Source organism: Neolamprologus brichardi, chromosome 8, assembly GCF_056152115.1.
Source record: "Neolamprologus brichardi isolate AB-2024 chromosome 8, ASM5615211v1, whole genome shotgun sequence".
NCBI lineage: Eukaryota > Metazoa > Chordata > Actinopteri > Cichliformes > Cichlidae > Neolamprologus > Neolamprologus brichardi.
In genome coordinates this window covers 18,029,492-18,146,560 of record NC_142111.1, presented here as the reverse complement: position 1 = coordinate 18,146,560, position 117,069 = coordinate 18,029,492, and the positions used below count along the sequence as shown (strand labels likewise).

Genomic DNA, 117,069 nt, shown 5'->3' with positions numbered 1-117,069 from the left:
CTGTGTTGGTTTTCCGCTGACACCAAACCCTGACCCCAATGCTCCACCCCTCCCCTGCTGCTGTGCCACAAACCACACCTCGCCACACTAATAAAAGTGTCAAAGATAGATACAGCACAGAGATACAGTTTGCAAGTTATTTGTGGCATTGATTCACAGTCGCCTTGTTGATGTCAAATATTAAAGGAGATTAGCTAGACTACTTTGAACTAAGAACTAAGAAGAAGGCAACGGTATCTTAAATAGCCACTTGTTTTAACTGAGGAAAGCAGAAGAGCACCTCTGAACCTCGAAGCAAGTGGACTACAGCAGCAGCAGAAAACCACACGAGTGCTCACCAAAACTGGATAAAAGAACACTGGACATTTGTTTGCTGTTGTGATGAATCTCCATTTCGCTGCAACATTTGGATAGTAGGGTCTGAACTTTCTGTAAGTAACATGAAAGCATGGATCAATCCGGTGGTGTAACAGTGTGGAGGATATTTTCTTCACACAATTTGGACCCCTTAGTACCAATCAAGCATTGTTTAAACCCCACAGCCTGCCTAAGTATCGTTGCTAACCATACCCATCTCTTTATAATCACAGTGTACCCATCGTCCGATAGCCGCTCATCATGATAACACACCATGTGACAATCCAGTCCAGTCATCTCAAACTGATTTCTTGACCATGTCAGGGATATGAGCTAACAAATCTGCAGCAGCTGTGTGAAGCTATCATGTCATTATGGACTCACTGAGAGATATTTCCAGCACCTTGCTGTATCTGTGCCACGAAGAATTAGAGGCATTTTTGAAGTCAAAGAGGAGTCCACTCAATACTTCCAAGGAGTGCTTATAAATTGCAGATGAGTGTAAATACCTCAATTCACACTGGTGCATTTACAAAACAACATACTTTAATTATAAAAGTAAAAGATAACATGCGGGGGGCTAAAAAGCAAAAAGAATATGTTTTTGAGTAGATGGCAGCAGGTTTCACGACCAACACAGTTACTGTTTCCATTTTTTATTTCCCGTTTAGAGCTGACTTCTGATCTTCTGTCACTCAGCAATCAGCTCAGCTACCCCAAGTTTGGCTTTGGTTTCTTGAATAAGGGTATCTAAATGGTGGATATTTCTTCAGCTACCACAGCTGGGGATTTCAGCTATTGAGCTGCATCTCCAAACTGGAGTCTCAGATAAAAGATTTGCTGACTAGCTGTTCTCAGAGGCAGGGGAATGAGCATGACATTAGAGACCATATTGCTGCTGTCCACTTAATTTGGTTCTGAATCAGTGCTCTCACGGCATACATGAAAGAAGCGTGCCATGACACACTATGGGAAATAGAAACTCAGCACCCCCTGGTGTCAGGATGAAAGCTCTGTGTTATCTGTCCCAGCTCATGTTTGAAAAAAGGCCACACAAAAGTAGAAATGAGCTGAAAAGAAATCATGAGAGCCATAGCCTAAAATAAAATAATCTTGTAGGGATTTAGGGTACATCAGGTAATAGGTGAACCCAACATTCGAGAAAAGACGAGATTTAAAATAAATAAATAAATAAAGAAGGAAATAAAAGTTTTGTATGTTATTAAGATTTAATTGTGACTTCTTTTTTTTTTAACAAGAAAAGGTCATATTAACACATCCATTAATCGTTAATGTCCACGATTAATATCATGCACTGTTGTTAACTAATACAATAATAGACTAATCTAATAATATTTCCGTCTTATTTGTTTTATTTTTTAATTAAAAAAATAAAGTTTGTTGAAATAAATTGATGTGAACCTAAACTAAATTTATCCCACTGTACTGAACGCAACAAGGAAGTCATGGACACATTCAAACTACTTATTACAAAATTTTAATCTCTTGCTATTTAGACATACGTCACGATGACAACGTTTCTTGCTTATCTGTACCGTTTGACCTAACTAAAACCAGCACAGAAATAGCTACAAACATCCGGAATTGTGGCTTCACCTTCAAATTAAAAGCAGGTGGCCCGAAAGCATTTGCAAGAAAGTGATACAGCATATGCTGTAAGCACAACACAGTGCGAAAAGAATGGGTATCATTTGATTCAACAACCGAAAAGTCATAATTTAGCTTTCTTGGCCAAAAATTTTCAGATTCCCCAGAATTGTTATTTAAACTGAAAGGTATTTAGTGGAAGTGAAGGAATTTACGTAGTCCGTATGACTTGACAGTTTGTCCGCTGAACACGGAACCGGTGCTTCAAGCACGTTTTCCTGTTTTGAAATATCACCTTTACTCATACAGGTGAACACGTCAGCTTTTATAATGCTGTAGCTCTTGTTATAAGTCGTAGGCGTCGCGATTACAGGTGACTATTTCGTCCAGCTCAACCGTCCTTTTCTGTTAGCCTAACCTCTCATCATGTGGGTGTTCGGTTACGGCTCACTGATATGGAAAGTAGATTTTCCTTACGAGGAAAAGAGAATTGGGTACATAAAAGGCTTCAGTCGCCGGTTTTGGCAAGGCAGTACCGACCATCGAGGAGTACCGGGTAAGGTGAGTATACTTTACTGGCTTTGGGAACTGATTCATAGCGGCCAGAATGAAAAAAGTACTACCTAATGCAATGTTGTTACAGTGTGTTTTAGTGCACGGCAGACATCACTGAAGATACTTCACTTCGGCTTATATTATTACAAAGTTAACGCCTTTATGTCCTAACCGTTATTCCTTATACATGGGCTAGATGTTACCCTTTAATATTTAAATCCATGTTAGCAATATTCCCCCTAATATGGTGATTTATAGACTCCTGTAATCTTATAACGGTTTAAAACCACAACTTTTCTTTGTTTGCCCAGCTTTAGAAAATGTATTTATTTTATGTAATTCTAATTTTATCCACTTTTTTTCTCCTGGTCTGCCAAGCACTGTGCCCAATCAATACGTGTCCACCTCACAGTCTGGCAACCACTGCATTATAAAGTGTACAGGTGATATTATACAGTGGAGGAAATAATTGTTTTCCTGCTGAATTTGTAAGTTTGCTCACACACAACGGAATAAACAGTCTTGAACTGTTTACGGTGAGCTGCAGAATATCAACTAGAAATTCAGAAGTAAAAGCTATAAATCCATTTGCATGTCATTGATTGAAAGAAGTATTTCATCGCCAAGCAAAACATGCCTTAGTACTTAGCAACTTGAAACTTCAGTTCCCTCCACAGATTTTCTATAGGGTGATTGATAATCTTTTTATTTCCTTCATTTCCAAATAATGTCACCAAAAGTTGTCACCTTCTCACCAAACCTACTGTTGATTGACTTGCAGTCCATTACAGCTTTGTGGAGGTTTACATTCTTATCCAGCTCTTAGGTTTTGCCTATGGAGGTAGAGAGTTTTGGGATGGAAAAACCCGATTTTATGGACAAGCATGCTTTACAAATATAACTTGAAATCAAGCACATCTGTAATCGATTGATTGTAATCTGTGTACCACATGAACACACAGCCAACTCTTGGAGCCAGAATTCTGGCTAGGTTATAGGAGATCAAATACTTATTTAACTCAGTGACATGCAAATCAATTTATAGTGTTTATGTAATATGCTTTTTTCCTGGACTTTTGGTTGATATTCTGTCTCTCTCCATTAAAATGAAACTACCATAAAACGAATTAATGAAAATGTAACTAATTTCTCTGTAAGTGAGCAACATTACAAATTCAACAGGGGATCAAATAATTATTTCCCCCACCGTGCCTGTAACCTTTCAGAAAGATCCCATTTCCTGCAATATGTGTGCTAACCAACTTGCAATTTAATGACAAAGCCATTTATTATGTGTGTTTGTGTGTTCTTTGCAGCCTGGCCGGGTTGTGACACTCGTGGAGAATCCTGAGGTGAGTTATACCTCCTTTCTTAACATCAGGGTGCAATAACAATTTGACGTATTCCTTTATTAATCAGTCAGTATTAAAAAGTCTTTATGATGTCAGAAAGAAATAATTTGTGATTCCAACCACAAATTCAATTAATAGCTTGACAGATGAGCAGAACCATTCATTATCAAAAAATAATGGAAATGAAAGAAACGATAATAGAAATGAAGAAATTTTATTTTGAATATGACTATTTTGGTCATATTCTTGATGTTTTTCCATAAATACGGACTACATACTCAAAATAGCCCCCATTTGTTTATTCTTTCCTTCATTGACTGGTAATTTCATTACATAATAGGTACAAGACGTATGCCTTTATTGTCATCACTTTGATGTTTGCATTGCAGGAAGCAAACAAAATTACATGTTATTTACACAGTAATGAGAGATTATTACTACCCGAAGGTCATAATCCACCTACCTTGTTATGTATTCTTGTTTTATTGGCTATAATTAAGACAAGAGTTGGAGTGTGAAGGCGATCAGTGTACAAAGCTGCACAAATTGGATTCCACTTCGAGAGGACTTTTTGTGTTCACTTACATACATAGAAAGTGTTATACTTTAAATATAAACAGTTTTGCAGAGTTTCGTGCTTTTACAAGGCAGACAGGAGTGAAAACGGCGCAGGAAAGAAGATAACCTCTTATAGACAGTACTGTACAAAAGTCTTGAGTGACCCCTCATTTTTTATGTTGCTAGGAAAATGGGAAAGAGACTTCTGGAATAGTTCTCCAGACGTCTAAAGATGTTTCAGAAGTCTTATTTGGATGTTGGCTGCCTTTTGTTCTGTTCTCTGTCAAGGTGATCCCACTCTGCTTTAATAATCTTGAGGTCTACGCTCTGGGGAGGCCAATCCATGTCTAATAGTGTTCCAGTGGCAGTCTGTTGCCAAATGCTTCCCAGATAATGTTTTTATGTTTTAAAGTCTGACTGTACTTTTCAATGCTTATTATTACATAATTTTGATAAGATACCCAGTACCACTGGCTGAAATGCAGCCCCAAACCACAATAAGCCATGTTTCACAGATGCCAACAGATACTCAATGTTGTACCTCTCTCCTGACCATGTCTGTACTTAGTAAAGGCAATTTGAACAATCCAGTTCCGGTGCGACAACAAAACAAATAAAATAAAACAACAAAATCTTTGAAAATGATCAACGACTGGAATGAAAATGAGTGGAAAAAGCAGCCAATGTCTAGAAGGAAAATGTTTGAAAGATTCAGAAAGCCTGAAGAACTGTTGCTCAAGATGTCTTTAAAAAAGAACTTGAAAGTCTGACTTCTTAAAAGCAAAATGTCTAAAAATGAGGAGTGGCTTGAGAATTTTGCACAGTACTGTAGTATGAGTTGTGATGTAGTAAAGCATGGCAGGAATCTGTTTTTAGAATTGACTGATAAGTGTGATAAGTTTGAAATAAATGCTGAAAAATATCAATTATAGTTTCTTGAAGTCCAAGGTAAAGTCCTTGGATGTTTGCAAACATAAAATACAATAAGAAATCCTCACAGCGTAGAAGCAAGAGAGTAATTGATTATTAAAATTTTCTGGGTGTGAGTATGGTCAGTGGTTGGAACCCTTTTTGCAATGCCTTAGTTCTTCAAGGCATACATTCAAAAAGGCTCTGGAAACATTCCTCTAACATTTTTGTCCACACTGACATATTTTCTCTGTTTTGGACTATTATCTATAAATCCTAGAGCTGGTTGTGTGAGAAAATCCCAGTAGATCAGCAGTTTCTGAAATACTCAGACCAGTAAGTCTGGCACCAACAACCAAATCACCATTCTTCCCCATTCTGTTGCTTGAGTTAAACTTCAGTAGGTATTCTTGTCTACCATGTCTACATTCTTAAATGCACTGAGATGCTGCCACCAATCAGATTGGTGTGAAGAAGCAGTTGAACAGGTGTACCTAATAAAATGTCATCAGGTTATGGACCTCTAAGCCATTTTGCTTTCCTCAGGGGTGTGTTTGGGGTGTTGCCTACAAACTGCCGACTGGCCGGGAGGAAGAAGTGAAGCACTACCTCGACTACCGAGAAAAAGGTGGTTATCAGGTCGTCACGGTGACCTTTCATCCCCGTCCATCACTCACTTGCTCGCCAAGCCAGACGCTGATCTACATCGGCTCCAAGGACAATCCCAACTACCTCGGCCCCGCACCCCTGGAGGAGATCGCCAATCAGATCATCAACTCTACCGGTCCAAGCGGGAAAAATACAGAGTATCTGTTTCAGCTGGCTGACGCCGTGAGGACTTTTCTGCCTGAGGACTCAGACACACATCTGTTTTCTCTTGAAACTTTAGTAAGAGAGAGGCTAGAAAACGGACAGAAAAATTCAGTAACAGCAGTCGATTTTTAAAAAATGTCTATATTGGGCTGGGTTCGTCACATGATCTCAGGGTTTAAGGTAAACTTGTCCAATAAAGATGTTTGTTACGTGTTGGATGGGACATGTTGACCTCATTAGTTGACTAAATCATGTTATTTTGTTCAGGATTTCAGTGCAAATAAATATCCACTGAAAGCTGCTTCAAAGTAATAACACATAAACTGGTATAGAAAACATAAATTACCAAAAATGTACAGATCGCAAGTTAAGTTTCAATATAAATCCCTACAGAACAGTTTCAATATATATGGTTTAAATATAGGTATTTAATATTTGGCATTGACTAGCCAAGATGAGACAAAGAATTGCTAATGTTATTGTATATAAGTTATTAAACATTTAACACTCAAACCTGAGCTGCTTCATGTCTGGTTTAACGTTTATTAAATATAGAGCTAAAAGTCTTGAGCCACCCCTCATTTCTTTATATTTTGTTAAGAAAATGGGGAAATGGGTACAGCGATTTATTGAAATATGGAAATATACTATGGGATGTAAAAGCAGAGTATAATTCTAAAAAGCTTGAAAGTCAATATTCAACATGACTGAACTCTTAGGCAAGCTCGTCATTTCTTTAAGCATTCTTCAGGAATAGTTCTCTGAGCTTGTTGAAGGACATTTAAAGCTCTTCTCTGAATGTTGGCTGCCTTTTGTTTTATTCTATGTCAAGCTGATCTCACACTGCTAGAGGCCAGTCTAGCAGTGTGAGATCATCAAAATGAAGCTATTACCGCATGATGGATATGAGAATATATCAGATTTTTCCCTATATCTTAAGACATGACTTTCAGATACTGTTTATCTGCTGTAGACATTTTGTCTTTTCTCCTCAAGTTGTCCAGTTTCCCTCAAATGATAGGACACACTGCACATTCATGACAAGATATGCCAAGTTTTCAGCTAATAGCGCTTTGGAAATCACCTTGCTGGTGCTCTTTTATTCCTCTAAAAATGGTCAGGTACAAGGACTGGACTTAAAGTGAGTGAAAGAGCAGTCCATGTCCAAAGAACAAGACCTTTAGAGAACTACTGCTCAAGCTCACTTTAAAGAATTTGAAGAAAATCTGGCTCCTTGGAAGTAAAATGTAAAGAAATTAGGGTTGGCACATGTTTTTTGCACAGTACTGTATGGCAAAGAGTTATCCAACATAATATTTTTAACTCTAGCTCTAAGTTGGTTTCATAATCAGACACAAAAACAATGACACCCTTGTCAGATGCAGCTGCAAATTAAGTGCTAATTAATCTTTGTTAGCATGGTAAACACTGTAAACATTTCACTTTAGAACTTTAGAAACATCAGCACCGTTAGTACTGTCACCGTGAGCATGTTAATGTTAGTGTTCAGCTCAATGCACTGCTGTGACAAATGACAGCCTTTCATTGTCAGTGTAGGCTTTTCTTATCTGTCTTGCTATGGTTAGTCTAATGTGTTCCTTAAGTCTTCTACTGAACCGTTTATTAAAAAATAAAACCTTATCGCAATTAAAATATAATGACGCCCCAGTTATTTTTCCTTGTTTTTTTTAGTAACTTTAATAAAATAAATCTAAAACTTGACAAATAGGTTGAAACGCTGTAATAAATACAGCTAAAAAAATTGTCCAGTCTGGTAATGCAGCTTTTCTAAATACAGCCTATCTCTCTTCCTGCTATGATCAAGTAGTTGTCATGAAAATCACTTTAAGCAAACACACATTGTTCAGTCTAACCTTTACTTACTCTGTGTCAAGATTAGTAGTTCTAGCACAGGGGAGCCGGCGTCGGCTGCTTCTCATTCTGCCTGCCTCCGTCTCAGCACAGTAAACACATCAAATTCAACACGACTGCATCAGAAAAACATCAACAAGCAGAATAAAAGAGTGACAGCTTGAACTGTGATTCCATCTTTAACACACACACACTCAGAGGTGGGACACAAGTGGCTATTTCTTCTGCTACATCAACCTACCTTTGCTTACTTTACAGTCTAATGTTACAGTCAGCATACTGTGGACATAAAAAAATGAGTATTATCAGAAGCAATACTGAGGTAGGCTGCAGGTTTCAAACAATGCTCAGTTGGCACTAAGGGGCCCAAAGTGTGCTATGAAAATATCCCTCAAACCATTGCACCACCACCTGAACCCCTGATATAAGGCAGAATAGATCCAAGCTTTCATGTAGTTTACATTAGACCCTACTATCCAAAAAAGCAGAAAAAGACTCATCAGATCAGGCAATATTTCCAAACTTCTGTCCAATTTTGGAGAGCCCATGCAAATTGTGGCCTCAATTTCTTGTTCTTAGATGACAGGAGTGGCACCTGGTGTGGTCTTCTGGTCCTGTAACCTATGAACTTCAAGGTCCGACGTGTTGTGTGTTCAGAGATGCTCTCCTCCTTACTGTGGTCGTATTGAGTTGTTATTTGAGTTACTATGTCTTCCTACCAGCTCAAAGCCGTCTCCTCTGACCTCTAGCATCAACAAAGCATTTTCACTGAGAGAACTGCTGCTCACTGGATATTTTGTTTTTGTACCTGTCTCTGTAAACCCTACAGATGGCTGTGTAGGGATTCCCAGTAGATCAGCAGTTTCTGAAATACTAAGACATACAACTATGTTCAGAGTCACTAAAATAACCATTTCCCCCCCATGCTGGTTCTCAGTTTGAGATTCAGCAGTCCTTCTTGACCATGTCTGCATGCTAAACTCAGTTGCTGCCATGTGACTGGCTGATTAGATATTTATGTTAATAAGCTATTGAACAGGCGAACCTAATGAAGTAGCCAGTGAGTAAATATATCCTGATGGACTGGTGATCTGTCCACTGTTTACCCTCCTTCTCACCCAATTTAAAGCTAGAATAGGCTCTAGTCCCTCACAACCCTGACATAGATGAGGGGTTAAGAAAACGGATGGATAATTATTAATATATAATCTATGAAAATAAGTCAAAACACAAAGTTTAGACACTTAAGTTTTTCGAGCATTCAACTGTAGAATATATTTCAAGTTTTAGCACTAAAAGCTTTTTGACATTGTGCATTCAAAAAAAAAAACCCTGCTCTTTTCATGTCTTAATCTAAATGACTCCTGGTACTTGCTAAAACTCACACCTGAGACCTTACTAGGCTGCAGCAGTAAAAGGGGTCTAGCTACGCTGGTGCTAATGTGCACAGGCTCTAGTAACAGGGCGCAGCGGCACAAAACTATCCTTGCAAGAAGAAGCTTTTATGTTTGAGCTCTGCACAGAATGAAGTGTACTGCTATGTGACATGGCTGTACAGAGCTAAACAGCTGGTGCTTTATACAGTCAGCCAACCCTGCAAACATGCAACACTCAAAAAGAAGCACCACACTTTACAAATAATGCATTTATTTCACAGGACACGGTAAATTCTCAGTGCAGAACTAATGCAGAACATGACAAAATGTGGCCTATAGAAATATGACACCATTGTTACTGCAGGTCACAGATTTTTATGATCTAATATGATATATACAATTTTTATTTCTTCTTTTTATTTATATAAATTATATAATTAATGTCAATATGAGGTATTATATATCATGAGTGCTTTAAAATAGCTTTATAAGTGTTGTATTACAATATAGCTGTAGAAATACAACAACGATAATTTTTATATTACAATTTCACAAATATTTTCTGAATATATTGCATACATTTATATATATTATTATTATAATTTCACACATGAACATTATCATGAAGAAATGTCTTCCTTGTATTTAATAACGTGCACAAGTTAGAACTCTTTTAAAAGTACATACCGGAACAATGATGATTAGCAATAAAAAGACTTTCTCAATATAAACCAAACCTTTCCCTCTAAAGTGGCCACCTTTGACTAAAAATACCATGCTAGTTAAAAATTTGAAACCATTTTGCCCAGGATTGCTTACTTGCTGGGTTTAGTGAAGGCCAACGGTGGCAAGTGAGGTTCCAGAGGGAGAGCGCCCTGCTAGCATTATCAGATATTATTTTACAGGCTGCACAAGACTGGAGTTCCCAGCCGTTGTGTAATTAATTTCTCTGGTAGTGGTCCTACATGGGTTACGAAGACCTGGGAAGGCAGGAAATTGCTGTCTAGGCGTAATAACAGGGTGACACCAGCAGGTCTGTGAGCACGAGCAGCTGATCGTCAGTGAAGCACTGTCGATGCTCCTGCCAGTTATCGTGGTGAGTACGCCGAAATTCTGACAAGGTCTTCTTCACCGTCATCTTTGGGTAAGAAAATCAAAATCATCATGCATAAACATAATCTAGGTGAATGCAGTGTGCACATTTAGAAACAACACCACAAAACACAAGTGAGTTTATCAGCTTTACTGGACTTTTATTGGGTTTTTTTCCTGCTTTCTTTCATCGAAAACATGGTCGATGCTCATATTAAACCTGTATGAAGACTGAAATCTCTATGATGCCATATTTTTTTCCCAATCTTAGCTCTGTATGATATCCTACAGAGCTCTAGTGGCTGGCGCTTTGGCTGTGAACACATGAGACCTGTTCAAACTGCTGTTTTCATGTGAAGGGCAGCCAATCAGAACAAAAATGGCTTAAAGGAGGGAGGAAGGGACCTAAAAGAGTTTGTTTTACACAGAATATGAACTGAGATGCGGCAACAAGGCCACATATATGGTAAATATTTGGTAAATAAGTAATGATCTGAACTATGAATCATGCAAAGCTACTTTTTTAGCATCCAAGAATAAAAATAGACATACATCTTAAGTATCGTTTTTAGAGCATGATTCATCAGTACACTTTTAGTCCTCTACACGTTGACAAAGCTCAACATCCCATTCATGAAAAAATACAATTATCTGCCTCATTGCTAAAGCCCTGGTGATACATCAGCTGGCTGATATCGACCAATCACAGATAAACTGGTATCTGCTTTTTGTTGACCAATGAAGGCATCATGAAATTAGGGACACGATCACTTATTAGTCTTTTTAAAAGGACACAGCTCAGTCTTCATGAAGTAGATTTAAAAAAGACCAATGAGGGCAGTCTGATGGTACTTATTATTTTCAGAATTTCTATAAAACAAAAAAATTGACTAAAGTAGAAAAATGACGCAGATCAATCCATCATGAATAATAATCATTAGCTGCAGTCCACTAGTTAGGCGTTTGTATCATATTTAATTTAACAGCATTTTCAGCAGAGTGCTTTTATAGGTTTGCTATGACTAAAATGACTTAAAGGGAGCCAATGTTTCCTCCACTGCTGTGTGCATGTAGGAGAAAGAGAAATACCTGGTGTTCTCATGCCTTCATCTGAGTTCAGTTGAAGTGTTCACATATGAGCAAAAAATGCTGACTAATAGCTCTGAGTTGTTAAGAGGGCTGAAAGGGACCAAGTGTGAAAGCATCCTAGATTTTTATAGAACACAATGCAGAAAAACATGCCTGGGATCATGTAGAAATGGTGCCTTCACACAACACATGCAACAGAGCATACATCCAAGTGTATAAACAAACAGTTACTTTATGAGTAGTTAAAAACTTCCCCTTTTCAATGCAAACAAGTATTTTTTATTAAAAAATATGCAGTATATAGCTCTATGCAGTCTATATAACTGTTAACTGCTCTGTACCAGAGGCCTGAGAGTTTGTCCGCGTTTGTCTTTTTCCATACACTGGTATGTATAATAAAAAGGCAACAGAATAATTTTTAATCTGGCAACCACAGCAGGGAAAAGAGGATTGTTATTTCTCAAGTGTGAATGTAAAGATATTTGGCTTCTAGATAAACAAGATGTAATGCATGATTCAGGGCCAAACGTTTATGTAAACTAATATACATGAGCCCAAAGTGATGTGCTGTTTCTCGGTAGTGGAACATTTCCATTAAAGTCTGTAGTAAAGTCCTGCGATAAAACGAATGTTGATAGCAACTGTTTTTCTTGCTTCATTTGTTTTGAACAGTGAACGCTCATACCCACCCTTGATTACAGCCACTATCTATTACAATGAAGCCTACACTTAGTTTAAGTACATGCACTGCAAATTCAAAAGTTCCTGTTTTGGCTGGTAAATCCTCTATCTAGAGACACATAATGTAAAATGCAGATTAGCAGCTGAAAATATTTGCAGCAACGATCAGAACTGTTTACAATAATTAAAAACTAATTTGGAAAAATAATTTATTCATTGCACACTGTTAGAAACGGTTGTTTCTAGTTAGCTAAGAATGAAGGATAAAGTTATTTGGCTAAAGAAGGAAAGTCAGTAATTAATCTGATGATGATGAGATGATAAGAACACCTTCCTGACTTTGTATTTTACATGTATCTGTGATTACCTATGTATATGGATGTGGTTCACAGTAGTTTAGTGATTCTGCAGCAATCGTGCTAATCGACAGCATGACTCTGAGGATGACACTGGTGGTAGCCAAGTTTGCTAGTATAGATTGATAAGTTAGCACTCCGTCGACTTGCCAAACACTGACATCTCTGACTCCAAATAACCCCAAACGTGGGGCCACGATCCTACTTTGACACGTGAAAATATGAACAGCAGGAGCTCGTGGATACGGATATCATCATTATGGATATCTCCACCTTTTAAATACAGCCTATGATTTACAGTAACCAACATGTTAGTCAACATTTTTACAAATACAATATTTTAACTGTATTTTATTGGATTTTCTTTCTCATCTTTTTCACTTTCCTATGGGAGAGGCACTAAACCATCGTCATCATTGGCTCCACACCACTATAATGTATTATTCAAACTCTGCTCTACGGATTACATTGTATGTATTCTTCATGCCTGAAGTAAGACCAAAGACACAATTTTCTCCTCAATTGGACAATGAAATTGTATTCTTTCAGCTCACACTGTTTTGAGCTAGATGTTTATATATGAGTGTGTGTGGTGGGGCTAATGCGTGCGCGCACCTCTATAGGCTGTGGGTCATTGAGATGGCTGCTCAGGTCCATCAATATCTGAGGCATCCAGTCTGGGACATCATAGGGGCTCGACAGGATGCACGCACTGAGGCCGAGCACTCCAGCATGGCGCCGCACTAAATCTACACACACACACACACACAAAGGGAGAGTTAAAATAGCTCTTCGAATCTCAAGGTTCGCATTTCCCCTGGGATAAGAAAGGGTAATAGGGCAAGTATTATTGTGATTGCCTCACTGTGCAATTGTGACGTGCACGGAAATGTGTGTGTGTGTACCTGTAGAGGCCAGCTCCCCCCGGGCCTTGGGGAGGCAAGTCTGACTCAGCGTCTGGAGCTGTGTCTGCAAACTGGAGTCCAGAGGGAAGAACTGGCACTGCAGTAAACCACTGAGGGTGGTGCATGCCATGTCCCTCACCTACGATGAGAAGGAGAAAGGCGGGACAGGAAGGAGAGAAAGAGGGAGGAAAAAACAGGTCCTTGAAGATCAGAACTGACAAATAAAGAGTGCTGTGGAGAACACGAGGCATTTTTAGAGGCAAGGAATGCATGCGCAATTTATTAAGGGAGGCGAGCCCAAGGAGATCGGTGAACAGCAAGGTACACGGGACAGATATGAGCAAAGGAAGGGGAGGAGGATGAGGAGGGATAGATGCTGAGCTGAGCTGATGTAAAATTCAGTTGCAGAACATCACTGCCTTCCTGCATCACTTTGCATAAATTATGAATAAGCTCTGAGTGATGGTTGAGGCACTGTAACAGACAGTGATACGAGGACAAAGCATTAATCAACTCTACACTCACACAGTTAACAAAATATTAAGAGAAGGACCGGTGTTGGTAATTTAGACAATTCAATTGGAGTGCAGGAGTTATTGATTTTCACCTGTGCTGTACATCCAGATCAATAAACGTAGACAGTTTAAAGGGTTTAAAAGCAAGACAAGTGGGACATTGATTGCTCAAAAGCTGACATTACTCAATATTTCAAGAGACTTCTGTTCTCCGAGCACCAGTTGTAAAGCTTTTTTTTTTTATTCGATTCAATAAATAAACATTAGTAAGTAATTTAGAGGATTTAAAGTCAAGACAAATAAACAATTATTTTGGGTTTAGCTTGAATGTTATTTTTAGATCGTCCAAGCTGCCACAGACAAAGAGATTTCAGGCAGCCACAGTACTCAATCAACATCCCTGTAACTACAGTGAGCACTGAGACAGACTGTTATTTTTAAGCAATAACTGTGAATGGAAAAGATGGATTAAGGTTTAGGTAGAAAAGCAGCCCTTTATTATCTCCTGACAGAGATCCCAGGGGCTGTGTTAAACCAGCGCTTGCGAATACGTTACCTCAAGCTGCTCATCTAGCAGCAGCTGCATCACCAGTTTTCGAATGCGGAGAACCTCAGCGGGCACACTGAGCAGAGTAAACAAATTGTAGAAAACCATGATCTGGAGGTAGGTCAGCACTGAGAAGCGTGCATGCCATGACCTGCTGCCTGCCATCTAAGGAGAGGGGAGAGAAAAAAGAGATGAGATAATGAGAGACAAGTTGGAGTTTGTACTGATGCCCCAAAGGCCCTGAAGGTGATATCTTGCTCATAAAAGATATATAAACTCGAGTACACAAGATCCATATGTAATACTTTCTCTTTTCATGCTATTAAAATCTTTCAAGAAGCATGTGGATGACTCTGTGAGGCTGTGCCTGCACAATATAAGTATGCCAACATATTCATAATCGCACATCTATTTCACTAAGTATAAATATACACAGAATGTGTATAAATAAGGGTATGCCATATACACCTACCATATTCTATACCACATTCTATACCACTTTGGTGCATTTGGTTACACTGTCCACATTTTAATGCAAAATAAAAATACAGATTGCAACAGAAGAAAGACATTTTGGAATCTGGTGCTGGCCATACCAGCAAAGACCTAATAAACAAACAAACGGGCTAATATATATCATATTTATGTTGTTTCCTGATGCTTCTCAGCTGGGGTTTACAAGATTTCACAAATATCTACTCGTTATCATCCAAATCAATGGTTATCATAATAAATATGTAAACAGGCATTCTTATCACGACTCTTGACCAACTGTATCCATAAACTAAAATATAACTTAATGAGGAAAAAATTTCATCCATCCGTCCATCCATCTGGGTTCAGGTTACCTGAGACAGCCACACCTTCCCCCCCCCCAGCCACCTGATCCAGCTCTTCTGGGGGATACCAATTAATTCCTAGTAACCAGTAAAGTGATATAATGTCCTCAAGGCATCCTGGTTCTGCCTCCTGTCGGTGAGGCATATCCAGAACACTGACTCCTTTCAATGTGGAGGAGTTGTGGCTTCTAAATGACCAAGGCCATCATCCTATCACTAAGGCTAAGGCTAGCCTCCCTTTTAAGGAAGCTCATTTCAGCTGCTTTTATCAGTGATGGATGTGCAGCCAAACATGAAGCAGCTGAGAAAAAAGGTTTTAAGCCTCATCTCAGGGCTAGCTTACCGTGTTGAGCTTTTTTTTTTTTACAAATCAGATTTGAGAGTTGTCAGCATGTACAAATAAATACTCCAGAGGAGTAGCCAAGATGGTAAGACATGCTTCAGTAAACTATGTAGGAGTGAATGGCAATAATATAGAATAAATTATTTCATTTATTAAGGGTAAATAAACCTTTTTCATGGCACTGTGGGCAGAACAGTACTTTTCTCAGTGTAGTGTATGTGCTTATAAACCTTAATAAATTAAAGCTCAGACCTGATGATGGCTCTGCATGAAAAGTATTAGGGTTAGGTTACAAAACCTGTTACAATCGATTCTGAAAGTCTGTATCAAATTTCTGCTGCCTACAAATTACCATCAACAGTTGTTGATCTGCAGCTTTTCATTGTGCACAGCACCAGATCCACATGAAAACCTTTTGGCGTTCGATCAAAAATGAAACAAAGCAATAAAGTAAGGATTTCCCACCAAATGAAACTATTCCTTTAAATAACTGTTTACACCCAGGACTTCCCAGAACACAGAAACAAAAAAAATGTTGCAATACTTCCTCATCCCTTCGATATGAAGGTAGTTTTAGAACCGCTATTTCACAACAGGAGTACCACTCACATAAAAACTCACCGCAGAAATTCTGCGAGCTAATTAAAATAGCATAGGTTGTTTTTAGTCTAACACAATACCTTGGGAGGTTAGGCTTGGAACATTGACAGCAGGCAGGTGAGGCAGTTGTGAGTGTGTGCTTTTGTGAGTATTTCTGGATTTGTGTGTACATATTACCTCTTCCAGTGCAGCCAAAACCAGAGGGATGTGCTCAGGATACAGCAGGCCCTGGGACATGAGAGAGAGACACGTGCGTGCATCCTGCTTCATCTCATCATAGCTCTCATCAATCTCCACCGGGGCAATCTGCAGGGGGAGAGAGAAAACAGAGAGAGAGAGAGGGAGAGAGGTAGAAAGACAAGGAGCAACGCACCATTTTGAGTAAATGAAGAGAGAAATTGAGTTTAATGGGCAAGTAAGATTGAGTGGGTAATAATGCTGTGCTAGAACCTGTGTGTGTGTGCGTTTGTTCTTACCTTGAAGAGTAGAGGCAGGAGCTGTAGCTGCTGTTGAACAGGAGTGGTAAAGGTTCGCCCTGCACTCGTCATCAGCCATTTTAAGACTGCAAATAGCACATATATACACACATAAACACACAAGGAGAATTTCAATTGCTGGCAAATGATAAAAAAAACCCACAGAACTGGAGCTGCGTGGCTCTGGTAATAAAACACAATCTATCATTATTTAGTATCTAATGACTTGTATAATTCCACAGCCAGATATTTGTCTGTATAATGGAGATTACAGCAATAACAGAAACCGAAAGAGCAGCAATGCACAAATACTGAGGCAAAAGAATGAGATCTAAATTCAGTCTGTGGCAAACTACAAAAAAACCCGAAGCAGGCGTGACTACTGTAATACAATAAAATCTGCAAAAATAATTACAAAATCTTTAAGTTCAAATAACTCTCTATCCTCAATCGCTAGGTAATTTTTATATGTAGAGGTTTACATATGTGTCTGTCTATCTTTCACTGGAAAAACATTCTGCATAGCTATTAGTTTAAAGTATTTAACATTATAAAACTTTGCCAGTGGTGCCTATCCTCTTTCATCTAATGTAATCTATATAATGGTCTCAAGAATAATTTAAAACCGCTAATGTTCAAAAGCATGTATCTTACCTCATTATAACTGAATGTGAATTACTATTTAGAGTTAGACAGCTGAGCTGACTATGACTGTTAACTTTTTTTCTTTTTAAATGATTAATCTGCTACTTGAAGGTATTACTCCCTTAACATGTGATTTTCAGTAAATTAGAAAATTCATACACAATAATATAAATAATTGACCTCTGACCTCTGTGTTCATGTCGTCTGCCCACCTGCCTGCTCATTTTTATCTCCTATGTTGAAATACCACTTTCATTTTTTAATCAGTAATTCTATTAGCGGTTTTAACTATTTTGATTATTAATTCACAACAATTAAACTGCTACTTTGAAGGTTTTCATACTTTCCTTAGATCGTTTCACGTATTTCTATTTCAGCTAGCTATTTACATTTTTATTAGTAACACCTTATATATGTTTTTAATCAATGCTGGTAACAATTGCAACTCTTTATCTGTTTTGTCTGGATAATACATTACTCAGCCATACAATTAACTAATAAATTCAATTGCTCACCTACATCACTTCAAATTTAGAATTTTTATTCTTTTCATTTCAGCAAGCTACTATCTTTGTAATCAAATTGTAGTTTATATTTATGTAGGTTGTGCCAACACAACACAGCTAGCTTGCCAAAAATGGCAAATTCATACTTCTGACTCTTTGCTGCATCGTCTTTCCACTATAAATGTTATGCAGGAACACTCCTTCATCGAAAAGACAATTTGCTTCTGAATGCTTGAAATTTCATTTTGCCTGAATACAACTGGTTAAATTAGACTAGCCTCTAGGACGAAAGCAAAATCAATATGAAATGTAGTTTAAATGACTTCCTTATGTGACCTGGACAAATTACATATTATACTAAAGAGACCTATCCAAATATTGAGTTGGGACTCCTTTCCATAATTCCTTTTTGACATGCTTGAACACACACGGGCGAAATTTCCTATCGATCTACACCTCACTACCGTTTAAAATAAATTTGAAAGGTGAAATCAATGAAGAATCACAGCTTTTAATTTGGTCCATCTAGTTTTAGTATGACTGTCTATTTCACCAAGAGAACAAGCTTATATAGCAAGAGAGAGAGAGAGAGAGAGAGAGAGAGACATGCAGCCACTGTCTGTCCCTGGCCTTCCTGCCTAAAAGACACACAGTTTACTTCTTTTCATCCACATTCTGACCCGTCTTGAGTAGTTTGACAGCCTGGGTGCGCTCATCTGTCTCCTGGGTGTTCTCCTCGTGTACGTGGTTGTGGATCTCCGGCTCCGTTGTGAGGGGCTTGAGTCGCTCTAGGACCCGTGTGACGAATTCTGCCACATGGGGGGAGGTAGTGGGCCGGGTGTGGGGCAGAGCCACGTCTATCATGAAGATATAGGTCAGGACACTGGAGAGAAAAGAGCAGAAAAAGGGTAAGGGAGCAGAAAGGAGAGAGATGAGAGGCAAATCCAGTACGGGAGCAGATGAGACAGTTAGAGATAAATAACGAGCCTCTAATTTGAACAACCCAAACAGTACATACAAGCTAATGAGATTAACTCGTTTAGACACGATTATGTAATTCAGAATAAGTTCTTCACCTGCCAATGCGCTCCCTGACATTTTTATACACCTGGGTGAGCTTGGGCTCCAGGTAGGCTAGCAGCCTGTGCAGCAGTTCAGAAACTCTCCACTGCTGCTGAGCCAGACCTCCCTGAAGCACATACAGCAAACTGACAGAGACAAAGAGAGGGGGCAGATGGAAGAATGGGGGGGGGGTCGTTGTGTTATTGCGGGCATGTCTGCTCAGCATACGTCAGCTCAGGTTACTACTGCAGCCTGAAATCAGAAACCTCTTAAATACTGCAAATACTTTGTATGCAGTTATCATGCACACACATACATTACCTGGCATCTCTGAATGAGCTGCCCTCTCCGCTGAGGGGGCTCTCCATCAGCAACTCAAACAGCCAGTGGAGTTTCCTGGGTTCTCTTCCCTCCTGTTGGACAGCATTCAATACGAACAAAAATAATTTGCATTGGCTTTTTATTGTTTTGTTTTTGCATAATCATAATAAAAAAATAACTGGATAGCTCAGGTATAGCCTTATGCCCTCATTGTTCCAAACAGCATGTTTTATGCTCCAATAAAAAAAGGCAAGAACAGGTTATGGTAAGCAAAGCTGTTCTGTTTTATTCAAAGGAATGTGTAATGAATAACACAGTCAATAATGCAGCTAAATGGACTGTCATTTATACAAATACCTAATCAGCCAATCCAGTGCATTTAGGCATGTAGACATGATCAAGGTGACCTAGAGATCAATTTGATCAGAATGGGGGAGAAAGCTGATTCAACCATCTCTAGGGTTTACAGAGAATGGTCTGAAAAAGAGAAAAATATCCAGTGAACAGCAGCTTCTGGGAAAAAATGCTTTGTTGATGTCACAGGGGAACGGGCAGACTGCGTTTCTTTCTACACTCTGGGCCCCTTAGTACCAGCTAAGCATCGCTTAAATACCGCAGCCTATCTGAGTACAGTCCTCTGCCTGGTGAGTATAAATGCTTAATAAACATAGATTTAGCAGACCTAATATCTAATATCTCAACTTGGTTTTACTTGTGAGGGTAGCATACTCGCATTGATACTAAACGTAAGGTGAAAATGATAAAGAATGTGGTTTGAAAAATAGAAGACAAATAAAAACTTAATATGGGCACCATGTGAGAAGTAAAAGGGTTTCTCTTAGTTGTATTTTTTTTCGGGGGGGGGTGGGGGGGGGGGGGTGGCAGTTTACAATGCACATACAATGCATACAATAGTACAAATGTCAGCCAGCACTGCACTACCATAAAGGAACAATAATAGAATAGCAAGGAAGAGTTTGTGCTTTAAAAGGTGTCGTCAAGGCAAATCTGACAATTTTCACATGCTCTGTGGATTTTTAAAATATCAGCTTCTGAACATCTTATTTAGCAGTTAGCAAAAAAATGTCCTACTTTTTATAACAAGCCCTGAGTTATCTTCACTATAGTGGATTTGTATGCATGTGAGCAACTCACACAAGCAGTAGCGATGCAGGTTCCCCAGTCTGTGTAGGTTTCCACTGTGATGTTGGTTAATGCCGTCTTGATCAAAGGGCACAAAAGCTGCCATAACTTTTCCACCTGAGGCACACGCACACACATACACAATAATGGAAGTTTTTATTAATATTGACTCTTCTTATCAAAAAGTGGTGCAGTATGTACGTTTCTCACTGTGTGTGTGTGTGTGTGTGTGTGTGCGTGTCCAGTACCTTGCCGAAGCTCCAGTGTTTACTGCCTCTGATTAACCCTGCAGTAATCTCACACACACAGCGCTGGGAGCTCTCATGGGGGTCACTGGCAAGCTGCTCCAGGTGAGGCCGTAGTAATGGCAGGAATGCGTCACCATAGTTACGAAAGAGCCCCTGCCAATCAAGCACGAGCATGTGAGTTTGTGTGTGTGTGTATTTTTACCAGGAAAAAAGGGAGAAAAAAGGAAAGCAGGGTTTTGTTTGACACAAGTAAACCGCTGCATGATGGAGAAAAATGAATCACAAAAGTTGATGATAGAAAATGCAGCACTGTGGAGTTCGATTCAGCCTTGGCTAGTGTCATTATGCTGCGTCACTTCTTTGTATAAGGTCTGTCAGATCGATTGAGGATGACAACTGCACCTTGAAGAGGAGAAAACGTCGAGGGTTGAAGCTGTCCTTTCCTTTCCGATCCTCCAGAGAGAGAAACTCGATCAGCTGATCAATAAATTCTGGGTTCGAGAAGTATTCAAAGATGATCTTTTCACCCTGTGTGACACACAAACACAGCCAAAATGTAATAATAGGTATAGTGAGGCGTCGCTGAATGATTCTGTGTGTGGCCCTGTATGAGCACGCACCTCACTCATCTCCTCGTATGGCAGGTCATCTTTTGGCTTTTCCGAAGATGCATAGATCATCATTTCTCTGAAAGGAGCAGGAGACAAAGAAGAGGCTGCGATGATTTATAGATAACAACACAAAGGAAAAATCTGGATAGACACATACTGTCTTCAAACAAGCAGCAAGGATAAATGAATGATTATAAAGTCAGTAGTCAGCAAGGCGTCTGAATACCAAGATAGAAGACAGGCACCCAGCGCTATACTTATACATCAATTCTTCTATCTAGGCCAGACAGTAAGTCGTTCCGTCAGCCTTATCTGGGACAGGCCGTGACAGAAGGCGAGTTCAACACCCTGCTAGTTATCCATCCACTCAGAGCCGCGTCATCCGGCACTTAGCCACACACGCATAAACGTGGTCACAACGCCACAAAGCCAAGCATCAAATCAACCACGCAGTTAAGTCAATCAGCTACTTAGCTCCTTGCAAGCAAGCAGTTAATCAGCCTTTCAGTTTCTACATCCAACGCCTCATCTCTCAGTCACGGTCTTCACCTCGGCCACGAGTAGTATCCCCAGTGTGTCTTCTCCACAAAACACTCTGAGTCCCACTTTTCCTGAGTTAGAGGTAGGTTGTTGCTGTCGTACTGCAGCCAGCGATTTCCCTCCCGATCCCCCACGCACAGCCCATCAGTTTCCTCGATCCCACCTACAAATACAAAGCAATAACAGAAAGCACCCTTTACACTCATACACAAGAGTCCTATTTGTCTTATTTGTGGGGGAATGTGTGTTTGTGGTGGAAAGCTCTTGTGGTTTATAGCCATTTTTAAAGCAAATTTAGATGTTATTGTTTCAAAGTGGTTGATTTCAACTGATTATAACTATTATCTTACAAAAGTTCGAAACTAAAAATCCTGCTTTAGAAATAAACATGAAAGCTAAATAATGTAGTTGGTGGTTGATTGTGTGCATTTGGACGTAAACTCACTGATATCTGATGGATTTACGGCCACTTTCTTACTCAGTCGTTTCAGCTGCTTCAGGATACCAGCCATTGCCGAGATTGCAACCTAACAGGTGGGAAATATTACCCAAAACAAGAGTAAAACAAGTTTATCGTCGTAACTGTTGCCACAAACTGTAGGGACCCTACTTGACCTCTACAGGGAGACAGTTTTAGCCACAGTCACAGGGGATCCTTTAGGGCCAATAAAAGTGCTGTGGGTATTAAAAAATGTTGACATTACCGGCAGTCGTTTGATAGCGAACTGGAGAACAGCCTGGTCTCAGTGTTGTAGCTAATCTTTGAATTGCTTCTGCTTTTTATGATAGTTTTTGTGTCTTAGCTCCATTAAATTGCACTTTTTGCACAGGTCTCTTTTTGCTTAGCTCACACTCTTTTCTTTTGTCTGCGCTGTTCAGTTATGCTTTGGAGAGGTATGACATTTTGCTCAATTACACACCTGAATACAAACAAATAACTGTAAAAGTGAAACTCTAGCTGTGTTTTCAATAAATTCTACACTTTGCATGAGCCGCTTTTACAGAGAAAAATAAATAAATAAAAAGAAATGGTTGTTGAATGTGCAGATGACTGTCTTAGACTGCAGTGCACAAATATATATAATCATGAAAGCACAACAGATTCTAACTGGATTTAAGTGACACTTGCAGGTATGTTTACATACTGTTTAATGGTCTGCAGCTAAGCAATTAATTACGTATCCTGCAAATTGATGTGAGCACAGCACTTTTACGCAGCGAGTGTTCGGTTGTCCAACAAGCTAAAGAGCAGGACAAGAGAAGTTAAATAAAAAAGGGGATTTTAGCCAGAGCGCTAATGTGCGTTTTTCAAAACGTGCAGCTCTCACGTTGTGTAGCAACTGCTGTCTGGCTCAGTGTGACCACCTTCTGTGCTCGTGATCCTGTGCTGATCTCACAGCCTTATAAAGATCTAGGGTTTTATCCCATTATATGTGTATTTGTCAGTATTGATGAGCAAATTGATTCTTGACTCATGTCCAAAAACACAGTGTCTGGTCTAGGATTAAATCTGACTCCCTCTTGTTTTTGTGAAGTTGCTTTTAGACTTTGTGGAACTAATTTGCAAGCTGCTAAGAGAGGAACAAAGAACAAGAGATATTTTTCACTTATTCAGATTTCAGTGACAAAATAATCAAAAACAATGACATTTTAAGTATTGTGCAGTCTATGCTGTGAAAATGGAAAATGGAAATGGAAAACCTTGACCGTGAGTTTGGGTGAACAGCCACATCTATTTACAAATTATCACACACGGTGTTCCACAGGGTTCTGTTCTGGATCCTATTTCACTTGTATTCCATTTTCTCTCTTTATGTCAGCTTTTGTGATCATTTACTCACATCACTTATCAATGTTATGCCAGTAATATTCAGCTTTACATCACTTTTAAACCTGTTTTTTTTTTTTTTATTGTTATTTATCTTAAAAAAATCTTTGAACTGTTAAAAAAAATCATGAATGTTAGATTATTTACTCCATCTGTATGAAAATAAAAATATAGAGATCATTATTTATGCCCCAGACAGCCTGGTTCCCCGGGTTATTGGAAATCCAGGATTGCTCTCTAGCTACGTTAAAGTACACATAAGCAACGCAGGGGCGAGTTCTGATAAAGAACTGGTTAAGGGTCTGGTTCATTTTTGTTTTCATCAATTAAGAAATATCAGTAAACCTATTATATCTAAATGTATATCTAATTGATACTTTTGTTTTATCTCGTTTGAACTACTGCGACTCAGTCTTCATCTCCCCCAGTAAAACCTCCTTGGGTCTACAGCTTGCACAAATACAGTGCTGCAACAGATCCTTCAAGTGCCCTCACAACACACCTCTGCTGACCCCACGGCTCCCCATTAGATTCAGAATTCAATTCAAAATTCAGTTTTCCACCTTTAGGACCTTGCATTGTGAAGTGCCCTCCAACATAACTGAACTTTTGTAGCCATATATCACCAGCAGGACTTCCAGGTCTTATGATCACGCCTTGTTATCCTTGCTATCCCAAAATCTAGACTAAAACCTAAAAGAGACAGAGCCTTTGCAATTGTAGCCCCCTTCTTTAGAACACTGACTTCCTTTCTATCATCTATAAACTGAGCAGATGTCAAAAAACACCTTAAGGTTAATTTTTTAAAAGTAGCAATCAGGTGGCATTTCATTTTATTTTATTGTAAATTTGTTTTTATGTGATTTGTGAAAGGCACTATATAAATAAATTTACTTCCAAGCTTACTAAAATCTGCCTAATATGCCTCGCAATGGTAGGAGCTCACTGGTTCTTCAGTCATATGAGCTAAAAATTACTATTAATTTAACCATAATGACTCTAATAATGATCTGGGTTTTCATTATAGTTCAGCTTTACTATAAAATGCTCGGATTCCCTGCTATCTGACCCTGGCTTGTCTGGAGCATACAGTGTACTGGAAACTTCACATGAACCAAAGCTCATACACATACACACAGCTTCAGACCTTGCGTACGCTGATGGAATCATGCACGAGGCTCTGTGTGAAGTAGAGGACAGCGTCAGGGGGAAGTGGGTGATCCTCCCTCAACAAGAGAGATAGCCACTCTGTGGCCATGTGCTCAAACTTCCAGGGTCTGAATCACAGGCATATATAAAAAAAGAAAGAGTTGGTAATAATAGAAATGCAGTTCTATGTCTCAGCTCTATTTTCTACTGACAAGCATTACAAGCAGCACAAGCAGACAGCGTCACATCCTGGCTTCTTTCCATTGGCTCTACATTTTCAAATTGATTTTAAGATTCTACTAATCACTTTTAAAGCTTGTCTGGGCCTGGCCCCAAGCTACCTAGCAGAAATGTTGACTCCGTATAAGCCAGTCTGCAGCTTTAGATCCTCAGGTGGTTCCCTTAGGGCTACTCCAAACTCAAAGCTTAAATCTAAAGGTGCTCGTGCTTTTACCAGCAGGTCCCCTCAACTCTGGATGACCTGCCTGAGGAGACAAGACTCACAGAATCAGTGACTACCTTTAAATCACTTCTGAAAACTCATTTTTGTACAACTGCTTTTATGTGTTGTCATCACTTATAACCTCTTATGTGTTCAGTTGTCTTGATTTCTCCTCTAGTCTTTATTTCTTTTATTTATTAGTATCTATTATTTATAATGTCAATTTGTGTTTTATACTGCATCTCTTTTTATTTCTTTCTTTATCTCAACTCTACTTTCACGTTATCTTCTTTTGTTTGGGCTTACTATTTGGCTTTCTGGTTGAAATGAACTTGTATTCTTTTTGCTTGTCTGTTGAAGCACAATATGACTTGTTTTTAAAGATGCTATAAGAATAACATTTTGTTTTTTTAATTAGGTGGATCCTTTGACGGAACAAATATGGGTCAGTTCTTTTGGAGTTGCTTGTGAGAATCAAAAGTGCAGAATATACAGTACTATATAGCTTACTCATGCTGTTTTCACACAGAAACTTTGGACAGTTTTCTGGAGACTTGGTTTGGATATTTTCCAGGTTTCACATGTAGCACACAGAAGGAAAGAGTCGGTTTCAAACATGTTTGCACTACTGGAAATACTTCCTTGGTTTAGGCAAGAGAGATGGCTCGATAAAGCTTGCAGGAGGTAGCACACATGGCATTCAATGTATTTTTTATAGTGGAATTCAACATCACTTAGACTTTGTACTAGGGAGTTGGCAGGTTAAAGACAGATCAATGTCAAATCCGACTGTATTGGATATTTGACTCTTTGTGCACCTCTGTAGCGTAAGCAGAAATGGAAGTTTATGTGTGAAAACAGCTTTAGTGTATTCTAACATCTCAAAACACATAAACAGTTGGACAGAAAACCTACAAGTCTCTGTCTTCAAGGCAGTCCAAGAGGTCATTGACTAACTTTTCATATTTCCTGTAGAAAATAAAAACAGGTGTTGGTTAGTAGTACCACCCCCGGCTACTAAACTACCAAAATTTGACATATTACAAACCTAATAATATATTATAGGAATATTCAGGTTTTGCAGACACATGACCACTAATCGCGTAATGTTAACTTGTCTGCCATTTTCAAAATGTGACAATCATGGTGCCAACATCAATCAAGTGATCAACTACATTAGGCCCCAGTCACACAGACTTAGAGCCTGGAACCACTGGTGTAGAGGGGGAAAGTATTCCCAGACTGGCTGCAAGTGGTTGCTGGAGATTGATGCCAGTCACTGGGAAAAAAGTCCAATCACACAGACTAGTTGATGAGAACTTCACAACCATCGATTGTTAGATAAAAAAAGTGTGTTGCCTTTTTTACCTAACAAGTGGGAAAACCTACTTGTGACTCCTTTCGTCATGAGGATATTGCTACTGTTTGAATAGAAGTGACAGTGACAGTTGTCTACAAACACTGTCGTGGTACTCTCCGAGCTGTATTGAAACTGTGAAAAGTACAGCTCAAACCAGAAATGGAGAAAATTCAACTTCAAAGTAAAAGCTGCAAAACATGTTGGCTATGGCACTGAGGCACAAACCTTCTGCATTTCCAGTTTGCTTCACATATTTTCAAGTAGTTGGCAAGTATTTGCAGAAAAGTTTACCCCCCCCCCCCCCCCCCCCCCCCCAAAAAAAAAAAAACAACAAAAAAAAAAACTACAGGTAAATGTGGCAACCCACCAGCAAACCAAACCATTTCACCCAGCAACCTCCACAAGCCACTGCCAACCTGTTAGGGAATACACATTTTGGCCTAGCAGCCAGCGGTGGCTGTATCATGTTCAGTATGACAAAAATATAGAATCTTCATGGGATATCATGGGAAAAACATCAAAAAGACTTTAAATGAACAAGAGAAATCTACTTGTTATCCCTACCGTGCAGCAACCACATTTCTAATTCGCTGACGCTGAAGCCCTTCTTTTATCTCCTCTTTGGATGGTGCCTCTAAACAAGGTGTGGGATTTTTCGATTGTGCAATCTGAAAGGCTACTTCTACACATCCCTCAGACACCTAGAGGTAGAAGTGGGCAAAGGGGAGCAGCACACGGTTACAAAAAGTATCAGGTGATGGTAGCATTTTGATGGTTAATGATCCCTTTGCTCACAGTGAAGTTGATTCCGATGGTGTCATGCTGGCGAAGGATCCTGTCAGTGATGTCATCAAGCAGACGACCGATTGAGGGTTTTTCCAGGCTCATTGTGGGTGATAAGCCGCAGCGGACCAGAGCGGGCCACACCTGTCCAACCCATTCCCAGTCCCTCGCACTGGCCATAGGAATACCACTGTACATACCCAGAAGGCAGTACAGAGCACCCTGGGAAAAAATGCACATATGTACAAACATTAAAAGAGATACTAGGTGTATCTTTGCAGCTTCAAAAATTTGCAAATGATGGTCATGTTTTTTTAAACATTTAGAACATTCTTGTGATATTATGTAATGATACTATAAGTTATGATGATGATAACTGTAAGTGTGCACTTTTGCAATGTGCTTAAGAAGCTAAACATGTTAAATTTAATATTTACGTGTTTACATTGGGCTCCACAAGTGCTCAGTGATTTTGTGGTTCTTCACAGTTCTGGGTTCAGTAACATTTGGAGCACTGATTGGAAATTTCAAGGCGTCTCTATGTAAATCTTTATTTGGTTAAACAGTTATTCTCTGTATGGGTTATTAACATGTGGAATTATTACTATTAATTTTATTGTGTTTTAAAGGCACTAGAAACCAGCATCCCAAACTATCTCAGCCTAAAAATGCTGCTGTGTCACCTGGTTCATGTAACATACTTGCCCCATATTTATTGAAACTAAATTAAATTCATTAATCTTTTAGATAATTCCCAAAAAGTTGATTCTTATCATCTGGATGTAGTGGGAGAAATATCTGAGACTGCTGACTGCAGGTTTCCCCAGTAATATAAACAGTGCATTTCCACAATGACTGAAACTAGCACCACTGACAAATAATGGGCCGTGAGGTCTGTTTCTTGATCATTAAAATGCAAATTGTCATGACCATTGATCAACAACCACGGATTAATGACCATTGATCAATGACAATTGATGTGGACAAGTGGGTGAAAAATTTGTCTGACAGACAACTCACCCAAGCAGAGAAAAACATCCTCGCAGAATGGTTGAACTTTGCTGTGGCACTGTGACAAATCCCACTGATGGATCTGATCACAGCCACAGAAACAGCAATTCGAAACAACAACATTGCAGACGTGGAAGCAGAGCAACCACGGACACTGTTCAAACCTCGAACAGTGTCTTTAAATTGTTTCGTTTTTTTTCCTTATATATGCAATTTTGACCGAATTTCAGGTCAACCATCTTGCTTAAAACCACACATTCTGTCAAATACTATAAACAATGTGATTATGTTGCTAGTACAGTTATTTTTGCCCAATTACACAAACGAATGGGAAACAATGGAATGAAACAGCAACGTAAACCATTTTCACACATGAATATATCAGGATAAGGCTGCATTTGTCCTTTGTCACATTACTAGAATTACTCATACATGTGGTGAAAGTGTGGAAAAAGTGCGCAGGATGACATATGGTAGCTGTGAATCATCCAGCGTATTGTACAACAGTGAAATCTGTCACAGGTTTTGTATGAGGGAGCTTGCAGGATAAAGACCGGCTAATCTGTGATCTGACAGTGTCAAATTTTTATCTTCACACGCACCCCTGTTGGGTAAGTTCAGGAAAAATTCAGGGCTGCAGTGAATGTGTGAAAATGGTTTAAATCACATTTTTTTGCTTAGAATACCAGGCTTACACAGGCCAGTACTGTAATACAGAAACTGCAAAGCTTCTCCCGTGTATACAAACCACAGCTGGTGATAATAGTGACTTTTTATCTAGGAGTTGTTCGCATTGCCATTGCTATTTTCTAAGTACATTGCACAGAGGAACCACTGTTTCATTAAAAAATGACTGTATAAGGTTAATAATGACTCCTATACTCAAACATTTTCTTTTTGAGATATAAGAAGATATCAGAAAGAAAGAGGCAACGATGTAGGATGGGTCAAGGCCTACTTGCCAAAAAGTAAGCAGTAAAGCTTCCAAAGCAGTGACCAGTGCAGGACAATGAGGCCACCTACTGAGGACAAAATTTAGCACTACAGATGACGTTTCAGCACCACGGAGAGTGACCAGTATGACAAACAAGTTTGCATGCACAGTACCTTAAACTGCTGCTGCGTGACACCAGTGTGTTGTGGCGACAACAGTTGTAGGATTCGGGGAATGAGGTCTCTGTAAGAGAAACTATAGGTTCCCAAGGCAGCCATAAGCACATTCTGTGCCCTGCTGCGTACCTGCAAGGACGAACACGCACACATAGTTTTACAGATGCACATGCATGCATTCTCACATTTTTTCGCTTATATCAAAAGTGCCATCATGAATATAGAAGTCAGCAGATCAGTTCTTCATTAACTATTTAATTAACTCTGTCAAGTTACGTGATTTGTTTTGTTTATTTGTGGTTAGCAGGCCTGCACAAGCAGTTACAGACAGACACATTTTGGAGGTGATCCAAAACTGAATTGGGAAGATTTGGAAGATTTTGTCATCATTGTTAGATGGGACAAAAATTGTGTCATATCATATTAACAAATATTAAAATATAATATGAAGAAAAACAAATCACACACTAGTCCAGATCCAGAGACTCAGTTCTTGCATGGTGTATAAGGAAGGACGTATGATGTTATTGTTACATGATTTTTTTTTAATGTGTGTTTTACTTTATTATTTTTTTACCTGGCTGTAAGTGCTGGTAGAAAGCAGCAGCAGATCGCAGAGCAGATCCTGATGAACCACTTTATATTCACTCCCCTCCACAACCATCTTTCTCATCTATTCACACAAAAATACAATCTTCATTTAAATTCTAGATTGCATGTCAGTTATGACTTTTTTGACATCAGACTTTCAGCGGTTAAGTAAAAAAAATACAATAATATACTGAAATATCTATTAAAAATGTGAAGAAAATAGTGTTCTCTGTCAAATTATTACTGTGTTGTTTTGGTGAATCATGAGTGGAAAGTTATGTTTACACCGGTAATGTGTACCCTTTCAAAAACCCCGCAATATTTTTTTTTAATTAAACAAACCTCATGCTGGAGCAAAATCCGGTCAATGAGTAGAGCTCTAATGTGCTGCTTCTTCCCGAGAAGCTGCAAAAGTAAAAAAGCAAAGCATTGAAATCACTTTGTTAATGACTCATTGAAACAAACAACCAGTAAGTTTGTGTACTTTTCCAACTCACCCTGTTTTCCATGGACTTCTTGACGAGGGTGAAGCTTTTCCAGCGTGAGTCAAACTCCTTCTTCTGAGTGCCTCGGAAAAACATGAGGTCACTGATGATCTGCAGTCAGGCAGACAGACAAAGGGTTCTGTGAGACCTTTGCAGGCCTGCTGCAGGATAGACTAACAACATTTCATATAAAGAATAAAAAGAGAAGGATACCTTAATAATGACAAACAGCGACTTTGTATCATCCTCTGAGTGCTCTAAGATGTGATCTGGATTGAGAGAAGTGGATACGGGTAAATTATGCAAAGACATTTCATCTGGCGTGAGAAGAAACTGGATTGTGGTGAAGTTAAAATCTTCACTCACGTAGCAGCAGTCTCATGGTTTGGCAGATGGACTCTCGGTAGTTCTCCCGTGAAGCATCTGGAGGGGGGGGGATAGAAGAAATACAGAAGCCCCGTATGGGCACAGAATACAGGATGAGTGGCCGCATTGCCAACAGAAACTAATGGGAGATTGAGTGTTTATAAATATGTGTTATGTGGCTGTTTTCATACCGTAGTCAACACCTATATACGGCTTGACCTCCCCAAGATTCACCATGGAGGAAACCCTGACAAGAAGCAAAGTGTAAGGAGCAAAACATGACAAGATTGCATGATGTTTTTGTTTCATATATATATATATATATGTGTGTGTGTGTGTGTGTGTGCGTGTGTGCGTGTGTAGGGCTCACAGGTCGGATGCGTGTGGTCCATCCAGTGGGGGCAGCAGATTTCCAGCTCCAAGAAGGCAGTGCTGCACAATAGCGAGACTCTGCAACAACTCCTCTCTGGGAATCAGGCAACACATGAGCTCACTGAGCGCGTGTGTTTATATGTTCAAGGAATTTCTGAATTTCTTGGCAGCTGAATTTAACATTCCCCCTCTTTACCCCTAATTAGACTTTAAAAAAATACAGATATTTAAGACAGAAGTCATGTAATTTCTGGAAGCAGGCAAAGCTCATTTATCACTAATGACAGGCTACACCTTTATTTGTTATCTTTGTGAGTGTGCCTAATTGCGTCTGAATACTTAAAACTGAGAGAAATGACAGTACACCTGCTCATTGGCTGCTCTCCAGAGACATGGCCCTTGATTCGTTGCAGCTCAGGGTGCAGGAGGTGGGACAAAAGATGGAAAACAAAGCTTTCCTCCTCCGGTCCAGGCACATGCCAACACAGACCCAACGCTGCCACATCTCCTGGTCTGCCCCAGTCCTGGAAAGTCAGGCAGAACATTTTGTCAGATAGTTGTAGAGGGTGGCTGCCAGTTTTTCCACTGGAAGAACTGTCAGTTAAACCAGCACAACCAGTCAGCCTCAAAACCACAAATTTGTGTCATCAACTGGTATTTAAATGCTTAAACACGTTAAGCATAAGGTCAAAACTCAATGGAAAATAGAAACAAATTGACGCAAGAGACTGGTCTACTATCATATGAAAGCAGCTGAATCCAACTAGCGAAGCACTGAAATGAAATTAAAAAGAAATTCAAGGAGAATGAATCTTAAAGTACAGAATCGGTGACCGTGAACTGCAAATGAAGAGAGGTTGGTATTAGAAATGAAAAAAGAAAGTAAAGCAGTGAAAAACAACAGAGGAACATAGCTGTAATTACTGCCATCAAGTCATCAAAACAAACACAAGAGCCCAGCACTCCTGTGCCAAAATATCATCAAGATTTTTTTTTAAAAAGAGAAAAGAGCAGTGTTGGGACTAACGCGTTATTAAGTAACGCGTTACAGTAACTACGTTATTTTTGTGGTAATGAGCAGGGTAACTAGTTATTATGCCAAAATCAGGAACGCGTTAGTCGTTACTGGGATTTAGATAGGGTCGTTACTAGAGATGGCACGATACCACTTTTTTATGTCCGATACCGATACCGATATCATAAATTTGGATATCTGCCGATACCGATATGAATCCGATATAGTGTGTTTTTTAATCAACAAAACGTTTTTTCAATATCTTGCTGCATTTTGTATAAGTTTATACTCAAGTTTAAATAAATAACAACACTAAAGCTATTCTGTTATACCTGTATGTAAAAAATACACTGCGTCCAAAATATTTCATAGTTCAGCAACACTGATCAATCTAATAAAGTTAAACCTGCACCATCCTCCCTATTCTGGTATTTTAAAGAGTACTTAGAAGAAATTTTAAGCAACCTAACTAATAGGGTTGCAAACTCCCAGCAAAAAAAAAAAAAAATAGGGAACCACCCTCCACCTCATGATGCTTAATCGATGTAATCAAATTTAATTTGATGCAGGGGGAAAATGCACAAAAATAAATTATTTTTCAAGAATAATTAAATAGATTCAACATCTTTCTTCAACAGAATTGCAGACTGCACAGATGGTATCTTCCCAAAGGAAAAAGTAGTATAGCTTACTAGGGTATATTAGACTTAACAGTTACTATATACAGTAATGGACTTCTATATATTTTACACAAGATTAAAACTTTGGGTGTAAGAGTCAGATAATTATTTATTAAAAACTAGACATTTTAAATGAGAATAAGAAAGAAAAGTATGTCTTTGTGCCCCCTTTTCCCTGTTCATGCCCTATCGGCCCTCCTGGCTAAACTTTGCTAGATCCGCCCCTGCACAATTACCAGCCGTCAGCTATGTAGAAAAAGATCCTGGTGTAGAAAGTAATATTAAATAAATTCTAACAACAGCTTATCAAGCTTAAACGTGCTGCTGTTGTTCAGCCGCTGGTTTCCGCTTTCTGGTGAGAAGTGGGCCAAAAACTAAGACGAGAGACAGACTCGCGACAGAAAAGCCGATCAGCTGATCATTAAGCTGTTTCACGATTGAAGCAGCAGCAGCAGGAGAGAGAGAGAGAGAGAGGCAGTCGCTCCAGGTATGGTTGTTAAGCTTAATGTGGGAATGCTTTACAGACATTCAGAGATGAACTTACACACTTGCTTTACTTCTCTCTGGGAAAACTTCCTCGGAGATGAAATGCTGGTTTGCTAGCTAGGCTACAAATACGTACAGCCGCTCTATCACGTGATGCACACTGCTGCTACGTGCTAGGGTTATGAGCCGAGTTACGCCGTGTAGTAAGTTTTGTGAGGTGCTTTTTTGATATTTAATGGATCGGATTACATTTTTTATTTCTCGCCGATATCCGATCCAGTACTTTGGGTCAGTATCGGACCGATACCAATACGTAATATCGGATCGGTCCATCTCTAGTCGTTACTCGTTACTTCGTGCGGTGGCTATCGCGGAGCTTCCACAGATTCTGTAACATTAGCAAGTGGTGGAGGCCAGCAGGTGGATGAGGGAAAGGGGACGCAGAAGGAAAAGAGACCCGAGGCGGCCGCCGGTCCAAGTGTGAACTGAACTTCAGGTAAGAAGTTATGACCTGCAGTCTATCTGGGTCAGATATAAACCAAGTTTAGGTGGAGTTTATTTTCGTTATTCGGACTTTTTCTGTACTGCGTACTAGCTAGCATGACGGAGTTTCTATACAGCTGGGTGGGTGCTATGAAGTTAATGATGTTGAACTTTATTTTGTTCATAAGTTGTTATTAGAGTTGCCAACCGTCCCGTCTGGTATTCAGAGAAAATATTACGCGTTTCTTATTAAGGTGAAAAGGAACAGTTTGTCCCGGACTTCAGCTACGATGAAAAAGACACAAAGCTGGAGTTATTCTGTGTCTTTGCTGCACATCTGCCTCTTCTTCTTTCATTCTCCCCCCTTCCTCTCCCGTTTCTACTTCAATCATGAAAACTGATCAATGATCAGCTGATCGGCTCTCTTGTTTGTTTATCGCCCACTTTGCGCCAGAAAGAGGAAACCAGCCGATGTCGCGTTAAACAACAGCAGCACGTTTAAGCTTGATCAGCTGTTGTTAGAATTTATTTAATATTAATTTCTAGTATCAGCTGATGTTTGCTGGAGCCACAGCTGCAAAAAAGCTGCTGGTCATGATATCGGTTTGGTTATCTGGTGAGAGGGAAACATGAAGATGAAACCAGGAGATGTCCTTACTGAATCATCAGAGCTGAACAGGTGATGGAGAAACAGGTTTACCTTTTAGGTCACATGAATGAGTTGAAGGGAAGTTATGAACTGTTTCTGAGAGACAGATAACCCCAGGATCCTTTTTTAGGTAGCTGACAGCTGGTAACTGTGCAGGTGCGGATCTAGCAAAGTGTTGCCAGGGGGGCCAGGTAGGGCATTAACAGGGAGAGGGGGGCACAAAGAATACTTTTCTTTCTTATTCTCATTTAAAATGTCTAGCTTTTAAAAAATAAAAATAATAATCTGAATCTTACAACAAACGATTGATAGATTGATGCATATATACCATCAAAACAGTGTACATCACTGTCACAACAGCGTTTGTTTTCATTCAAAGGCTTTATGATTTTTCCTATAATGGTGGGCCGGTCTCTAGTCAAAATGCCCGGGGTGATTTTTTGTTCCAGTCCAGCCCTGTATGCAGCTCATCTGCAGTCTGGTGTTACCTACATCTTCCTATTCAGAAGGCAGAATTTCCGAGTTCTGAGTACAATCAAAAGCACCACGACTGCAGTTTTTGTGTTGGATGTAAAAGGCGCACATGACGCTGTGACGTAGGCTAGAATCATGGCAGCAGTCAATGACGGTCCAGGCGTGGGATTTCTCTCGTGGAAATATGCAAATTATCTTTTCCTTTCTATTGGTAGGTGGCACAGTGCACTTGTGGCAAGTAAGCAAGGTAGAAGACTGGCAAAGTTATGGAAGCAACACATTAACAAGAGAATTCTGAGTAAAACCAAAGTAACTTTCCCTAGTAACTAGTTACTTTGAAAGTAATGAGTAACTTGAAGTAACTGAGTTACTTTTGATAGAATCAACTAGTAATGTAACTAAGTTACTATTTTAAAGTAACTTACCCAACACTGAAAAAGAGTAATCCAGAGATTTTTTTTTTTTTTATCTCAGGGAATGAAATAAATAGTGAAGGAGAAGGAGCTCAGCAAATCTCCAGCTGTCATAAGGTATAAAGGACATTTCAGACCTTGTATTAAAATGCAGTAATTCTGTTGCCTTACAGGAATTTTCCGTAACTTTTAAAGAGAAAACTTCAGCACAAAAAGAGGACTTGGGCTTATCTGGGTATCGTCATATTTAACCCTGGGTTTTCAGTGTTATGAAGGCGATTTACTTCTCAGCTGGTAACATTACCATAACAACTTCATGCTATATTCAAGATTAAAAGATTAAGATTTAAGATCAACAGGTATGAAATCCCTGCCTACTAACCACTTAATAATCTGGAATATAGCATCACCAATCTGTGATGATGCCTCTGTGTACAGACTGTAAGAGGATCTGCTTTCATAATAGCGTCTAAAGCATTTCCCAGATGAGCATCAGTAATAAATATAGATTCTTAGATGCAACTTTAGTGCTGCATTTTCCTGTTGGCTACAAACAATTTCATTACTCTATAAGCATTGATTTATGATCTTAAAACCTGTTGACAATTGACTTGTTGATCGAATGCGCAAATTACAATTACATTTTTAATATTTAATCTTTACTCTCAGACACTGGAACTGCAGATGAACAAATAAAAACTAAAACTGTCTCACGCACCTCTAAATGTTAATGGAATTACAACTGAGTATTATCAGGGAGCATTGATACCCTGTTAATTTACACACTCAGCATTTTTGCAGATTTCCTTCCTGGCCTCAAATAGGACAGATTTTATGAGTATAGTGCATGTTTTCCACCCTTGGAAAAACTTTTAAAGACACTTTTTAAAGACACTCATACCACTAAATTGTCAGAAGCAGCTGTGTTGCTTTCAGTCTGTACTATGTGTGTAAGCTCCTTATATTTCCAAATCGTATAGTTATATCTTCTTTGTAAAATCAGTCAGATCCAACACTTGTGGCTTATTTGGAAAACCTTGAGTTAACCCTGGATTCACTTTTTAGATTTATAATCACCTTCATGAGATAGCTCAGCCTGATTGCTAGAGGTGAGCAGATTGACCCAAATATCCATAGTATTGATACCAACGCCGGTATTGGTAGTGGATCGATACCAGCGCTATAGGACTGATGCTTTGTTTCTATCCTCAGTTCAGTATGTAACCCACTGAATACTGTTAAATAAATTATAATTTGGGAAACTACAAAACAGTTTGAGCCTTTTTTATTTTGAATGTCATTTTGTTATTTTATTTATAGCTCATTGCACATTCAAACAACAGAAGTTGACCCGAACGCTCAAAAAACTGAAATGTGTGTTTTGTTGTATGAATTAATTGTGGAAAGGAAAAATCACAGTGATTTAGCGGTCATTGATAATGTGTTCAGAATTTGGAAATGCATTGTTCAGTTCATAAACTGAATAATAAATACAGATACATTGTATATACAGAGCTAAACTGTGTAACTGAGCCACTTTGCCAACTTTTAAACGATTCTTTATTTATTTAGTGTTCCTCATTGTACTTTTACTTGATTATAGCTTATGCAGCTTCACAATAAAACATTACCACTGATAAAATAATTTTATAATCTGCCACAAACTACAAAAAGCAAAACCCAACACAGGGCTGAAAATTTAGTACGACTGCTAACTACTGGCTACTAAGTCAAAATATCTAAATACCACTGTCATATTTATTTATCTAGTTATACCTGGCATTCAGATTAACACTAAAAAAATATTTTTACCAAGCAGATTCATCTTAATATTCTTCTTCTTTTGGCTGCTCCCTTTAGGGAGTCTCCACAGCAGATCATCATCCTCCGTCTCACCTTATCCCCAGCATCCGCTTGTGTCACACCAACACTCTGCATGTCCTCTCTCACTGCATGCATGAATCTCCCCTGTGGTCTGCCTCTTTTCTTCCTGCCTGACAGCTCCACATTCAACATAATTTGTCCAATATACCCACAATCCTTCCTCTAAATGTAAACCCACTGTCATCAATGACAGGCTGAATTAAATTAGTGAGTGTTAGCACTTCATAGTGTGTACTCTGCAGCTTTTTTGGGCTCATGGAATCTGAACTTATTCCACTTTTTCACATTTTTGGACACTGTTATTTTATTATTTTTAGTTTTCTAACAAAACATATTCAAATTACAGTTCGTTTATGGATTTAGGGTTGGTGTTACAGAGGAAGCTGCTAGGGACAGGGTGAGATGGATGCACATGATCCACTGTGGCACTGAGCTTTAATTTGAGGGGTTGAGCAAAAAATTGCATAAAATTGCATTGACCTTTACAAAACCACAGCTTCCTATTTCATGAAGAACTGTTTTTTCTTTGTTTAGTCCTTTCTAAAAATATATAGATCTATCCGTGAGAGGTATGTGGCTCATCCACTGTGGATTTTTCAATCACAAAATGTTGGTATTGAGGGATTTGTTTTATAAATAAATAGGTAACATTTCAATACTGCACAATAAAACAAATATTAGAAGTTATTGGGGAAAGAAAAATTACGCGTTCCCCTTGGATTTCTTGCTTTCGTGGCTTCCGGCTTTGGGAAACTATTTTTTTAATTTCCTTGAACAACACAGATGTGGTTATTTTTCATTCCAGAGTACGGGCAGTATTGGCCAGAATATGGCCCAGAAGTGTAGCCATTTAATTTAAATGTGAACTAGGCTTTATAAATGCAAAAGGAAATTGCACTGCAATAATTAAACCTGTAAGATAGCATTATAAATTAAAGGACAATACAGAGCAGCTGTAATGGTTCAGCTTGCGGCCTTTTACATTTCCTAGAAGATTTAATAATTTCCTGTGACTCACTAAATACTTTAATGTTTGTGAAAACAGCCAGTTCGCCTGCGCGGTTGTTAGTGAATATGGCATAAGGTGAAACTAAGCAATTAGAGTCACGGAACTGCATAGGCAGGTAAAATGGCTCACTCTGCTCACATCATACACGCCTCACGTCACATACTTTCCCAATTTAGTGGTCTATTTATGCTGCAAAATCTCCCATCTATTTCTCTGGCTTTTTAGGTTTTTGGCTGATGTTTCAACCCCTCCACCACTCGTATGTCTACCTGTGAGCGGCTGTCTGACTGAAGAGGGAGCAGCATTAGTCAGTAATATAATCCAGCGGTGTATTTACTTTAAATTTAATGAAGGCTTTCAGATTGTTATATTAGAATTGGAAAAGTCCAACTAGTGGCAAAGTTTTCCAGCGACAGATTTAATATTATATTATTTCAACAATAACCATACAGCATGTGGAACTAGAGGCAAGGAGCTGACTTTAACTTCAGCATCACTTTATAGGATTAAATAATGGCGGCCGATGTTTTCTTTCCTATCTCTTTGTGCCATATTGTGTGTGTGCGTGCGTGTGTGTTTACCCAAATAGGGAGGTCAGTGTCAAAGCTGCCAGAGGTGCTGCGGTACTCAGTGGGATAGATGAGGGAAAACGATCGGAGTGTGTGCTCCAGAAGACTGCAGGCGAGTGTGTACGCCCGTTTGCAGCGCAGACGCACACACACACGCAAGATCCGCTCCAGGTCGCCTTGATATTTTAACATCTGTTTGCCATCCACACGGGTTACCTAATGAGAGAACACACGCACACAGGAGTACATGAACACACAGGCAATTCACTGGAGAGTTGTGTCTTAAATATTAAGGTTCTCCAGTAAATCGTAGCGTCTGGCGCGCTCCCACTCACGGTAAGCTCCCAGGGGCAATAAAACAAACCTGAAAGAGTATCAATATTTTCTGGTTACCAATAAAGCTCTTTGCAATTTATGACTGTGCAGGGTGTATGATGCAAAAAAAGTCTTTTGGCTGTATTTCTTTTTTTTCTTTTTTTTTGGTCTCACAATGTCACAACTATAGCCTTTTAAATTTAAAAACAGATAAACACACCAGCCGGTTTCGTACGTTGTCAGTGTTTTCCACCGAGGCATCCCCAGTGTGCAAATCACTCAAGCAGTGGTGAAGAAAATTAACTTCTCTTAAAGCAAACAGCCATTTCTAGAGTCACAATAAAGCCTTGTATTGTTATAATCAGTCACACGCATTACGTTTTTAGGAGTGTGTGTGTCCTTCTCTCACCTCAGAGAGCAGCTGGAGATTCCACAGCAGCTCCTTATCCAGCTCATCTTCACTCTGCAGCTCCTCACCTACAGACACACACACATAAACAAGCTGAATTATGTACTTCACTGCTCCCCAGACAGATCAAGCTCCTACTGTCAAATTTTGGGATCAAAATTCACTTGTTTAGCCATGTTAGCTGCATAGCTGGCAGCCTATTAGTTTACCTGTATAAATGCATCTAAAGCTGTTTTAACTAACTTAACTAACTAATGTTAATTAATAATCACAAGTATAGTTTTTTCTATTAATCTGCTTGACAAAAATATTATTTTCACCACTTTGAGGATCTTATGGTACAAAATTTAGAACTCAACTTAAAGTGCTGCTTACTTTGGCATAGTATGTCAAGTCTTGTTAAAACGTTGGTCTAATTTTGACGTATTTCACACAAAATGTAAAAAACACAAGCCAGTTTTATGCAAAAGTGGGCATGTGAGTAAAAACAAGTAAATAACACACTTTGTTGTCAATGATAGCCAGTCAAAGCCATCTCTAACATGTTATGTTACACTTTATTACATTTAATTTAAGTTAATGAATATACTTCTTCAGATTATTGGTGCCCCCTTGGAGGTGATGGTGATAGTCAACTGAGCCACCCTGTCATCAGGGTACAACATGTGAGTCATTAAGGCTCAGTACCATCACTGCAGCCAAGGTGTCAATCCTTTGTGAGGCACTGCCCCACCATGCCATCATGCAAGATGTTGAGGTGAAACAAATCAGAATTTGAATGAGGGTTTCATCACCTGGGCAAGCTGATAGCTGGTCTCAAACTTCTATTCAATAACAGCCGTTCACAGGGAACATACATGCCTACTTCTCCTTATAAAATGGAACTTTAGCATCCGCGAAAAGAGTCTCCTTTCTCCTTTAATGTGCATACCTGAGTCTTATATTGTTGAAGTGGCTCCTATGTTACGCATCTGTAGAGTGGTTGTTTGGCTTCTCCGATGTATGCACTACTTAACAAATTTATTAGACTACTGCCATCACTAAATCTACAATCTCATGTTGTAACACCCCACAGGCATGGAAAATTATGCAAACTGGCCCTTGTAAAGGAGTGTCAGGCTTTATATGCGAACTGAAATGTCTTCAAGTTGCAGGTTAAGGTAACTATGAACGTGGAGACAGGAGCCAGAAGACCAATAAAACTTTCAAGTAAAACAGCTGTTCCGATGTATATCACAAGGAAACTTTCCCTCCAAACTGCACATGTCACACATACCATTAACATTTTCTCATTTTAAGTTCATGAAATGAAAGCTGTCAACTAACAACCAATTAGCATTTAAAGAAGTGGGCACAAGTCAAACTTCTATCTTCATTTATTTCCCAGAGTCCACTAAAGTGATTTTGCATGATTCGCATCAAATTCCCCTCCTTGTCTATCTTATGCTGGGCCTTGGCGCCACTTCTGAGTTCATCCACTGTCTGAAACCAAGCATTTAGAGCAGTCTGAAGTCTGAGCTTTTGACTCACAGGGATTACTTATACATACACTGACCTCATTATGTGAAATTTTGGCCAACATACTTTTTCCAGGACTGCCCAAGCTTTTGCATACAACTGGGCTGCCAACATACATGAGCCAAGTCTCAAAGTTAATTCACGCAGTTTCTAATTTCTTTCTAATTTCCCTTAAATTTGTCCCACTTAGACACCACCAGTTGCTAAAGAATACTACTGTTAGAGAAAAACACTTGCTTTTTACAATTTCACTTTAAATTCTCTTATGACTTCATACGATGTCTTATAATACCTCCTAATTGCTTTGAAATCATAAATGAACTAACAGTGTTCTGCAAATTAAAGAATGAAGATTTTTATTTACTTTGCAAACTGCAGGTTTCATTTATCACTGAATGAATTCTGAATTAACTAGTTTAACGCTGATTGGAACAGCCTTAATGCAAACAGAGTTACATTACTACACACACACACTGAACTGTTGCACAGTTATACTGACTGTCAGTAATGTGGGAGATGATGCTGCAGCAGTGAGGGACAAACAGTCGGAGAGACTCGGAAGGATGACACTGCAAACAGACACACATGTGCACATCCAGAAAGTACACACATAGATATGCACACATACATTTAGATGCCCAAGCACAAACACTAATACATGCATAAGATCACAAACAGTAAACCATCAAAATGAGGCCATAACATAGTAAATATGCATGTAGAAAAACTGCATTTTACAACATCTTAAGCACATGAAATCTTTGTTTGACATTCTTTAATTATCTTGAATGAAATACACATATTGTATAAAATGGAAATTGAGAAGAAGAGCTAAACATATACGTACCTTTGCTGCAGCTCTGCACATGTCAGCCACCATCCTGCCTGACACGCATGTCTCGAAGATGTTTGAGGTGGCAAAGTTAAACACTTTCTGCAATGCAACCTAACACAGAGGAAGGATTTAAAAAGATCGAGTGATGTACTTTATTACTGCTATTTTCATTTATTTATTTAGGGACAAATATTAGAAATAAACATCATTTCTCAATTAATAACCATCAAATGAGACACTTTATATGGTAAAGTAGAGACTAAAACAATATAGAAACTCCATTCATCCCCTTTGAGCAAGCACTTGGCAACAGTGGAAGTGACCTCTGACAGAATCAGGCTCATAGAGCGGCAGCCTTCTGCCAACATTGTTGAGACATCCAATTCTCTGTCTGCACTTATATTGTAATTAAGGGATGGATCAGGGTCACATGATCAAGCCCCAGCTATTAAGTATAATTATAAAAGTCTGCCTCATCAGTCCAAATAAGGATCTGGTACCACGGGAGAGAGGAGACCTCGAAACTAGGAATCACAAGTAAGCCTGCAGTCTGACAATGAAATGCTCTACTGGGATAACACGGCACTATGAGGTCTTTTAAATACAGCAGAGCTTGGTCACTCTGTGGGTTTTGTATGTGAGGGGAAGGATATAAACTAAATCCTGGATTTTCAACCTGCTCTCAGGGGAGTTGTGGTGGTGTGTCTCAGTTACACACAAGGTGTCCTTGTGGTGACACAAGGTTATGGCATTAGAGAGATGGAGGCTGTTACTCATGTTTTTCAGTGGGTAGGTTTGCTGTAGTGAAGAAGTGTTATCTAAACCTCACCAGTGAGTGAAAGTTAAAAGCAAGTGGAAACAAGTGGGATTAAAGTGACACAAAGGTGCAAACAAGCTGCAGACAATGGTCTCCTGGCTAATAAACCTGTGGCTTATGCCCCACCGCCATCCCTCTTTCGAGGTCTTTGAGAAAGGACTGTTAACGTCTCTCGGGGGCAATGCATTAAGGCACCGATGCAAAAAGTCACCTTGTGCGTAATGGTGAGACGCAGGTGGCATCTGAAAATGGCTTCATTTGACGTCCTGAGATGGGAATGCGTCAGGAATTTACAGGAAATCAGTGAAAAGAAGCTGATATTGAAGAAATATGATCATCTCTTTCCATTGTCTGTCAGTACTCTCCATGCTGCTACATTTTGTATCAGTGGGAGGCTTTTCAAAAAGCTTTTAGAAAAGCCTGATAATAAGGAATTATAATAGTCAAGCCTTGATGTATTAGATACATGGACTAGTTTTCCAGCAGCACTTAGAGACTGTATGCGTCAATCTCTGACAATAATGCACAGATAAGAGAAGGCACTCAAAAGCCAATTTTTTTTTTTTTTGCGAACCATATATGCTAGTTAAAATATGACTCCAAGCTTTTGCATAGCAGTAGAGGAGGCCAAGGTAATGTCATCCTGAGTAAATCTGGTTTTAGGGCCAAATACAATAAGTTCTGTTTTCTCTGAATTTCGAAACAGAAAATTACAAGCCAAGCCACTAAATTTTCACTCGCTGAACTGTGTGATGTGGCTTCATTGCTAAATATAGCTGGATATAATTTGCATAGCTATGGAAATACGTGCCATGTTAAGGTCAGCAGTCGAAATTAGGAGGTGATAAAGAATTGTTTGGGTAAGGTCAGAGTACTGCGGGGACTGAATTAATAAACTTAATTAAAGAGAGAGTGAAAGCTTTGAAAGTGTTGGTGCGTATTAATGCACTACCTTGTATATCTCCAGCGAGCACTGTGTTAAGATTGTGCTCACAGTGGAGGAAAGGCCCAACTCCACCAGGCTTTCCAAATGAGTCTGAGTATCCGTCTCCATCTCATCTCGTGTCTGTTCCAGGGTACTGCTGTCTATCAGAGCAAAGCACCTGCACAAAGACACACACAAATACACAAGCACACACTTAAAACACTCCGCAGTAATGAAAATGTCAACAGCGCCATGGAGGAAAAAAAAAACTGGTGCATTTCAAACAGAGAGACGCATTCGCATTCAGACACTGACAACAAAGCTTTACTAAATGACAGACTTGTTAATGTATCTCTACCTGTCCAGGAACTGCAGAACAAAGTCTTCAAACTCAGCCGAAGCGAAACACAGATCCTTTTCAATCTGTGAAAGGAAGAAAGGAAGAGATGATTAGTATTTGTGGAATACTACAGTGCGTTATTTTATTTCTTTGTAGGTGTGCTTGTCTCCGAAGAAAGCTTTTGAAGAGTAACTCTGACACAGAAAGAGGAGGGTTAACTAAGCAGCTGGTTACCAGGAAAATCCACATCTCAGTTTTTACGCTTTGATTTCTGTAAAGTTTAAAAACATCACGCTATATTGCAATTAGTGACCTTTAAAGGTTCTGGCAGGCAGATTGTGTTGATGCTGTTGACCTAGCAAGTGATTTCCCCTATTGCCAGTTTTATGCCATGCAACCATTTGCACATTTGGTGCATGAAATATGAAAATTATTTCAGTGCTTTCATCAAACTGTCATTGAGGTAGCAAATAAGTATATTTCAACAAATGTAAATTAAGCATTTAAGGTTACTATTATTCAAATGAGGGATATTACAATGCTAATCATAATAATAGTTATTATTCGCTCAATTGAAATGATGTTATTTGTTATATTAATGTTATATTAATACGATGCTAGAGTTTTGCAAAATATCCAGCGCTAGTAACTAATTAACGCCTCAGTATTGTATGTAGGTGGCAATATTGTGTCTTATAACACAGGCTGACACCCACTGTACAATAGATGTAAAAAGGAAAAGGGACTGTAAATAGTGTGAATAAAGTGAGTGCTTCTTTTTCTTCAGTTATTATGAGTAGCACAAGAAGAGTATATTTCACTTTTATAGTATCAGTGTCACCTTCTGGCATTAAGCAGCTATTAATTATGACTTTATTAATTATGATTACTCTGTTGCTTTAAATATAAAAAATCTTGTTTGTTTTTAATATTATTCATAAGGTAAACATTTATTTCATAATTGCCGTGCAATGATGGTGAAGCATCCAAACGTATGCTCTGGCTAATACGCAATTTAAACAATGGGCTGACTCCTTAGCGCACCGCAGTAAACCGGTCTAATAATGGCGCAAACTCACAGCTCACCAGTTAATTTGCTCATTAATGCAGTTATCTAGTTATTAGCCAATCACATGGCTACAACTCAGTATATTTAGGCTTGTAGATATGACCAACATGACCGGCGGAAGTTCAAGCTGAGCATCAGAATGGGGAAGAAAGGTGTTGGGTCTGTCTAGCACAGGCCCACCGCTGGAACGAGACAATTTAAAAACACAGCAAACGCATTGAACACCAAGTAGGCAAAGTTCTTCGTGTTACTCATGCATGAGGGAGACCTGCCTGGAGCCAAGTGTCGTTCCACCACTTGACCTCCGTCAGACTCTCAGCCAGGTTCCCCATAGCACTCCTTTTATTGTGGTAACATGAATATGCATAGGGTCATTAACATATAACATCTTACATAGGTATACGTGTGTGTGTGTGTGTGTGTGTGTCGTCAGAGTGTGACCCCATAAAGACTTCCCTAAACCTGCTGGTCTGGAAGTCCAGCAGTCCATCTAAACAAAAAAAGGCACTTAGCCTAAAACAGATATAGCCACGTTTATCCTACCATAAAACAATAAGAGAAGGTACGACCTCTCCCATGCTCCCAGAGTGTGGGTGTGGATGCCAGAACACTCTGGAATGCGCACAAAGCCTTTGCAGACTATTAAGGATCACACATCCTATCACTACACAATCGATTATACACCTCTACCAATCTAAAACTAATTATAAAACTCTAAGCATATATAAGTAGATATTTCTAAGCATAAATGACAATCAACATTACAAAACCTAAGAAAAGGTGACATGGCTGTTGGTGCAAGACAGACTGCTCTGAGTATTTTGAGAAATTGCTACTCTACTAGGATTTTCCCAAGCAAGGGTTTAGAGAAAATGGTCCAAAAAATATAATAATCAGTGATCATCAGTTCTCTGGGTGAAAATACCTTATTGATACCAGAGGTCCGAGGAAAATAGCCACACTATTTTGAGCAGACAGGTAGGGAAAAGTAACTTTAAAGACTGCTCTTAAAGCCAAGATATTCAGAAAAGCATCTCTGAATGCATGTCGAACTGTGAAGTAAATGAGCTGCAGCAGCAGAGGACCAGAAGAGTAGGTCCTACTCTGGTCAGCTGTGAACTTTCAAGCGAGGATACAACCAGGAATAGGGTCACTAAAATTGGACTGATGAGTCTCGATTTCTGCTGTAATATGCCATGGCCATGGCATGAAGACCAAAGGTGGTTCTGGAGGTAAAAGTCGTTCTAATCCAGTAGTAGTGAGGTGTACCTAAAGATGAGTTTGGGGAGTATCTCTTGACTTATTCAGTATTTCTAATTTTATGCTAAGTAGTGTAATGGAATGTTTAATATCACGGCATGGACATAATACTCAAACCCATGGTTTAGGTATTTGCAAAATAACAGTAGATTATTTTTGCTTTTGGACAAAATCAAGCTACAATGTTGCAACAGAAAAAAAACAACAGAAACATACCGACAAACATATGTCATATGGATCCTCCAAATATTGTAATTCAGTGTAGAAAGGGAAAGTTTTTTCTTCTTCTTTTACTTCTTCTCTTACAAAATAATTGTTGTCTCATTTTGTTAAAATCCCAAAGGTTTAACTTCTAATTGTAGGCGGTTTAAGTGCTGTGGTGGATGCCAATTTATCCCAGAGTTTTAAGAGTAAATGCCAAAAGCACAAGATAGCCCCGAGTTACAAAAACTTTTGGCTCATCAATATGTGATTTTAGACTCTCCATTATGTTTAGTTAATCTTTGTTAATATGTATCATGTGCATACCTCTGTGAGATCATTGCGCTGGGAGGGAGCAGACGAACAATCCACTAAAGGCACCAGAGTGGTGAAGGTGGTGATGAACTGGAACGTTATCTGGACAGAGAGACACAGCAGGTGCAACTTATCAATTTACATCATCTGACATGATCACGCTGCATGTTAAATACCTCACCAGATGTCGCTGCAATAACTTTTTCAAACGCACTAATATATTCTGGTGTGATGGATTAATACAGTCTGAAGAAAATCAGCACACTAGAAGAGGGAACCAATCCATTTTACAATTCAAGCAGAAACTGAAGACTGAACCGCATTAATTGCAAAGTTCTTCAAACCGAGCTATTCATTCCACTTTCAGGAATTATTAATTGGAAAGACCTGAATATGCAACAGAAAATGGGAATTTAATCAGTGAGAGCTGCATTGTCTACTTGTCTAACAATTCTTCTTTATTCCTCATCAACGCATCAATTACTCACCATACACTTGCTAAAGTCATTGGGGTCCACCCCTGGCAGAGAGCCCATAAGCAGTGGGAGCACGTGCACACGGCCCTCTGGGTAATGGTTGTTAGGGGAAACAAGACTGCGAGCCATCCCAATCATGCAGCTGAGGGTGGCAGTGAGGGTGTGCGGCTCAGTCAGGGTCTCCATTGCTGCATAGGTTCTGTTGTACGTGAGACACAAGGATGATAAATAAGACAAAAAGAGTTTGGATAAGAGGGACAGTGCATGTTGATTTTCTAAATAAAAGTGTACATTCATTATTATTAATTTTGATTTTTGTGTAAAGTGACAGAGCATGTTAATGGACATCAGTAAAAAAATATGAAATATGAGATAGATATATCTCCACCCTTCCATTGAGACCATTAGTCAATGGATCAGCTCCGTTGCTGGATTTTTTCCCCTTATTTCACACCACACTAGGATATGCCGTATTCATCTACCAGCACTTTGCAAATACATTTTTGGTGCAAATTTATTTCTGTTGTTACTTTTTATCATGTTTTGAAAAATCAACCAAAGAAATTGGAAAAAATTTTAAAAAACAAAATATTCCACTGAAAAATTGTTACAATAGGACTGAAAAAGGGGTGAAAAAGCATGTGTAAAAGACCTTCAGAAGGCCTGAAGAATGACTGCTCAACACCACTCAACAAAATATCTAAAATTAAGGGGTAGGTCAACAGTTTTGCGCACATCAATTAGGAAATCCCATAAAAAGATACTTCTATCTAAATATTGAATAATGATCCAGATTTAAGATTTTGTACATTATCAAGGCAAACACTTTAATACTGTCCATCCAAAGGCATACATCAAGCAAGCAGTACTTATAACTAATACTAACAATACTGCTTAATTTCCCAAATCAAAACAAATATAACGGCAAACAGTTTCCTATGTAAATAATTTTTTTCCCCAACATTATGCTTTCTTTTTATATTCACTAAAACTTAGACAGCACTTCAAAGTAAGGCAAAGAATGATAAAAAGCAGCAAAAAAAATCATTAATATTAATGATGTTACACCAGCATGTTTTTGACAGTACATCAAAAGGCTTGATGGCTGATATCCATATACTTACTTCTCAAGAACAGGTGGTATGACAAGCTCTGGTGTGAGGAGAGCCAGGTTCTGAAGAGCGTACGCTGCATCTGTACTGTCAGTTTTACTGCAAATCACCAGGAGAGGGCAGATGAACAGTCGTGCACATGCAATGCAGCGACAACAACGACGACACACGTAGACAGCTAATCACAGATGACCTGTCTTTGTCCAGATTAGGCAGAGGCCGAGGAGGCGAAGCGACTGAACTCATTAGCGAGACACAGCAGTTAGATAACTGGCAGGCAATTATTCAGATGGTGTGTTTGTCAGCTGTTTACATAGTTACAACCCAGGGAACATTGATATGATGACTTGAGACACCAAAGCAAACACAGTATGACTCATGTATATGTAACACCTTTTGTCTTAAGCCAGTTTTAACCTTGCTGTTTGGAGGTTTTAGGGATCCAAAGGCTGACCTGCCGATCTTCATATTAGCTGGAGACTTTCGGTAGCTGTGATACTTGAAACAAAAGCAGTGTTATCGTCGAGATAAAAAGGATAGTTGGAAGATGGAACCAAATCTATTTGTGAACCTGAATTTTGGCTCAAAAAATAAAAGAAAGTCGGGAGAAATTCTCGTCATTAAACTCCGGTGAGCAAGACCGTTAATTGGCTCAAACTATGCAACAGACTGCTCACACCAACACCCACAATGACACCTATGGTAACTATTTCTGCATGAGTGGATATCATTTCTATCGGACTTCCCACACAGGGTCGCTTGTACTTTCTTTGTTTTAAATGTCATGTTACAAACTATTTTTACAGAGTGGCTCTACCTAACATCTAATATAATCACTATTTATTCTTTGTGGGGGGGCTTTTCATTAACGGTCATTTTTTTGTTTCCGCTGTTTTGACTTTTTCTGCTCATAATTTCCTGTTGTACTATTTGTTTGGTGCTTTTTTCGTAGGCTTGGCTTTAAAAGCCGCTCGTGTTGTTTTGCTGTTTTTCATGTTCATAGCAATTAGCACAGCTTGATTATTTTCTTGCTTGCTTAATGATGGGGAGTTAATATTTTGTTAGTGCAGTGATCCAGCTGTTAGGAGAAAAATGTCCAGATCTATGGAGAAGTCACTATATAAGCTTATCAAGTCAAGTCAAAATTAGGAACAGCATGTGAGTGTGTGTATGAGTATGCCTGTATTTACATCTGTACTGTAGCCCTATGCATGCACGTATGTATGTATCACAAGTGAACTGTGTAGAAAAGCAGTTTAAAGTGGACACATTACACTTTTCCTTTTTTTCTGTCATTTCTACATCATTACAGATGTTCCTATTTAACATAGCCAAAGTTTCAAAAACTGAGGTAAGCACATGTAGTCCCTGGAAGCCAGTGGCTTGGACTTCAGACTAGTCTAAACATCCACTTTGATACAGCTTTTTTCAGTTCTTGTCTCTCTTTGAAGCCCCACCTACTTGCTGTTCTTTTGGTTGTAAGGGGCAGCCAATCAGAAGAAGGCATTTAAGCCGAAACAGCTTGTTTCAGACAGTGGATGAACTGAGGGGCGGAACCAAGCTCCAGTATAAGAAAATAGGGGTCATTTTGAATAGTTGATAAAACAACGCTAGTGATAACAATAGCTCCTATTTAAAGCCTTCATTTGGGCTAACAGCCATCAGAGTGCAGTACCTGAACATAGCCAGAAGGGAGGCTCCAGTGAGGCTGCGGGTGAACTCCTGCAGATCCGCATCTGTTAACTGTTGATGCTCAGGGACCAGTGTGATCCAGCAAGGGGAAGCGTGACGTTCCCGGTGCACACGGCGCACAACGCTCGCTGGAAGACGCTGAAGCAGCCTCATCAGTCGAGACTGCAGACACACATTAGACATAAGAATTATCACCCAGAGCCACATTCGCAGTCTGCTGTGAGCAGATCTGAGATTTCCTTCTGTTATTAATCTGCTGCGTAAGGAGAGCCAGCCAAGTCCTGAATGACAGGCGATAAATCAAATGAGGAACCGAAGATGGAGTTTCACATAGTGTGTGCATGTTTGCATGCGAGTGAGAGGAAGAGGCTTACCTGCCAGCGACCGTGATTGGATGGATGGTAGAAGGACGCGATGCTGTTGAAGAGGCAGGTCAGCTCTTTCTGTGCAGGGTTTCCTGGTCCACCCTGCAGGGGTATATAAAAGAGCAGAAGAATCAGCTGCAATGAAATGTAAATGTTTTTTTCTTACACATTTCGCCAGAAAAATCTAAAGACTGCATACCAGAAGTGCTGTCACCCACAACACTATGTATCCAATGTCATAGGAGTTGGTAAGATACCGAGGTGACACCATCTGACTGACCCCAACTGGAAGGTTCAGACTTCGTAGGATCCTGGTGAAGATCTATCCAGACATGCACATATACAAACAATAGTTTCACTGCTCTCACACAGCCCATGAGTTCCCAGTAAACCACATTTACGGGAACACTTGTATGCAAACATAATTCTGCTAATGACTCACTGTGGGAATATAAGGGGTCCAGTCCACGTAGCCTATGTTATCATTGGCAAGGCGAGCAAACAGGTTCACCAAGTGCTGTAAGAGAACATTAGGCAAACATTCACTGTGAGGACAAAGGGAAGTGTGTCATCAAAAAAAAATGGGAAAAAAGGAGACGAGATGCTGAAGAAGAGAGGAGGAAATGTGCAAAGCCAGGCCACTGAATGGAAACCAAAGTGGAAAATCTTATCTGCGCTGAGTGGAAACTGACAATCCTTTAACAACATTTCAATCATCGCCATCGGGAAATGTAGAAATCTGTGTCATTTGGAATTACTCTTCACTTTTAGAAAAATGGAAAGCTGCATGATCCATCACACAATAAATTAAAACTTTTAAAAAATCTGCTGCTTGGTGTGACAGATTTGAGAAGAATTTTGAGAGGTGGAATTTTCATTAATTTTGACTTTGCTGTGGCTTAAAGAATTCTACTTTCATGCCAGTGAACAGTTTTTAAAACTAAGTGTCAAATGATTTCAGAGTGTGTGTGTCTTACCCCTTCCCAGCTTGGCTGATTTTGCAATGACATCCAAAGATTCATTAATTCATCAAACCACAACCTGAAAACACACAGACATGCAGAAAACAGACCATTACATTCACACCCAATGACACACACACCTGAGGCTTTATCCCCCTCATCAATCTCAAGTTCCCCAAAATATGATCTCATTCCCTCCCCTGTATATTCTGGATGAGAAAGGAAAAAAAAACTGAAGTGGAAAAATAGAGTATTAAAGATGATGTATTGTGGAAACTGTGCTGAAAGTACTTATGAATCCAAGAATAAATCCAGACAAATAGTTTGCAAAGGAGTAAATGAACTAAAGAATGCACTGAAGGCTTTGAAGAGGCTTGGTAGCTGGAACTTGGCCGTGAAGAGTGCAGAGAAAGAGGGGCAAAGATTTTCCAAAAAAAGCAAAATATTAGCAAAACAAAGAGAGCAAGGAAGCACTGCTGATGCAAGAGGAACACTATTCATTAAAGCTCCCAGGAGCAAAGGTGTAAATGCTTACAAAGCCTGAAAAAGTGGCTATGCATTTTGAACATTACAAGAAAAAGCCAAATCCCTTAAATGCTGAGATTTACTAACAAGTTAAACATATTGTACCTCTTTGTGTACCCTTTGTGTCAGCTCTGGCTCTGACAAGCTGTACTTGGAGGATAACACTGTTTCAAACCAGAGCCATTCAAGTTGGCCCACTTACTGGAAGCCCTGGCTGTGTTCCTCCGGGGGCATGATGGTAGGCAGGAACAGCTCCATGTTGCTGATGGCCTTCTGCATGACCACATCAAACACACACAGCAGGGGGCGCCACTCATCCAGCATCTCTTTGGTGGATGATGCAGGGAAATACCTATGAAAAATCATTAAAAGATACGCAGAAACACACATATAGCAAAGATAGACGTGAGCACAAATAGATGCAGACAAGCAAAGATGGCTACAGGTGCAAATACACACAATGATCTACAGTACATAGCTCAACTGAAGATCAAAGCAGCACATTATCTGCTGCCCAAATTATATGATCACAGAGGATGAGACTTACAGTCTGCAGCTTTTGATCAAAGCTTTCAAAATGTGGTCCACGTTGCTGCAAATAAGCACAGAGAGGAGGTGTGAGTGTGTGCGTGTGTCTTAGCTATGCTGTGAGAGCCACATGTCCTCATCAGGAATAAACAAACCTTCAACATTCAGACCACAACTCAGATTTGTACCAGCTGCGACTGCAAGGCTGGTATTGTTTTCTCTTTATGAGTTTGTGTGTGACTGTGTGTGTCTGGCAACAGATTATGTCACACACACAACAGCATCGCAACAGCATCGCAATACACGGTAACAAAACACAACAGGTATGTACATAACATCCGAACAAAGCCTCGCTTTGGTGATGGGTGTGGTCATAGTGCGGTCTGATTACAAGTCAGTACTTTTTCAAAGCCATAAAACAGAACCCAAATCTAAATATAAAATATTTAAAACAGTAAAGCAGGAAGACCTTTGATGGTGATTACACAGATTTGCACAGCTGTAAGTTTCCAGTGCGGCCACTGGGTGAATTATAAGGAGTGATACTGCTTTTTAATGGAATGCAATATCCACTCCTGAGACATTTAATTCTTTGTGGTAAAGATTTAACAAGGTGCTGGAAACATTGTTCAGAGATTTTGGTCCATATTAACATGATAGAATCACACAGCCGCTGCGGATTTGTCGACTGCACATCCGTGATGTGAATCTCTTGCTCCACATCCCAAAGGTGCTCTATTGGATTGAGTTCAGGGACTGTGGAGGCCATTTGAGTACAATGATCTCACTGTCACGTTCAAGAAGCCAGTTTAAGAGGATTTGAGCTTTGTGATATGGCATGTTGTCCTGCTGGAAGCAGCCAAGATGGGCTGTCTCTTTGTGACACTATGGTCGCAAAGGGAAGAACATGGTCAGCAACAATACTCAAACAGGCTGTGGTGTCTCATCGATCCCCAGTCGGTACTAAGGGGCCCAAGAAAACATCCTCCACAGCATTATATCACCATTCTGCTCTCTATATGACACAGGGCAGAATGGATCCATGCATTCATGTTTTTTATGCCACCCGAATGTTGCATCAGAAACTGCGACTCGTCAGATTAGGCAACATTTTCCCAATCTGCTCTTGTCCAATTTTGGTGAGCCTGTGCAAATGTAGCCTCAGTTTCCTGTTCTGAGCTGAGAGGAGTGACATTGGGTGCGGTCTTCTGTTGCTATAGCTCATTTGGTTTGATGTAGTGTGCCTTCTGAGATTCTCTTGTGCATGCAGTACTTTCTTTGCGATGAGTGAATTTGAGTTGCTTTTGGAGTCATTCTCCTCTGCCCTCTGGTTCCAATAATGCATTTTCAACCAGAGAATTGCCATTCACTGTCTTTTTTTCTCTTTTTCAGACCTTTCTCTGGAAACCTCAGAGATGATTTTGTGGGAAAATCCCAGTAGATCAGCAGTTTCTGAAATACTTAGAGCAGGTCATCTGGCAACACCAACCATGCCAGTTTCTAAGTCACTTTTATCACCTTTCTTCCCCATTCTGATGCTTGGTTTGAACCTCAGCAGACTGTATTGGTCATATCTACATGCCTAAATAGATCGAGCTGCTGCCATTGGATTACCTGATTAGATAATTGGTGTTAAAGAGCAGTTGAAGATGTGTATCTCTCAAAGTGGCTGGTTAGTAACCGGTGCAAATGGAGTGAAAAGCCTTGGCTACAGTCTATGTTCTTTAGGAAAAGTTTCTTCATGTCAACCACACAAGGATGTTACTGGAAGACATCATTTCAGGATTGTCACTGTATGGATGTTTATCTTGAGAATTGTTCTCTGGAGTGTTAATGTCAAAACTGGAGGGTCGAAGTCTGTTGACTTTTGTAGGCTTACTACCAAAAAAAATAAATAATTACACATTGCCTACAACACTACACTGGTTAAATCAAGTGGTTTAACTTACAGTAGTCTTTGTTTGTAACTACAACAAACTGTTCAGTGTGTACTTGCAGTTCTTTAGAAAGGGAAAAAATATTTTTTTAATAGGTGGTTATGAAAAGGTTTTAGGAGCCTGGCCAATGTGGGATAATCTTGGGCTGGAAGAAGCCAGTTGCCTAAAATGAGTTTGATACCTTCGGTTCAGAGAGCCCAGCAAGCTGTTTCTCATTGTTTCTACTCCGTCACCCTTTTTCCCAGTCATGGATTAGGCCTAGTCCTAGACTAAAGGAGAAATACAATGAAGATCTCATTTGAAAAAAAAAAAGGATTTATTCTAGGATTAGGCATAATCCATGTCTCAGAAACTGAGCCTTTGAGTTTGCCGGTTTGCTGGTTTTGTGTTTACTGTTGTAAGTATCTTCATATTTAACACACAGACATGAAAGTAGCATCAATCTCCTCATGTCATTTTTGGCAGGAAAGAAAGCAGGTTTCCTACTGTGTACACATTCTTCTTTAATTCAAAACACATATCTTGATACTGCACTTTACCATATGTCACAACAGCTACAATTAAATATAAAGCTTCATACTTAGGGAACCAGATGAGCCCAAGGTGCTCGGTTTTGGAGTAGAAAACCCTCTCGTAGAGATCATAGAGCGGCCGCCACGGCAGCTGGAGGTCATCCCGTGATAGAAGTTCTTTCTTCCTGTTTGAAAAAGAAGTCCGTTATCAGCTGTCAGGCCTATTTATAATGCTTTTACAAGGGTCCTGGTAGGTTATTAGATATTTAAGCCTCTAATAATAATAATGTCATATTGAAGTGAAAGACCACAGGGCGTCTGAAAGAGTCTGTAATCGTGGAGAAAATGAGTCACTGCCTCACAGGCTGCACTCAGCATGATGACTGCCATCTTATTGGCATGTATGCAAACACAACGCTGTGATTCTTTGTATTCAATAATGCATAAGTGGACTGACAGCAGCAGGCATTGGTAATTTGCAGGCGTAGATTCACTTGGTATAAAATACTCATGATCCAACGTTCATAACACTCTCCACTGAGAAAAAAATTAGACATGTTTAAGATCTAGCAGTGGGCATAATTGGCTTTCTGCAAGCTAACCATGCATTGACTTTACTTTTTGTTGTTTTCTTTTAAACACCTTGTTAAGCTTTTAGATTGCACAGTAATGGTGTGCCCCTTATGAGAACTCTAAGCTTAAAAAGGAGCAGTTTTTTTTTTAATCCTCCTGAGAACTTCCACTTTGCTCTCTTTGTGCTTTTGTATTACTTTGCTCTTTGTAAAATCCCAGTTTTTAAGGGATTGAACCTCAGAAATAGGTTGAGAGTCTGTGCAGTTGAGAATATGCATGATTTCCACAACCTCTAAATCCTCCCCACTTATTCATCTAACAACTATGGAACAAACTCTCAGTTGGGAGATGTGAAAAATGAAGGAAAGAAGAGACAATCGGGAAAATGACGGCGAAATCCAAAAGATGAGAAAAAAAAAAGCAGCCTTTTGAGACCTGATGCTCATCTCTCAGCTTTGAAACCTGCCACTTCATATACGCTTAGCCCAGATCTTTCTCTTTTCATCTAATGGAAAACACTCAGACAAATGACGTCTACATTAAGAGGTTGTTTTGTGATGGATGTGAAAATCCTGAAAACAACTGGTGACAAATGGGAAGTGATTAATGTGACCGTCTTGGAGAAAACCCTACTGTCGCTGGAGAAGTGACAAATTTGATCTGAGAGACAAAAGCATCGCTTAAAGAGTAATAAATGTTAAGCCAGCATGCTTTATTGCCCCCTGTACTTACTTTCAGAGTGTCTTTGAGTGCATTTGTGCGTGGAAGGAAATTTAAACTTCTGCTCTATGGTCGTAAGATATTAACACAATATACCAACCAAGTATCAATATTTTACGCTACTTTAAACTTCCACTTGACATTTCAGAGGATGATCTGGCATTTACTGGCATCTGGGAAACACATAAGAGCATAGGAGATATTTTGCAGAGATCCTTTGTTTTGTTTCATACCATTTGTTGACAAAGGCTCTGCAAATGATTTGACTCATCAAATGACTGTGTTACAAATGGCATACAAGTAAGTGCAAAATTTTACTTTAACATGTCACGCCACTTATGGCGCATTGATGTTTACCAATCGTATGGCTTCCTGTTCTCATTTTACTAAAAGGAAGGAAAAGAGAGGATCATGCAGAGGAGTTAAGCTTTCTCCTCAGCGTGATGGTGGCTTTCATCGCCATAAAAATGCTGTGCAATACTTATATATGTATTTCTGGTATGTTTTATCACTTATTTTACTGTGCAGTATTGCGTCTATTCTTCTTTCCATCTAGGCCCTGAAATTCGTCTTCCCATGCATTGCATCATGGATAATTCAGGCTTTAGGTTTTTCCAAGAAAGTGTTAAATATAAATGAATTAAATAATAAATAACTAATTTTTAAGTTTTGAAAAATGATCTTTTTTCTCAGATGCAATTTGTAATTGCCATTACACATGAGTTGCCTCCTAATACGTGTTCATGAAGGCAAAAGGTCTGTCGACAGTTAAATTCATCATAACTCGTTTCATTTCGAACCAATATCCAGCTCGTTCTGTTTGCTATTTTTCTGAGAGGATTTTATGATTTACCATGACCCCCTCACCCCAACATCCCCGTTTAAATTCGTGTACATTTGCATTCACACCCACTTGAGAAGCTGAATGAGCAGCCTGGCATAGCTCTGCATCATGTGTGGCTCCAGGTTTGGGAGCGTGACCAACTCATAGAGCAGCTTGATGAAGAGGATGTGGTCATCTTTGCTGAACCTGCGGCCGTACAGCTTCAGAAACCTAAGGGCGAGAGAGGACACTGAGCGAACGGATGATCACTTCCTACTTCCTACACTTAACCTATATTCTGAAACAGTGAATAGGCTTACACAGCTACAGTGTACGACTGTCTCAACACTAAACCTAATCTATTGAACTTGAGTTTATGCCAAGTCACACAGTGAATTAAGGTTCGGCCTTTAATTAAAGTTATAAGGCAGAACACTATGCCCTGATGTCCTCTTAAGGCAGACAGGTCAATAACACCAAGTAGCTGCTTCTTTAAATGCTTTTGTGCACTAATATTCCTGGAACTCCAGACTTAAGAATACAGCAAAGGACACTTTTAAAGTTTTTCCACCTCTAACCACAGACAGATTGCAGTCTATTTCAAATGTAACAATCAAATGTACTATCTGATGAACTTTCCTTAACTCTGTCACAATTTTATTTTAAGATGCAGGCCATTGTTAAGCCCACTGTTATGAATCTTTGGCTATGGGTTAAGTTACCTTTGGGTAGTCTAAATCATACGCCAACCGTTCTTCAATACTTACGAGAAAAGTTTCCTGGACCAGAAAGCGACCCCGGGCCACAGCTCTCTGAGGAGGACAGCTCTGCACAGGTTCGCTTTGATCTCCGCCAACAGTTCCGTGGCCTCCCGGTCCAACCGGTCAGAGTAAGGCAGCAAGCCATTATACACAATCTCCTTCTGAGGAATAAACTCAGCCATATCCCTGCCCACAGTCATTTCCGCTGTCATACAAGTCACTTTTCTGTTGAAACTGTGTGTAAAATGGTAAAGAAAACCTTTTTGTTGTGCCTCTTGGGAAGTGCGCAGCCAAAGTTAGTGGGCATAATCCGCTGTGTCCAGAAGCCAGGCGGAAGGCAGGCGATCACAGAGGAAAGTATGTCACGCTAATTGAGCCGGGCTAAGCCCTGAGCGCAGAGCGGGCCGGTTTCGCTCAGGCCTGCAGTGCCGGGCGCTTTGTCAACTCTCACTTCACACCTCATGGTTGCCCGGTCGCCTTGGGCACATGGGTGGGGGAGCAGTAGGGTACGTGCGCTGAGCGTGACGCACGGCAGGGGTTTGAGAGAAATGAGGCGCTACCGGTTGCTAGAAAGGGCGCATTACTCTGAGGTCAAGCTTTGATTTCAGCACCACCGAGTCTAATAACAGAGGCCTTTGATATATGAAGACCTTCATGCACACTGTGTAAATGACTCGGATTCATTCAGAAAATCGTCACTCTGGACTACAGATGCCAGAAGCGCGCGCGTTGCAGGCTAATCTGCAGAATATCTGATAAATGGATTAATGCTGTCCTGTTTTACTGACCTGTAGAACTACTGACCTCGCAGTGATCGTTACTGAGATAAACAAAGGGTTGCACTCTGTCAGATGAATCAGCACCTATCTATCTGCATGCTACACACTTATTTAACTAAGCAGAAATGAGCTCATATATAAATAAAGGACAGTCTTTAACAAGTCTCATCATATCATTCATGCCTACCTTTTCTGTCTTATGACACCTTTATCCCCAACCTTTTCCATTCTTGCTTCACTGTGCACCCGTCCATGTAAATCCTTTTCCTTTAAGCCCATGTAATTCTCTGACCACTATGCTTAGAGTGGGGCAGCAATTGCAGGTCATTGTCTGGCTTGCCTGGCACTGAAGTTTCTGTTCGCAGCAAGGACTTAGACTATAATGCAGAAGCCCTTTCAGTTCTCTGGTCTAGTTACTGTTGGAGAAATGGAGCAATTGCTGCAACACCACCTCGCTTTTGTTAAGCTGCCTGATTGCATAAAGTGCCCTGTTTCTCATCCTGCCTCAATCTTATTAAAGGTCTTCTTGTTGCTTTCAGTACTACCTTCTGGCGATAGCCCCTGTAGCCTTCAATCAGTTTTTTTGAGACCATAGTGGATGCCCTCTTTAAAACTATTTTCTCCCCATAAACACAGTGTAAGACTATCAGAGTCAGGACTTTGAGACAGATCCCAGAACAGAGTGTGCCTTCTGCACAGCATATCACTCCAAGAGTGTCACGCTAGACTCTGCCAAGTAATCTCACCCAACTCTACCTTTTTCTATCCCCTCAGATCTTATTACTTTTGGGCTTTTTCTGACTCCCAGAGCAGTGACAGCACCTGCTTTCACTGTTTCCGTCACTGAACCACTTCCAGGAAGAAACATGGTCTCTGTTCTTATTTGTTCTCCGCTGTGATGTTTCTAGGTATCTGGAAATAGAAAATTTGTTGGGATTTTGTGTGAGTGTGTTTGTATGGGCACAGGCGCATGCATGTGTGCACACACATCTGTGAGATTCATTAGTCCACAAGTGGAGTGTACAGATGGAAAATGTGATTCGGGATGATGATGCCTTTTTGACTCAGCAGGGAGAAGACCAAACAGAGAGAGATCCCAGCCGAAGTAGATGTTTTTGTATTCCATCAGTTTGCTCATAGCTCACAATCTTCTGCACACAGCACTTCCAAAAGCACACACATGCAAACACACACGCATCAAGCCTCTAATTTTTGCAAAGGATTTATGGTAATGCCAGTTTTCTCGCTGCTAAAATATTGGAAAATTTGTGCAGCCAGTGACAGTGTGTGTTTGTGCCTGTGTGCCTGTTTCGGTGTGTGAGTGTGCGCATTCGTGCATGCAAGTCTCATTTTGGAGAGTGAAGAGTGTAAATGATGTGTCTGGGAAACCTGCATCGAGACGTCAACACACACACAGACGCAGTTCCTTCCATCCAGCTGGGTTCCTCGCTGGGAGATATGCAGCCTAGTTCATCGCCAGACACACGGGTAAAATATGGCCCCTGTTCCTGCCACACATACACACACATACACAGACACACACACTCTAAAACAAATAACACTGCTAGAGATTTCTCCCGAACTAACAAAGCTGTCTGCATGTTTCTTACTCAGATTACCCTCGTACCAAACCCATCCCTTTTTTCTTTTCTTTGGATGATTCAGTGACAAATTACTGAGTGGACTGTGCTGGTGATCTTCACTCTGGATACCAAGGTGAGAAGATAATAAAGGAGGGAAGCAATCAAGGAAGAGGAAAAGGAGACATTCCACTACAGCCCCTGCGGAGCTGCAGCAGGGACGAGCCTACTGGCTGTGATTTCTAGTCAGGAAAGGCAGAGGAGCAAGGAGAACGCAGGTATGCATGGTTATTTCTCTCTTTTTGTCCTTCTTTTTCTTTTATTTTCTATGCCTCAGATCTGCTTGGATTCTATATAGGAGGTTACTTTCTATATTTCAAGGTAACTGCATGTGTTATTTATGTGTAAGCAGGAATGGGTTATCTGAGGGGTCTCCTTCAGCTTTTGATATTCCTCTATGCAGCAGGAGTGTGTGCAGGTACCACACATATGCATCAGTACAGTTGCTCCGCCTGTTTCTTTATCATTAAAGCGGAATCATATCTAAATCTTGAAAAGCCCACATATACTCGTGCCTCCTCCACAGGTGTGGATGGCGCAAAAGTCAGCAACTTGTCATCGCAAATCTGTCTTCATCCGTGTGAGGACCTGTTTGGCTTGCTCACTGAGATCCATGGCCTGCGTGTTGTGACCAACAACCTGCTCGAAGACTTGGATAGAGTAGTAAGATGCATAAAAGCATGCACATTTATCATGGTATTTGTTAAAATTGTGTTTCTTATTGCCTGATTGTACACTATTTTATAGCAGCATGAGCAAGAATTTAAATATTTTTTCCGTGTTTTTCCATTTTAACCGTGTCATTTTTAAGGTAAAAGTAACTTTAAACATGAACATTTTTTAATCTTTTTTTTTTAGATTATTTAAACTAGTAATAGCCCGTTTTCAATAACGCTATGTGTTTACCAAGGTTGTAATACACTTTTTATTCTGTGTCATCACAGAAAAGTTGACTGAATTTAAATTCTGAGAGTAATATTTTTTCCAGTGCAAATGGCACAAATAAAGGATTTTCTGTCAGGAAGCACTGTGGTCTGTGGCAAACGCCTTTGGGGAAAAAAAAAAAAAAAAACCCCAAGAGGAAATCTCACCACAGATGTGGCCCACAGTAGTTTGGCTGGTCTCATTCAATATAAATACATAATAAGACTTTCTTATTTGAAAAATGTATTTAGTTAATTTTAGTATTTTCAGTCCAAAGAAAATGAAGAGATACGGATATCTTTGGATGAGCTCAGTAACAGACATGGCAGTGGTACCAGCAGTGGCAAAGGGAAAGGCAATGGGAGAGGCAACGGGAACGGCAACAGCAGCGGCAGCAGCAGAAACAGCCACGGCCATGGCCACAGCAACGGCAGTGGTAGAGGATATGGCAACGGCAACAGCAGCAGCAGCAGCAGCCACGGCCATGGCCACAGCAACGGCATTGGCAGAGGATATGGCAACGGCAACAGCAGCAGCAGCAGCAGCAGCCACGGCCGTGACCGCAGCAATGGCAGTGGCAACAGCAACGGCAGTGGCAATGGTAATGGCAATGGCAGTGGCATCAGCAGCAGCGTCAGAAGCAGCCGCAGAGGTGGTGATGGTGACAGCAGTGACAATGATCTTGACAGAGACAGTGAGGCGTGGTGCGTGCAGGATGGACGAGTGTACGAGCAGGGGGAGGACTGGGAGGTTGACAGCTGCACCTCCTGTACTTGCCAGGTTTGTGCTGAACACATCTATTAACTACAATAACACACTGGCAGAATTTCCTAGGGAAATACCATGCAAGCATTTAACTGAATTAAGGATTTATAAGAGATAGAGAGCAGATATTAATATCATCATCTACAACAGCAAAGTAAAATGGAAAATTATAAGTGACAATCTTTAGCATTAAATTAATCTTCAAGGAAGCTTACCAAGGTTTTTATACACAAGGACTTTGATTGACGACTTGACTGCTGCAACTTATTATTGCTTCCCTTCACTCTAATACTTAATAAAAAGCAAATATGCAACATTTTAAAAATGTCCAACTGTTCCTTTAAACTATGTTTACCAATTGGGGAAGTTTCACTTGTGTGCAATGTGGTTTCATTTATTTCCAGAAGTTCTATATTTTATGCATGCTTCATCCTCATCCCTACGTCTGTTTCTTTTTATAAGAACCATTATTTTTGTTGAGGATGGGATGAAGGATTAGCCTGACTTGTTATGACTCACGAAAACATACCATTCCTTGCAAGAACTGGCATTCAGCAAAACATCTGGATTCAATAATGTGATATTGTTAGAAAATCTAAATGTATCAACACTGGACTGTCTTGCCAGGAAGGAAAGGTGGTTTGTCAACAGGTGTCATGTGCTCCTGTGTTCTGCATCAATCCGTCTTTTGTCGATGGAAGTTGCTGTCCTGTCTGTCTTAGTGAGTATCATTTTTCTGCAGCTGGGATTTTGTCTTTACATGGATGCCAAGATTAATAAATATAATAAAAACACAACAACAACAACAACACATGTCTGTTGTCTGTATGTAATAAAGATAATGAAGACGGCTGGTCCCCATGGTCTGAGTGGACCTACTGCTCCGCCACCTGTGGACGTGGAGGGCAGCAAAGGGGTCGATCCTGCAATGGCATCATGCCGTCCTGCTCTGGCCCGTCAGTCCAAACCCGCAGCTGCATGATGATGAAGTGTGACCGCAAGGGTAAGGCATCACTCTGCACATCGGATCTGTCACCTGTTTTAGCTTAATGCTCTTTTAGTGACTGACTGAGCCAAGTCCTATTCAAGACAGTGAACTGGCAATTCCCAGACAGCGAAAATATGAAACCTCAGAAAAATGGAAATCGTAGAGATTCTAATCGTAATTGGAAACATGTTTTGTTCTCTGTACGCTGCTGAGCTGTAGCGGTGGTCTGACTTTCTTTTGTCTTTATTTGTCTAGTGCGTGCTGACGGGAACTGGGGCCTTTGGTCTCCTTGGTCTGCATGTACAACCACATGTGGAGAAGGAAACATTACACGGGTCCGTCTGTGCAACAATCCTCCACCAAAGAAGGGGGGCAAGGGGTGCACAGGTAGCGCCATGGAGACACAACCTTGCAACAACACGCTCTGCCCGAGTAAGTAGGAGCGCGCAGCTGCACATTTGAAACCGCTCATACGCATTAAAAGTGGCTCAAAGGTAAATGATGCATTTCGGTGTAGTTGCTGGAGGCTGGACGGCCTGGACTGAATGGTCAGTCTGTTCAGAGACATGTAACGGGGGCCTCACGAGTCGCCAGCGAGAGTGTGTGAACCCCGCCCCTCAGAACGGCGGGAAGCCTTGTGCTGGAGATGCTGTGGACTATGAAGGATGTAACAAACAATCATGTCCTTTAGGTAAACCTTAACCTTGTGCAGCTGTACCAACTAATGTTATTCTACATGCAGGCTAAGCCTCACATACATAGAGAACCTTAATCCCATTTTATTGGAGAGAACATGTTTTCAAACAATTGAGGATTAAGAAATAATATCCTTCACTGTTTGCTCTGCTTTATTCAATTACCAAGGCTTAGGATAGAAAAGAGAAACGATTCGAATATGAATTCCTTCAGAATCATTATGGTGCAATTGACCCACACTTGAACAATTTGCTTTGGGACTAAGTGTAAAAGACTTTTATGTGTAAATTTTTGTGCATTTCAGATATGTGCTTGCTTTCAAATCCTTGTTTTCCTGGGGTTAAATGCACAACGCATCGCGATGGATCGTGGGAATGTGGACGCTGCCCGTTGGGTTTCAGTGGTAACGGCACTCATTGTGAAGATGAGAATGAGGTAATGAGATTAGACACAGGATCACACTACACAATATGAGCGCAACAATGGCCTAACTTCGCAGATGCATGACGTAGGAAAGGTCCTCCTCAAAATTCCTTAGCATAATGCTGCATTTCATTGATTTTCAGGGAGTTATCTTTATTTCCTTGTAGTGAATTGTGGCCCAACTTGACAAGGTCAGCAGGGCCGTTTCCAGTGATGGTAATGCCTGCCTGTCAGTTGGTTGCATATGTTAAAGTGTCTCTATAACTATGGAAGGAATTATTGGGAACTTTTTAGACCTTATGGCTCCCAGATGATGCATCCAAATAACATTGGTGACCCAGATTTTTCCTCTAATACCACATTCATGGTTTTGATTTAAGTGACAAGGCAGCTAGATGAACTACCATGAATTTTGGTACAGATATTCATATTCCTCCAGAGATTAAGAACTTTCATCAGTCATTAACTTTTTGCCTGGTGGAATCGTTTTGTCAAAACTTAAATTTTTCCGATACTTATCTGAAGCGCTAATGACAATTCCATAAGTCAGTGGACTCGTTTTTAACTTCTCTGACTTAGTAACCATTGAAATATTCTGTAGTCTGATCCTGACAAAGAGATTTTCTTTCAACACGCGTAACACCTTTGTACGGTTCATGTTTGATATGCTGAACATGGATAATCTCTCAACCTCCATCTCTTCAGTGTGAAGTGGAAGGAGTGTGTGTTACACAGTGCATAAACACAGACCCTGGATTCTACTGCCTGCCCTGTCCGCCGCGCTATAAAGGCACTCAACCGTATGCCCTCGGTCTGGATGAAGCCCTGAAAACCAGGCAGGCAGGTGTTTTTCTCTTTGCTTTGACCTGCAGTCATTAACCGTAGAGACTTTTGGATTCTCAAAGAGCTGCTCTGTTTGTAGGTGTGTGAACCGTACAACCCTTGCAAAGACAACACACACACTTGCCACAAGTATGCTGAGTGTATATACCTTGGCCTGGCGTCTGAGGTCTTGTACAAGTGTGTGTGTGCGGTTGGGTTTGCTGGCGATGGCTCCCTGTGTGGTGAGGACTCTGATCTGGATGGCTGGCCCAATAATAGATTACCCTGCAAGCAGAATGCCACCTATCACTGTGAAAAGGTAAGATATCTACTTCAGCGTGAGCTAAAATCATTCAGACTTGTTGAGAGATACCTGAGCTGCATTCTGGATACCATTAATCTTCGTTGTGACTGGCTGCAGGATAATTGCCCCACGCTGCCAAACTCTGGACAGGAAGACCTGGATGCGGACGGACAGGGCGATGCCTGTGACCCTGATGATGACAATGATGGCATCACAGATGAAAGGGTGAGACAAAACCACTTTAAAGTCGCCATGATTGAAAACAGGTGTGTCTTGCCATATGCAAACATCCGTGTGGATGTGTGTTTTTTTGACACAGGACAATTGCCCGCTGATGTACAACCCTCGGCAGTTTGATTCTGACAGGGATGGGGTTGGGGACAGCTGCGACAACTGTCCATTTGAAAGCAACCCTATGCAGACGGACACTGATAACAATGGAGAGGGAGACGCCTGCAGCATCGACATAGATGGAGACGGTAAGAACAACTCATTGTACCAGGCCTTGAATGTGCAGCTAGTCTGCTTGGAATCAGGATCAATTGGTGGTAATAAAGGGACAATGTAATAACTCAAAAAAAGTAGATATGAACTTGAAAATATAGATGAAATTGAATTTACCGAAACATAGCCTTGATGTATATTATTTGTCTGGCTATGTTCACAAAAAAAAAAAAAAAAAAATCAGTCTAAAGGCTGTGTATGTGTGTGTGTTTCTGTCTATTCTTTCAGAGGTTCTGAATGACCGGGACAACTGTCCTCTAGTCTACAACACCGACCAGAGGGACACAGACCTGGATGGTGTCGGAGACCAGTGTGACAACTGTCCACTTCTACATAACCCAGAACAGGTTCTTGAAAAAATCAAAAGTTTTCAAACATTTGTTTCTTCTGACTTACCCCCAAAACCCTGTCAGATGAATCTACTACTCTGTTTATGAACATACCTTTTATATTTAAATAAGTGCATTTGAGCTAATTAACTAAGTTAGATTTGGACTGCCTCCAGTTTATTTTAAACTCTTTGTGATTATATGTTGCTTACAATTCATTAGTTACAGTAAGAAAACTCCGTCACCCATTAATCAACTACTTTTAGTTACTATTATGTTTAAAATCTCTTCATTAAATGCTGCTACCACAGGTTAGCTAATGTTTAGAAAGCTATTTTGTTTATTGATGCTTTGAGCTAGCAGTTCCAACTGTGAGACATGTTTTAGTTAATTATTTCCAACTTTTGATTTTAGAGAAATATTTACTTATTATGTTTAATTAATAATTTTAACTGATAATTCATACAATTAGCTAACACTTGTAACTGGTCGCCATATTTTTAGCTTATCATTTCCAGCTTTTGGTTGGATGGATGATGATGATTTGGGCTTGTTTTGCCCAAATCATAGGGTCTGGTCACCTTATTGAGTCAACCATGAACAAATATGTATCACATAACAAAGTATTCTACAATCAAATGTAAGCCTATCTCTCCAACAGTTAAAGCCTGGCTGGAACTGGGCTATGCAACAGTATAATGATCCCAAGCACAGCAGTAAATCTACAACAGAAAAAGAAAAGTATCTAGGTAGTGCTATAGTCCCAAAACTCAACTTGATTGAAATGCTGAGGTAGGACCTTAAGAGAAACCGTAAGATTTAATTTCATTTAATTGTGACCTCTTTTTTATTTATTTATATATTTTATCTAATTTCTCATCTAACCTGAGTCCCCAGGCTAATACAGAAGTATTCCCTGCACTAAATAAATAATGCTGTTTGTAGTGACCTAAAACATATTATACACTACATCCACATGTGTTGGCAGCTTGACTCTGACAGTGACCTGGTGGGAGACATGTGCGACGACAATGAGGACATCGACGAGGACGGCCACCAAAACACTCTAGACAACTGCCCCTATATTGCCAACAGCAATCAGGCTGACCACGACAAAGATGGAAAGGGAGATGCTTGTGACCATGACGACGACAATGACGGTATCCCTGATGACCGTGACAACTGCAGACTGGTACCCAACAGGGACCAGCTAGACTCTGATGGTCAGTGTTGTTACAGCTGAGCTCTCCTATCCTAGTCTACCCAAGGAGGTAAAATAGAAAGTAAACAGGGATGTTTCAAATCAATAAAAAAAAAGTGAGCAATTTGATTTTATTTAAAAATAAAATAAGACCTGATTCCCATTCTAGCCAGTCATAGGTGTGTCAGGCTTTACATGGCTAATATCAAAATGCAGACATGAACAAATAGTTTGCTGTCACACAGGGAAAATAACTTGCACAATTTATGATTAATGGATTTTGCAGCCATGAAATAAAATCTTGTGACTATCAGTCCAGTTTCCATTGCTTCAGGTCATATTGATCTTGGACATCAACATAAACACTTAATGGCTCTCTGTAGTGTAATTAATAATACTTAAAAGGTTGATCTATCCACCATCATACATGGTTTTCTCAGTACATTTTCATGTTATCTTGTCCAGTTCTTTTCCCCCATCTCGGCAAAAAATAATGAGGAAAAGTCAAGTTACACTTGTTCTCTTTTTTCTTTATTCTTTCAGGTGATGGCAGTGGAGACGCATGCTTTGATGACTTTGACAATGACAGTATTCCAGATGCGTTGGATCCCTGTCCCCTGAACCAGGATATTGGGTCTACAGATTTCCGGAAGTTTCAGGTTGTTTTGTTGGACCCTAAAGGCACCACGCAGTCTGACCCCCTCTGGGTCATCCGCAGCCAGGGTACAGAGCTGCTGCAGATTGCCAACTCTGACCCCGGGATCGCTTTAGGTGAGATTAACCATAAAAAAGGCTAAACATATAAGACATATAATGAAAGTGATTAGTCAACATGAATAATATTCCTGTGTCTGAACAGGATACGACAAGTTCAGCGCCGTGGACTTCAGTGTCACATTTTATGTAAATACCAACCGAGATGACGACTACGCAGGGATTGTGTTTGCCTATCAGTCCAGTCAACGCTTCTACGTTGTCATGTGGAAACAGGTGCGAGCTGAACGCTGACTCTTAATTCTCACAAGCAATAAACTTAAAATACATAATAGAGAACATGTAACCATTTCTCTCCACCACATTGATTTTTTTTCTGTAAGCGCAGGTGTCTCAGGCCTACTGGGAGAAAAAGCCAACCAAAGCTTTCGGCACTGCTGGAGTCTCAATCAAACTGGTCAACTCAAACACAGGACCAGGGGAGTATCTGCGCAATGCTCTGTGGCACACAGGAAACACTAGACACCAGGTTAGAATGAGTAAACTCATAAATCTGCCACCTTTTTATTGTGCTTTCAGTATCATAAAAAATACAAAGAAAAGATAACACTTTCTGAATATTCAATTGTTTGGCGCAGTAAACATTAGATACTCTGGTAAATATGATTGTCCTCCGTGGCGCCTGAATATGTTTCAGGTCAGAACTTTGTGGCATGACCCCAATAAAATTGGCTGGAAGGACTACACACCCTACCGCATGCACCTTATCCACCGACCCAAGACTGGGTTTATCAGGTACAAACCATAATGTAAAGTGTCACCACAACTGTGGTTTGATTTATTATGGATTATTGATTCTTGAAAGAGGCACTGACCCCAGAATATGCAGCATATATTCATTTCTGACAGAAGATATTGCTCTGTGAAGTAGTTATACTTCTGGGATTTTCCATGAAAGATCAGTGAATCCTCCCACTTGACCCAGTCAGAATCAACTTACAATATGATTAAAATACAGCTAGAAGATTAGCCTCGTATCAAAATGTAGGAAAAAAAGACTTTTCATATGCTATCCCGTAACTTGTTTTGACCAGCAACCTATCCCACATGATGATTTAAGTATTAAAAGTTTATCCCAAATGCACTTTTTGAAGTTTTCTCTGACACATGTTTCTCTTACTCTACATCATCAACATTTAATTGGGCCAATGTTGCTTCGAAACTATGATATATCCCATGAGATTGATGCTCAAAGTTGGTTACAGAGAAAATCATGCTGACAAAAAATGAGATTTGGGCTTTAGCTTGTGACACATGGAGTGGGTGTAAAATGAATTTTGCTGTTGTTTTTAACAGAGCTTAGATGTCAGGCCTGAAAATTTCTTGTGGCTAGCCCCTGTAGTCATGAAGTCATGAGGGTTTAGATATGCTAAAGCAAAATAATATGATTAAAAAGTGCATCCTTATCTCCGACAGTCATGTGAAAAAGAGCGTTTTTCACAGGACTCTTTGCATTCCTTCTTTAGCAACAATAACTTGATGTTATCATTTTCTGTTTGACGTGATCAGTCTCTCACGTCCTTGTGGAGGATTATGGCCCGTTCTTCTTTACAGTGGTGAATCGGCTCATTGAGGTCTCCGAGCATTTGTTTATGCGCAGCGCTCTTAAGGTCTCGCCACAGCATATCAATCAGGTTGACGTCTGGACTTTTATTGGGCCATTGCATCACCTTGATTCTTTTCTTTTTCAGCCATTCTCCTGTAGATTTGCTAGCCAAGCTGTAGGTGTCAGATAGATGGTGTCAAGTTTGATTCTAGAATACTTTGGTATACAGGGAAGCTCATGGCTGACTCAGTGACTGTGCGGTGCCCAGGTCTTGTGGCCGCAAAACATATACAAATCATCACACCTCCACTACTGTGCTTGACAGCTAGTTTGAGGTAAAGTCTTTTGCTTTACTTAATTCCTATGGAAGCATTAAGGATGTACTTTGTTTTTCACAGGACTCTATGCAAAGTTTTCAAGTTTTATCATGACTGCATGACCTTTGATGGCCTGTAATGGTTTTTTTTCATAGTATTAAGGCAAAATTTTACATGCCTTCATTAGATACACTTACACAGTAACCTAAGTTTAAAAAAAACCCAGATATACTGAGAGGAAACATTTGTCTCTTTGATGGTTTTTGTATTTGGAACCTGGATTTAGTTTATATTTTGGGGGTTGAGCTGCCAGAAACAGCTGTCACAGCTGGATTATGATCTTGGAATCCACCAAACTTTTAGAATTAGAAAAACAAAGATTGGCAGGTTTCCTCAGGAGAACTCAAGCTCTTTTCTAGTGGAAACAACTGAGCATTTACAGCTGAACATTCAGGTATTATTGGCTTGGCTTTTATAGGACCATACCAGTATTTTTTTTTAACCCAATTACTACCCACGGCATACATTATTACCTATTATTTCCAAAGAAACTTCTTGATTTGAGTCAAAATCCAACTTGCAGGCAGGAATTTTAGACATTTGTGATAGCGGTGAACATGCCTGTGTATATTTGCATGTATGGCAAACTATTAAAATTAATGTTATTAGGTAAAAAATAGAAAAAATCTGGGGCATGTTCTTTGAAATAAAATTTTTGTGGCCAAGTTCAGTTCATGTAGGTTTTAGTGCAACAACAATCTGCAGAATGACTTCTTCAATCTGTGAAAATCACATTTGTGTCAGCCTGAAATGGTCTTACACTCGAGGATATCATCAATCTCTAAGAGTTATTTTATGATAACAGTGTAATTCACTTTCCAAGTCCAACCCACTTCTCCTCAACCTGCCACATCTACTTCTGTTTAGTTGTATTTCTCACTAATAGCCTGGATAAAAAACAACAACAACAACAAAATAAAAACAACCCCAGGCTACGAGTTCTCTGTGCTCTGTGCTGTTTATGTGCAGATGGGGAAAACAACATCAGTGCCATAGTGAGATTTCCAATCTGGAAAAAACAGAAGTCAGAGAAAAAAGCTGTTATGTGACAGATTTGAAAAAATACTCTTTTTTTGAGACATGCTGTGGCAGTGCTGCATTCCTGCTACTGAATGACTGTACTGGAGAATGAATGTACAACTGTACACTAAGTGAATGTGAGGCTGAAAAGAAGCTCCTGCTCTTTGACTGTGAAGGACGGACATGTATTGATATGTTGTATACTTGCTCCAAAGCTCCATTGTAACTGCTATGAATATATCTCCAACTGACATCACGTCCTCTGTGATGTCCGTGAAAAAAAAAAAAGTAAAGTATGCAACATCAAGAAAAACATAAAGTGTGAATTTATAGTAACTTTGCGAAGGACAAGCAGAAAAAGAAGAAGAATAGAAAAGATACCTCAAAAATGTCCTCGATGATACTATTTGAAATTGAAATGCCTTTAATTACTTTCTGCAGGTTATTTTGCATTTTACTTATGATTTTAACTTAAATTTAATGTGAACATGGTAGTGTTGTACTGCGGCTAATTTGCACTGGGTTGGCTCTACTGTGCTTCCTTTGCAGGGTGGTGGTGTACGAGGGCAGGGACATTTTGTCCGACTCGGGGGCCGTGTATGACCACACCCTGGCTGGAGGCAGACTGGGACTGTTTGTGTTCTCTCAGGAACATGTTATCTTCTCAGACCTCAGATATGAGTGTAGAGGTAAGACATCCTGCTAACACTTTACATTAAGTGAAACAAAAACTTGCCTTTTTAGTAAAGTGCAAGTGAGGAATGGATGAGCAATGGCTTGATAGTAAACGCTCATTGATAGTTGCCTAATAAATCCAGCTCTTGGCATTCCATGTGAAAAATATTATTTACTAAAGAATCAACTGGGAGATCCTGTGTTAGTGAATCATTAGGTACCGGTGAGTTCATAATTATCCTTGCATTAACAACTTGCCACTGTCCTCATAACTCAATACAGTAATTACTTACACTGATTACTTGTTGCTCTTTTTATGTGGCATCAAGGACCAAAGCATACTTCAGTGGTTTCTCATTATTTCAGGTTTACCTTACCATTAATTACCCCCTGCCTCCTGTGATTATGCACAGATTATTAGCATGTTATTATATGACTGGCATAGTGAAGGCAAATTTTAGTGTAAGAAATGTATGTAAGTAAGTTGTTTCTCTAGTAGTTTCTACATTATATTTTTATGGTGTTTGCCTTTATTATGTTACAAAGAATTAAGTGCGTTTGAATGTTGAATACTGAGATACTTTTTGAGAACCCTGCTCTTTTTAAAATGTATTAAGTAATTATGGACTACAGGCAATGGAGGAGTCATGTTGAAAAAATCAGTAACTACTAAGTAACTACTTTGTATGAGGTTTTGCAGCAGTACGTATACAGATAACTGCACTAACTGGTCAGTTCATTAGGTACAATTTGCTTGTACTGGTTTGGACCATCTTTTCCCTTCAGAATTCAACAATGTGCTGGAAACATTCCTAAGTGATTTTGACATGACAATGTGACGCAGTTGCTGCAGTTTTGTTCACTGTACATCTACAACGTGAATCTCCCGTTCCATCACTTCACAAACATGGTCTATTGGATTGAGACCTGGTGTCTGTGGAGGTCATTTAAGTACAGTGAACTCATGTTCGGGAAACACTGTGGTCATAAAGGAATAGACATGGTCAGCAACAATACTCAAGTCAGATGTGATGATTAAATGATACTCAGTTGCTACTAAGAGGTCCGAAGTTTGCCAAGAGAATATCGCCTACGCCATCACACCAACACCAATGTGAACTGTAATTATAAGGCCTGATGGATTCATGTTCTCATGTTGTTCACACCAAATTCTTATTATACCATCCAAGTGTCAGAGCAGAAATTGGGACACATTTCATCTTACGTTGTTTAATTGCGGTGAGCCCATGCAAACTGTAGCCTCAGTTACCACAGGAGGGACACCAAGTGTGGTCTTCTGCTGCCGTAGCCCATCTGCTTCAAGGTTCAATGTGTTGCTCCTCTAGATACCTCGGTTTTAACGAGTGGTTATTTGATTTACTGTTGCCTATTTATCAGCTCAGAGCAGTCCGCCATTCTCCTGTGACCTCTGGCATCAACAAGGCATTTTTCTCCAAGAGAACTGCTGCTAACTGGATATTTTCTCCTTTTTTGGACCATTCTCTGTAAACCCTACAGATGGTTGTGTGGAAAATCCCAGTAGATCAGTCGTTTCTGAAATACTCAGACTAGCCCATCTGGCACTAACAGCCATGCCACATTCAAATGCGCTTAAATCACCTTTCTTCTCCATTCTGATGCTTGGTTTGAACTTCAGCGTGTCCTCGTGACCATATCTACATGCCTGAATGCATTCAGTTGCTGCCATGAAATTGGCTGATTAGCTATTTGCATTAACAAGCAATTGACCAGGTGTGTCTAACAAAGCAGTGAGTATATGAACTAATTATTACTTAATAACTTATTAATATAATACATCCTAGCTTGTTCTTTATTTACTATAAAGTCCTAGACCAGGAGTTATTAGGTAGGTACTGATGAATTTTTCATTAGCTATAAGGTCATTCCTGAAGCATTCCTCACTCATTCTTTAGTAACTAAGCAAGCTTTTGAGTCAGTTAATTTTCCCCTCTATGCTGCTGTGGGTGATGTATAAAACTTGTAAGGTGTATTGCACTTAGCTGAGGTAAAACCTAGAGTAGTTTCCTATGGCAAGGCAAGGCAAGGCAAGTTTATTTGTATAGCACAATTCAACGACAAGGTGATTCAAAGTGCTTTACAGATATATTAGAAACAAAAACAATGATTTAAAATTGATTAAAACAAGCAAACTAACTAACAAAACAGTATATAAAATCAAAAATTAAAACAGATGTGACGGTCAGGCACCTTTTACCTTTTAAAGATCACAAGATTAGTATGGGGGGGGAGTCCAGCAGCACAAATCTGTGGCCATTATTTTTTACACTTTCCTAAATAATTGTACCTTTTGTGCTTTAAACACTTTATTAAATTAATCTGTCTACTTTTTTTTTTTATAGTGGAACCATCTGAAATGTATTGTCATATCAGCAACTGTACAACTGTCAAAAAGTGCAATGTTTTCTGTGTTGAACTTACCTTACCTACTATCACTGCTTCAGATCATGTCTCCACACAGCCGTTCCTAAAAGTGGCTATTTTTCTTTTTGATTCTCAGATAACTGAATTATTGTCTCGGGATAATTTGGGAATTCCACAAATATCCACCAGAGAGAGAGAGAGAGGATACACCAGACTCAGGCTTTAATCCAGCCAAGACTATCAATTAATGACCATCCTCTATCTGTCAGCTTTGTATGCAACAGTATTGATTTCAGGCTGTCTCATTCACTGTATATTACTGCTCTGACAGCATCTCTAATGACTGTAACTTCTTGTTGCTTTTCATTTTGTGCTTCCCTAATGGCTGTAAATAATTATTTATTGCCAGATGCCAGACATGAGAGGGAAAGATGCAAAGATAAATTGATGATGGAGTAAGTGGAGCACATGACTGGCGGTTACTTATCAATAAAATGTTGTTTTTTTTAATCAACTGTTCCTTTTTTCTTTTCTGATGACGCCAGTAGCTCACAGTATGCACACACACACTCGCACACACACGACTGTAGAAACATGGTCTCTAGCGTCTTCTAGTGGTAAAGGTGTTAATTACAAACAACGAGGATTTTAAACGCTGTGATAAAACTGTCCACGGGGGTATGGAGGAGTAAAATTGTAAGAAAATGGAAGCACACAAAGTTTAGATAACACATAATTTTACTCAAAAACAGTGTTTGAGGTTTTTTTTTATAATAATAAAGAAGAAAATGGGCTTGGAAAGTATAGGGTGTATCCTAACCCCTATAAAAGATGGTCTTTTGGTTTAAAATGATGTTCTGCTGTTTTAATAATGCAAAATGTATGTTTGATCGCAGTAAATCTGGGTCACCGAAGAAAGCTGACCTTGCTCATGATTTATTAATTAATTTCCATTGACTCAAAACACAAAACCCGTTCGACCGGCTTGAGAGGGAAGTGCAGTTAAAGACGCCCTCCACCTGGTAAGGTGAATGAGTGACGTCACCATTGCCCTACCACTGAGGAATGAAGAATGAGGAAGACGAGTCCATCCACCGAGTACAGCATAGAAGTCTCTACCAAAAGATTCCAGGATTTCTATTTCTTTAAATTAAACTGAGTACAGTTTTTTTTTAAGTAACAAACTTTGAGCAAGTGGGATGGTACGCGGGTGCACAAGAGGCGCGTGCCTGCGGTTTATAGACAGGCACCAGTCAGCATTGAATTTCGGCCTGCTGGTTGTCGCTTACATCCTTTACCTCATCGTCGGCGCCGCGATCTTCTCCGCCATCGAGCTGCCGTACGAAGAAGCACTCCGGCAGAAGCTCAAAGCGGATCTACGGGACTTCCTGAGGAACAACTCCTGTGTGTCTGACGCTCGCCTGGAGAAGCTCCTGGCCCGCGCTCTCGAGGCCAGTAACTATGGAGTGTCCATCCTGGGTAACGACACCCAGCGTAGCTGGGACTTTGTGTCCTCCCTGTTCTTCACCAGCACTGTGCTGACCACAACAGGTGAGTCCAACGGATACAGGTGTTCAGACTTTAAAAGCCTTTGCTTCGGGTGTCGAAAATGTGAGTGGCCCATTTAGCTGAATAAATGTAAATTTGTGGCACGCTATATAAACAGGTTTCCTCGCTGTAACTAATAAGTTTATGGTTAAAGATCCCCTGTAGCCACTTTTAACACATTGGAAAATAACGTGGTTTGAATAATAAATGTTTAGGGTGTTAATTTTTTTCTTTCCAAAGGAGAAAAAATTTGGTGGTTAAGGAAATTACTTATTATTGCATTGGACTTTAAATAAGACCTTCAAGTTCAGACAAGTATGTAGAATTACAATAGACTAGCTTTAAATTTCAGTTTATCCAGTTTGTCACATGTCACTGAGCAGTTCTTACCTTTAAATATATTCTGTCTCCTTCCTCTCCTGTCCTATGTTTCTTACATCATTCCCCATTTCTCAGTGAAGTTATCTCAAACTCTTTTCTCTCCCCGGGAAATACAGCAGCCGTACCTTTTGCTAGCAGACACTCTGTGACAAACTGCACACAAGCAGTTTGTGTTTTTACGGATGTTTGTTGAACTGATAGAAACATTGCATTTGAAATTACCTGCCACTTACAAAAGATACTTCCCTTCTGTTCGCTCTGGTGATGGATACACAAATAGGAATGTCTTTTCTGTTTTACCGTTCCCTCCATTTATCCTCAAATCGATTTGATGTTTTAAGGCACGCAGTGAAGTGAAACAAAAACTTTCCTCAAACGCGTTAAGCCTAAAGTAACAAACCTGTTTTGAAACTGCTACGAGAAGAAAGTACTCGTAAAAGTAAAAATAAATAATTAAATAAAGCACAGATGCCGGAAATGTTTATTAAAGACAGTAATGAATTTGTTACTTTGTTACTGATATACTTTTCTGTTACCTCAGTTTAATGTGAGCAAAGAGAAATGACATAAAAATAGCTCCCTTGGTCATTGGACATGTACTGTAAGTGAACTAACAATAAGCAAGCCATTTTAATAAATGGAGAAGAATTTAATACATCATGTAATAATGTTTTGTGTATTTAAGTCAAGATTAGCCAAGATGAGAAAAATCCCTCTGCCTAATTTTATTGATCAAGGTCTAGCTTAAATGTCCATTTATAAATAGTGTGTGTTTCAAGGTGTCTCTATTACATGTATTGTTATTGTATTGTATGAATTTTGGTCCAGATTCTATAAATAATCCATGAAAGCAGTATTTGTCCTGTCTTTCAGGGCCTTTGTATAAGTAATACACTCAGGAAAGTAGTATTTTTATCAGACATATAGAAGAATAAATCCTTATCTCAATTCATTTGTTTTTTTAAGATAAATAAAAAAAACGATAAGTCTTTGTGCAAACCTTCAGCATTTGTCGCCAACACTTCTTGAGGGTGAGACTTTTATGTTTACATGAATGCATGAATTTATTTATTTTTCAGTTTAAGAGATATAAGTTTATGATGGCTATATTAGCATTTTAACAGAGTAGTTGTTGCATCACATACGACATGGCACAAGTGGTAGCTTATTTTAACCAAAAGGAAACTAATAGGCAGCGTGAAATCATGCAAAGTTTACAGAGGATATCCTAAAAAATGTTAAAGATAAATTAATTATTTCTTTATTTCTATAGCCTGCTATCTGTGCTTCATTTTAAGACTTGACGAGTCTTGTTTGACGCTAACTACAGTTACTTTTCACAAATCCCGGGTGAATCCTGTAGGAGAATTCCTCCTTTTATTACTGTAACTCTGTAATTTACATAGTGCCACATGTTTTGTTGTGTCTTCAGGTTATGGCCACACTGTTCCTCTCTCTGATGGGGGGAAGGCTTTCTGTATCTTCTACTCCCTCCTTGGCATCCCTGTTACCCTCTTCTTCCTCTCTGCTGCGGTTCAACGGATCATGTCCGTGGTCACACGTCGTCCACTGTCCTACTTCCATCGACGATGGGCTATGTCTAAGTCACACCTGGGAGTCATCCATGCTGCCTTCCTTGCCTTCATCACGACCCTTACCTTTGTGATTATCCCTGCATGGATCTTTGTCGCTTTCGAAAAAGACTGGAACTTCCTAGAGGCTCTGTATTTCTGCTTCATCTCTCTGACAACTATTGGCCTTGGAGATTATGTACCAGGAGAAACTCCCAATAAAGACTTAAATCCACACCCACACCTCTACCGGCTGGCCATTACAGGTGAGTAGAATTTAAAAAGGCAGTCACATTTTTTTTATCTAATATATCATGAAGTAGATGATTTATTTTGTAAAAAGAAAAAATTAAATATCAAAAATATGGAATATTTTTTGGTCTTTCTCTTGCCTATAAGATAGTTTTTAGTGAAGAGGAAACAGAGAAGACACACAGTAAAGGGCTTCGTGTCTCCTGCTCAACCTCTGAGCTAAACCGACACCTAGAAATTCCTGACTTTTAATAAAATATCTATATAAACGCACCTTTTGTTCCAAAGACGCAATGTGTAAAATGCCATCTATCACGCTTCAAGGTTATTGGATCATTAGAAAATAAAAAGAAGCAATTCAAATATAATTATGTTTTCACAACTAAAAGCTGTTCTATTGATTTAAAAAGTCAATAAACACATGGAGAATCAGGCTCAGTGACTCTGAAAATAAGGTAAACGTCTTCTGATATTCATCAGAGTTTTTCTAAGAATTAAGCCACCCAATCATGATCTTCCCCTTTGCTAAAGTCAGTCAGCAGGCTAGGCAGGATATTCTAGACATCCTTCTCCCCAGTTCCTCCTGCCAGATTACAAGGATTTCCCATGCCAGATGAGATATATAATCTCTCCAGCGTGTTTTGGGTTTATCCCAGGGTCTTCTCCCAATGGGACCTGCCCAGAAAATCTCCAAACACCCAGTAGGCATTGTAAGAAAATGCCTGAACCATCTCATCCGGGTCTTTTTAGCATGGGGTAGCAGTGCTTTCACTCCCAATTCCCACCAGCCATTACTCTCTGTTTGGACATTGTAGAGAACCTGAACAATTTATACACAGGTGTGCACTACTTTCTTCATACAACAGTGCAAAGTGGCTTTAACAGGAGTACAAAGGAGGGTGGAGTGTGCAACTAAGCAAGTAAACAAGAACATCGCAGTTTCTTTTTCTAGAGTTAGGAAGCTCCCTAAATGATAACTGTAAGAGCCAGAGTGCTTTAGTTAGTAATACGTAGTGTTTTAATAAACCTTTAGCTTTTTGGCAATTTTCTTTAAAGAACAGCCTTCATTTCTTAAAACAAAAATATTCTGATGAGTTTTAAAAGAGAATGACTTAATCAAATCCATAAAGGTGAATGCTTCATATTTTCTAGCCATTTCTTGACTCTTCGTCATGTGCATTGGATTTTAAAGATTTTCATGAGGTTTAATGCTAATGTCAGCATGCTAACATAATCACACTGATAATACTAACATGCCAGTGTTCACCAGGTGTGATATTTACTTTGCTTGCTAGTGTGGGATAGTATGTTTGCATTCCTCCATAACTTATACGGAGGGCGAGGCAGTTGTATTTTTGGGCATCTGGCAAATGTAGATCCAGCATCAGCTCGTCAGTTCTGTTTTCAACTCTGAAGGCAATAAGTGCATAATGACTTTGCTGTGGGTGTTCATTTTGGGGATGTGTTTTAAAGCTTGTAGGCTTAAAATGATTGCCTGCTGCGTCCAAGACTGAACAAAAGCAACTGTTTGCGTTGAGGGCCTGACAGATAATTACTGAGGCGAAACATGCTATTAATCTCGTTAAGCCAAGGGGTTCTTCAGAGTCAGGTTATAATTTTCCGTCGGCTCCATGTTGCAGCGGCTCCTTTCACTGTGACACCTTTTTCCCCCCAGTTTTGTTTGTTGGTATAAAAAATTCTATGTGTTCCTGTAACAGTAGTAATGTTATAATTACAAATTTATCAAACAAAGCAGTCGCTGTTATTTCATCTGCACCTTTTATTTACTGACCAATAAAATTGCTCTTCCAGTCTACTTGCTGCTGGGCTTGGTGTGTGTCCTGGTTGTGCTGGAGACATGTTGGGAGCTTCCCCAAATGAAACGCCTTAGACATCGATTTTATGAAAAAAACCTTCGGGAACTGGACTCAGAGACCACCAACATCATCGACCGTGATCAATTGAGCGACCAGCTGGCCGATACTGCAGATCATGTGATAGATCACCCAGCAACCATCCCTTCTGTGTCAGAACAGGCTGCATCCATACGACAGAACGGGAAGGCAGCGCCTTACACCCTGGCATCAGGAAGTGCTCTTAACGGAAAACCGAGATGACAGATTGTGTTGGCTTCCAGGGTATGTTAGTACAAACTGTTCTTAAGGGGCTGTGTAATATTCTCCATGCATGGCTGCACAGGACGTACCGGCTTTGACCTCTTTCTATGTCTAGAGTTTATAAGGAGTCTGAACAAATTTATGTATATATCACCATCTAAGCGAAGTTATTTAAAAAAGCGATTGCTCTTTTCCATTGCCAAGAATGAAGTGTTTATCAGCATGGCGTTGTTTCCACCCTTACTGTGCAATTCCCTGCCGATAGAGATCTTGGCACAGAGGAAGGGCTGGGCCCCCCCAAACAGAGGGAAACCCCCACAAGTTTCCATTTCCTGCCAAGTCTTGATGTTGAAATTCCAAAGCAGCTCAGTCTGCTCCAGAGGATTTAACATCCACTCTTGGCACATTTCATAATCTATGGTGGTATTTGCATAGGAAATTTGCCTTATTGAAAACAGTAAAGCAGTACCAGAAGAATCAGGCGTGTCGTCAGTGAGCCCTGTGTACACTATATACAGGAATTACAAGACGATCAGGTGATAGCAAAGAATACAAATGTTTTTCTTCATGGTTCCTTACAAGTTATGATTAGCCTTCAGTTCTTGGTGGAATGTAGAAAATCAAGTGGTAAAAACCCTGTAATGTGTCGCTTCTTGACACTAGAGGGCAGCACTTTCATATTACAGATGGATTTACATGAAGCTGTTACTTGAAATTGCTATCTCATGCTGTTTAGGGAAGTATTTCTTTAAAAGTCTAACCAAGGTGCAAAAATATGTCATTTTTAACACTGTGGGAGATGAAGGGATATGCCGAAAGACGTTTTAGTAGCAATAAAACAAATATACAATTAATGCTGGATGTTTTATGCCTGCAGTTATTTCTGTTTTTACTCACTTACAAAGCAGCTTTAAAAGAGACTCAAATCTTGACAATCAGAAATAATTGTTTTTTGGGGGTTTTTTGTTAAGGGATTCAATGAAAAGCAGAACTTTGAAATTGTTGGTTTGTTGTTGTTTTTAATCAAAAATCATTTGTTTTTTGGGATAAAATGTAAATGCATCATGAAACATTAAAGAGTACGAGTGATTATGTTTTTAACAAGTGTAAAAGTGCCAATCTGATTTTTTTTTTATAAACTTTAGTTATTTTATTTATACAGTAGTATCTTCACATTCACATATTCATTATTTAAGACACTTACATGCAGACCGACGTGGGTACAAGCACACTTTCAGGTGTCACACATTCAAACTCAAACATACACACGCACACACACATACACTCTTATACAGGAAATGTCCTTCAAGCAGGGATGCACAACTTACTCCTTTGTGGGAGACACTGTTATCCTTGAATCCGTATGACCTTTAACCTCCCCACTACCTAGTAAAACAGTCAACACAAACACAAACATTTGCAAATGTCCTCTATCTCATTTGCCACTCACACATACTCACAGTGCAGTGCAAAAGTCTTAAGCCACCCTTCATGTCTTTATTTCTTGCTTGGAAAATGGGGGATGGGGTAGTGATTTAATGAAACATACAAATATACATGGAAACACAATAAAACTCAAGCAAAAAAACGTTTTTTTACAAATGCAACAAATCTGAAGGTTTATTTGACTACTTTTATTCTTTAACACAGCCTTTTCTCTCTTGGGCAAGATTTCTTGTAATTTTTGAGTAGAAAGTAGTTGTCCAAACTTCTTGAAGGACATTCAAAGCTCTTCTTTGGATGTTGGCTGCCTTTTGTTCTGTTCTCTTGCAAGATGATCTCACACTGCTTCAGTAATGTTGAAATCTGGGCTCTGGGGAGGTGAATCCATGACTGATAGTGTCCCATTGTGTATTTTTCTATCCAGGTATGCTTTTACTGTCTAAGCAGTATGTTTGGGATCATTATCACGCTAAAAATGAATTCCCTGCCAATCGTTTGTTCCAGACGATGTTGCATGGTGGATAAGATTCTGACAGAATCAGAGCCAGATGCATTTCTCCAGTTATCTGTCAAGTCTTTGCTGGATTCTTTCCTATTGCTTAAGGAAATCACTTAAAGATACCTTTCATCTCCTGTAGATAGTTTTTCAGGCCTGCCAGTTCTTCCTTGTCCAGTTTCCTCAATTTATTTAAGGACACATTGCACATGATGCTGAGATATTACGTTTTAAAAAATAATAGCTCTTTGTTGGTGAAAAAGACATTTTGTGCCTGTTAAACTGTGTTATCGTTGGCATTTTTCACGAATTCAATGAAAGAAATGTAAACACATGATACGTTTTTGCAACAGCTGTTAATAACAGAGTGCTTAAAGGTACTATTTAAAATGAGTACATTGCTAAGTTGTCTGTTTTGTGTTGACAGAACACTAGTTCATCCCTTGAGCTAGGTGTCTTCTTTTATACTTGAATGACTCATAGGTCAGCGTTAAGTGGCTTAAGAAAAAAAATCCTCTTAAATGGCGAGGTACAAAGACTGAACTGAAAATAAGTGAAAAAGCAGCCAATGTCTAAAGAAGAATTGTGAAAGACCTTCAGGAAGTCTAGAGAACTATTGCTCAAGAGAGCTTAAAAATAATACTTGTTTGTGTAGGTTCTCAGTCATCGAGGTTATGGTTGTCTATGGAGCTTGGAAAGAAAAGAGCCTGGACTTCTTTAAGTTTCTTGAAGACGGTTCACCTCTCGCTGCTTAGACTACAAGTACATGTGGCTCCTTGAAAGGAAAATATAAATAGATGAGGAGTGACTCGAGATTTTTGCACATAACTGTACATGCATACAAACGTTTCAGAGTGTTTATACAATTTGTGTTTTCTTGGAGCAACGGGGCCAGAATATGCGGAGGGCGAGAAGTAAGAGGAGGCCAATGAGTAGTATTGTCATGATGGTTACTACGGAGACGTAGCCGGCATGGGGGAGAGGAGGTGTGTCAGGAGCCTCAGCTGGGATCATGTTGGTGAGATTCAACATGTAACCCAGAGTCCAGCCTGCATCACTGCCTTTTATCTGGAAACAAAGAAGAAGGGAAGCGATCGCCATAAACATAAACTGTTGACAAATTCAAATAAAAAGTGTTTAAATTCAGTTGTCTTAAAAAGCTTTGCTACTACTAGAATATCTTCAGTATGCCAAAACACTGATTAATGTGCCAGTCCAAACTCTCCTTTAAGTGTTCAACCCGCACAGTAGGGATCAAGAGTTCAGGTTTTTCCTTTAATTTGTCACCAGTCAGTATAGTGAGGTTAACCTGATGTAGCGGCTTATAGTGAAATGCCTTCCTTAGGGTATTATGGGTAATTTCACTCGCACAGCATATGCTTGCTAATTGTAAAAAAAGAAATTCAAAAAGTAAACATCGAAATTCTTACACGAGATGTTAATTAGAACTGTGACTGCACAGTCTGAAACAGCTGCTGGTCTACCCTTCGCTAACTGGGTCCCCCATCTAGCTGCAGTATCATCCAGTGCCTGTAATAGGCCCCACATTGAGGGGTTCAAAGAACACCAGCAGTTCCAATCAGCATTATTGTGAATCAACGTTTGATGTTAATCCTTTGTTTTTCAACTACTCAGCCGTGTTATTTATTCATTTTTTAAATAAATGATTATGATATTTGATCACACAGAATCCAATTTGTGTGCATGTCTGTGTATAATTACAGCAGAGTAATAATTGTCAGAGTTTAAAACAAGGAAGCAGACTGGCTGCTTTCTTGTTTTTTTGTTTTTTGCCACCTAGTCTTTCTGGAGTAATACGAGGTAACACCCAAACTAATCCTGTTGTATTGCATGTAGGTTGAACTGGTTTGAGTTTTTCTTGTTATGGTGTGATTTATGTCCTTTTATCACTGCATTTTAAGTCTCTAGAACAGACCAATAAATTCCTTATCTGCTCACTACTTTTTTCTAATCAAGGCTTCTTGGAAAGAGTTAAGCATTCTCGTGTGTAATATAATTTAACTTTTAAAGGTGCGATTGTGGCTCAAGAGTTGGGAGTTCGCCTTGTAATCGGAAGGTTGCCGGTTCGAGCCCCGGCTTGGACAGTCTCGGTCGTTGCGTCCTTGGGTAAGACACTTCACCCGTTGCCTACTGGTGGTGGTCAGAGGGCCTGGTGGCGCCAGTGTCCGGCAGCCTCGCCTCTGTCAGTGCGCCCCAGGGTGGCTGTGGCTACAATGTAGCTTGCCTTCACCAGTGTGTGAATGGGTGGATGACTGAGTGTGAAAAGCACTATACAAATACAGGCCATTTACCCAGAGGATGTAACCACTGATAATGTTAAAATCTTGCCAACTTGGCTGCGAGAGAAGGAGGGTGAGTGGCTTACATCTAGATCTACACCCATTAGCAACATACCTGACTAAATACATGATGAGTTTTTAAATCATGATTTCATTTATTTATGGGAAAAAACCCATCTAAACCTATCCTTGCAAACCCGAAAAAAAGTAATTGCCCCTTAAACCTGCTGTAAGAACTGGTTTTGCAACCCTTTGCAGCAAAAACTGTAATCAAGCATTTCCTAACTGTGACAAATATGCAAAAAACCAAAAACAAGAAGTTGTTGTTTACTGCCTGCTTTTTCACAGCACTGCGCGGTAGAAGAAGTAGGTGTGAATTAATGCAAAGTTTAGTCCTCTGGATTGTAAACTATATTACAGCATCTTTTAACATGGCGTGAAATCCTGATCCCTGATCCTGATCATTGTTTGTATGGCTTTCTTGATGACAGCATGTGTGTGTGTGCAGCTGGCTGAGGAGGTGGTTGCTGAATATTCCTCTGAAGTGTAAAATCTTTGCCGTGTTTCATATAAAAAAGGAATTGCAATCTGTTTTCTGGCTGCTTGATTAGGTTACGTGCAATATTCTGCGCAGTCTATTTCCCTTGTGTGTTCTGTGAGGAGACAACTGAGAGTCTCGTGTTAATCTGAAACCTAAACTGAAGGCTGACTTTGCGCTTTACCTCAGATGAGAAGAGCTTTGCTGTTGTGTAATTCACGGGCTGTTGCTACCTACTTTTTGAATCACTTTTAAGGTGGTGGTAGAGAGTGGTTCTGTTGTTTTGAGGGGTTTTATGTCTTTGCCGCTGTGCTTTGCTTTTTACTTTCTTGTTTGAACAGCAGAACTTTTTGTTTATGCAAACTGCAAGCATATTAGATGTAGCTGGAATAGATTAGTGTTGTCTGATAAGGTTGCTATGAAATTCTTAAGTAACCCAGAGCTTAGTTAGCTCTTTGTCAGCATAAAACTTGTGCCCGGTATTTATACCAATGCTTGTTAAAGCTGGCCTCCCTAAGGACAGCTGAATGCCCAAACTGGCAGAGAGGATTACAGTTAGTCCAAGTTAAATGTAATCTTAAAATTTTTAAACCACCTTTTACACAGTTGAGGTTTTTCCACACCTGTCACTTTCCAACAGAGACTTAAATGTGTCCAGAAAGATGGATGTTACAGTAGGTATTTGTTTATATATGCACTCACACACACAAGCACAAGGCCAGGTCAGTATGACCTATCAGGTGTGGATGTCTCTCTTTAAGAGACAGGAAAAAGCTGGACAGTGATCTACTGACCTTCTTGATGAATTTTATGTTTGAGTAAGTCTCTGCAGTGAAATTATATCCTTCTGTCAACAGGGTGAGGATGTAGGTGCCCGAGAAGCAGTACTCAGCCAGATACTTTACGTTTACTCTAGGATGCTGCTTCTTTATCTGTGCAGGAAGTTCAAACGCAAGGATACAATCAGTGTACATTACAGGCAGGCTGAAGGACATAGATAAGACACAGAAGGGGGTGACTATGACAGAACATTTCTTATGTGTATAATCAATGTATACATTTTCTCTGACCTTATCCCAAGAGGTAGCACAGTACTGGCTTAGCTTTTCCTTCACAGTTTCAAGGGGCATGGATGTATCCGTCAAATTGAGGAAGTTCATCACAAAGTAGTAAGCAGAGAACGCCTAAAATGAAAGATGAAAAGAGAAAGCGATGAGACAGGAGGAAATCAGCATATCTCTAGAAAGTGAAATAATCAATTTATAAATACTACGGAAATTTATTGGACATTTATTGAAATCATTATATCATAATCATAACAATTGCCACTTAAACCACTAAAACTTTTTTCCCCTAAATATTTTAGAATAAGGTATTGGCTAATTACCCTGTTCATTACAACTGCAAGGGGATGATTTTTTTAAAATAAATTAAAATTTTGTTGTTTTGATTGTTGGGGGTGTGGCTTATTATGACTGAGAGGTGGATCCTAACACAGGTGGCAGTAGCCTATAGCTGTGTGCCAGGTTTCAACATGGCAGATTTACCACATGTACTGCACTGTCTGGGCATCTTAACCATGTTGCTGGGGTCTGTTGCAGTTATACTATAAGAAATATGGCTAGCTGTGTGATTAAGGTGGCAACAACCGTCAAATTAGTCTTTGCTAATTAAAAAAAATAGTCTGTGGTAGACAGTGTTGGGGAGTAACGGAATACATGTACCGCCGTTACGTATTTAAAATACAAAATATGAGTAACTGTATTCCGCTATAGTTACCGTTTAAAAATGAGGTATTTAGAATACAGTTACTTTGTTGAAATAAATGGATTACACGGCGGTACTTCCCTGTTTCATATTGTGGCGGGTCAGGACTGTTTGGGTTTTGTTTGACAGCTACGTTCTGTTGTTCCAGGCGGCAGCGTTACGGTTGCCATGGTTACAGGGTGACGCTCTCTCTCTCTGTGTTTCCTGGGTGAGAGAGGCCTTTTTGTTGTTGTTTTTGTGCTAAGCTAATAGGCAGAATGCTACAGTTATAGCTCTAAAGAATGTAGCATCATAGGCAGTGTAATCCGTGCTGCAGGGAGAATGGACTGCCATACCCGTTATGTGTCTGTGAGCGAGGGAGGGAGAAAAAGGAAAAGTACTAGCTGTCATCGAGCAGAAGCATGTAAATATAATAATAACCACTGCAGCCAAACAGAGTGCCTGAGGAGCCCAGTTGTAAGTAAGCTATTAAGACTCGACTGTACACCGTGTTCGTGTTTTCCTCCAAAAACAATAAGTTCCATTGGAGCAGCCTTTCAACTCCTCTCTCTGTCTCTCGCTAGCAAAGTTGACCCAGACAACAAAGTAAAGCTATTTTTCGGCTACGAGCCCGACACAGAACCCCACGTATTAGCCAGAGGTCCCTTTACTACGGTTCGGAGCCGCGGACCTTCAGTAACAGTAATAAAGCACAGCAATAGTACATTCACGTAGTTGTAAACAGCATGATAATATATTAAGTAATCCAAAGTATTCAGAATACGTTACTCTCATTGAGTAACGTAACGGAATACATTACAGAATACATTTTAGGGCATGTATTCTGTATCCTGTAATGGAATACATTTTAAAAGTAACCTTCCCAACACTGGTGGTAGATACAATATTCAGTAGTACTGCAATGATTTAGTTTATTTTTTCGGGGGGGTTTTAGAAGGGAAACATGCACGTTTTCTATTCTATCACTACAACCTAAGTATACTGTCTCTTCAGACTGATTATTGTATCAGTTAATGTTACAAAGGTTTATTTTCTTATTTAGATCAGGAAGATGAGGAAACACAAGCGCTTTTTGCTGAGTCATTCCACAATTAATGCCAGTCACATTAAAAACAGAAGTAACTCAATAAACTGGTACTTCAAGGATTGCAGAATCGATAATACTGTATGTTGTGTAACCCCTGTGCACGCTCAAACGACACGAGTGCTCTGTGCTTCCCACAAATAGATTCTGACTCAATAATTCCAGTCGATCCTCTACTTTGTGATACAGAGAGTTCACACTTCTCACAGAATCGGAATCAGATGGGGTTGCTCAAGGGGTGGGGTAGAAAACAGCATAGAGAGAACTTCGAATCAGCATCTGTTGGATGTATTCAGGTCATAATTTTTCTGGTTAATTTTCATTCAGGCTTTTATAACATTACTGAAATATTTCCATTTGTTTTCTTACTGGTCTTCTGTTTTGTTTTCTATACAATTTGCACACACAGTGAATAAAAGCAAATTAGGAAGCCATGTACAGCTATAGATAGTCCACATGATATAACTGCATTATTTTTGTATGAAATTTCTTCCATGTTGGATGCAAAATGAGTGCCCAAAATGTGTGCACTTGTGTGCATACATGTGGCTGTTCACGAACAAGTCTCATGTTATGGATGAACTCGAACCCCATGATCATAGCCTGCATCTGCTGATAGTAGTCTATGTTTTGTTGTGCAGCCTTGTAATCTGCGAGTTGTGGTTAGAGTGGTTAGAGCTCACAGGGGATCTTCAGAGCAGACGTGACCAGTATAAAAGATATAGCTTCTTGGACCGAAAAATTAAGCAAATGAAAAAGTGCCCTAAAGCTCTATTCTGTCTGAAGGCAATAGACTTTAGGCACCGTAGATTCTTTCTGTCTTGACTTAAATAAACACTCTCTTGATGAGTTTATGTCCTCAGTTGCTCCTTTTGGGTCAATAAAAGTGAGGATAGTCGGGCAGTAAATTAAACTTGAACGGGGTCATTCTCACAGATGTGGCAAAAAATGAATGAATAAATGCATGATTGCTAAATGCTAAAACGAGTCACCAGATATACTTGGATGACTGTTTATAAACCAGGTTAAATCTACACATGGAGAAACACTCACTTACCCCGAATGGCCCCTGCAAAAGAGGCTGGAAGACCCCATTGAAAGAGCATCGGCTGTATTTGCAGGAAGTAAAGTTAAATACACTTTTGACAACTTCTTGGCATTCTTGGAAGTTTCCTTTCCCAATGTGATAAAATTTTTCTGGAACTTTCTGAGGTTTCCTGCCTGACACACAGGGGCTGTCATAAAGGACGGAGTAGTTCTTTGTCTCATTGTAGCCTGAGTGGAAACAAGGATCCAATACTGTTGTTGCACCTGACTAGGAGAGAGAGTGAGATAGTGAGGTGCAACAGATGGAGAACAATGACGCCTAAGTACTTTTGCACATTTAAGAACATTATGGCTCTCTAAGATAACATCCCATGTTTGATTAGTTTGAACAGTTCATTCACAAAACACAGGAACCAAGGTCAGAAGTTTACCTGAGTGTGATTTGCCACCACCATTTTTAACGCTTGGTCTTTTCCGTAGCACAGGAAGCTGTGAGTATACAGGTTATAATCATTTCCATAGAGTCGGAAGTTGACAGAGTTGATGGGTGACTCTGAGCCATCAAAATCATCGGATATAAAGCTAATTTGAGTAGATGCCCCGCCAAGGTCAAGAGCGCCTGTTGTTTTCAAGCCCTGCAAAAGAGGTAAAATAACACTCGGTCAGTGCAGAACCGGGAGTACTGGCACACACAAAGTACGTCTCAGTGTGGACTAATGTGCACGGACCTGTATGTTGATGTGCACAAACTGACCTGTTTGAGACGATCATCCAAGTAGTTGACTGTGACCCACCCAAAGGCACCCTCTTCCTGCCCACTGAGGATTCTTGCTCCCTGATAGGAGAAGGGGGAGTTTCGCAGGGCTTTCTCCACAGCCTGAAATACGTTCTTTGATGCTGAGCTATTCACAATACTGCAGGCACACATGGCACAAATGTATGTGTGAGTCACGTCCACAAGTCAGATCAATACAGCAGCCCATAAATAATATATACATTGTATTGTGCATAATGGCTTTGACAGTAACCTATTCACTGTCCTGGCAGTTCTTGTGGAGATAAATGACAGGATGTGCAAATGCAAATGGTTACAAAAAATAGCACTATTTGCACTGCCAATGCAAACACAGTTTCAGATTTTAGACAGGGGATAAGCTAAGCAGTGTCAGCATGAAAAGCTGTTCACTGTGGGTGTTTTTAAAAAAACATTCTTTTCTAGGTTTTATCATGAAAATGTCTAAGCTTGTGCGACATACTCCAGCAGCCTCATTCCTGCTGTGGCTCCCAGATAGAGTGGGGTCTCATGAGCTCTTTCTTTGGGGACAGTCTCCTCAGCCTCGCCCATGCACTCTTTCAGAGACTCTCCTGCTTTCCATGGTTCAGACGCATAGCTGGAAATACCTTTACCTGTTAGAACAAAAAGTCAGGAGGGTCACTGGGCAGAAATTTAGTAACAATAAAGCACAGCGAGAGCCTTGTCTTTACAGCTACTCTTCTTGAAAATTCACTCATTTTTAAAATTTCAGGAACTGTTCTGTATTTCAGAAGGTGACGGGCCAGGTAAAGATGTTATTGAGGTTAAATGAACTTATAGAATAAATTGCCTAATACTAGGCAAAGATGCAGCCAGGAGTGCCTTACTAGTTTCAGTTCAAAATATAACACAGTTATGGGTATTTACATGTATATCATGTATCTAATTAATAGCGTTATTGGTAATAAATGACTTTTTTGTAAATGACAACAGTTTAATTAAATTATATATACCATGCTTAAATTTTTAATTATTCTGTGTTTATTTGGTACGATACAGTATCTATATTTGACTTAAAGTCAGGAAGCTGTAGGGAAACACCCAGTTTGGTGGTCTCTAAATGTCCGTGGGTACTTTTAAGGCTTACCAATAAACATACAATAGCTCCTTTGTTTAGTCCATATAAAAACAAAAATGCCATTCTGCAGTTTTGCAGGTGCCAGACATGCCTTTTTTGCCTGTGCATTGACTTCCTACAGTCTTGTCATCACCATGAGATTGTGTTGGTAATAAGCTATTGTTTTTCATTTGTCTGTCATTGCTTTTACAAAATAACTACGTCTAGATTCTCTGGAACCAAAACAAAAACACAGATAAAGATTTTTCAGAAAACAAAGAGTACAGTTACTAATTAAGAATACATGTGTAATTGTGTTTATTCTGTTAAAATGATTAATTGGCTTACTGAATACATAGCTACCACAGTATTATCAACATACAACAAAACATTAAGCCAAAAACACATCTAGCTCTGTGTATAGCAGTATATTCTTTTGCTCTAGCATAACTTGCTATTTTAAGCTTTCACAAAACAGGCATAGCATTAGTTCAGACACGCACCAAAGTTAAGTTCAACTGATCTTCATGCCAACCCACTTCAACTAATACCCTCCTACACACCTACAGTGGCTTGCAAAAGTATTCGGCCCCCTTGAACTTTCCCACATTTTGTCACATTACAGCCACAAACATGAATCAATTTTATTGGAATTCCACGTGAAAGACCAATACAAAGTGGTGTACACGTGAGAAGTGGATTGAAAATCATACAAGATTCCAAACATTTTTTACAAATAAATAACTGCAAAGTGGGGTGTGTGTAATTATTCAGCCCCCTTTGGTCTGAGTGCAGTCAGTTGCCCATAGACATTGCCTGATGAGTGCTAATGACTAAATAGAGTACCTGTGTGTAATCTAATCTCAGTACAAATACAGCAGCAACCATCAGAGGTTGTCTAAGAGAATATTGGGAGCAACAACACCATGAAGTCCAAAGAACACACCAGACAGGTCAGGGATAAAGTTATTGAGAAATTCAAAGCAGGCTTAGGCTACAAAGAGATTACCCAAGCTTTGAACATCCCACGGAGCACTGTTCAAATGATCATTCAGAAATGGAAGGAGTATGGCACAACTGTAAACCTACCAAGACAAGGCCGTCCACCTAAACTCACAGGCCGAACAAGGAGAGCGCTGATCAGAAATGCAGCCAGGAGGCCCATGGTGACTCTGGACGACCTGCAGAGATCTACAGCTCAGGTGGGGGAATCTGTCCATAGGACAACTATTAGTCGTGCACTGCACAAAGTTGGCCTTTATGGAAGAGTGGCAAGAAGAAAGCCATTATTAACAGAAAACCATAAGAAGTCCTGTTTGCAGTTTGCCACAAGCCATGTGGGGGACACAGCAAACATGTGGAAGAAGGTGCTCTGGTCAGATGAGACCAAAATGGAACTTTTTGGCCAAAATGCAAAACGCTATGTGTGGCAGAAAACTAACACTGCACATCACTCTGAACACACCATCCCCACTGTCAAATATGGTGGTGGCAGCATCATGCTCTGGGGGTGCTTCTCTTCAGCAGGGACAGGGAAGCTGGTCAGAGTTGATGGGAAGATGGATGGAGCCAAATACAGGGCAATCTTGGAAGAAAACCTCTTGGAGTTTGCAAAAGACTCTAAGAGGTGGAGGTTCACCTTCCAGCAGGACAACAACCGTAAACATAAAGCCAGGGCAACAATGGAATGATTTAAAACAAAACATATCCATGTGTTAGAACGGCCCAGTCAAAGTCCAGATCTAAATCCAATCGAGAATCTGTGGTAAGATCTGAAAACTGCTGTTCACAAACGCTGTCCATCTAATCTGACTGAGCTGGAGCTGTTTTGCAAAGAAGAATGGGCAAGGATTTCAGTCTCTAGATGTGCAAAGCTGGTAGAGACATACCCTAAAAGACTGGCAGCTGTAATTGCAGCAAAAGGTGGTTCTACAAAGTATTAACTCAGGGGGCTGAATAATTACGCACACCCCACTTTGCAGTTATTTATTTGTAAAAATTGTTTGGAATCATGTATGATTTTCGTTCCACTTCTCACGTGTACACCACTTTGTATTGGTCTTTCACGTGGAATTTCAATAAAATCAATTCATGTTTGTGGATGTAATGTGACAAAATGTGGAAAAGTTCAAGGGGGCCGAATACTTTTGCAAGCCACTGTATGTGACAAATCATAAATCATAAACGGTGTGCCATTCAGGTTGCTTAATCTGCCTACAGTTGGTGTGTATCTCCAAGCCACTTTGCAACCCACCTACACTCCAGCTTCTCGTTTTCAGGCAGTGTCTGAATTGATTAGTGCGTTATCTGTTGTCAATTTTTTTTCTATAGTGGTCCTGGGAAGTTGAACAAAATCCATTTATAGACTTAACACAACATTTGAAACAATGGCTGACTCGGTAAGGTGTTGCCCAGTGCCATTTGTCATTTAATATGAAATTTAATGTGGAGGCTTTTTAATGAACCATCAGATGTGTACTCAATAATGCTAATGAATAATTAGTAAGTGGCTATGCTAATCCACCAAGTCTCTAGATGTAAATTCTGATCAGTCTTTGGCTTCAGATGACCTGCAGTTCTCTTTAAAAGAGCATAAGATTTCAAACTGGATGAAGAGAAAATGAATCACCTTGGACTTAAGGAAAATAGTATAATACAATTATACTTAATTGTAGCTTTTTAGAAGGAATCATTATTAAACAGGAATATATCATTTATGACCAAATTTACACACGCACATACACAAACACCAATAGCTATATCAGTAAATATGCAGATTCATATGCAATTTCCTACATATTAATGCATAAATGTAAGTTTGCACTGTCATATGAGAGTATTTGTGCAACATATACAGTACCTTTGACTTTGCAGGAGTGTGTCTGTTCAACTCTGCCAGTGTTGTTATCCTTCTCTGCTGGCCACTGATAAATATAAAGAGCTGTGTGGGAAGATCCAGCGTCCAGCACAATCCCATACTGGAGGAGGAGCAGAAAAATAACGAATTCTAGTTAATTAGTTACATGCAAACATTTAACATCAGGTTAATAATTGTATAAACTACATGTTGCCAAAACTGTAGCACCAATCCATGTGAATTAGGAGTAAAGTACTTTATAAAAACTAGACCATGCTTTCAGCTGTGAGACTCAAACCTGGGTCTGCAACTGTAACTAAAGAGATGATTTAATGTTATTGTTGATATCCGCTGGCCATATTTGGTGGTGGATTTGTAAAGCCGGTTGTACAAGCTGAGGTCATATACTGACAAGATGCCTTATTTGGTTTGTGGACTTTGGCTTGAGATTCTTGTGTAACACATTTGACTCCCACACAGGGAACAGGCCACAACATTTCAGTACTTTACCTTGTACTTTTGGGGAACAGGTTTGTTCTGCAAAACCGCCACCGTCACCAGGGCAACAATCGCTATGACACCAATCACAATGATGATGATGGTCACAGGCGTAGGCCAGGGGTTCTTCTCTTTCATCTCTGAGAGCGTGGGTGGAGAGACAGACAGAGACAGGAAGGAGAGGAGAGGCGAGAGGGTAAAAAGGGGAAGATGGGGACACACTGTTAAATAGGTATGTGTTTAGCCACTCTTGGTTCCATATGTGGCATATGTCACAGCATGTGTGTGCTTGGATGTTGGAGAGAAACTGTGTTGGAAAGAGCATTTAATTGTTTTGTTGTGTTTTGTAACCAAGGGCTTTCTGATTTGGGGTCTGTAAATTGTTGCCAGACTGTTCATTGATTTTAGGGGGAGTTGTTATTTCAGCCACAGCACATTAGAGAGGGTATCTCACTGGTGTATTTAACATGGGCTGAAAGATCAGATATCCACTATGAAAAGCACTTAAAGAGAACTATTATTGTGGAAATACTTGAACTGTTTGTACAACACAGAAGGACAATTGGATATAATCAAAAAGACAACTCTACTAAAGAAAGGCTGACCTATTAATTCAATAGCTATAGTCCCACAAGAGTGTATGAAAACAGTGATTAAAGATTTCAACATGTGCTAGTTATTATTTTGATATCAAATATTACTTTTTTGGTTCTCATTCCTCTTGAAGTACTCTGAAGTATAGAGCTATCACAATTGCTCTAATGGGATAAAGTCAAGATGCTATAGCAGATAATATGCACTTTTAAGTGCACAGTTTCAAAAACAGACAAAAAAAAGGGTATAAAAGGCTGTCTGTAGTCACAAAGCTACTGTGATGGAAAATCGATGAATAAGATACCAGTATGAAAGCAAGCCCACATATACAAGCACACGCATGGTTGTTTGATTAATGCCAGGGCAAACGAACTGACAGATACTGTCGAGGCGCGCACGACAGCTGGCAAAGCAGAAACTCACCTACCGGCAGAGTACAGGACAAAACAGTTTTTCTGCCTACTTCACCAACAGTACCCGCAGCACCGATAGTTAAGCTCACCTCAGTCTACTGTGAGAAAACGCACTGAAAGACTGAAAGTTAAAGCACATTAAACCCAGAGGCACACAGCGAGCGAGAGCACTTACCTCTGTTGTATACTTCAGACGGGTAAGGGACAGAGACAGATAGTGAAAGGGAGAAAAAGAGAGGGGGAGGGTATGTGAGAGAGGGTGGAAGTTGAAGGCAAAGAAAATATGGGCTGGACGGGGAGAGGAGAGAAGTGACAGAGGGAGGTAGCCGGGTGATAAGATGAGGAGAGGTTTTTCCGTCGTGGCCGGACACGGATTAGAACAGAGCTGTATGTGTGTGCGTGTGTGTGTGTTTGCGTCGTAGCAGCTTTAAAGCACTCAGTTTCCTCCCCAAGCTGGGACAGCAGAGCTGGTCGCTATGGAGATGCAACTAAAGCGTGTTTGTGCGTATGTCGGCGCGTTCTCGTGTGTGCATGTGAACCCCTTAAAAGGGACTCTCTCTATGGGAGCTAATGAGAGTCACTCTGCCCAGCACTACTTTCTACCCTCTGTTCATTCTGTGGGATGTGTATGAGGGAGGAGGGAAGTGGGGACTCCCTTGTTTGACTGTTTCTTATTATTGGAGACTGTGATGTCATCTCAGTGACGGATCGGAATTCCCTTCTTTTCTGTAAGGCTGTGTGTGTGTGTGTGTGTGTGTATGTATGTGTGGGGTGTGTGTAGAAGAATGGAGGTTGTTGAAAAGTTTGTGTGTGTGTGTGTGTGTGTGCGTGTGTATACCCCTGAACATGACCTGCCTGCAGATTTGTTGATCCATTCACAGATGGTTTCTGTCATTTGTTTTCCTCTCTTGCAACACACATGCACATACATAATCAAACATACACTAGAGAACGATTGCCAACCTTCCTAACTTCAGAGAGCTGTATAATTCAAGCCTTCCCACAATAATACATTACGTACACACTCCTGTAATAAATATCCTGTAATTGTTTCAACATCACTTCCAAGAAATGGTGTTTAAAAGCATTTCCTGTACACCCATTGAAGCAGACTATCCATTTCTAACATTTGACACAGGTGATTTTAAGAAATCCAACTTTTAGAGTTACTTAAATACTGTAACAGAGTATAAAAATACATTTGTCATGTGGGTCTCCCAAATATGCTGGCTCCCTAAATCATCGCTTGATTGTCAAAACTTGAAGCATCCTTGGTCTGGAATAATGGTAACAATAAAACAAATTAAACGCCCACTAAATTGAAATAAGCAACTTAGATGCTTGAAAAATAAATGTCCAAATGGAGATATTTCAAAGCTTGCAAGTTCCTTGTATTTTCACTCTCAGCTCTGTACATAGTACAACCCAGCACATGACAGCAGCTATAGACTTGTAAAAGTACATTACGTTAAAACAGTGATAAAACATTACCGCAACAGACTGACGAAAGGTCAGCTGGGATAGGCTCTAGGCGCCTGAATTTGGAGAAGTGGAAGTGTATGGATGAATGCATAAGTACTGTTTTAAAGCCTATTTCCTGTAGCTTTTAATACAGCTTGATGGATATTTCCTCTCTAACAATGGCTACATGGTGGAAGTCGGAAGAGCAAGAACTTTTTAAAGCCTGTACTTTTAAAAAAGTTGCACATAATTACACTATTTTAATATATACATCTCAATTTAGTTTTGAACTCTTGCTTTTAAGGCAGTTTGTGAGTTTGTGATTAACAAAGGGTAGATCTGAATCAGAAACTGAGGACACTGCAAGCTCATATGTCAGGCACTTGTCTATCAAAAGTCATCCCAGAAAGCAAACCAAGCTTTATTGTCTGTTTGACACTAACGGGGGACCATGATTTACAAAATGTATAACACCCTGTACTAAAGAAGAGTTATGGCTAGTGGCCGTAACCATAAACTAATAAGGAAAATGTTTACTGAGCCAATGAATCAAGTGAGAACTAGGGAATCAGACATTCCTTTGTATCCAGAGGAGTCTTCCTTGAGCAGTGTGAGGATAATCCAGAAAAAAAAACTTCAGAATATTCAGCATTCATTTTGAATTAGATGTAGGTGATTCTTTTTAATATGAAACAATAAAATGTTTATCTGTTGCTACAAGGTGCCACCAACAACAGTGTTATAGTCAGTGTTGGGGAATAACGGAATACATGTACCGGCATATGTACGTATTTAAAATACAAAATATGAGTAACTTTATTTCATTACAGTTACCATTTAAATGATGTGATGAAGTTATAATTAGAATATAGTTATTTTGTTGAAATAAATGGATTACAAGGAAGTCATTTCCTGTTTCATATGTTAGGCTATCCCCTCCCTAATTTTGGTAATTAAATGCATTGCCGGAAACCCAAACAAAACACGCAATAAGAGGCTCTAATGTAAGCGTTGGTGGCGTCAGTTACACAATGGACCCATTAGGATGCTTCTCTGCACTTACATTAGGTAAGTGCATGGCTGACCCTCGAACTGAAATGGGTCAAAATGACAAGTGTTGCAACTGATGACCAAATCTGACATAGAAAAATTACAGACTTTTGAAGTAGGTGCAAGATAAAGTGCCTGAAATTAACCCAGAACTGAAATTGGAATTTTTGCATTTTATTTATGGGAAAATATCTAGTAACACAGCATAAGTCAGACATAAGTACAAAAATAGCCTAGGTAGTGTTCTTCTTTAAAATTGTAAGTAAATGTATAGCATAACTGCTTAATGTCTTAGTTTAAAAATAAATAAAGTAACATATCTTTGTTCCTCTTTAGAGAACCTGCACTATATTCTCTCGTAATAAAACTGAAATTGAAAAAACATTTTCTACCTGGGATGTTGTGACCAGATGCTTTCCATTCACCATTGTGCTTCCTCTCATTTGGAGTTAGTGGCAGTTTTCAGTGGAATCATCAACTGCTAGTATCTCCGCCTTTGTAGCCTTGATGGCGCGTGTTTTGCCTTAAATCATGAAACAAGTTTATTTCCGCCTTTATCGGGGGTAGTTCATTTTGGTTTGTTTTTTCTGCATATTTAAAGCAGTGTGCTTTGCCAAGGGTTCCCAAAATTGCTCCATGACACGGTTCTCACTGTTGGACATGTTGGGCCTTGTCTTGTTTGTGTATGCTAGAAAGGATATGACACTTTTATATCATATGAAAGTTTTGACCTGTATTATTGTAGATGATATGGCAGAACCCTTCTTAAAATTTTCACACTGAAGAAGAAAAAAAAGACATCGATACTGAAGTTTCCACATTAGTTAAGCTCATCAAAGCTTATATAATGCCACTAACTCAGCATTCCTGTCTGAACTACATCATTTGAGGCTATTCACTTGCTTCAGAAAAAATATGGACTTAATCAAACTTTTTCTTGAGGGCATGCAGCTGCAGAGGTGCAAGAATGAAGCCACATGTTGACGTATTAAACATTTTTAGAATTGGATCTTGTTCATCTCTAGTAAATATAGGGTCTCGTCCTCCTTTGGTGGTTGCCTGGGTATTTCTCTGAATTTTCTGGCATTTTGTAACCAGAAAGAGCTGACTGACTTCCCGATTGAGTGTGTAATGTCTTTTACCATTGGGTAACCACTTTCGATCACAAGGCGATCGCACAGGTCAACTTGTAGCAGACCTCTGTCCAAGTAACAGTGGTCCGATTCAGACTTACTGTTGACAGATTATTGAATTTATGCAAATAATAAGCAGACAGACTGACCCAGTTCCCATTTTCACAGCAACCACTTGAAAGGCAAATGGATCATAATTTCATTCCAAATGTCACAATAACTGTGCTTTTGCTGCAGTCTCCAACAACTGCTTTAACTATTCTGACTTTGACATAAATAAAATAACAAAACTTGGCATCAGTGACTCACTCAGTTAATTACAAGTGACTCCTACTTATTATCGTACAATATCGAAGTCTAGAAGTGACGTGTAACCAAAGAGTTATAAAGGTGGCAGACAGAACTGAACCTTACCCTGTCTTAAAGTTACTGTCAAGTCTGAGTGTGCAGGAACTTGGAGCAATTTGTCTCAAAGTCCTCCTTTCATTTGCTTTGAGATTAAAGTGGGGGAAGACTGCAACTTTATATGTAACCACGTAAGAATGATATAGCTGTCGGCTAAAAGGATACCAAAACATGCTGAGACAGAAAATGAGGGTTTACCTGAGCAGAAAATTTGGCAAATGACATCAGAGGAATTCTCTTGCAACATCAACAGGCTTTTACATACGGAATAAGGTTTGCTTTTCTGTGTTGTGAGGAACTTTAATGGCACTGCGCCTTCTCGAATCATTAGAAATATAAGCATAGTCTAATCCTTAGTCTAAAACCAAATATTATTTCCAAACATTCGTGTGAACAAACAAAACTCCCCTCACCACGCACAACTGTCTGCCAGATACACACACACACAGTCTCCTGTTCCCAAGCATACAGATTTGGCAAGCATTTTCCGCAGACACGCCGCCAGTGTTTTCATTTCCGATCCCTTGTAAGCACGATTGTGTTGCTGAGGTGGATTGTTTGAACCTCGAAGTCATGACAGAGTGGTGGGAAAAAGATGCCACAAGGGGCCACTGGAACAGCATAGCATCTGCTATCATTTAGTTGACATCCAGAAATCTTTTTTTTTTTAAGATTAAAGCCTTTTTTTTTATCATGCCCTAAATTTGCTTGAACTTTTAGCTTTCAGGATGCAGGCAGTTGAAAGAACAGGGTTTAAAATAACATTTACAGGAACCCCTGCTGCCTAAAAGTATGCATGAGTGCTGTTTACATAGACAACATGTGGAGCTTTTATCTATAGAAACAATGTTCAGTAACTGTGGCACATAGAATAACATTAACAGCAGAAATCCATCCGTACACTCATCCTTCTGTCTCATGGTGATCACTCCCTGCACTTTATGCAGTCCTAAATGTACTTGTGTAAGACTAAGAATTTAAACATCATACAAAAAACCAGATACAGATTTGACTTAAATTCACAAAAAAAGGAAAAAAAGCACTGAAATACCTCTTTACTGTCAGTATGTTAAAGAGCACTGAGGTTTGTTTGTTTTCTGAATGGCGTGACACAAAAAAAAGTCTCCACCCCTGCTGATGGGAAAATTTGGACTCATGAAACGCCTGTCATAAAGATATGGAGAGGAAGAGAAAGAAACATAGAGGCACATGATTGAGGTTGTTTTGCATCAGCAGATGCTGAGAGGGCAGTTGCTTTACATTTAGTGATGAGTCAATGGGTGACACAGCTAGAGATTTGCTCGTGTGGTTTTATAATGACGGGAAGACGAGACAACAACCTGCCTTCGAGGCAGGTCTTAAAATGTTGTGCTGCTCTGGTGGTTTGGCTTTAATTACTCATAAACATATGTGGACACACGCAGACTGTCTGAACGTACATCTGTGTGTGTTGCATAAAGACAGACTCAGCAGAATGTGCCTTAGAGCATAGTAATCTAAGTGTTTGTATCCTCTATTTAACAAAAAAAAAAAAAAATAGATCTGTGGTGGGAAAGTCGTCCAGTTTAAAAAGAACGGTCAGTTTAAAAAGAACAGACATAAAAGGAAGTCATCAAATGTGGAAGGTGTATATAAACACTAACTGTCAGATGCAATAATTAAAACTAAAGATTACTACAGGTTCATGATATTAGATATCTGCAGTGGAACAGCTGGAATGTTTTGTTCTCAGGTGTTGTGGAGGAAGCATTTAAAACCATTTAAACCAGTTCAGTACCAGTAAATTGTACCGAGCTGCTTGTAAGTGCAACCTGATACTTGCAACCTGATGAAAACAATATTTTTTAATATTAAACTTTTAGAATAATGGATAATGTTAATGTTGTACAGGAACAAACAGAACTTGTATAGATTCTCAGTCATCTAGGTTGGGGTAATGGAAAAAATTACGTTTTTGAAGATATTTCCGCTGTCATTTAAGAGGCTTCTTCACTTCTAAAAACACAGTTTGGGTGGAGGTTGTCCTCTTTTTGCATGTGGTAAAGAGGTTGACCCATAATTGATTGTTAATGATAAAAGGCACTGGTCATTACAGTCAGTGGAGGTTAAGGTTGAAACCACTGTGGGAATTTGCCCAGGCCTGTTATTTGGCCCAGTGAGATCTTGTCAACTACAAATTCGTGTATTTGCACTCCCTGTTTGGTCATACGCCACTACTGTATTTAATCAATGGTAATTATTAAATCCAGGTTCTTTTTCCCATAGTTTGTTTTTGTCCTCGCTCTGTCTTCTTCTCTCTCCCCTCACTCCCAACCAGCTACAACAGATGGCTGCCTTCCCTGAGGTTTCTTTCTTCCTTCCCACTGTCACCAAAGGGTTCTCTCTGTTATTGCATGATCTTTACAAAATAAAGCACCTTGAGGCAACTGTTGTGAATTTGCACTATATAAATAAAATTAAATTGATTTCAGTGGAGTGCCTCTCCTCCTCACGGACAGGCACATGGCAAAGAGTTTCTCACGTGCATCACAAGCAGCTATGCCTCGCCAAACAACATCCTTGACTTATTCTATGAATTTTTATTTCTACATGTTGTGTCCTCATTTGTTGTTTATGTTAAGAGGGAGGCAACATCGCCTACTTGGCAGATCTATAAATATATTTTAGACTTGTGAATTGTGAAACAGCTGCTTCCTGTAAAGGGGAACCTCTGGCAACATCATATGATGAGAAATGTGAGGAACCATCCCTGCTTGCCATGGGGAAGTGATCTGTCCTCAGTGCTTAGTCCAGTCTGACCTTGCAGGACAGACTGGTGCTGACCTCGAGCTCAACTGGACCAACATGAACTTAAGCAGTAAAAATAACTATTGCTGTTTCAGTCCAAAACAACCCAATGAGTAACCAGTAACACAATGGTGTGTTCATGATTGCTCTTTTGCTTTATCTCGACACTTTTAGATAAGCTACATGTCACCAAACATGCACATATGTGACATTTGTACACATTTGTGGTAATGACTACACGTTCCTGATGCACAAGCAGCCCAACACTAACCCCGGTACGCTGTAAGGACTTTGAAGAGACAAGTCGTCCAAATTAGGAACAAACTAATTTTCTTCCTTACATCTAGTAATATCAAGCTTTTCAGATTGTTTTTATTTTTAAGTGCATATAAAAGTGAATCATTTGTAGTATTCAGAAACACTGACAGTACATGAACCAATTTCCTGAGAATATGAGGAAGGTGGAAGGCATTTGACACCAACACTGACTTAACTGGATTTTTCAAACATTTTTAAATCCAATTATTGCAATAGTAACAATTTTTTTTAAAAGAGGACTAGGCTATCCCAAATACTAAAAATGAAAAACTCACCACCACAAATGTGGTTGTACTTCTTTAAATTTGCAGTGCTCACATCATTGAAAATGATCTCTAAATGACTAAGGAATAAGGAGAATAGAAACCGGAAGATAAGCTGAAAAATGTTCTCTAATTCAGAGACAGCTTAAACTAAACTCATTAATTACTTTTGACTCAGTTAAAAGCTGTACCCTTACCCTCCTTCACGGTGATAGAATAATCAGGCAATTATCAGTACAAATACCCATAATAGTTTAACAGTCAAACTGATTAGATGATTAGCTGGATTCAGTTAATACGATAAAAATAGGGCTAATAAAAAAGGACTTTGTCTGATAAACTGTAATTAACCTTTCTTAATCATGGGAGTAACTCTGTGTACATGTGCCACTGTGTTTGTCATCAGCTACACATGGCCCATCAGTATCCCACTGACTCACATATGTTGAACGCACATGAGACATCTGGTTATGCCGTCTGTACACACGGTCTAACACATGCTGTGGAAAAGTGATCGACCTGCCTCCATGCCCTGCTACACAGCTGCTACATGTAGTAAGGCAAGTCACACAGTTGGAAGAGAACATGCACTCACTTGACGTTTAACGTCTATTGAAAAGACTGCTCCAACATCCTACTGCTGGATACACTGGCAAGGATTTCCTACTTTTGTGCGTGCATTTGTGTGTGTGTACCAGTCAAAGCAGTACACCTACCTCTTTGTGCAGACATGGGTTCTTTCTCAGCAGCCACACAATGCTCTTTCTATTCTTTGCCCCTCTCTTTCCTCTCTGTCTCCCCCTTCCTCTCACTCTTTCTCTCTAACCCTCTGTCTTCCACACACTCTGTTTCCCCCCTCTCTCTCTCTCGCTCTCTCTCTCTCTCGCTCTCTCTCGTTCACTCGCTCTCTCTCTCTCTCGCTCTCTCTCTCTCTGTGTGGTAGCACAGCTCTCAGCTCTCAGCTCAGTCTGTTTTCAGCACCTCCTTTCACATACACTCGCTTTATTAGGAGAAGCAGAGCTTCTCTCCTCCCTCTTAACCCACTCCCCTCCTTCACAGGCGCCTTCAGCTTTCCTTCTGTTTGTCCCCTTTCTTTTACTGTCTTCCTCTCCATCGATGTTATTGTCTTTGTCATTTTTCCTCAGTGTGTGCATGTGTGGTTACTTATATTCTGCCTCTCTTTTTTAATCTCTTCCACTTCTCTAGCACTTTTGCTCTCTTACACTAGTGCCTTTTTAAAATCATTTTCCTTCTCCCTATAATTCTTTGTCATTGTCTCTGTCTTGTAGAAGTGGGTCAAACATGAAAGCAATGTTAGATCTTGAGTTGGAACCAGAGCTGGAACCAAACCTGGAGGGATGTTCGAGAAAAGTGCGGAAAAGCAGGAAAAAAGTCAATTTCCTGCTTTAATCGTTGATACCAGCAACCCCCTCCCTTTTCTTTCCTTTTTCTTTTTTAAAGATGCAATCTTAACTTGGAACTTGGGGGAAAAAAGCAAACCAAGAAAAAACCCATCTTAATACTTCTACTGAAATCTCAGATACAGACCCTTTTAAAGATAAAGAGGCTTGGTCATCCAGCACAGGATGATGATTAAACTCCCAGGGTCTTGACATGGACACCACTGCCTGCAAGCTGTGTTTGCTTTTTCCACACTTTTAACAAGGTTACAAAACAAAGACTTGGGTGTTTTTGTTTCCCAGCTATTCGCACACCAGGGTACACTTTAAGTGCAGCAGTTCAACACCACAGTGCTGCTGCTTGTGTGAGAAAAAACCTGCTCCCATCAACAAAAAAAATGGAAAATGTATGAGTGTGATATGCATGCATACTAATGTATGCTTTGTGCAATCAGTACAAGTGGCAATGAGGAAATGGTTTGTTTTCTTTATGGAGGAACCGCAGACGGAGGTGTTATTTTTGCTTGGAGCTCTTCCAGTATTTTGTGCAGTGATCAAAGACAAACACGCATTATTACGGCAACAGTTATTCTCACTTAATTGTATCCTAAATGACAAGCTGAACATTTCCTTCAAGATGGCGGTATGGTCCTATTGTTCAGCTTGAATTTGTGAACGCTCCATCAGTCTGTCACTAAATATGAAAATCATCATTAACAGTAAGTATCTATCTATCCAGTGATGTGCGCAGTGAGAGAGAGCAGGGGGTAACTGTTTGTACTTATGCTCCAAGTGCCTCAGTCCAAGACTAATGTCTATAAACAGATTCTGGATAAGAAAAAAAACACGAAATCTTTAAGCAAAGGACAAGATTTTTGGTACTTTATGGTTTCCATTTGTAGTTTTTGTAGTTCCATTTGCCAGTTAAATTTGAACATGCTCTGATTGCATTCATGTAATCATTCACGTTTATAGCAAAACAAGGACCGTGTTTGCCAGAATGCTATTTCAAATCTTTCAGCTAATATAGACCAGCAGATGGAACTGAGGCATTTACCATGTACAGTGTTGGGAAGGTTACTTTTAAAATGTATTCCATTACAGAATACAGAATACATGCCCCGAAATGTATTCTGTAACGTATTCCATTACGTTACTCAATGAGAGTAACGTATTCTGAATGCTTTGGATTACTTAATATATTATCATGCTGTTTACAACTACAACTGTTGTAAACAACAACAATACAACTACTATTGCTGTGATTTATTACTGTTACTGAAGGTCCGCGGCTCCGAACCGTAGTAAAGGGACCTCTGCCTAATACGGTGGATTCTGTGTCGGGCTCGAAAAATAGCTTTACTTTGTTGTCTGGGTCAACTTTGCTTGCCAGAGACAAAGAGAGGCGTTGAACGGCTGCTCCAAAGGAACTTATTGTTTTTGGAGGAAAACACGAACACAGTGTACAGTCGAGTCTTAATAGCTTACTTACAACTGGGCTCGTCAGGCACTCTTCTTGGCTGCAGTGGTTATTATTATATTTACATGCTTCCAGCTCCCGTTTTTGCTCGATGACAGCTCGTACTTTTCCTTTTTCTCCCTCCCTCGCTCACAGACACATGACAGTCCATTCTCCCTGCAGCACGGACTACACTGCCTATGATGCTACATTCTTTAGAGCTATATCTGTAGCATTCTGCCTATTAGCTTAGCACAACAACAACAAAAAGGCCTCTCTCACCCAGGAAATACGCAGAGAGAGCGAGCGTCACCCTGTAACCATGGCAACCGTAACGCTGCCGCCTGGAACAACAGAACGTAGCTGTCAAACAAAACCCAAACAGTCCTGAAACAGAGTTCCGCCGTGTAATCCATTTATTTCAACAAAGTAACTGTATTCTAAATACCACCTTTTTAAACGGTAACTGTAACGGAATACAGTTACTCATATTTTGTATTTTAAATACGTAACGGCGGTGCATGTATTCTGTTACTCCCCAACACTGACCATGCCCAGGACTGGGGATTTAGGAAGGTAACTTACGACTTCATCCTGCATTTTTCACTACTGGTGGTTCACAGCTCACCAGGGTACCTTGCTATGGTAACTTATCTAAGCTCCTCCAGGACATGTTGTGTTGGAGAACATGTGCACAAATGAATATGCTACTGAGCAGTTCTCCAGAAAAGAGAACCCCATGGTCTTCATGCATGGGTAACAGGACTGAACTTTTACCTATAAGAAATCCAGATTTTAAGAAAGACATTAATAAGTTAATTCCTAGCTTCTTTCATGTTGACTGCAAGCAATGGGATGCAACTGGGCAAATACATTTATATGCTGCCCTTTAAAAAAATAAGCAAGTAGTCTAGCTTACTTACTTTTTAAGTTTTGTTAAAGCTTATAGTTGGTTATAGTCAGGAGATCATGAACCTTCTCTTAGTTATTTTAGTAAGTCTCATACTGCTACAGGACCTCATGCGATGCATTGAGCACTTCTTTTTCATTGTAGCATTACAGAATGCCATTTTTCCCCTTAGTCCCTCCCTTAAAAGGGGAGGGCTAGAGGTGCCTGGCTAACTAAACCCTGTTTTGTCAGAAGTTTCTTCCTGTCAAAAGTGAGTTTTTCTTTCTCACCCTGGCAAAATATTTCCTCATCAGGTGTTGCTACATTGTTGCTATTTTCTCCAGAATACTGGAGGATCTTACCTTATAGTATAAAGCACTTTGAGTGAATTTGAGCAATATAAATAAATGTGAACTGAATTGAAACCCGAATTCTCATACCACTTAAGATCTGCAGCAAAAAGATCAGACCATCTTGTTAGAGCTTTGATAGTGATTGATAGGTATATTAACTTGCACAGGCTGCATTTTTATTGGCTTTCCCTCCTGGTTTCAAGGCATTTATGTATATAAGGCTTTTACAGTCTTACTGCCTTGCACGATATGCATTTTCCTATCACACACTGCTCCTTTGGCTGCAGTGCTACTGTGACTTTGAGCCTGTATTTAGGTTAGGGAAGAAACAATATTCTATGTATGTTGAATTTGTGTCACAGGACCCAGATTCACCGACTGACTGATTGTGTACCCCACTTGTTTGTCCTCTGCTCAGTCCAGCTACATGTCTGTTTAGTGCAATTGTGTTGGACTGATGATCTTTTTGGCCAAATTGTCTAAGAGAATTAAAAATTTGTATAAGTTATTACAGTTCAAATACTACAATATTCCACATTTCATTAATGGCTGTATGTCAAATTATGGTTGAATTTCAACACCAGCCACCAGCTAGTTATCTTAACATAAGGAAAAGTTATGTTAAAAACATGGGCAAAATCACACCAAGTTTAAATTTGAGCAGTATAAGCTTTGTATATGCCAAAGCTTATACAAAGTATAAGCTTTGGCAGAGCTGCACTGTGTCCAGTCTTTATGTTGTTTAGATTCCTCCCAAAATGTTTTCTCTGACCACTTGCAGCTGTGCTCTGTAATGATTTGATTCCAACATGTACGTCAAGCTTGTGCAGAGTACAAACATTGACTTGTATCAGAATGACCAGACCTTCATGTTCACCTTCTAACTTCAGGAGTCTCATGGTTTGAGAATGTGTAGCTTCCCTGCTTAAAGTGAAACCAGCTGGAAGTGAATGATCACTGCTGTTTGAAGTATTACATTCAACATGGGAGCAATATATAGATCTCTCTCTCTCTCTCTCTCTCTCTCTCTCTCTCTCTCTCTCTCTCTCTCTCTCTCTCTCTCTTCAACAGCATGAAAACTAAAAGAAAAGGGAATATGTTTCCTGAGATACTGTCAACTTGTTGACCCGTACATGTAAAGAGAAAAGTAGTAAGGTCTTTCACAATACATTGTTTACCAATTTTACAAATTGCTTGAAAGTTTAGAACAATAATTCAGAGACAGACCACAGGATGAGATGGGAAATAGGAGCTTAAAATATTTGTTAGTCCACACATTAGTTTAGCAGTCACCGAAACATGACAATCAATAAATAGACTTTTTCTTTCTTTTTTCTTGTTCTTTATGCTCTTGAATATAAAGAACAACATGGATGTAAGATGAGGAGGATAAGGACATGTAATGATGCCAGTTGAACAGATAATCAATCTGCAGTGAGTTTTTGACTTAACTCACTTTAACTCAGTAAAACAACTGCAGGTTTCACTGAACATATACAATCTGATCGTTACACTTTTGTAATTTTTCCATCAATGAAGTTAAAGCAGCACAGTAATAAAACAGAATATATTGCATTCATTAAGAGTTGACATGCAATGAGGGTCCCAATCTAAGAGCAGCTCCTATAATTAGCTTGGTCTAAAAAGCTAAAGTGAAGTCTGGTCTGTTCTGTCTGTTATGCCCCCAAAAATTTCAGTTTCTGATTTTCTCTACTGACTGAGTGAGGCAAAAAGATAGTTTACTCAAAACTGTGGAAGTGGAGTCATGCTAAGTCAGGAGTCAGGAGATCAGGTAGAGGGGGGCCAGATGTTAGAGCCTGAAGGTTAAAGGTCACAAGGAGAAAATGCCAGCTGTTAAATAGCCCGAGCAGGGGCAAGTTAATGACACCCAATGTCTGTTGTGGACAAAATTTATTGAATAACTTAGGTCTCTGAAGTTGTGGGATTTGGTATCTTATTTGGTTTCATTCTGTTTAAGCTCTCACTTTATTCTTTTCCCCCTTATCAGAGAACTCTAGGTCATTTGTTACTTTAATGAACTGCCTAATCTTGAATCTGTCTAAACCTACTGAACTGGCTCTAACTAGGAAACCAGTAAGGATCTGTGATTTGCTAAAGAATGTTTCTCTCTGTGTGTGTGTGTTTGTTTCAGTTTTTCCTATTCTGGATGGCAGGTGCCTGCTTAGGCTCCTCAAAAGCTGCAGTGTCTTCCTCTGACCTTTTACTTTCTGCTCTGATGTCTGACCTTCCTCCACCTCATCCCTTGCTAGCAGTAAGACTGACCCCCGTTCCACACTGAGTAAAATTCTTTCTACCTCATCCTGCCATCTGCTTTATGGAGTATAGACACTGGTTGAAAATGTGAGGTAGGAAGTGCTGTTGTCCGGGAAACAAAGGACACTGAGTAAAAGTTTTGTTTTGGAAGTTTTTGGTAACATTACTGTGCATTTTTGAAACTGTACTAAATCAAAGTCAAGACTCTCAAATTGAAGAAACAATTTGAATTTAAGCAATAGAATGACTTTATAAATATTTTATAAATATAGCATCCTGGTTGTAATTACCTTGATTTAAACAAGTCCTTATTTGTTTTAAAACTACCAGCAAAAACTGTTAAAAGTACAATTTTGGCTTCAGTATTTTACTGTGGGGGAAGTTAAACCAAGCTGTCCTTCTTGTCTGCAGTTAATGTTCTACACACAATAGGAGTCTGTAATGTTTTAGTTCATGAATCATTTTGTTGGGGATTTTGGGGGTTAATGGGGCACATTAACCTTTTTTTTTTTTTTTAAGAAAATGGTTAATGTGCCCCACTTCAATAAAACCATCAAAGATGACTCCTAGCACTTCTTGTGGTGTCAGCTTTAAGTCAAGATATACCGTCTGTCCTGTTTGATACAACAAAACTGCAGTCAATAATATAATAAAACAGGAAATGAACTATTCTCTTTGTGGCTTGTTTGCATTTTTTTTTATTACAGTGGCAGTCTTAATTCACTGGTATAAAACAGAGTTGTGGTTTCTTAGCATCAGATTTAACACACTTGATCATACTTATTTTAAAAGGACATCTGTAGCAGTTTAAAGGTCTTAACTTGCTTATTCTAAGTTTTACTTCAGTGAGGCAAGAGCTGGAATGAATTTCCCATAAAACACCGTGCCCTCCCTTTTTGACACATGTTAATATCAAGGACCTCTGATTTCAGAGTGTCACAGCTATTCCTCATTATGTGTTAAATTGAACCCAGATGTAGGCACTCTCTGGGAATGCCAGTAAGTCCACTCCTTTATGTCCTCTGACACTGGGTGTAGAAAGTAATTTAACATAGTTTACTGTGGTTACGTTTTTCAAACAGTTTTAAAGTTTTAACACAAATGATGAAGATGTGATTGATCACAGGGTTTTACAGAAATTTAGAATGAACTTTTTGGAGATTGTAGCTGTTTTTTATACATAATCTTCCATTTTCAGAGACTCAAAAGTAATTTGACAAATTACTCGCCTCACCTGATAGACAACTCCCCTCATTATTTAGTGGAAAGCATTCCGAAGTGGCACCAAGAAAACAACACAACAAGAAATGTGCATGGAATAGATGGAAAAGAAATGTAAACTGTTTGTATGTTTGTTGGTTTGTAATTTTCTTTACTGTGTTTTTTTTCTTTTAATGTTAACTAAAATTAATAAAAAAAAATTAAAGTTGGAAAAAAAAAATCATGCTAGTATATCCACTTACTTTGAGGCTTTGTATAAAAATAGCTGTAATACTGACGAAGCTAATGTAATTATATATATTAAACTCAGTTAAAGCTGAGAATCTTTACTTCAGTAACATCTGATGAATTGTTTAGACTGTGCTGAATCTTTTGAGGGGGAAAAGCAAGCCCAAGCTTTCACCAAAATTTTGATGGTGCCCCTTTTCCTATTGTTTACATATGTTTTGAGACCAAAGCCATGGGCACACTATTGCCTGTTACCTATGTAGGCATATTCTCATGTGGTTTATTCCTCTGCGATATTTCAGATGACACACTTTTAAGAATGCTTCAAAACACAACTCTAGTGCTCGGTGACAAGTTTCTTCTTTATGATGATTTTTTTAGTAGAACTCCAACATACTGTCCCTTTCTGTTGGTGTATTCACTATCACACCTTCGCCTATGTTTGGTTATTGCTTGCTCAAACTGCCTTTTTCCCCCACCACCAAAATTCATATTTTTTATTATGGATCAGTGGACTTGAGGCTTAGAGTCACAAACATGCTGAAAGTTATAGATAGATAGATAGATAGATAGATAGATAGATAGATAGATAGATAGATAGATAGATAGATAGATAGATAGATAGATAGATAGATAGATGGATTATGAAATATAACACTATACAAGTATCTGGCCTCAAATGGCCAATTTACTAACCTTTCCAACTATGTTTCTATTTTTAAACATTTTGGTTCCAAATTGGGCAGCTGGTTCATCAGTGCATCCCCTGGAATTCCTAAAAAAGAAACTTGAAAGCATATTAGCCTGATATGGCCGAGGGAGGAGTAGGATAACACTGGTAATGCACTTTAGGGGGCATCGTGTCACATTAGCATTCCAGTAAGAGCTATCTGATTGAATTACAGTCAGACTGTTTTGTTTTTTTCTGCAGGAAGACCCTGTGCTGTGAAGAAGAAAAAAAAAGAGGAAGAGGGTGTGTGAGAACAAATCTAACAGCAATGCATTATCAAGCCAGTGAGGATCCCATAGGATAGACAGATGCTCTCCTGTCAGACAGACAGACAACAGGATCTCCGGTTCTTTCCTCAGATATTAATGGTACATGTCAGAGTAACTTTGTGCTGAACATTGGGGGGGTTGAGATCTTTGTCTAAATAAATCTGGGTAAATTCCCAGATTATTAAACATGCAACTATTTTGCTGGTAATAACGGAAATGAGTAAAGAAAATCAACAGGATATTTATGCAAGATAATTTTATTGGAGGGGTTATATTGGTTGGGTCTGATTATTGGGGGGGGGGGGGGGGGGGGGGGGGGGGGGGTCATAACCCCCTAACCCCACTGGAAATTTCACCCCTGATGGTACAGCTTCCGTGGTTTACCCTGTGCCTGTCTGTTTTCATCAGACACGGCCACACTGAGGCTACAGAAAATTGCGTGCTAACACAGTTGCTCCAAGATCTTAAACAATGCTACTGTAGCATGCGAAATTAAACCAGTCTCCTTTTTTAACTTTAACTAAAAGGGATTTCATTCTTAACAGTGTTAGAAGTATAGCTTTATGAATGAGAAGGTCGATGGCTAAAATTTGTTAATCATACTTGGCCTGTCTTTTTGTTTAACACCACGTTTGTTGAAATTAGTGGTTTTAAGTAGAATATCTTCCCACTATGTACCATATTAGTATCAGTTACTTTTCATTTAGTGGTAAAATTTTGATTTATTACTTAATCACCATTAATTAAAGGGTGAATACAGTGATTACAATTTTTGCGACTGTCATTGTTAGCAGCTTTTAGCCTGTGGTTGACTGAATTTTTCTGTTGTACATTATTTTCTTATTGTTTGAGAAATCTAAATTTAAAAAAGAAATTGCCTATTTAGCTCAGTTAACTATCTGTTTCAAGTACAGCTCCAGGTCACAGTCCATGACAAACCAGACAGCTTTGAAAATGTGAAGGTACACTTGTATTCATATGTGCCCAAAATAGCTTCGATGCCATCTGATGTGCCATCAGATTTCTTTGAATTGTACTCTGAGACCAAGGCATTCCTACACCTGTTTGTGGCTTGTGGTGGCGTATACTTTGCCTCCAACAAATGGCCTTGCTGCCTGCTGGTTCTAATCCAGTGCTCTTTTGATGTAGCCAAATTTCACTCAGAAGGAATGTTTTTGTTTTCAAGTGCCTCTTTAGCTTTCTTGGCCCCGTGTTAGCATTGGTCAACAGCTGGTACACTAGAGCTGAAGGCTGTTAACAGACCAGCTGAAGCCATAATATGAGTATTTTTTTCTACAATATTTATTGTTGTCATTGTTGTTGGTTTATTAAAATAATCAAATCCCTGTTGTTATTAAATGTGCTTTATAAATAAATAAATGAAATGAAATTACAGCATTTACATTTATGTTAGACTACTTTTAATTAAGTGTTTTAGCCTACTTACAATGAAAATTTAAAACAATCTTGTACATGACATGTGTAGTAATTTAACTCTATTAGAAGTAAAAATAACTTGAATTCCAGTGTTGAAAACACAACTTCCTTTATATATATATATATATATATATATATATATATATATATATATATATATATATATATATATATATATATATATGTGTGTGTGTGTGTGTGTGTGTGTGTGTGTGTGTAAAGCTCTGACTTGGTCTGTGGTCTGGGAGAGTCCTGTAACTCTCTGTCTGCAAAATACAGTGTATAATGTTGGGCAATGAATTATATAGTTATATTATTATTATATTATTATATTAGTTATATAACTTAGTTTTGCAAACAACAAGGTTTTTTGCAGCTGTTTACCTAAAAATGCAGCCAAGGCGTTAAAAAAACGCCTTGGCTTCCCGCAGTAAATATAAACAATGATAATATTCAGGGGGAAAAAAACATTGCATATATTTTTATCATAACTCTGGTTTTACGTGGCCTCAACACAATTTAAAAACTGGTATAAAGTCCACACTTTTTCCGTCAATTGTTCCGTCTGTCCTGCTCACATCTCCAATGGTTGTACACGTTGTCAGTAACGTGGCTTCACTCCACATCAGCCACGCCGCTTTGCTAGCTAAAACACTGGTGTCCCCACATAAGGACGCTGTCATAGCCTGTCAACGACGTTGATTAGCTGCGTATATACGAATGTACGCTCCAGCCAATGATGGCTGGTCCAGCGGTCACTTACTGACTCACACTGCAAAATAGAATGAATTGTTAACATATTTATTTTAATTTAAATTCAGGTTATTTATTTATTTTTGTGCACAACGCAGATTTTCTGTGTGCAGTGACCGTGCCAGCAGTGCGTGATTGCGCATGCGCGCAGCTTAGAGGGAATATTGGCCGCCTCTCCCAGAGTGTTTCTGCTGAGAGGTTTCTTCCTGTTAAAAGGGAGTTTTTCCTTCCCACTGTTGCCAAGTGCTTGCTTACATGGGGTCATGTGATTGTTGGGATTTTCTCTGTATTATTGTTACAATATGAAGCACCTTGAGGCAAGTGTTGTTGTGATTTGATAAATAACATTGAACTGAACTAAATTGAAAGATAAGTATTGCCATCAGTATTCATATCACTACTGACAGATTACTATCAGAAAAAGAAACTGCACTTTAAAGGGCAATTAATAGCCATAACTATAATCTTGAAAAGCTCTTTGAAACAAAGTAACTGAGCACTGTCATAATGTGTTTCATTTCAATAAAGTGTGTGGATTGTACAGGCAATTGTTACTTTACAGCAGTTTTAATGTATACAGTGTGCTGACATAGAGTAGTGTGCAAAAGTCTACAGCAATATTTTGAAAACTGTGCATAAATATATAGAAATACATTATATATGGCAAAACTAGATTTTGCACAATTCTAACAAGCTTGAAAGTCATTATTTGGTATGACCACATTTGTTCGTCAACACAGCTGAACTCTCTCAGGCAAGCTTTCTTGTCATTTCTTTTACTAGTCTTTAAGAATAGTTTTCCAGGCTTCTTAAAGGCTTTTAAGAAGAAAGCCTCTTCTTCGGCTATTGGATGCCTTTTGTTCTGTTTTCTGTAAAGAAGATCCAACACTGCTTCAGCCTTAGTCTGTTATGCTTTCTTGTGCACAAACCATGACCTGTGTTTTACAGATGGCTGCAGACCCTCACTGTCACCTCTCTCCTGACCGCCTTTGACAGTGATTTTAACCAAAATTTTGAGTCCTTGATTTATCACTTCCTAGGACCTGTTCCCACTGATTATCAATCCAGTACTTGTGTATTTTGGCATAGCATTCCAGCCTTTACTTCCTGTTTTCCTTGCTTAAGAATGGTTTCTTGGCTGCTGCTTGAGTTTTAAATACTGTTAAATTCAGTTGTTTTCCACCTTTCCTTCAGTACTTCCTTCGTGGAAAGGATTAAATACCCATAATTTACCATAATTTCCATGAAATGCTGAAATCTCATTGTTGGTTCAAAGAGTTGCTTTGTTCAGGAGATGTTTTCAAAGGAACTTGAGCTTGTTTTGGACAAAGTGACAGAACTAGTGACAAGACTTTTTTTTTTTTTGACATGTACTCAGTATAATCAGAAGTTATTTTCCAAAGCTACATATGAAAGCATTTCAGCAGAGAGGTCACATCTCATGTCATCCTGCTCGTAAATGGCTCATGTTCCATATTATACTAGAAAGAAAATGGAAGGCACTGTGAATGACAACATAGAATTAGCTTGGGGTCAACCAAAGTAATGGAGTCAGTTAGGGGGTTAATACATAATTCATGTGACTTCTTCACTCATCCTGACCTTTTTTGGGCAGCAACTCTTCCCGCTGAGGATTGTTACCATGGCGCTGGTTGCCCGAGGAAGTTGTCAACAAAGAGGCTTTTTGTCACTTGTGTTTTTTTCTGAAGGATAGGAAACGTAATTGTTTGACAGAAATAGCCTTACATTACTCCTCCCTGAATGACTGGTGACAGCAACCTTTTGCTATGTAAGCACACATACAGAGTTTAACAAATTTAATAGACAACCACCTTGTGCAATATTTATGCCACAGCTGCTGTATATTAACAGTATTGGAAATTGAAAAAAATATTTTTATGTTTCTGTTATAACTCTAGATCCATCTTGCATCTGGATACAATGTGTAACATATTAGATCAGTTGTGTCATCTCGATTATGAGATCTACGACTTGATTATTAGACTTCCCAGAGCTTTCCCTTTTAAAAAAAATAATTAAAGAAGCTTCTAACTAGCAAATGCACATTATCAATGTTTTATCAATAATACGGCAGATGGGACCAAAATCTCTATTTGAAATGAGCACATCTTTACCAGTGTTACAGAATTATACTCCAGAGGAATATATGTAGCAATTGGGTGTAGTGATCATAAATGGTGATCAAAAACTGAAGTACCCAGAACGGGATCAAATAAAAGATGTTTTAGAGATTCGATTAAACATAAATTTGTAGACAGCATTCAGAGAGTTTCCTGGTTAGATGTTTTATTAGAAATGGAAAATTTTAGTGACAATTTTTTGCTGTTTTTGTATATTTTGTATTAATATCATACACCATGAATGCCAGAAAGTCAGAAATATTAGCCATATATATGGCTAACATTTCTACATATTCAGATGATGCAACAGTATACATGTGAAGTCTATTTGAAATTATTGGACCATGTATGACCCTGAGACTCAGTTGGAGTGCATTTATCAAGAGAAGAGGTACTTTATTACAATTTTCTTTTTACATAAACCGGAAATCTGTGTGTAACAGCTTACATGTATGATGTAGTAGAACACAAACAATTATTTACTGTCAGATCCCAAGCCAGCTGTGTGTCAATAAAGATACTGTTATTGTGCCACATTTGTAAATATGCATATTGCTCTGGGTTTTCTGCCGTGTGTGAAGCTGAAATGGAGCTATGCACTAGAGCTGCTGAAAACCTTGCCATGAGTTATTTTCTAAAGAAATGACAGGCACATCGTTTCCTGGCTTTGTAAGTGATGGAGGAGCTGCTGTGATTGGCCAGTAGAGAGGAGCAGCTGCAGTTGTGTGTGAAAAGATAAACCGTCATTCCCTGCATCATTAAGAGAATGCTTCTGTGATGTTGTAAAACATGTTAGAGACCAGAGATATTTTCACAATGACTCGCAAATTCCAAAAGTCTGCTGTTGATTTCAGGAAGTGGGACAAGGTGTCTCCTTTCCTGTATAGACATTTACGGCTGTGTGAGGAAGAAAAGGGAGATGACGCACTGAAGGAAAGCAGAAAAAAGTCCCCTATCAAAGCAGACCATTTCCTTAAGAATCTACAGAGTGTAATATTAATATTAATCACATTATCAGTATTATTTCAGGACTGCAAACACTGAATGAGGACTGAGTAAAGAACAATAGGACAGAGTCAGAGTGTTGGCACTGTGCTCACAGCTTTGAGACATCCAGCCAGTTGTGCACTCCTTCTGATAACATCGCCCCCGCTTAGTCCAAATAGAAAAAGAAAAATGATGAAAAATATTATTGCTTTAATACCCACAATTATTTTGTACAGAAATGCACATTACAGCATAGAGGGATATGATTATTCTAGCCCCAAACTAGTAACCCGGGAAACCCAAAAACCTTTATTTTTGTTTAAGAAAAGGAAAAATAGTTTTTCAAATGGTATCTATTTGCTATGACTTTCTTAACTGAAGGTAGAAATTGTTAACATGAATTGCTATCGCAATAAATGTATAATTTCCACAATGCTCAACCCTATGAAGCGCCTTGAGGCGACTTTTGTTGTGATTTGGTGCTATATAAATAAAA

At 39.4% G+C, this 117,069-nt stretch overlaps 5 protein-coding genes across 10 annotated transcripts; 3 read left to right on the top strand and 2 right to left on the bottom strand.

Moving 5' to 3' along the window:
- The first annotated feature begins 2,167 nt into the window (after positions 1 to 2,167).
- chac2 (ChaC, cation transport regulator homolog 2 (E. coli)) lies at positions 2,168 to 6,670 on the top strand. Its single transcript, XM_006791039.2, has 3 exons — positions 2,168 to 2,526; positions 3,837 to 3,872; positions 5,886 to 6,670. The coding sequence occupies exons 1-3, from the start codon at positions 2,392 to 2,394 to the stop codon at positions 6,282 to 6,284; spliced, it is 570 nt and encodes a 189-aa protein (XP_006791102.2). The 5' UTR covers positions 2,168 to 2,391; the 3' UTR covers positions 6,285 to 6,670.
- A 2,984-nt stretch (positions 6,671 to 9,654) lies between these two features.
- psme4b (proteasome activator subunit 4b) lies at positions 9,655 to 58,438 on the bottom strand. The gene is made up of 47 exons (XM_087844739.1): positions 58,075 to 58,438; positions 57,398 to 57,538; positions 55,260 to 55,376; positions 52,762 to 52,806; positions 52,417 to 52,566; positions 51,705 to 51,768; positions 51,170 to 51,244; positions 50,927 to 51,049; positions 50,737 to 50,829; positions 50,346 to 50,524; positions 48,683 to 48,769; positions 47,571 to 47,757; positions 47,095 to 47,184; positions 44,256 to 44,320; positions 43,925 to 44,075; positions 42,168 to 42,266; positions 41,820 to 41,889; positions 39,803 to 39,870; positions 39,091 to 39,294; positions 31,783 to 31,940; positions 31,415 to 31,510; positions 31,236 to 31,291; positions 31,045 to 31,101; positions 30,892 to 30,947; positions 30,691 to 30,789; positions 30,536 to 30,598; positions 30,180 to 30,275; positions 29,600 to 29,731; positions 27,494 to 27,703; positions 27,263 to 27,399; positions 26,254 to 26,307; positions 24,895 to 25,024; positions 22,365 to 22,446; positions 21,929 to 22,082; positions 21,389 to 21,455; positions 21,171 to 21,296; positions 20,769 to 20,921; positions 20,533 to 20,637; positions 19,378 to 19,469; positions 19,071 to 19,202; positions 18,675 to 18,877; positions 16,844 to 16,929; positions 16,545 to 16,673; positions 14,595 to 14,750; positions 13,524 to 13,662; positions 13,234 to 13,367; positions 9,655 to 10,538 (listed from the first exon to the last, which is right to left on the bottom strand). Exons 1-47 carry the CDS (start codon positions 58,278 to 58,280, stop codon positions 10,404 to 10,406), a joined length of 5,451 nt encoding a protein of 1,816 aa, XP_087700865.1. The 5' UTR covers positions 58,281 to 58,438; the 3' UTR covers positions 9,655 to 10,403.
- A 1,683-nt stretch (positions 58,439 to 60,121) lies between these two features.
- On the top strand, positions 60,122 to 74,711 carry LOC102792671 (thrombospondin-2-like). Of its 3 annotated transcripts, XM_087844738.1 has the most exons (22): positions 60,124 to 60,335; positions 60,513 to 60,705; positions 60,840 to 60,905; positions 61,014 to 61,150; positions 61,682 to 62,191; positions 62,804 to 62,897; positions 63,015 to 63,179; positions 63,420 to 63,596; positions 63,682 to 63,855; positions 64,165 to 64,295; positions 64,989 to 65,123; positions 65,206 to 65,424; positions 65,527 to 65,634; positions 65,729 to 65,888; positions 66,142 to 66,260; positions 67,231 to 67,465; positions 67,987 to 68,214; positions 68,303 to 68,433; positions 68,546 to 68,686; positions 68,855 to 68,952; positions 71,710 to 71,849; positions 74,375 to 74,711. In XM_087844738.1, exons 3-22 carry the CDS (start codon positions 60,842 to 60,844, stop codon positions 74,380 to 74,382), a joined length of 3,174 nt encoding a protein of 1,057 aa, XP_087700864.1. In that variant the 5' UTR covers positions 60,124 to 60,335; positions 60,513 to 60,705; positions 60,840 to 60,841; the 3' UTR covers positions 74,383 to 74,711. The 3 variants fall into 3 exon arrangements, with proteins under 3 accessions (XP_087700862.1, XP_087700863.1, XP_087700864.1); XM_087844737.1 differs by lacking the exon at positions 74,375 to 74,711 and having other exon boundaries at positions 60,123 to 60,335; positions 71,710 to 71,866; XM_087844736.1 differs by lacking the exon at positions 74,375 to 74,711 and having other exon boundaries at positions 60,122 to 60,335; positions 60,840 to 61,150; positions 71,710 to 71,866.
- Positions 74,712 to 75,319: 608 nt separating this feature from the next.
- Positions 75,320 to 111,278, top strand: LOC102792973 (potassium channel subfamily K member 1-like). Of its 2 annotated transcripts, XM_087844735.1 has the most exons (4): positions 75,320 to 75,789; positions 77,600 to 78,004; positions 79,803 to 80,128; positions 111,188 to 111,278. In XM_087844735.1, the coding sequence occupies exons 1-3, from the start codon at positions 75,438 to 75,440 to the stop codon at positions 80,105 to 80,107; spliced, it is 1,062 nt and encodes a 353-aa protein (XP_087700861.1). In that variant the 5' UTR covers positions 75,320 to 75,437; the 3' UTR covers positions 80,108 to 80,128; positions 111,188 to 111,278. The 2 variants fall into 2 exon arrangements, with proteins under 2 accessions (XP_087700861.1, XP_006791104.1); XM_006791041.3 differs by lacking the exon at positions 111,188 to 111,278 and having other exon boundaries at positions 79,803 to 81,211.
- Positions 81,107 to 103,400, bottom strand: entpd1 (ectonucleoside triphosphate diphosphohydrolase 1). Of its 3 annotated transcripts, XM_035907830.2 has the most exons (11): positions 103,149 to 103,400; positions 94,021 to 94,148; positions 93,514 to 93,631; positions 90,039 to 90,189; positions 89,537 to 89,696; positions 89,214 to 89,417; positions 88,793 to 89,050; positions 85,955 to 86,068; positions 85,679 to 85,816; positions 82,893 to 83,114; positions 81,107 to 82,821 (listed from the first exon to the last, which is right to left on the bottom strand). In XM_035907830.2, exons 1-10 carry the CDS (start codon positions 103,162 to 103,164, stop codon positions 82,905 to 82,907), a joined length of 1,497 nt encoding a protein of 498 aa, XP_035763723.2. In that variant the 5' UTR covers positions 103,165 to 103,400; the 3' UTR covers positions 81,107 to 82,821; positions 82,893 to 82,904. The 3 variants fall into 3 exon arrangements, with proteins under 3 accessions (XP_035763723.2, XP_006791105.2, XP_006791106.2); XM_006791042.3 differs by having other exon boundaries at positions 81,107 to 83,114; XM_006791043.3 differs by lacking the exon at positions 103,149 to 103,400 and adding an exon at positions 95,191 to 95,277 and having other exon boundaries at positions 81,107 to 83,114.
- Positions 111,279 to 117,069: the final 5,791 nt, after the last annotated feature.

Bases quoted from the DNA above. Each gene is read 5' to 3' on its own strand.
- LOC102792973 (XM_087844735.1), top strand. From the start codon at position 75,438: ATGGTACGCGGGTGCACAAGAGGCGCGTGCCTGCGGTTTATAGACAGG. The intron at 75,790-77,599 runs GTGAGTCCAACG...TTGTGTCTTCAG, and splicing joins CACTGTGCTGACCACAACAG to GTTATGGCCACACTGTTCCT. The intron at 78,005-79,802 runs GTGAGTAGAATT...TTGCTCTTCCAG, and splicing joins CTACCGGCTGGCCATTACAG to TCTACTTGCTGCTGGGCTTG.
- psme4b (XM_087844739.1), bottom strand. From the start codon at position 58,280: ATGACAGCGGAAATGACTGTGGGCAGGGATATGGCTGAGTTTATTCCT. The intron at 51,245-51,704 runs GTAAGACACACA...GTTCTCTTACAG, and splicing joins ATCAGCCAAGCTGGGAAGGG to CACTTGGTGAACCTGTTTGC. The intron at 13,663-14,594 runs GTAACGTATTCG...TTCTCATCGTAG, and splicing joins TGCTAGATGAGCAGCTTGAG to GTGAGGGACATGGCATGCAC.
- entpd1 (XM_006791042.3), bottom strand. The intron at 89,418-89,536 runs GTCAGTTTGTGC...CCTCTTTTGCAG, and splicing joins TGGATGATCGTCTCAAACAG to GGCTTGAAAACAACAGGCGC. The intron at 85,817-85,954 runs GTCAGAGAAAAT...CTTCCTGCACAG, and splicing joins GTGCTACCTCTTGGGATAAG to ATAAAGAAGCAGCATCCTAG.
- LOC102792671 (XM_087844736.1), top strand. From the start codon at position 60,842: ATGGGTTATCTGAGGGGTCTCCTTCAGCTTTTGATATTCCTCTATGCA. The intron at 62,192-62,803 runs GTTTGTGCTGAA...CTGTCTTGCCAG, and splicing joins GCACCTCCTGTACTTGCCAG to GAAGGAAAGGTGGTTTGTCA. The intron at 64,296-64,988 runs GTAATGAGATTA...CCATCTCTTCAG, and splicing joins ATTGTGAAGATGAGAATGAG to TGTGAAGTGGAAGGAGTGTG.
- chac2 (XM_006791039.2), top strand. From the start codon at position 2,392: ATGTGGGTGTTCGGTTACGGCTCACTGATATGGAAAGTAGATTTTCCT. The intron at 2,527-3,836 runs GTGAGTATACTT...TGTTCTTTGCAG, and splicing joins ATCGAGGAGTACCGGGTAAG to CCTGGCCGGGTTGTGACACT. The intron at 3,873-5,885 runs GTGAGTTATACC...TGCTTTCCTCAG, and splicing joins CACTCGTGGAGAATCCTGAG to GGGTGTGTTTGGGGTGTTGC.